The following is a 111,045-nucleotide window of genomic DNA, read 5'->3' as shown; positions in this document are numbered from 1 at the left end:
TAAAATTAACTGTAAGGAAATTCCGTTGTTAATAACCTTTAGGTTAATTTCCGAATTGCATTTTTCAATTTTAGTATTCAAGTATTATTTCTGATGCATTCATTCTTTAAAAGCGATTTAAACTTATATTGCATTATCTTAAATTAAACTTGATTTCTTTTTTAAAATTGTATTAATTTGGTTTTCATGGTTATTGTTTTAAAACCTATTTTTTATGTATTATCCCTTCAAATCTCTAAAGTAAAAACAAACAAAAAACAATTTAATTTCATACTTTTGTGTGTCAGATATTCTTTGTTTTAAGGAAATCTCTACATTTTGAAATTTATTTATTTTTTAATATTACGATGGTTATCCTCGTATTTGCTGAATTCATACAGACCATTGTTGTGTATAAAATAGGATAATAAACAATATAATAAATAAAAAAAAGATGAAATATTATGATATTGTGGTCCCACTGTGAATTGTATGATTATTATTAATATTATTGTAAGTCTCGGGATATGATAAAATAATCTCTTAATCATATTAAAGTTCTTACTTCACATAGTTTATTTTCTCACAATGAAGCCAATTACAGTGTAAATAGATACATAATCAGTTTCAGATGATGAATTTACCTAAGTTTCCTAGTGAATATTGCAAGTGATAAAAAACGTCAAATCAATCAAAGTGAAACAAAAATGTATAACAGGCTATAAAAAAAAATCAGAAAGATAAAGCAATTGGAAAAAAAGACACATTGTTGGTTTTGATGTGATTTATTTCATAAAATAAAATACCAATGTTATTGACCTTTACAAATATCTGTTTACAAAACAGGATAAATTATGAAAATAAATATTTCTGTTCAGTTATCTCAACTGTCAATGTAGAGCAAGAGGAAACCGAGAATGTATCTTCATGTACACCTAAGTCAAATTACAAATACTTAGACTGTATCACGTTCCAGTTGTCAAAATGTGACAATATTTGGCTGACCAGGTTCTAGCGAGTCACATAAGTCATGAGTTAAAACACACCATTAATACTGTGAGTAGTCATTAAATAAAAATAAGATGATACAAATATTTGGCAATTAAAAACGTCATTAATACAATATCAACGATAAGGACCTTATTGTGTTGTGTGTTTCAGCTCCTTTACAAATATATAAAACAGTTTTCATGTTTACCAAAATAATTCAAGTAGATTTGAAAACTTCATCACCAGACTATTTAAAAACCCTTCATCGGAAAATGATGTGTGCACAAGTCAGAATAAGTTTGCCAAAAGAACAAAAGAACTTTCATGCAAAGAAAAATAACTGAGATGGCAAGAGGTTGCTTACATCGACGACATGCAAAAATATTAAAAAGTGAAGGAGCTTTGGAAAACATTTTCATGCTGTGTCCCTTCATACACTCACAAAGAGGTTATATCGTCACAACCATTTGCTTCATGCAGTCAGAACAATACTTCTCTTGCAGACAGACCACCATTTTAAACATTTTAACCAATTACCAACACTTTTGTAAGCATAATTAAAAGACAGATGAATGTTCGGCACACTGTTTAAAATACTGATGGATAAATAAAACTGTCTTCAATGACAACAGAGAATGCTAAAAGAATATATATCAAAGAATATATCAAGACTATATAAAAATAGTAGATAAAAAGGTTGTTTTTGTTGATTTAATCCAACATGAATTACCCTGACACATGCAAGAATACGTCACCGAATAATTATTTTTTTTCATGCTTAAACACATGAACTAAAGCTCATCACTAATATTGAACCATAACTATAAACTAAATTTGTGCTTATGACCCAATGAAAGTTGAAAACCTATGAGGGAAATGTCTTGATGTGAAAACCTTTAATGTAAAGTATTATTGTGAACACTTGAGTTGTGCAAACACACAGGAAATGAATGACTTCTCTCTGAATAGAAATACACAACATAAAAGGTTCTCAGTCATTGCCTTATCGCCTGATGGATATAGTTTGTGACACTGTGTTACTACATTGGAGGCAACTATTAGAAAAAACATGCTGTTCCGCATGCAGCCACTGGGGGCACTCTAAGCAAACGCGTGTTTCACTGCGCCTTTTATGGACTCGTTGAAACAAATACAATGGCCTCATAATCAATGGTTGATAAAAAAATAAAAAAACACACACACATTGAAGGTGGAACTTGTTTTTGTGACCAGCTTGACTTGGAGGACTGTCATTGATGTTTTTAAGGGTGCTGCAGTGGTTTTATTGATCAAAATGGCAGGTGAATTTGAGCATGTGCTTTCATGATACGTTATGTAAAACATCATAAAGATGGTATTTCAACACCGACCATTAACGTTTTGCATCAGGTGTTCAAGGGATGTAATTGTGAGTGAATCTATGTGTATTTGTGTAAATATTGATGGCCAAATTAAACATGAGCATTGTGTTTTAATCTGTGGGGTGAGACGCCATCTCTTTCCCCCAATATTGTCGCTGTGCTTAAATATAAACTACTTAGTTACCACTCGACAACCACCACCCATGTGCAGCTGTGCTCAACCGAGGCTTTAAAAATCTCCCAGGTGAAATAGTCTTGTACGTGATGTCAGTTACCAGATTCCATAACTGAGCATTATTTTTTTTAGGTATCGTGCAGGATTCCGTTGGAAACATTGCCAAATAGGTTATAGTCACAGAAGTAATAGTCACATTTTCCAAAGTCCAGTCGAATATAACACCATCTGACATGTTGGTAATGAACCCTCCTTCAGAGACAGAGCCCTCCTCTGTGGGCATGAACTTTCTCACAGAAAGAGAGAAAGGTGAGACAAAGGTCGGCCGATTATTTAAAACACACACGACGACAGTTGCATGGACCCAGTTCTGATTCTTGAGTTCGGTTTGAGGCTGATAAGTCACAGTGGATTGTATCTAAATCCTGATGGCCACGTCAGGCTCAACACAAATGTTTATAAAATGTACAAAATGTAAAATGCCTCTGTGCAAAGCCTGAGTCTGAGGGAACACTGATGAGAGTGCAGTGCTTCGATCACATGACCATGTAGACGCGTTATATTTAACCGTGTGGCCCCGTTTCTTTCAGTTGCATAAACACAGTGGCATAATGAGAACCAACACCAGAATTTTCCTCCACCAACCTTCCTTCTGCATAAAAGGTCACGCGACCTTCAGACTCTTCTCGCTTGTCGCTTTCCGGGACCAGCACAGCAGATGCCTGACACCTTAGGTCACCTTGATAGCGGCTTTCTTGACGCACAGAAGTGAGACGTACGGAACGCCAATGAAAGCCCACTTCTCGTTGGGCCAGAACATTATAACGGGACCTCGTTCTGGCGCCTCGGTGGCCACGTCAAAGTAGGCGAAGCAAACGCATCCTAAGTAAGAAGCCAAACAGATGAGGATGTGCCTGAAAAAAAGAGAGTCACACAATAACAACAGTTATTTATTGTTTGATGAGAACCGTCAAACCTCCCCCTTGCCCATTAAAATGTCTTCATTCTTGTTAAATGTAGCAATGAGTCAGTGTTCAGCTAGCTCCAATGCTAATGCTGCCATTCTATACTGTTGACGACACAAGGTGGTCCACTAGTCTCTTCTTATGCTGCGTTGACTTTCAGATAGCTCCAATGCTAATGCTACGATTCTATACTGTTGTCCGCATTACATGGTCAACTAGCCTCTTCCTATGCTGCGTTGACTTTCAGATAGCTCCAATGCTAATGTTACGATTCTATACTGTTGTCCGCACTAGATGGTCAACTAGTCTCTTCTTATGCTGCGTTGACGTTCAGCTAGCTCCAATGCTAATGCTATGATTCTATATTGTTGCCCACAATAGATGGTCAACTAGTCTCTTGTTATGCTGCGTTGACATTCAGCTAGCTCCAATGCTAATGCTATGATTCTATACTGTTGTCCACAATAGATGGTCAACTAGTCTCTTCTTATGCTGCGTTGATGTTCAGCTATCTCCAATGCTAATGCTATGATTCTATACTGTTGTCCACAATAGATGGTCAACTAGTCTCTTCTTATGCTGCGTTGATGTTCAGCTATCTCCAATGCTAATGCTAAGATTCTATATTGTTGACCACACTAGGTGGTGTCTAGTGTGGCTAGTCCCTTCTTGGGCAGGCTTATGCTTTGTTCTGAGACCTCGTACATCTGAGTTGGGAATGACAAGAGCGTGAGATCCATGAAAGTAATTTTCTTGCATACCTCCACTGGATATAAGCGACTTCTCGATAATTTTCAACTAGAAAAACTGCCGGCTGAAGATGAACACAAAGTAGTTTATTTCTTTTGGCACGTTTCGTGGATTCTACTTCCTGTTCGGGGAAGCCATCTTGGATTACACACCAGAGTTGGTGAGGATTGTTCAACTTTCCGACTTTGAAATCCTACACTGGGTAATGTCACTGAGAGAGTGTAGAATTTCCCAGTCCCAAGCACAACTGGAATGCTCCCTTGTAGTGGCGAAATAGAGCGGACATGACTAAAAGGACACAGTAGCGATGGTTGAACTTAGTACGCAAAGGGTTCCACACATGATATGTATAAATGTAGCCAGATTTGTACTTGACAAACCAACAAACAACGGTAACACAGAGAGTGTCAGAAGGTATTTTGTGGGGAATGGAATTTCCTCACAGAACTGAAAGGAAAAGCAATGTTGGACAGTTTACAAAATATCAGGAAATCAATATGAGGATAAGCAACATTGTCCTTCAAACCCTTCCTCGCAGAAAAACCCATGGAACTTCAATACTTGTTATTGACGGGCATTGTTTGTGTGCAACTTTCCATTATTCTGTTGGAACCCCACAGGACATCCCTTGGGTCAATATGGGGAGAAATATGCAAAAGACGTTGAACAATTATTGCAAAGTCTCAGCACTTTTTCAACATGCTTACCAAGCACAGTGCAGGTACGGGAAGTTGACCGAAGACCACATCTCGCAGAAAATCCTGTCACTGATCCAACACATCAGCGCAGATCACACCCAGCTTGAAGACGCGCAGGTTTTCACACCTGAAAAACAAAGCCAAAACACTTACTTTAACTAAAAATATTATCCAGTGTTATCATGCATGTTGCTGCTATTGGTTGGTTAACTAGTTACTGACAACTGCTGGCATCGCTGACTGTGGGACATAGCTGCAACACCTCATCAAGACACATCGAATTTTTAACTTGTTTCACTTCATCCCAACCCATGCTTTTTAAAATGATTTCTTTACTGCCATTTTTTTCAGTGACAAAAGCCTAAAAACATGAAAACAAATAAATAATATTCTAAAACCATTTCTATCTTTGGAAACATCAGAAGTTAGCAAAAGATCTGAACCGTCAAAAGCGCCCAAGGCTGGAATAACCTCAGCTTGTACAGCGCACCTTGACACTCTTCTCATATTTACACATTTTTTTCTGCCATAAAAATGGGCATTTAAGGGTTTAGATTGCCCAAATTCAAAGCCTCCCCAAAGCTTCAAGCTAACCACTTTAAGTTTATGTTTATTGGAGCATAGTTATCATGTTTGTTGGGTAGAAGGCTAGTTGTATAACTGGTATGATAAAGATAATGCTAAAGTAATACCAACAATTCTGAATAAATATAAAATTATTTGGGTGTTGTGTCCTTTATTTCCATATATTACCTCCTGCCAAACCGACCACTGAACAGCAGGGATGTCGGCTAATCTCGTCTGCAGCTGATGAACTATTCTTAGCTTTGACCTCCTTAAACATTCGTCACTGCGCTGTGTGTGCGGTCCCAGTGACTATAACAGCCTTTAGGATATTGTCTAAAGTTGAGGATTGGATGACACGCAATCTTATCCTGAGGTAACAAAAAATGAAATAGTGCCTCTCAGATTTATCTAAAAAAAAGCCATGAAGAGCAACCTCTGTAGGAACCACTTGGAATAGGATGAAGGTTAGAAGCTCTGAAGAACAATCCAGATGTGCAGCAGCAGTGAGTCCTCCATCATTGGTGAATTCACGAATTCTGAATTTCACTGTCCTCTCATGAGATAAGGTTGAATGAGATTGACAGTGGTCTGTTTTCTAACTGAACCCTCGAGCCAGACGCATTTACTCGCGCTAAATGGGAAATTGATATTACACCATTCATATCACAAGTCTATCCAGACTAATCTGCTGTCAGTTAGTCAACAGAGGACGCCCACAGATTGTAGTACTGAAGTACTAACGCAGATGTTTTAGTGAACACCTCCCAAACAAGCTATTAAACTGTCCAGAAATCATTTGTCATGAGTTGCAATTGATTTTCCAGTGTCCCGTCTGGATCGTAGCGGATTGTGGATGAGATTACAAACATGAAGTGTCTTTACCTAAAAAGTCCGCACCTCTTCCTGCCAACAAACATACTCTGAAAAACCCATTAACCCGAACTCAGATCTTGGTCAGCCCAGCACGTCACACAAAACACAGATGAGTACAACATTAGAAGTTTTGAATGTGTTTTCTTTCCATGAATTTCAGGAAGTGTGTATGTACTTCCAGGTGTCTTTTTTTAAACCAGTCCAAGTCATTCTTTAAGTGTGTTTAATCACTTCCATACGTAACAATATTTTATTCACCTTGGAATATTTGATGGCAAATCCACTATGTACATCAAAGAGTTGTAAATGCCTTCCACCAAAACTTAAGAATCAACAGGAAACATGCACTTTTGACAATCGAGATAATGGATCCTTAAAGGCGTCACAAACAGAAATCATTATGTAAGTTGTCTAATAGAAGAGGGCCACATCAAACAGGAAGGAGCCACATTGCTCAACTTTGACACGGTATGTAAATGTTGATGGCACATTGGTGGTTTTTAAATGGATTGGTCAGCCAGGAGAAACTTCATGTTATGTCTCAGAGAGACACACAGTTGTTTCTACTGCTGTGCGACCAGATAACTAGAGTCTGTTATCTTGAGTTCCCCCTGATCATGGCTCCTGAAGTTCCTGGTGAAACTTTTAACGAAAAATATTCCCATTTAAACTGCAACTACTTTGGAAATCTTGAGACCCAATTCAGCGAAACATTTTCAAGCAAGGTAATTTGATGTTCTTTCATGAAAGTTCATTTGTTTTGTGGACCCCAGTTCTGTAACCAAGCTGAGCAAAGAGGACGAACTTGTTACAGCAGTTTTCAGAAGATTTCAGGTCAACAACAATAACAAAACGCTTTAATGTAAGGCTGCCATATTGGTAATTATATCTGTGTTGTTCCAAACTATTTCCGCTAGAGCTGCTTGCAGTATTGCATTATGCAGGACTCGAGTGAAGACACCCACTCAGACACACATTAGTTAGGCGGCGCCATCTTCCTCTAAGACCCATGTCCTTGGGAGTGAGTTTGACAGGTTATTGGTCCAACCCATTGTGTCCCTCTTTAAACTACAGCAGACTCCCTAGTAAAACACTTAATGCACATGGACTCAGTGATTAACCTCCGTATGCAGGGAGAGTACAAGCCCTACATGGAAGAAACTTCAAAAACTCCGACCGCCATTTTGGTCAACGGACGCACGCTAAGTTAATAAGGACAGCTATGGGCTCCATCATTCTGTTCCAAGTCGTCCAGCTGCTGCGGTTACGCAATCTTTCTTGACAGCTTCTTAACATAAACAACTTTGTTTTTGTCCCAGTGGAGGCTGAATCATTTGTTCCGTGGAAGAAAAGCAAACAACAACAGACGGTTCCGTTCTCTTCAAAAAGGGGCAAAAGTCCATCAGTCGGGCGCCTCGGGAATTCTCTCCCACTTAGCACAAGAAAAACGTCAGCGGGAATAGTTGACTGGCACCGGCAATAATCTGGAGAATTACCAACCGCGGGAACAATTGATGACAGGAGGTTAAAAGAGCCGCGGTTGTAATCGAGGGAAACGGAAGCAACAGAATGTGCTTCAACGTTTATTTGCGGTAATTTGACATCGTACCTCTCTCCCTCTCTTAAAGAATGTCAGAACAAAAGGCCAAAGTTGCCGACCGGTGACACATGTTTCCTAGTTCTGTGCTGCTCGCATGAGGGATAACACAACACAGACTGATAAAAAAGTGCAGCTAAAGTCACACATCCCACATGTTTATCTCTCTTTTCCAACATGCTATGCCACTGAGTTATGTGTCCCAGAAGTGAAAGTGTTCTGTACCTTGAAAAGTTCTGAACAGGCAGCAGAGAACTTTAAAGGAAATGCTGATAAAACAGATGACTATTGAGCATGACTGGACCCAGTAGACTTGTCCACTGGCATCATGCTCAAACACTGAGCACCTGATTTTCTGGCACGGTTTCAACTGGGTTCTGCAAGCGATGTCCAAAAAACTAGAGCCACCTCCTGTCCCACTGAGCGCATCTGAATTGTACTAATTGATGTTATCAATAAGTTTTCAAATGCTAAAAGAGGAGTCTAGTTGTTTTGATATTGTGATTCATATCACAACACAATATGAGCTGCTTCTATTTATGGTTCATTTGCATTCAGCAGAAAATATAGCTAAATAGCTAACATAGCAATAGCTAAAGTTACATCATATAATTCCTCAATAGTCTATGACCACAAGATCTTATCCGTGACATTTATTTTTCATAGCATTTTAATGGAAACTGATCATCACTTAAAAACAGAAAACAGATCCATTTTATCCGAGGTAGACGGATGGTTCAAGGTTGCTAAAGCAAACATGACATGCTCCTGTTATGTTTTCAATAAGTTATATATTATTGTGATAAATCATAGGGAATAATTATTAATAATAATCCAAAATGAGAGTCTTGTGAGATGTGGCACATGAGGAACAATGGGTATGAAATATCAGCATAGTTAAAACATACAGTAAAGACCAAAACATGTGGCACCAGAGATTCCACACCTTCTCAGTTCTGTGATGAGCAGCGCGGTGCAGGGGATACCCAGAGTCATGAGGGACAGCGAGTTGACCACCGGCTTGACGAAGGCCAGACCCGTGGTGATCCCTGACAAGATGCCTATGACCACCTTGAACCTTGACCTAGATGGAAGTAGAAAACAAGTGAGGGCAGCGCAGGCGCTGTTGGAGCGGTGTCAGCTTGATGGATAGACAAACAGTGATGACAACCATTTCCACTGTGCTACACTTGGAGGATTCACAAACTCAAAGCAAAATGTGATGGCCTGAAGAAATGCAGACATGACGACTCGGCACATTTGGAGGGAGAAGTAACAACATGTGATGCAGCTTTAACTGGTGTCAGCTATCTCAGACAGGCCTATTATTAAACCGGTCAGTCACTTGGACACAAGCTCGGATAAAGAAGTTGTCAGCCCACAATTGCCCCTACATGAAACTCACAACTGAAGACTCTAAACCACTGTAAACATCTAAATATAACAGGATGTGCTTATCACCTGCTCTCTGCCTCTAGCTGTCCATCTGGCCCTGTGTCTACCGCCTTGTCTCCTCCTATGAGATGAGTTAACATGCATTTGAAGGCAACTTTTACACAACCCTTACTTTCCATTAACACCACCAACTCCATGTTTCTCACTGATGATGGAGCTCCTCAACCCATCATCTATAGACACTGACTTTCTTCTCGCTTAATATTAATACAGGTGGTGGTCAATTTCAAAATAAAAATCAAATTAAATACAGTTGTCACAGTTATAATTATATGCGCTACACATCTGTATTATTTGCATCAGATAATTATTAATTCCTGTGATGAATTCATCACACTTAACACATAAAAGCCCCAGCCCTAGTTAAAACACATCTCGTGCAGTCTGACATAATTCATGTCACTAGTTACTCTCCACAAGATCCAGTCAGTCAATATTTGTGGAAATAATATATCAGACTGGGAGAGCATGTGTTTTTAACAGGATGGATTAAGATGAACACACATTACGCACGTTCTGAAACTAGTGAACACACTATAGCGATCTTGTACTATGAGACAAGGCAAGATAATAATACAGTGCTAAAGCAATATGGAGCAAAAAGACAAGTAATATTACAAACATATTAATATAAAAAGAATAGAAGAGTAAAAATATAAATGCTGGCTGAAGCTAAATGTGTTACCGAGGCTCTGTGATTACAGCGGGGAAATTAATACAATGTGAATGTGAATAAATAAAATGAATGTCATTTGGTCTACAATCGTTTTTGGGGGACAGTCTTTTTCACAGCTGCGCTTTAAAGCCAGTTGTTTTTGAATCTGTGAATGTGATGAAGAGAGTTACTTGTGCAGGTTGATATAAAACAAAGTAGTTCACAAGCCAAGCCTATAGAAAAAGATAATTACATAGCACATGAGCAAACAAGAAGCGTATTTGTCATGCGACATTAGCATAAAACCCGAACATGGAAACATGAATCATGACAAAGTTTAGCTGAGTCACATGTAACTAGACAATAACACTGCTGGTTGAAACTCTACTACTATTACTACCATTAGCTTTTACCGAGACATTTGTTGCATCATGGTTTGTGTGTGAAAGGAGGCTAAACAACACCAGACTGTTTCAAGAAAATGTGAACCAAAACCTTCTTGTATTCAAGAGACTGAACTACATATAAACACTTGTATCAGCATTTAGATTTCCCGAATTCCTGACTACATACCGATCCCTCCTGAACATCTTAGGCAAGTATCGTTTAGGGAACCACATTCCAATGGCACACATAAGGACCCAGAGAATGGCCAACTCATCCAGCATCTGGCCCAGGAAGCTGAGGGTGGCGTGGAAGTATGTGGATCCAATACCTGGAAGGAAGAGACACAGGAGTGACTGTTGGAACCCAGTGACGAAAGACGTGCGGTTAATTACGAGCATCGTGACTCCAGCTGTTGGAACTACAGACCCCTGGACTAGTCACCGAACGTTCACTCATAACAACGCCATAATTACTGAATATTAACACTAAATAGTTTGTTAACAGTTACCTAATATTCATTAATTGAATTCCAGTAATGGTCCATGCGTCGCGTTTCAGCGTATTTTGGTTATCAGCCTCTCCCTCTCTTCCTTTCCTGTAAAGTTGCCAACTGCCAGAGTGAGGCTGCAACTATAGTGTCAACTTATATGACGCAGTGATAATATACATTTCATGCCTCTTCAAAACGATGAGCTGGCACTATGCCCTCTCAAAGGATCTTTAAACCAGCATCAACTAAACACAGAAAAACATCTCCACAGAAACTAGTTCAAATCATCTTCCTCTAGAATCACCACAAACCCCTACTGTATTTTAAACACATACTTTTTACACATCATTTCAAGTGAGTGGATCATGTGAAAGTAAAATTGCACAAATACGAATCACGTGTGGAACAATGAAATTGAATAAACCTGATTATACAATTAACTTAAGACTGCAGTCGTTTCTTATCAATGTGTAATCTGTAAAAACATCTGCTTTAAGTCCAAGTCGATTTAGATTCCTCTCCTGGTTTGTTGCTGGATGTATATAAGATTATTTATTTGTAACTAAAATAATTAGCAAATGTTTTGTATTTCATTGCATGTGTTTTAGCTGCGTCAATGTAAAATACTTTTTGACTTGTTTAAGAAATATAACAACATTATTTTTCATGACAAGGCCACAGATTGTAGCATAGAAAAAGAAAATCTGAATTTCCTAATGTAAAATGTTTATTTAAATCCATATAAGAATAATGGGAGAGTGTGAAATGTTTACATTAACGCAACGTACAATGTAGTTGAACATCAACTCAAAACAACAAATCGAAATTTAAGTGAGTATGAAATAAATAAAAAAATATTCTTGATATTGTAACCTAAAAGTTGATCACATTGTTTCTTTAAAGGAATTATTTATAAACACTGCTTAATTCACCATTAAGTAATGTTTGAAATTAAATTCAAGCAAATGGTGAATATGTGACTCAAGTTTTATTTTCATCATTATTCATAACCAATGTAAAACAACATTATAATCAACAAATATAAGTTAAGGAACCACTTGATAGCACGCTGGTCATGTGAAGTCTCTTACACTGTTTAGTATAAAGCAAATATTTGAATGTGACACAAGACTTTTTAACGCTGTTAACTAAACAATGAGAGATTAATTTCCAGTCACGCGAAAATGCAAATAAAACTGAGTCAGCCAACTCACCAACCACCACCAGCAGAATCCATATGAGGTAGATGCCACTGTTGAAGTGTGTTGCATATTGTCGAAACAAGCACATCAATATGGGGGGCAACACGAAAAATAGGATGTTGCTGATCTGAAACGAGAAAGAGGCAGAAGCTCGATGTTTGTTCGGTGTAACCTGATGCTTCTCGACAGATCGTAAACATCGGTCCACTGCGAAACGTCGTGATTTTGGATTAAAGCTTGGCCACAGAGCCCTTCATGACACTTCACACAACAACAAGGCAGAATAGGATGAAGGAGCTATCACCCGAAGACAGTATTTTATGACAAAAACATTCGCATTGATACACGGAAAAAATGGAAGCCACCTACAGTGTTGTAGAATTCGGCGATGCTGGGGTATATAAGGTAATTCCCTTCGCACCAGTCCACTTCGGAGCTACCAGCTTGCAACTGGTCCCAAAAAATCAGATTAACGTTGCTCATGTCTGGACTAGTTCTCCAGGATGGACAAGCGTCGCCCGCTCCGCAAAAACAAAGCGAGATACTTCGGCTCCTTGCTCTCTATTGTACCGCTTGTGTTCTCACTACCGAACAGGTGCGGACAGCGAAGTGTTCTGTAAGAGTCGGGAGCTGCATTTTAAGCTCCAGTCGTCCACAAAGACTCGTCGTGACGCTCAACGCAGCTCAGTGACAGCTGCTCCGACCGTGGCCAAAGACTGTGTGTCTGAAGCGAGAGGACTATCTGTCTATCCACATCCGTCGGCGCGGTAACGCGCTGTTGAATTTGAGTTCAGCCCCCCTTTATCACCCATTCACACATCAAACAACCCTTTTAAAAATACAATGGATTTAAGTAGTGAATCATTTGATAAAGCAGAATTATTTAAATATAAATTGATAAGGCCTTTATGCTGACAATAAATGCCGAATCTCATGGATGAAAACATATATACGATCAAAGACCTATTCTTGGCGGTATTTAAGTTTTCTTACTGCCTTTATTCATTTCCCATTACGTAATTTGACATAAGCACATATTTCTCAGGACAAATGTTTGAGTAACTCATACGACATTGCCATGCGAAGAACTGTACGATTTGACATCCAACGACTCTTCGAAAAGAGACAAACAATTGCGTGTCATCGGTACAAAGACTCGTTGTTTTGATCAGAAATACAAATAACCGGCCATTTAATAAAGTGAATTCATGAATGTGGATCAGATTGAGCTAAATACGTCTTTTAAAGTCTGTTCATGGAGCATTTTTAACATTTGAGCAATTTATGGAACATTCGACCGCACAGCCGTTAATTTCAACCCATATTCGTTTTTGCTTTTGCGTTTACATTATTTATTCTTAAATTCGGGCACTAACTATCGATTAAATTAAAGCTTAACGAAATCTCGCGATAGTATTTCAGGCCTATGTGAGACCTGGAGGCGGATATCCGGTCTCTTTTCCGTGGCGGACCGTCGTTGGGTCGGTTTGGCAAAATGAAGGTACAACGTTAAAGTTAATATATCTGTACAAGCGACTCACTTTTACCTGAAATAATCCGATGTTATCCATGAGGTGTTTGCTGACTCTCAAGTGGTCGTGAAGAATTTACGGTTGATGCTTTTATTTGTCCAGATGAACTTTGATTGTGTGAAGAAGCGCCGCTGCTTTGGCTATGTGTGCTAACTAGCGGTGGAGACATGGCCGCTCGCTGTGAGAAATGTGCGCCGATTTACAGTTCAGTTTTAGCTCTAGCTTCCAAACGTATATTGAACATTAATGTCCAGTAGTAGTTATTGTTGATTTCCGTTGAAGTTACTGAGTATGCCTGCGTTAGACGGTTGCATGCTAACGGCGAGTAACCGGCAAAATGGCCAGCGGGCATGATCGGTGGGTCAGTTTCTGAACATGTTTGCTGTTTGAGACGTATGCAGCTTGTATGCCAAAGTATGATCCACATCGGTGTTATCAGTAGTGTGTGCATGACTTCACGCACATGAATTTGATGGACACGTTGCGTCTTGATTGATATGTTCTAGTCTCATTCGCCTACTTGGACCGAAGTTTCAATGATGCTTTGTCACGTGAAAGTCTGTCATCGCAACAATTTTGTTTTGTTTTTTTTCTAGCTGAACATCTCATTTCCCGCTACTGGCTGCCAGAAGCTGATCGAGGTTGATGATGAGCGTAAGCTGCGTACTTTCTATGAGAAGCGCATGGCTACCGAAGTGCCTGCTGACCCCCTGGGCGATGAGTGGAAGGTGAGTCGATGGGTTTTGTCAAGATACACCCAAGTGGCACACCAGTAGACCCTTTCTGACTAGTCTGTAGTCACTAAGGGGGGACAGCGTGCTGCCAAAGCAACTTCAGAGCAGCTCCAGATGCGACCAGCCCCATCCGTGGCTGATTGAAACAGCGAAGCTCAAACAGATTTTGTGATAGTATTTCGACATTGTTTGTTATGTACGGCAGGTGTCTAATGTTGTGTTGAATCTGTAGGGTTACGTGGTGCGCATCAGTGGAGGCAACGACAAGCAGGGCTTCCCCATGAAGCAAGGTGTGCTGACCCACGGTCGTGTGCGCCTGCTCCTCAGCAAGGGCCACTCCTGCTACCGTCCACGCAGGACCGGCGAACGCAAGCGCAAATCTGTGCGCGGCTGCATCGTTGATGCCAACCTCAGCGTTCTGAACTTGGTCATCGTCAAGAAAGGTAATGAGTTGATGCCATTCCTGCTTTCAGTTGACTGTTAAGGGGTTTTTGAGGTGCAGAATCATACTTATAGAGTGTTTGTTTGCACCTGTGACAGCCTCTTTCAGGGCAGTTTAAATGGTGACAGTGAATGGATTTGTTGTGGAAATATGTTTGAAGAAAACCCACTGAATCAAGTGGCGGTTTAGGGTTTTTGTTGGCCCTTTTCCTAGCAACATTGCCTCATGTATTTACATGTGGGTTTATTGCATGCTGGGAAATGTAGTTTGTGGGCCAAGCAAATGGAAATGTGGCATAAGCATGCCCATGATTTAATCCGCTCAGTTTGGCTGAATTCAAACGTCTGCATAATGTTTCAGGGATAATTGAAAATACAGCAGCTGTGTAATTGGCTTGTACTTGTCAACAAGTATTACATTTAGGAAACTTTCATGTAAGCAAACTATACTGTTAGTAGTGAGATGGTGAAAATATTTTGAAGGCTTTTCGAAGAATTATCAAAATGACACCCAAGTCTGTAAGTAATCCTGAATTGTGTGGTAACTCAGCGGCACACCATTCGACCCTTTTTGATTTATCCATAGTCTTAAAGGGGAGACAGCGTGTTGCCAGAGTAACTGTGGAGCTGCTCACCAGATGCACCCAGTCCACCTGTCAATGGCTGGTTGAACTGCATTGCTCTGCCAACGTTCACCTCTGCTGCTGATGGCTCGCTGAACTAGCAAGTGTTGAGTGGTGGACTCACAAGAGCTCTGTCTGATATGTCACAGGTGAGAAGGACATCCCCGGGCTGACCGACAGCACTGTCCCTCGCCGTCTTGGTCCCAAAAGGGCCAGCAAGATCCGCAAGCTGTTCAACCTGTCCAAGGAGGATGATGTCAGGCAGTATGTTGTGAGGAGACCCGTCAACAAAGAAGGTACGACAGGGAGAATTAAGCAATCGCCAGCTGTCTGGAGACGTTTATGTTAATGACATTTGCTCTTGTGATTTGCATTATTTAACATTGAAACGTCGAGCAATAATTCGATTGAAAATGGTTTAGTAAATTGTCGTTTTTAAGGAGAAAAAAAAACTTTCATGTGATAGGCAAGAAGCCCAGAACCAAGGCTCCCAGGATCCAGAGACTGGTGACTCCCCGTGTGCTGCAACACAAGCGCCGTCGCATTGCCCTGAAGAAGAAGCGCACCCTGAAGAACAAGGAGGAAGCCTCCGAGTACGCCAAGCTGCTGGCCAAGAGGATGAAGGTGTGCCTTTGCTTTTTCCCCTCATAGTAATAAAACTGCCTTTATTTTTCTCCTTTTGATTCAATTCCTTGATGATTTGACTGCAACTCATTGAAACAGTTGGTTACATCTGTTTGTTTAGCCTGTGACCGTTTGGAAGGTGAAGCAGAACACAGTACTGTGCATTTGCTACATTGTTTAAATGTTACAGAACAGATCTGTCTGTTTCACCTCCCATTACCAGAGCAGCAAGCGGAGTGTCACTTCACATTTTGAAGTCGTACCTCTCTTAAAGTTATCTTGCAGCGAATGCTTCATGTTCCTAATTGTTTGAAAACCACTGGTGTGCACCCACAGGAGGCCAAGGAGAAGCGTCAGGAACAGATCGCCAAGAGGCGTCGCCTTTCCTCTCTGAGAGCATCCACATCCAAGTCAGAGTCCAGCCAAAAGTGAACTCTCAAAGTTTAATAAATGCGTGTTGGTTAAAAACCCATGTGTGTTCTGATTCCATTTTATCATGACTGATTTGATCGTTTGTGTTTGAACCTGTACTTTCTCTTGAAATTGCTGAATTGACAAAGTGGTTGAATTTAAGATAGATTCTGAATGCTGCCAGGCTCTGTCTGGGACAAGTCACCTGTCAAGCACGTAATTGAAAGATCTTGATGGTCCAATGTTAAATGTTCAGTTCTACTATGGATGATTGACTGTTGAGGTAACATGTTAACTTTTGGATGTTTGACAAATCTTAGTTGGAGATACCAAGTAGTGAAAAATAGTGGAGAAAGAAGATCTCTATAAATTGATGCAACAACACTTTCTCACATACTTTAGTATGTATAGTGTTAGATTAGGTTTGTTGGTGGTCACCAAGAAGTACTGTTTCAAAGCTCAAGAATCTTCAACAGGGCCACTTTTTGTAACAGCTTTCAGGTTCAACTGTAGTGGTTTGAAATCACTGATTTGCTACAACACTGTTACGTGACGGCACCACCATACTGGTTTTAGATTTCAGAAAATTTAATAAGTTGAACGATATCGCTGGTTTGTTTGAAGAAAATGACTAAAGAAATGGCTTATTTTGTAAGTCTCATGGTTAAGTACACCTTTCACAGCAGAGTGTTTCTTGTTTGACCTGTGATGCCAAAGTGAACTGCAGTGCTCATGAAGTCTTCAGATGAAGTCTCACCTCAAACATTAGGTTACACTCGTAGCTTGTGTGGTGGGTCAATGAGTTTTCATGAAATGGTGTTGGAAGAGTTCATGAAACTCCTGATTTTCAGAGGCCACCAGATGGCGCTGTCTGCTGCAAAATGTTTAGACTTAACAACTAATTCAATGAAACCTGAAACCAAGGGCGCCGCCTAGTGGCCTCAAAATATTAGTTGTATACCGTATTACCGTATACTACGGTTTCACGATACCTCATCTGCCCATCACTACTCGTAGGGCATCAATGGCTTCCTGGTTGAATAGTTGGCTCAAGACTAAACGTGGCAAAAGGAAAAGTCCTCCAAAATAAAAGAAACTGATGCCAAAGAAGGTAAATTAGGGACTGTATGCCAAACCTAGCACAGTGCAAGCAATGATGCTTTACTTACTCAGCCCACCTCAACCTGCATGGTGTCCAGGTGTAAGAGGGGTTCAGGTAATCATTATTGAGGGAGTGTGATATGACAATACAGTATTAAATCATGAAGAATTACAGCGTTGACAATCTGCCAAAATGAGGAGATCATGTGGATTGTCTTGGGAAAAAAATAAAATTATATATACATATATATATATATATATATATATATATATATATATATATATATATATATATATATATAGAGAGAGAGAGAGAGAGAGAGAGAGAGAGAGAGAGAGAGAGAGAAGTGTAAAACCTTTCCTGTCTCCACACTGAACCGTGGTAGAGTGTCACAGGGGAGGTGCTGGAGCGCTCACTCCAGGGTTTGATGTCCTGTTGTGGGCTGGAGCTGGGACAGGGATGAGGCCAGTCTGGGACAGAGCGTGACTTGGTTTATGACTTTGTCACAGCCAAACTGCACAGAAGCGCACATTCAGAGCTGGACACGCACCGGGCACCTCTTCACTTCTGGAGAGACCTCACTCACTCGGCAACCCCTCCCACATGCAGCGGCCACACACATAGAGGAACAGCCACCTGCAGCAGACACTCTACATTCACTCCTATTTTAGGGCTTGGAATGCTTTTCTTTCTCCATTCATTGTAATGGGAAAAATCTATTCAGATTTCGAACAAATCGCTTCTCGAACGGCAGTCTGGAACGGATTGTGGTCGAGAACCCAGGTACCACTGTACATATATATATATATATATATATATATATATATATATATATATATATATATATATATAGATAGATAGATAGATAGATAGATAGATAGATAGATAGATAGATAGAGAGGACTTTCTCTGCCACTGCATTTAACAAAGTCCATCGATTCATCAGAAACCATGTGCTTATTTATTCATATGAGGTCGTGTGGACTGACTGCGTGGCCGAACAAAGAAGCAGGTGAACCAGGACAGCAACAAGTCGGACCCAGACAAAATCTGGATAATACATGAAACGGCTTCCATGGAAAAAGAAAAACAAAAAAAACATCATGACGCATGAGTCTTCTCATAACGTTGTCTTTTGATACCAACACTTCGATGTGAGGAGTCGATTTTACTGAAACGAAAACAGGGACTTCTTCTGTCTCATGATGTGAACACAAACACCTGTCTCCCTTTATCTCCAGCTGCACTGTGGTGTCACCTGTCCCTGACAAAAGCATCATCTCTCACGGGGTCTGCGGACCTCTCCCTCCGCATCTGCGCCGCTATACAGTCTGGTGACGTCAGAAGCACGCTCTCAGCCACGAGTCCGCGGTGCTGATGCTGCGGTCGTCGCGGCTGCTCGCCGCAGCCCCACGCAGCAACGTGCCCGTGCAAACGTCTCCCAACATCGGGCGGACGTCAGTGAGGAGGCGCGGCTCCCGACAACTTGTGCAGAGTCACTCGGATTGGGATTCAAATGAAGAAAAGGAGGAGCACGTGGCGTGGGTTGTTCTGGGAGGAGCCGGTTCACGTGGCTGAGGCGAGTACAGAGTGGGTCCGAAGTGAACCGTCGTCAGTGCGAAGGAGCAGCAGCAGCAGGCAACATCAGCGACATGGCGGTGGAGATGGAGCCCTCGGAGTGAGTGCACTTCCACTCATCAATATTTATATTCATACTTTACTCCAGTTCTTCATTCGTATACTTTCATCGGACTTTATTTGGCTGTTGTGCTTTGATATCAACAAGGACAAAACGGAGTCAGAATCTTATTGTATTGTACGTTACTCGTGTAATGCAACAAGTAATTTCATAAAATGATAATAACACAACATGTTGTCCACTATTTCAGTCAGCTATTTGTCATTCTTTTCGTTCATGCAAGTCAACGTTATTCAAAACAAATTATTGCCATTTAAAGTAACGTTTGCATTTCGGCTAATTATTTTGGTCTCTTACAAAAAGCATCTACAATTTTCTCCCATATATATATTTTGTGTCTGCTACTTGGTTATTTGGATATTAATACTTGTATTGTACTTCATGAAAACTTTTTATTGTCGTTGAACTATAGCAACACGTGTGCTATGTTCTTTACTTTTGTGTCACATTGAAAAGGTCCTAGTTAAAACATGCATTTTATAGTTATATATGATAATATTTCTACATTATATTTAGTTACATATTTTATAGCAGTTTGATATTTAAAATAATAATGGCATCTGACTATTTGAACTCTCATTTGTTTCATTACTGATATCACAAGGCATTGTTTACTATTTTTATTATATTTATTTATATTTGTAAATCATTTGAGCCGATGACATCCCAACATTGAGCATCGTGCTGTCCTGTGTTTGCAGTGTTATCCGTCTGATCATGCAGTACTTGAAGGAGAACAACCTTCACAAAACTCTGAGCACACTGCAGGAGGAAACTACTGTTTCACTCAACACGGTGGAAAGCATCGACAGCTTCATTGCTGATATCAAATGCGGGCACTGGGACATGGTCCTGCTGGCCATAGAATCCCTCAAACTACCAGACAACACACTGATCGACCTGTATGAGCAGGTAACTAAAGCGCCGCTGCTGGTCATCTTTTTCCTATCAGTTTCATGGACTGCTGCTTCTCTAAACAGGTGGTCATGGAGCTGATTGAAATGAGGGAGGCAGGGGCGGCGCGCTCCCTCCTCAGACAAACCGACCCCATGATCATGCTGAAGCAGACTCAGCCAGAGAGGTACAGCCACTTAGAGAGGCTGCTGACATGCTCCTACTTTGACCCGCGAGAGGTGAGGCAACAGAAATGTCATTTAAAAAATGAATTTCACTTTTAGTCAGAGATGAACATTTTTTTTTTTTGGTGCAGGCGTATCCAAGAGGAAGCAGCAAGGAGAAGAGGCGCTGGGCAATTGCTGAGGCTCTGGTGAGGGAGGTCAGCGTGGTCCCACCTTCTCGTCTCATGGGGCTCCTTGAACAAGTCAGCGTGAGTATATTATTTAGAACATAGTCGCAGCTTATTGTGTCCATGCTCTTCAGCAGACCAACAACCATGAAGTTCAGGACTTTTTTATGGTGAAGGAAAGTGAATGAACGCATTGTTTATTGAGTTCATTTGACTTACTTCATGCGATATTATTTTGGATAATTTCATATTGAGATACATATTCAAGGCTCATCCACATCACCATTAGAAAAATGTTTTTATTAGTTTCATTTTGTTGCATTTGCCTTGCATTCAAAAGTGTTGAACTCAAAGTTTTTATATATGAACTCAAACTTGGGATTTTATATTCACAAATATGTCAAAATATGAATCAGTGGATACTAGTCCATTGCTCGGCAGGTTCTTTATGGACATAATCTGTTGTAAAAAGTGGGCAAAATGATACATTTGTTACAGACCTGCAATGTTTTGTCGTTCATTTAGCTCATTTTATATATTTCAAAGGACACTCACTTTTTTTCCGAGGCATTCAAGCGTGGTTTTTGCTCTAACTGCTTCTTCCTTAGACACTGAGACTGCAAGAGTACTCTGATCTATCCTCCCCTGAGATGAGCGACGACAGCAAGGAATCGCAGTTTGATAAAGAGAGCTTCCCCACCCAACTGTACCGTCACATCAAGGTCCGTTGATGGTCGCACATTCTTGGTTCGATTGCTCATGTAACACCATTAAAACACGAGTAAACGTGACAGTCAGTCCTGCGCTGTGTGACATCGTGTGTAGAGTGAATAGTGTTGAATAATGTCGAAAATGGAGAGAAGTGAAAGTGGCAGAACATCCACAAAATAGATGGCCTTCATATGCTTCTAAGTTCTAATAAATTCACTGATCTGACTGGCAAAAAGGAGGCGTGTAAAAAGGCTGCAGACTTCTTCATATTATTGTCCATCAAACTGTGAGGGCAGACAAGTGTGAAAGTATGTTCCGTCCTGTGCAGTTTGGACGACGGTCGCACATGGAATGTGCACGTTTCTCGCCTGATGGAAAGTACCTCATCACGGGATCGGTGGACGGCTTTATTGAAGTTTGGAACTTCAGCACAGGGAAAATTAGCAAGGTGAGACAGCACATCAGAAGTGTTTTTGTTTCGTGACGACCTGACGCTCTCCATCGTGTGGCTGACTCAGGATTTAAAGTACCAGGCCCAGGAGAGCTTCATGATGATGGACGATGCTGTTCTCTGCATGTGCTTCAGTCAGGATGCCGATCTCCTCGCCACTGGAGCTCAGAATGGAAAAATAAAGGTGGGGCAGCAGTTCATTCGTAAAGACTGCAAAATCTAAATCTGTATCTCCGCAGTCATTTATCACTTCCTTTCCACATCCCAGATAGAATTACTCTACAAGTTGACAAGTTTGTGAATGGCTGGACACTACTAAATGGTTATAGACTCAATGGAAAACTGTGTTTGTTTCCAGGTGTGGAAGATCCAGAGCGGCTTGTGTGTGCGCAGGTTTGAGCACGCGCACAACAAAGGTGTGACCTGTTTGGGCTTCTCCAAGGACAACAACCAAATCCTCAGCGCATCGTTCGACCAGACCATACGGTGGGTGGCCCTCAAAAGGTGTCGCTTTTGTTAAGTTTTATATGGACAAATTTGAAATGACCTCACAGTAGAATATGCTGCGTATTAGACACATGATCACAGTTTGGAGCAGATGAGGGAAACCTTTTTGACGGAGAGAGCCGAAAAACCCACATATTTTAAAATGTAAAATATGTATATATATATATATATATATATATATATATATATATATATATATATATATATATATATATATATATATATATATATATACATATATATATATATAGAGATATATATATAGAGAGAGAGAGAGAGAGAGAGTGATAAAGTCCGTACCCCAGGTTGACCGCACTAGCAACATTGAAAAATGGTGACAACTAACTGTATGTCTTCTGTGACTACAGTACTGCACACATCTAGGCAGTATTACCATTGTAGATGTGACCAAGCAATCTCAATAATTAACTCAGTTACGGTGACCTAAACAGTTCCCATGATGCTTTGAGCAGTCCATTCAACCAACCACAGTGGTTGATCGCTGCAGCAAGGCTCCGCCTCCACAGCCAGTCAGCGGAGCAGCGTGGCGCTGTGGGAGCAGAAGAGAAGTGGGAAGAAGAAGTAGGGAATATATATGGATGAAAACAGTGTGTTTTAGGACTTAAATGGCAATAAAACACCTGTGAGTTCATTGGTCTGATGTGACAAGGCTCAATCTGATGCTAGGTTGCTCGCAAAATGCCATAATTTTGTGACCAATGACTGTGATTGGTTGACTGGGCTCAGAGCATCATGGGGAGTCACAGTTAGTGAGCTTGCTGTTGAGGGTGATGCCACCTCACCTGCGCCTCTCTTTATGAAAGTGGCCCAACAGGATGGTTAAATGGGAATAAAGTCACAGAAACTGTGGTTTGCTCTGACAGCATTTCGCACTCAGATTTCGTTCAAAGAATCGAAAGAGCCACATGTGGATCGCGAGCCATAGGCTGCCAACCCTTGGTTTAGAGTGAAATGTGAGCAAAAACAAGGAAGAAAGATCCGTTAGAAAACAACTCATATTGATAAACGTGTGAGGAATACTTGAGCTGCATCACAAGTGACATCAGTCTGCATAAGGATGCGATCTCCATCTCTCCATCTCACATGTTGCATTCATGCCTGCTGGACCCCTGCAGATCTTGCTCAGTTCCCTCTTCGGTTAAGCTATTGAATGTGCGGCTCCTGGGGTTTGTGGGCTGAATCACCGCGACGGGAGCACATGTGCTGTGTGGGCGCTGCCGAGACGCCATGTGCTCGGGCACAAGGATGAAACGTGTTCCTCCACGAGCTGGGAGTCTGCATTGTTTACATCTGCCAGCCCCTCCTCCCCCGTCTCTCCGGAGCATCGGCAGGCTGGAACTGTTTTGTCACGGCTTCGCGGCGATCTGCACCCGAGTCACACTCGGAGTCTAAAAATAAACCGCCTCAGCAACACGTCGCGTCTGCTCCTGTTATAAATCTGAGCCGCCGCTTCAGTGTCACTCAAGTGTGGTGATTTCAGGATCCACGAGCTGAGATCTGGGAAAACGCTGAAGGAGCTCAGTGGCCATTCGTCGTTCATCAACGACGCGTTTTTCACCCAAGACGGCTTTCACATCATCAGTGCCTCGTCCGACGGCACGGTCAAGGTACGAGCTACCCTCCTCTGCTGAGCGAGTCCCGCAGTACGGCGCGCTTGCTAATGACCCTGCAGTGGTCGTGTCACGGCACCCCTGCGAACCGCCGCATGCCGCGTCACGTGATCGTGGGAGGATTATACTGGCTCTACATTACTGCCAAACAGCATAAAACACAGTTTACATCCTGTTGGTAAAGCACAACACATCACTTGTTGCCAGTCCTCGGCTTCCAGTCCTATTCCAGACGTAATGTCATCATTCTGAACACATTTATATGACTAGCATTAATATGTTTTTTCTTGTTTCTTGTTCTAAAACATAATGTGTAGTTACTCTGCATGATATCATTATACATTATGTAGTAATGGCACAAGTTTTTACAATAGTTTTTCATGCTTCCTATAATACAATATGTAGTAATGCCACAACTCTTTACAATAGTTTCTTGTGTTTCCTATAATACAGTATGTAGTAATGCCACAACTCTTTACAATAGTTTCTTGTGTTTCCTATAATACAGTATGTATTAATGCCACAACTCTTTACGATGGTTTCTTGTGTTTCCTATAATACAGTATGTAGTAATGCCACAACTCTTTGCGATAGTTTTTCGTGTTTCCTGTAATACAATATGAAGTAATGCCACAACTCTTTACGACAGTTTTTCGTGTTTCCTATGATACAATATGTAGTAATGGCACAACTCTTTACAATAGTTTCTCGTGTTTCCTGTAATACAATATGAAGTAATGCCACAACTCTTTACAACAGTTTCTTGTGTTTCCTATGATACAATATGTAGTAATGGCACAACTCTTTACGATAGTTTTTTGTGTTTCCTGTAATACAGTATGTAGTAATGGCACGACTCTTTACGATAGTTTTTCGTGTTTCTTGGTTATTTAACTCAAAATGTTGTCATCGCAGTCTATCATGTAATAATTTAAAAATATAATTCAATTATTTTGTAATTACTCCACAGGTTTGCTAGTGATGGGCAGGTGAGACATCATCAAACAGGGTTGTTGTGTACAGTGTCCTTATTTTCAGAGGCCACTAGATGGCGCTCTTGGTTTGTAAATGATGTGAGGTTCCATTGAATGAGTTGTTCAAGACCAGACATTTTTGCAGCAGACAGTGCCATCTAGTGGCCTCTGAGAATCAGGGCACTGTTTCATGACACCTCATCGACCCATCACTGATGTTTGCATTGTTGAATAACAGCAGACTGAGGCCACTCCCTTGTTACACAGCTGCTGAATACTGTGGTGTTAAGATTGGGAGTATTTTGGCACTAGTTCCTTTTGAAAACAATACCCCTTGTTCACTTTTAAGATCTGGAACACCAAGACCTGCGAGTGCATCAACACCTTCAAATCGTTCTCCCGGACATCTGACGTCCCCGTCAACAACGTGATCCCCCTGCCACAGAACCCAGACCTGTTTGTGGTGTGCAACCACTCCAACACAGTGGTGGTGGTCAACATGCGTGGCCAGGTAAGGGGGCGCAGAGACACGGTACCATTTTGTTCACAGAGGATCACACGCACATGTCCGCTGTATGTCGCCGCATCCCTTGATTTGGGTCTTGTGGTAAAACATGTTGGGAAATATGGAAAAATGAAACTAAAGGAGGAATAACTGATGACTTCCTGAGGTCGTGGAAGGAGGAGATCACATCTTTTTTTGTGTTGTTGTTTGTCCCCGATCATTGTCACACTCCCAGACTGTAAAGAGCTTCAGCGCCGACAGAAAGTCTGGATCCAACTTTGTGTGCTGCACCGTGTCGCCCCGGGGAGAGTGGATCTACGGCGTGGGAGAAGACTTGGTCCTCTACTGCTTCAACTACGTGACGGGACACCTGGAGAAAACACTGACTGTGAGCTGCCGCTGTGACGCCCGTCCAGGCTGCTGCCAATCTTCCTATTTTCTTTTAATATTATCATTATTTTTTTTTTACTTAGAGTATAGAATATTTATTTACATTAAGATCTTGGTAATTCATTTGTCACAGTGAGGAGAAAATAAAGAAATAATAATAAAGAAAGAAGAAAACATAAGTAATAAACCATACATCAACTTATTACATATTTATAATCAGATATAAAAATAAACAATATATAAATAATATATACCTTATTTATACCCCATTATAAAAAGTGATTAGCCTTTTTCACATTAAATCAATGTAATACAATGGATGTAATGTTTTAATGCCCTAAAGAAAATCCTGAATTTTCTTTAAAATTGAATATGTGAAATTTGCTGAAGAGGATTATAAGATCAACATTTCTGTCTTTGTTTTGAATAATATAGTAACACATCTTAGTTTTATTTTTCAGTAGAGGTGTCGAAATGATATATATTTTTGTGAATGAGACGTTCATTTGTTAATTGTGATTTTGCTATTTTTTTTTGTTATTCCATTATTTTCCCTGACGACTGATCTCTGCCGCTGCAGGTCCATGAGAAAGACGTCATCGGCATCAGCCACCACCCGCACGAGAACCTGATGGCGACCTACAGTGAGGACGGTCTGCTCAGGTTATGGAAGCCTTAGACCGACGACAGCGTCGGAACCCAGAGGTGGTTTTGCACATGATTATGAAGCTTGGAGTTCAGTTCATGACGCAATAATCAAAACAATAACTTTGAACTTCGATATCAAGCTACCATCTGATCCTCATTGTAAACATCTCAGCTTGTTTTATACAAAACATAACCGTCATAAGCTGATGAAAAGATGTTGAAATAAATGGAAGGACAGCGTGTTTACAAGGATGATCAGAATTTTGGAAGCTGCTCAGGTGACGGAGGTTCAATCGCTACAGTTTGCTTGCTTCTTGCCAGTTAAATTCCTGGGATCTCCGCAGGGGCAGCTGTGAATCTGGAAAGTTCTATGTAGCAAGGCATCATGAGAGAGGACGGAGCAAAGTTGGGAATTAAAAAGTTGTTTTTTTCTAGTGCTTTAACAGCAACGGGAGCCATCTGGTGGACAGATGGGATAACGGCAGCTATAGAAACAATTCTTTCACGTTCGCTCTGTAATCTTCTGCGATCCTCTCTGGGTACTCCAGCGACCAACCTGCTTCCTCTTGAATTCCTCACCAGTGCAGTTCTCAATCCCCATTTTCATCTCTCTAATCTTTAGACATGAAAATGCATGACGGTCAACTGTCGTGGAATTGCTTTTTGTTTGGGCATAAAACAAACAATTTCAGGTATTTGATGAAATATACTTTGTTTTTTTGGTAACTTCTCACCGATGTTTCGTATTTGGGTGTTCTTGCATGCTACCTCAGTACCCCGTCCACGTGTGGCTCAAATATTTGAATATGCATGACGAGTCCAATTCTACGATATTGTACCTGGATGTCATGTCGTGGCAATATTTTATTACTTTCTTACGAAATCTTTCCACCTGTCGTGGTGATCGCTGCCAAATATTCCTTCATCATTGCACTTTATCTGTGTGTATATATTGTGTGTGACATAAGCAAACATTAAAGTGGTCAACATGAAAATGATCTTCACGGTCTCCTGTCTTGAATAAACCCACTTTTAGGACTGTTTTTCAATGAACACATTCAAAAGCAAAGGAGCACTGGAGAAGCATAAGATTATTTTATTAGAAAACATGAGCAGTAAACAAGTGAAGACGTCGACGCACCTGTTCACGAGCCGATGGAAAATGAAGATTAAAAATGCTATACAATCAAAAGCAGAATTATACCAACAGAAAATGCATCCAGTTATTTCAAAACACTGAGGTATGAACAGCAGAGTACTCTGTGCCGACTCGACACTTTGGCATTTACCAATAGATGAAACGAGAAATGCTGCAGTCTTGGCCAGAAGATGAGGAACTCCAAACACACCTGGCGACTTTTGGTGTCAGTTGCTAAACGTCTAACATCTGGATGCTGAAGGTTAAAACCAGAGTTGTCTTTGCTTTAGCTTGAAATCACATAACACGGATTGCACAACAAAGTTTGAAGGCACCAAGGTGAACCTCAGGGGCTCGAACGCTTCCCACTCATACCTCGCAATGAAGCGCAATCTTGGGCCAAGGCTGCATCATTGAGCCGATATTTTGATATTATTTTCAGACATTTCTTTCCTGGAATAATCTCACTATGTGGGGGGAAAAAAAACTATCACAAATGAAACTGTATGAGATTGACCTTGAAAATGATAAGAAACTTCTACTGTTGGAATGTTGGGAACACAGTTCTAACAGATTGCATTTTACTCAGTTAAAAAAAGAAAGCTTTTAGAATCGATTCCATGAAGACACCATTTCATGTTTTGTGGGATTAGAAAGTAGCCAGCACTGTGATGTACTATCTTCCTGCGCATCAGTACACATGGCTTGGCCACTGGTTTAAAAAAAACAAAAAACAGATGCACTTTTAAAACGTGTTCAAAAATAGCCCTTGAGAGGGTAAAATATCGGCGACATCTGATCGTCCAAGTTCAACAAGGACTTGTAGCTGTGGAGACCAGTGTTTGGTTGCTAGGCGACAAATGAAGAGGCGAGAGAAAGAAAAGGGAGGCAATCGCATCATGACATTTCTAACTGCACTGCTATTAACAAGGACGTGACGTCGGTCTGGGAATGTTGGGAACAGTGAAGAGGAAAGCAGGACAATTATTTTTTCTTCTGTTAGTTAAGTTTTAGAATGTTCCCACCTGATAGTCGCACGAGGGCACACATTTATACAGACTGACGCCCAGTCAGGTGAAGACAGAACATTTCAGAACCTTCTGATGGTCTGAGTGGAGCAACTGTGATTGAACACATTGTCTTGCTCCACTATATTCATGGATGTGCAACAAAACACTCACACCTACCAACACTATGCAATGCTCTTTACACTATCTTTAAATAAGCCTTTTGAAATATTCAGAAGAAAAATGTTTTCTCTGTTGCATCAGAAACACAAGAGTTCATTCACAGTGTATTTTTGAGAAAACAAGGAAAGGGAAAGGAAAAGAAATGGCACTGAGACGACTTCTGAGTTTGGCTCCAAAGAAAAGTCCTGACCAGTACCAGTAAAATAAAAAGTGCAAAGTTTAAACAGAACAAAAAGGTGCTTTGTATTAGTGGAAATCGGGTTAAAAGGACGACACACACAAACCAGCAGGGATTCACGAGGTTTGGCACTGGACGCCGGTGGCGCCTGGGTAGTCGTCTTCTTCCATGTAGTAGTAATGGCTGCGCCGCCGCCGCCTGCTCTCCAGGTTGCAGTCCTCCAGGTCAGCGTAGATGTAGAGGTCGTCGTCCATGCCTTCGGGTCGCTCTGCCTCCTTCCTCTCGGGGAGGTAGCGCTCCAGCTCTTTCAGTTTGGGGTTTGGCAGGAAGTTGGCCTTCGGGAACACCACCTTGAAGAGACGGAGCCGTAAGTCACCGCGGAAGCTCCGCAGGGAACCATGACTCACGGTGAAGGTGATGATGAGTCGGCCTTTCTCGAACGGGTGGCGGTGCTTCGGCATCCCTTCGTTCACAATGCACTTGGTGTCTCCGGGCTTGATGAGGTCACCTGAGCGCCACCAGAACAAAGAGGTTGCACTGAATACATTTGAAATGATGCGTAACAACGGCAGGGGGACTGACCTGGGTGGGACGTGACCAGGAGCGTTCTGTTGTCCAGGGTCTGAACAGGCTTTTGGAATCCACACAGAGCTTCCACCAACTGCAGCTCCATGGACATCATTAAATCATCACGGTTTCTGAAACATCACAGAAAGTTGAAGCTACAGACAGAAGGGCAAACAAAAATCTCACCTTGTAAACTGCGGGTGCTCTCTTAAATCCAGGACAAAGATGATGTCGCCAGGCTCCAGCCCCGGCTCCTGATCTCCTTCGCCGTGGAACACTATTTTCTGACCATCTCTCATCCCTGTGGAAGTGGGTTTGTTCACATTTTACCAGCTTCTAGCTCAAACTAAGCCACTAACTCTCACCCTTGTCGATGTGAACCTCCAGGATCTTCTTCTGCCGCAGGATCTTTCGGCCTCCGCAGGCTTTGCAGCGGTCTTTCTGGCTGATCCTCTGACCTTGACCCTGGCAGCCCTGGCACACCGTGGACACTTGCTGGACCATTCCTGGTGCCAGCTGGTGAACTCTGACCTGCATTCCAGAACCGTGGCACATCATGCACATCTGGGCTGCACCTTTGCGACTCCCACGGCCTGAAAAGAAAATGCGGTCAGTCAATGTTTCTGGCCAGAAATCTCTCTCAACCAAAGAAGCAACAAAACATGCTTGAACACAAACAATTCAAATGTAGCACTAATATTAGTGGCTGTTTTGTGCTGTTTCTTTTAGTATAACTGTCAATATTCAAGTGTTTCAAGATTAAGACTTTAGAAAAACATATATTTTGATATTAAATGAAGGATAAAAAAATACATTGAAATTATTTTAGCATACAACTAGCATCACTTCTGACAGCCTGAAAAAAAGTGAAAATTTTAAGCCGCACCTTCACATCTCTCGCACAAAGCGTTCTTTTGCAGAGACAATTTCCTGGAAGCTCCATTATAAAGATCCTCCAGTGAGACTGAAATTTGATGCACAACATTCTTTCCTGCACAAGAAAAAAGAAATCATTCAGCCAGAAATCCCCACCATTGTCTGCTGGAAATAAAAAAAACAACAATGACAACAAACATAAAAAACCTACCTTTCCTCTCTCGGTGCATGCGACTGCCTCCGCCGAAGAACAGATCGAAGATGTCCATAGGTGACGCGAATCCCCCACCGCCGCTGCTACTTCCTCCTTCTTTAATGGCCTTTTCACCTCCACGGTCATACACTTCTCGCTTCTTTGGGTCGGACAACACCTCGTACGCCTGGGAGATTTGCTTGAACTACAAATAAACATAAACACTTTCAGTCCATGAAGAAGAGTGTGTGACAAAATGCTGATCAAGGCTGGATCAGTCTCACCTTCTCTCCCTCTGTGGGATTCTTGTCAGGGTGATATTTTAAAGCCAGTTTCCGATACGCCTTCTTCAGCTCCTCAGGCGTGGCACTGGGCTTTACACCCAGCGTGTCATAGAAAGCAGTTTCCTTCACCATGTTTGAACCAAATACCCTTCGAAAAGAAACATCAGAACACGTCTGTGACTAGCTCACTCACTAACGTCCAAAACAGCAGGGTAAAATACAAAAATCTATAGTCGAGTCATCAACAGTTTTTCAAATGTTCACATGACCCACTAATTCTACTAAAAAGAGCGAAATGTGTCAATATTTCATTATGGACACAGCAGCAGGACGTCGATTATTTCGAGTTGGTCAACTGGATCATATCTGAAACAGACCCTGTCAACTCCACATGAAACTAGTATCACTCTACTGTTGTTTTGTTACATTTCAGTGCACTGTTTAGGTGGGATTCTGCTTATAAAATAGTCATTACAATCTATTCACGTTGGCTCCCTCTTGGCGAGAAACAAACACTTTGAGTTGTAGCTCGGTTGTGTTTATTATTCTGTTGTGTTTTGACAAGCAAAGCCCTTTATTTCGAGAGAGTCGCTTGGAACTTGACGCGTGATGTTAACAGGTATCTGTTTACATCCCGGGAATCAAAACAAGGCTTGTGACGAGCACCTGCATTCGGTCGGTGGCTGCTCCGCAGGTAAACAGCATTTCCGACGGTAACCTGTCAGCTAGCTGACGTCTCGCATGAAAACAAGGCGTGAGCGAACGCTCGCAGTCGTATTCCGGTCACTAACCTTCTCGAGGATCGATCTTCAGGGAGTGAAACGCTTTAAATGTGTGTCTCCTCCGGGATCTTCAGACCGCAAACAGGCAGCCCTGCGTCGCGAGCTTGTGTCGTCATCAACGCGCGTTACAGAGCGGCGTGTGCGGATCGCTGCAAGTCTTCACGAATACATTTGGAATAAGATGGTAAAATGCCCTCTTGTTGGCTCTTTAGCAAGGACGAGGCTCACAGACCGATTCAGCTGCCCCACCTTCAGCCGGTTGTCTTGGGTCGAGGTCCTGAAACGACTATTAAAGACAAGAAATGTTCACGACAACAAGGTAAACAGTAAGTCTTGTCTACAAAGCAAAAAGACGAATGACTTCTGCATTAATATTAAGCGCAGAAATGGTCCTTATTTCACGTTTCAGTTCAATTATTTATGTTTATATTTAATATTTTCAGTTGAATTGAAAGCAGAGTGCAACAAAGGTTTTGTCAGAGTCAAACAGGTAAGAAACACAAAGCTTAGTTTTTGTTTATTTCAATAACCTTATTTCTAAGCATTTATTTATCTATGTTTTTAGCTTGGCTTGAACCCAACATCTATTGACTCCGTGGTGGTGGGAAAAGGAAATGAAGTCAAGATGAAACCGGGGCAGCGGCTTCATGTTGTCAATCACCTTTATCCATACATCATAAAGTTTAAAGACGAGCCGGCCAGCACCAGTTCACCAGAGACCGTATCGCAGAAGGAGCACCCCACTGTAGAGGACGTTAAAACACCACAGCCTGCAGAGAAGTCTGGTTCCACGAGCCCCCGAGGACCCTCAAAGACTAGTGTAAGATGAGACTATCTCTGTCACTGTTGCTCATCATCCTCACCACAGATCTAAATTGTGTTCCAGGACAATGTTGGACACTGGAGTCTAGGATTGAAAGCTTCAATGCAGGACCCCAAGATGCAGGTAACTTCTTTTTAACAGACGTTTTTTAACTTTCAGTTCTGTAAAGCTACTGTTTTGACAATAATCCAAGTCTGGCCTACTTATAAGGTGGATTTCTATCTTAGTTGAGCAATATTTTGAGCTATTGATTTATTATTAACACTCATACAGTTGTTAGCGACCCCTCTATACTTGACCTGTCTCATCTGTCAACAAAGTTTTCCATGACTTTTGTGCATTTTTTGTGAAGATTGATGAGCTCACATTTCATGGATGCCAAACTCAAGCCTTCCTTTTGTCATTCAGGTATATAAGGATGATAAAGTGGTCGTGATCAATGACAAATACCCCAAAGCTCGCTACCACTGGCTGGTCCTTCCATGGATCTCCATTCCAAATTTGAAAGCCTTGCGTGCTGAACACAGTGAGCTGGTGAGACACATGCAGGACGTTGCTGAGAAGATGGTGCAGCAGTGTCCGCATGCTGACTCACTGCGATTCCGTAAGGGCTACCACGCCATCCCCAGCATGAGGTGAGGGGTCATGTGCATTGATATGCTCCTTTTTCCTACATATTTCTTTACTCTTTTTATTGTTATTACCATGTGATACCACAGATGCATGTTAGTTAAAAAGTATTCAGGTAAACATTAAGATCTAATAATAGTGAAAACTTTGAAACATCATTTTATATGCAAAAATAACCAAAGATAAAATTGTGGCTTTAAACCAAGTTTTATGTTTTGTTAAGCTACAATTTTTTTTTTTAAATCCCCACAGTCATGTTCACCTTCACGTGATCAGCCAGGACTTCGACTCTCCCTGCTTGAAGAACAAAAAACACTGGAACTCTTTCACGACAGATTATTTTATTGATTCTGAAGGTGGGTTTTATTTATTTATTCATTTTGCAGTTTTAACCACCCTGCACTCTTCCTGCAGAGGTGCTTCTGATGCTGGAAACCAGCGGGATGGTGAAGGTGAACGACGGCGCCAGTGAGCTTCTGAAACTTCCTCTCCGCTGTCACATGTGCAGCAAAGAGTTACCCACCATCCCAGCTCTAAAACAACACCTCAAATCCCACTTTCCCAGCTAGGAGTCACATGCTTAACAAAGTATATAGGGAATGTTTGCTCCGGCTTAGTTTCCAGAAATAGTTTTGCTGAAAAACTGTGACTGGTTCCTTAACTCAATCAACTCATGTTTATCCCTTTAAACTCTGATTCCATGAACTACCTTCTGTATATGTTCATGCTGTTTGATTATACATTTTTCAAGAAATGTTCCTGAGTTCTTCTTTTTTCCTTTCCCTCTCACAGTCACTCGCTTAGACAAACGCTACCACATAATTTGCTTGCATTTTCCACAGGTAATGTGAGGTGATGAAGGAGTCACTGACCATGCAATATATATTTATTTATTCGTATAAAAGAGCCACATCAGTATTCTGGTCGTGTCAAATGATGTGCACATCAACATTCATATGCGATAGCTTGTGAGGAAAATAAAAGTCTTTTAACGTGAAGTCGTCATCATCGTAGGCGCAGTTCTCTCTCGTCCTCATCTGGAGCCATCAGATTATCGACAGAGTAGTGGGCGTCGTCTCCGATATTTTGGAAGAAATACTCCTCACTTTCGCAACTGTGGTTTCCGTTAACACAGTCTTTGTCACTGGTGGTCTCTGTGCTCTCGCTGCTCTCACTGCTGCTGCTGTCGTCTGTGGTCTTTGGAGCATTTGTAGTTTCAATGCTCTCACTGCTGCTACTGTCACTAGTGGTCTTGGGAGCGTCTGTGCTTTCAATGCTCTCGCTGCTGCTGCTGTCGTCGTCTGTGGACTTTGGAGCATCTGTAGTTTCAATGCTCTCACTGCTGCTGCTGTCACTGGTGGTCTTTGGAGCATCTGTGCTTTCAATGCTCTCACTGCTGCTGCTGTCACTGGTGGTGGTCTTGGGAGCATCTGTGCTTTCAATGCTCTCGCTGCTGCTGCTGTCATCGGTGGTGGTCTTGAGGGCATCTACAGTTTCACTGTGGCCCTTCATAGTGGTCTTTGCCTTTAGGTTGCTGCTGTCTATTGTGATCTCGGTGCTTTCACTGCTGCTGTCGGTGGTAGTCTTGGGAGCATCTGTGGTCTCAATGCTCTCACTGCTGCTGCTGTCAGTGGTGGTCTTGGGAGCGTCTGTGGCCTCACTGCTCTCGCTGCTGCTTTCGCTGGTGGCCTTCAGAGCGTCCGTGGTCTCACTGCTCTCACTGCTGCTGCTGTCAGTGGTGGTCTTGGGAGCATCTGTAGTTTCAATGCTCTCGCTGCTGCTGCTGCTGTCGCTGGTGGCCTTCGGAGCGTCCGTGGTCTCACCGCTCTCGCTGCTGTTGTCACTAGCCTCTTCACTCTCGCTGCTCTGGCTGGACTGGGTCACACCAGCGGCGCTGTTGGCGTCTCGATTGCCGTCCATTCCAGATTTATTGATGTCATCTGCTGTCAAGGCCTTGAAAGTCCTGAGAGTGGAAGCTGAATTGAGATGGGTCTCCTCCGACTCTCCTTTCACCTCTGTGCTGCTGTTGTCTTCTGCGCTCTGCGGTTTGACGACGTTTGCAAAAACTTGAACCCAGTTCTGGTGGAACAGATAGAGCCTTGAGTTATTCCCATCCAATTGGACCTCATTCTAGTCCCTGTTGACCTACGAACCTTTCGGACATTCTCCTCACTGTCCATGGTGTCGTCCTTGGTCTCCATGATTGGCTCCACCTGCACAAGCACAGGATTTAATCTAAAGTTATCCATAAACGTAACCCAGAAGAAGTGTTTTTAAATACCACGACATCTTCTGCCGATTGGCTGTCGCTCTCTTCTGAAGTCTGCAATAAAAAGGGAAAGTGTGTTTAGACGTCTCGCAGTGAAGAGGGACATTGTTTTATTCATTTCTATGCTATGACACATTTCAAGTGAATTATAATAAAAATAAAGCTTTTATGGTAGTCATTACAAAGAATAATCTTGTTAAAGTACCAAATCAAATACATGGATATAAAGTGTAGTAGTTTAGACAGTTCAAAGGTACCTTGTCCTTTGAAGTGGATTCTGCTGAATCAGACTCTGAACTCTGAGAAAGAAACACAGATGGCTGATGTTATAAAGGAGTTCATGCCACGGGACAAAGGCAAACACAGTCGAAGAGCAATGCGCAGGTTCCATGGAATGGTTTCAAATAAAAGTGAGACAAATTGTTGAAATGACTCTCAAGGACTGAGGCTGCAGGCCTCACAAATGGCCCACAGACCAGGCTTTGCACAACATAATGAGCCTTTTGAGTTGCATTGCAATTCATAAACACTGCACAATGAACCATTATAATTTAGATGAGCTGTGTGCGCAGTCCATAAATAGAAGTAGCTCCAGCAATCGGTGAATGATGTGTTGGAAAAAACAGGTGAATCATTTTAAAACAGTCATTTAAATGGCACCTGGATCGCTGATGTGCTGTTCTCAGACGATTGCGACACAGACAAACTCTCCGTCTGGCAACGACAAAAAGGAATTCACAAAAGCAAAGTTAATTCGGCACGACTTAAACGACGCTCGGCGCCGTCACGTGTCTGTGATTTAAGGTTTGATGCTGCACTAAACAACACTTGATCCCAGTTTGTACTGAGACGGGTGCAGCCCCAGACTGTTTACTGGGATGAGAGGTTTGAAGCAAAACTCACCGACTTAGAATCAGGCTCATTCGACTCTGAGCTATCTTGATAAGCAATCTGGAGGAATCAAACAGGAACAATGTTAAAAAGACGCTGAGGATATAAATGTACAGCCTTGTTTATTCCCCATGACAGGGATCAATTGAAACTGCAATTTATAAAAATGCAAATGCTAAAAACATATATATTTTTAAACTATTATGACATTTTTAAATCAACCCTTAAGCACATCACTCCCTTTTTCTATCCATATCAAAGCAAATAAACTTGAATCTTAATCCAAAACATGCAGCTTCTGCTGTGTACTTACAGGGTTTGCAAAGACGATGCCAAAGAGGCAAAATGATATAATCACAGCCTTCATTCTGTAACAGATATTTTAAATTCATTTTGAGCTCCAGATATACGCAACAAATCCATAAAAAAAAATCTTATATTGTTGGATGAAACATGATGATTAAATACCTGTCTGTGTGTGAGCTGCAGAGCTTTTTCCAAAGTGGCTATGATCCAGGCTCCAGCAGCGGCAGTGGGCTTGTGGCGCGTCTGAAACACTGTGCAGAACTGCTGCTGGAACAGCTCTCCTCTCTCTATATATATATCACAACTTAATTAAAGTGATTGCATCACTTCCTTCCGCCCATCTCCTTTGAAATACACACACACTCTCTCTCTCACATGCATTTTCCTTTTCATTCGGCCTCTACATTTACCACTAACCCCTCCCAACCCCAGTAAGTGAAATATAGTTTGGATTTCCAAACCATAGGGTTTGTGGTTCTTTGTGAAAACAAACTCACCCACTCAGAGGGAGACGGAGGGCCAGACAGACAGGGATATGCTTGTTTCCGGTGTGTATGTATTTAAGGGAGGCTTGGCCAACATTCTTGCAGGAACTGGATGCATTTCTAATAAAAGCTGGACAATATGCATCGATCTTCAGAGGCAACTGTGAATGTGTGACGCTCCTCTGTAAAGTCATTGTTGCATACAGGAACGTGTTTATTAATACTACCTCAGTTTTATCTGACTTTATGCAATATTGACCTGCGACTGGCCCAGACTTCCCAAACATTTGCGCTTGATAAATCCAACGTGTTTTTTTTCTGGTGTTTTCTGGACAGATTCATGTAGGTCAAAAGTGCATTCCGTAATCGTTCCTGGAGTTTTATTGGATGCAGTTAGAAACTGCATCAGGGGTTCAGGCATTTGGAGAACTGCAATGGATTTTGTTCTCGTGTGAGGATGGAAGGAGCTTGAGTTTTTACAAGGTTTTAAGCCACTGCACTCTTTGTTCATTGAAAAAAGTCCCGAGGCTCACCACCAAAGGAACATGGCGACTGAAGAAAATCCCTTTTCATTTGTGAAAAACTGTAGCTACTGACACTTGGCTATTTTGGCATGTTATTTGCAGAAACAAATGTATTTGTTTAAAATGTCACCAGTAAACGGAGGGCAAAATGGCAAAGTATATCATTTATTTAAAAATTTTATTTATTTTTAATAATTTGATTTTATCACAATATGTTTTGCATAATTTTATTCTACTTTGGGGAGTTACCAGTAGAATCTTTCACATTCTTTGTCTCAGTTTGCTTCATAACATTCATAACATTTATTCTTCTTCACATTTTGCCTTTATTTGGTTCTTCATTTACTTTTTAGTCCACTTTTAAACCTAAACCTTTATAGGCTACGAGTGTCATTAAAGTTTTGAAGTGAGACGTCACGTTAGTCGTGCAGACAGTTTTTGGCATCGTGGGATCAATAAGGAAAACTTCATTGTTCTGACATGAAGGTGTGGTCACATAAGAGGAGCATCAAGTCGAAGTTGCGTGTTTGACCGGCCTCTTCGCCACAAGTGTGAGGGAAGAAGAGCACTGCACACCACATCAGCATAGATCTATAGTGTATAGAAAGAGTGTGGCTGAATCCATACGATCTCCTCACATTGGTAGTTTGTCAACACATTCTATTGTTCATGATATAATGTCATCATATTGCCCAACTCTGTCTCCGGACAAATGAGGTATAAACCACCAAACCCGGGACCAAGTCAAGCAGAGACCGAGTCCAAGACTAACTGAATACAGAATACATTAGTCACCTGCACAGATATATATTAGATTCATGAAAAAGAAAGGGTTGTCATTTAGAAAAAGTAAGTCAATTTCATTGGAACTACTATTCTGTATGGTCTTGGTCTTGATCCACACTTGTTCTGGGGCCATCAAGGTCTTGGGTCTTGGCTTCGGTGGTCTCGACTGCAACACAACCAAATGACAGGATGAAAAACTGTTATCGTGAGGGACCGAAGCATCTTCTTCACTACCGTGAAAGAAGCCAGTTTAGAGGCAGCGCCTTGGACAACTTGTCAGGATTACTATTTAGAAATGAAGAAAACAAGGTTAAAAGCTTATAAAGATCTAATAAAAATATGAATTCACAATTGTGTTACAGGGCTCAATGTGACCCCTCTGAAATGTGACCTCCTTTCACACACCATGGATCACTGTGTGCAACTCCAGGAATATCAAGTAGTCCAGTCTGACTTTGTTTTCGGATCCGGGTCAGTTTAAGGGCCGAGGCTCCATGTGGCCTTCAGGCCTCTATTTGACGACACAGAGCTACAAGCCTCCTGCATTTCCTGCTCCTGACCTTGACTCTGAGTGACCACAGGACAGAGGAACCCCCCTCTCTCTCTCTGCAGCGGAAAGACCTCAGACACCACACATGCAGTTGCTACCTGAAATAATGAGACCACAAACATAGTTCTGTCGAGCCGTGACACGGCTCTTGGAAAAAGACGGCTGTATGTACAGTATGGAGGCGACGTAACAGCGTCTGCGCGTCCTGCCGTGCGACTGCTTCCGGGCTCTCCAAATATGGTCAGGTTTAAAAGAGGACTACAGAAATCCTTGTTTAACCTCCTCTGGAGCAACGTGTAATTAGAGCTGGGATGTTCACTGGAGTGGAAACCACAGCTGAAGGGTTCTCGCTTTAGAACGTGGAGGAGGATGATTGATGCCTGTTATTGTCGAGGGCCTCCGTGATGTGATCTTCGGTCTGATTTGGCTGGGACGCGCTAGGAATTACAGAATGCTGATCATATTAGTCATAAAAAAAACATATTTTTTCCCATGATTCATTGGTGCATGTGGTGCAGTCCGTCCCAGTCACACAGGGTGAGAGGCAGGGGACTCTAGAGAGGCCGTCTGGTTGCATCTTAGAGGCAGACAACCACTCACACACCCATCTGCAGATCAGTTAACCTCTGTTTGGGAGTACCTGGGGAAACCCCGCACAAACAGTGGAGATTAACAATGGCTAGATGAGGCATCATGAAACAGTGCCCCAATTTTCAGAGGCCACTAGATGGCGCTCTTGGTTTAGTGGGGTTTTGTTGAATGAGTTGTTCAAGTCCATATATTATTTTGCTGAACTGTTCTTTTGTTCATTTCTGTTTTAGCTCAGACATTTGTTCTACCTGCATTAGAAAAAAGGAGCAAAAATGGTTGACTTCAATTACAATCAATTTTCTCTGCAACTTTTTTCTTTTCAAGGGATTAAAAATAATAGTGGAGTATTGATGTCTCTGATTTCATCAACCGTCTTCTCTAAATATTTTGATTGACTTCATATGTTAGTATTATTTATTAATTTATTATTTATATTATTAATTTCTGGGTGAAAGAAATGTACTTTCTGCACCCTATTGAAATCTCTATATATTAAAAATAATTTCAGATGAGAACTGTTATAAAACATTTTTTTTTAAATCGCTTTCATATTGGAAATAGTTGACACTCTACGACATGAATGAAGATATAGTATGACTTCCTGTTTGTGTGTTATGAGATACTGGTGGCAGTGGCAGAAAACTCCCTTAAAATTTGCCACTATCTGAAATATGATCATGAAAAATAGTGGAGACATTTTGTTCTGTGTTGTTAAATGTGGCTGCATGAAACAAACACGGAAAAATTCAAACAATATTTTTTGTCTATTGTCTTCTAGAAAAAAAAAACATTCTTGACAGTTTAATGTTGTCAGTTCTCGACATTGTCATAGCAAATAACTCATTTAGAATGCATTCAAAAACTGAGAAAAAAAACACTATCACATCATGAAATTATGATTTAGCCATCCTGCCATTACACACAGTAAAATATGTGACCATGTCTCCACCACTGTGTATCTCCTGAAGATCAAGAGGTGCTCACAGTTCTCCTTCAAATTTTCCTTGGTTAGATTTCAGTGAAATTGGATTATTTGTCAGTCGAAGTGGAATAGATGGTCTGTGCTTTATGTCACAACTTGGCAGCTTGCGCAGTTTCGGCCCCCCGGACTGTCTGAATGGTCCAAAAGACCCTCCCCGCCTCATCGATGAAAGACACGTTGGGGTGGACACTGGGGGAACCTGCCTCATCTTTGTCTCAACTTCAGTGTTGGATCGTCACGTCTTTTGCTGCAATAAACCCCAGGTAATATACAATGATTTTTAATAATGATTGTTATTATTATGTTTCCATTTGTTTGTAATTCATAGTGTTATTTGTCGTTCGTTGTGTAGTCTTTTTATGCTTTTTTTAATGCATGCAAACTGACGCTCCACTATTCATGCACAGAACCTTTTTATTTCTGTTTATTTATTTATCCTTCAGATGAATAAAAATGCTACCATTTATTTTTGCCGTGTGAGCTGCATCACAATATCCTTCACTATCTTCTGGACCCAACCAAACGTTATGACTGGGCCTGGAGGCGTTCATTGAAGTCTGTTATGTTTGCTAGCAAAGACAAAAACGTTTGTGGACTTAGTTCACTTTTTTCCAGTCTGGTAGCTGCTGGTGTTTACTTAAGCCCTGAATGTGACTTTTGTGAGCGGAGCATCAGAGAGGCGGGTGACCATGGCAACGCTGGAGGTCGGTCGTCCTCCAACGATGGGGCCCTGGCAGCCTTTTCTCTGAAGTCATGTGATTAGATTTATATTTTTTTCTATTCACTGCTAAAACGCTGGCTCTTTTACTTCAGGTATGAGGGTCAACTTTGCTTTCGTTTGCTTTCTGGCAGCGACGTTGTCCTTCTCTGTGAGTAACCACGGCTGGTTCTTCTGTTGAAAATTGAAATGAGGAATACCATTGAAAATATTTCTCACATGGCAGGTGGGAAATAAAGCTCACGGAAAACACCATGGATCACACAAGAGTTCACAGACGACCAAAGAAATGGTAATTTTCATTTGAGTGGGAACTGTTGCGGTACATTATGGGACATACAAGTGGAGTTATTTTACAGTTTTCCTATTCGCTCCTGACAATTTCATGTTTTTTCTTTAAATAAAATAAATAAAATATAAAATGTATTTCTTTTATTATATATATATATATATATATATATATATATATATATATATATATATATATATATATATATATATATATATATATATATATATAAAAATTTAATAACTATCGAAAAATATTTTACATCAAAGAGTAAACTGTAACGAATATTCTCTTTAGGTTCTGGTGCCTGATGATGTTAGCGAGGACCAGATCTTAGCAACCTCTGAGTCCAGCAGCCCGGAGGAGGACGACCTGAGCTCAGAGGACCATCCTGACACCATCAAGGACGATGGTGGGATGGAGATAAGTAAAAGCGCGGCGGTTCTTCTCAGTGAAGAGCAGTTGGTTTCTCTTCTGAAGAAGGAGGCCGAAGAAGAGGAGAAGCTGGGTGATGCCGAGGTCGAGAAGAAACATGGTGCGAAGAGGAGGAAGTTAAAAAAAGGGCATGAGAAGATCAGAGTGTTGGACAAGGTGGAGAAGATGATCTCAGAGGATAAAGTGGAGTCAGAACAAGGTGTGATCTTGGAAGAGGGCAGTGCAGAGCTGGACTATAATGCTGACAGTGCAGTTCCAGAACCTCTGCACATGTTGATGCATCCCCAGAGTGAATCTCCAGATGTCAAAGCGGAGAAAACAAAGTCAGTTCGTGCTGACGTGAGAATCACAGAAGCAGCCGACAGCGAGGACAAACATCTCCACACGTCTGAGCTCCAGACTAAACCTGAAGACGGAGCAGAACCTCTGCGGGACTCACAGGAACGGAACAACGGAACGGACCTTGAGTCTGCGGCGCCGAGAAATGGGGCGAAAGAAAACAAGGATGGGAAAACTAGAAGACAGAGGAAGAACCAGAGAACCAGGAAGCACTTGCCCCAGAGGGATGAACCGCAGTCAAGAGACAAACAGAACCAGCCAGAACCTCAAGAGTCCATGGACAGCACTGCTGACCCCACTATTCAGAAGACGAAGAGGAGGAGGGCGGGGAAGTGGGTGAGATGATCGTCCAGTTGACCCAACAAAACTTCCAATAGGGTTTGAAATGAATGTGATGCGCTCTGTGATTTTTGCTGCCCTCATGTGGTTAAGAATGGAAAAGCAGTATTCAGTCGTCACTTAAATATAAACACATTTCGATGTATCTCTCTTTTCCAGGGTCCTGTGGTTGGCATGAATCCAGTCCAGATTAGAGCGACGGCGGATCTCTACCCAAGTTCAGTGTCGCCCACCGACCCCGAAGGCCCCGCTGGTTGGTGCTGGCATGTTCTGACTGATTCATTAAACCAACAGTCTAGAGGGGAATCTGCTGACCGGCTGCTTTGCTCAACCATCCGCACCGAGAGTGTCATGGTCGACATCCAAACACAACCCCGCTGGCTTAGACCAGCTCACGGGGGGGGATTAGATTAGACTCTATACAGGGAGAACGTGTTTTTGAGTTTTAATGGTGTTTTTTTGTTGCAGATCCCTGCGACAATTTCCGCTGCAAACGTGGGAAAACCTGCAAACTTGATGCAGAGAACAAACCCGGCTGTGTGTGCCGACAACCCTCCGAGTGTCCTTCCAGCGTGAGCCAGCTGGATCACGTGAGTGAGTCTCAGTCCGGTCCCGTTGATGAAGGGGTCATTCGATGTTGGATTCTTCCAGGTTTGTGGGACAGACAACAAAACGTACGACACGTCCTGCGAACTATTTGCGACCAAGTGCAACCTTGAGGGAACCAAGCGAGGCCACAAGCTACACATGGACTACATCGGCTCCTGCAAAAGTCAGACTCAGCCGAGCCCGTTTGTGCTGAATTAGATCCTTAAATGGGACCTTTCTGTTTCAGTCATCCCCCCGTGTGTGGACTCGGAGCTGGTCCAGTTCCCCCTGAGAATGAGGGACTGGCTGAAGAATGTTCTTCTGCAGCTGTACGAGCACGACTCCGTCACTCCTGGGTTCCTCACTTCGAAACAGCGATTTAGAGTGAGTGGATGAGGTTACACAGTACTGAATGTTTCATGAGGTTTCATGAAACAGTGTCCTGATTTTCAGAGGCCACCAGATGGCACTGTCTGCTGTAAAATGTTTGGACTTGAGCAATGAATTCAATGAAACCTCATATCATTTCTCAACCAAGAGCGCCATCTAGTGGCCTCTGAAAATGAGAGCACTGATTTATCAACCCAGTAATACTGTTTCATGATACCTCATCGACCCATCACTTGTCACCTGCCTCTAGCTGAGAGTTGCAGAGGGAAAAAATAGGATTTGCCACAGCTAAGAGGAAATGCACGGCCCAATCCCATTTCTCACCCTGAATACTAGCACTTGGTTCTGAGTGTCCTTCAGTATGAAATGCCCAAGTTATTGACTTCCCTAAGAACTGGGGCAGCACTTCATGACGTTACACTTTAAGACAATGTGTCATTGGCCGCCGAAGTTTACTGTATATTGAGTGTTGGAGATGTTTTGGAAATGCCAGCTCCATCTTACTTTGTTTGGCGAACCAACGGAACGGAGAAGAAATGGGTGGAGCCGATCTTCGTTGATGTGTTTCGGTGATACATTTGTTAGAGGTATGTGGATGTTAACGTTAGCCTGGATGCCAGCCACCGTTTGTTGTTTGTTAAGAAGAAATAACAACATACTCAATAATATTAATTTTGCCGGACGCGGTCGACCCTTTCGGTCACTAATGCGTGATGTGATTTACTTTACAAAAACGTCCCTGTTGTCCCATTGTTTTTATGGGATGTTATTCAATTCACATGTTGGCATCCTGGGAATCTGTCCACACTTCATTTTCCCACTTGGTTTCAAGTCACCTCTGGAGCTCCCTCGGTTTGAAGGGATCATTTCAAGTGTTGAACACCGAGTGCCTTCGGTCCGAAACCGAGTGTTAGGGTGAGAATTGGGACAGGCCCTGAGTCGGATCTAGGACCAGGTGGAGAAGTAATGAAAGAGGAACAGCATCAATAACTTTGATTCTTAGGTGAAGAAAATCTTCGAGAGCGAGCGGCGACTCCATGCTGGCGATCACTCTGTGGAGCTGCTGGCTCGGGACTTTGAGAAGAACTACAACATGTATATCTACCCGGTTCACTGGCAGTTCGCTCAGCTGGACCAGCACCCTTCAGACAGGTCTGCTGCCCCTCAGCAAATTTCCAAAAATCTCTTGGACACCACGTGAGAGTGACATTCCCCACCCTGCCCGCTAGATTCCTGTCTCATTCTGAGCTGGCTCCGCTCCGGGTGCCGCTGGTGCCGATGGAACACTGCACCTCCAGGTTCTTCCAAGAGTGCGACGCAGACAAGGACAAACAGGTCTCCGTCAAAGAGTGGACTTCCTGCTTCGGCATCAGGAATGGTGAGCTCAGGATCTGCTGAACAGGAAGTCGCAGGTGTGAATCTGACAAGTGTGTTTCCTTCGCAGAGGACGTCGACGTCAACCTGCTCTTCTGAGTTTCACTTCTCATCGTGACTGCGAAATATTTGTTCAATAGCCTTTGATCTCTACATACAGAAGCCAGAATTTGCGTCTCTGCTTGGACATGTGATCCAATAGACTCTCCACTTTAGACGTAGTCACTCGACAGTAAGCACGAGCAGATGAGTTTTAAACCTAGATTTACTCCTGTTCTTTTTTATCCCTGTGATGTAGCTTCCGTCTGTTTGATAGATCCTCTTAAAGTTCCTAGTCCTTATAAAATGTGTTACGATGTAGGAGAGCGACTCTCTCAGCCTCTCTCCAAAACAAAGCAAACATGAGAACATGTTGCGCCATACTTGTTGACTCGGCTCTGCACTTGTGGTGACAGGGAAAGAAAAGTCTGGCTTTTCTGCGAAATGTTGGATAAGGAAACACACCGAGCCGAGAGGAAGCAATTGCACAATTTCCTTGTTTGGTTTTCAGCAACTGAATAAAAATAAACGGAAAAACAATCATCAAAGTTTGACAAGATGATCATTCTTATTTATGAAGTGCCACAATGATAAATTTGACACAAATATTGAGACCACAAGTGAAAATATCGCTGACAATATTTGGGAAATTGGCCCCTGGAATTTAAAGTTCCATTGTTGTTTTTGACGTCTTCTAGTGAGTCACTAACTTGCCAGCTCACTGGAGCGTGTCACTGGAGTAGAAGGTCATGGGTGATGGAGTGATGAAGCTTCATGATGCAGCGACCTTGTGTTCAGAAGCCACCAGATGGCGCTCGCCGATCACTTTCTATGAGACGGCTCATCACTTTCTATCATTTTTCTTTCTGTTACCTGCCATATTCAAGCCGTTTGTTGATGCTCTCTCACAAACATCATTTTAAAAACCGAGAGCGCCGCCTACTGACAGCCAAAAAGTAGGACACTGCTTTATAAATGGTGCATCACCCAACCCTGCGTCGTAGTTTTTACTACTGTATTGATTTCAATAGTCTGAAATGAGGACTTTGCTGGGACCAAATGGTTGATGGGTCCATTGTGATACCAGACCTTTGCTGTCTGGGTTGTTTTTCTGTCATTGAAAACTGACTCACAGTTGTACACACTTGGCTCATTTGAAACCAGAGCTACAATGTCCGAACCTTTCTTAAAAATATATGAAAAATATAATGAAAATAGATGAGACCTTTTTTTAAGATATATTGACAGCAGCAGAAATAAATGTTCACATCTCTGGAATAAATCCCTGTTAATATTATCCTTATTGAGATTGTTATTTCTGCACCACCTTGAAACAACAGTATTGGGGTGGTGAATTACAGTGGAAAAAACGTCAGGTAGTTGAATTTTCATGACACAGTATTGAAGGGTTGATGAGGTTTCATGAAACAGTGACATGATTCTCAGTGGCCACCAGATGGTGCTGTCTGCTGTAAAATGTTGGACTTGAATAACTAATTCAATGAAACCTCACATCATTTCTAAACAAGAGCGCCATCTAGTGGCCTCTGAGAATTAGCACACTGTTTCATCAACTCTGCATTACTGTTTCATGATGCCTTAGCTACCCATCACTAGTAGAAAGTGGATGACTGAGGTAAAAAAATAAAAAAAACCCAAAACAAAACTGTCACTTTACATTAGAGTTGAACAGTGTCTCACTTAAAAAAATCAAAACATGTAACGTAATGGGGTTTTATGTAAAAATGCTGGATGGCGATGAATAATAATAATAATAATAATAATAATAATAATAATAATAATAATAATAATAAATATTATTTTCATTTTTTTAAATTTTTTTATATAAATTTTACAATGATAAAAAACAAAACAGTATCAAGGGCACAACTTTAAATATTGAAGTTAATATAAAATGTGGGTCAATGGGTTTTAATTAATTTTGAAAGTTGAAGAAAAAATATTGTGAATTACGTTCAGTGTTATGTTATGTGGAACCTACCGACCATATCCAATTGACTGGGGGGTTTATATTTAGAATGACATGGAAACTTTCAATTTGTAATTCACAATTCATTGTAAAATCCTTTTTTTTTGTCAGCAAATGCACTGGACACAATGGGCTCGAGTTCGAATGACTCTGCTGCTTTTTTCTGGTATATTGAAGACACACTTGCGTAACATTGACTTTGACCTCAAGAGCCCAGGTTTGGTCTTTTAATTGACTTCACACCGAGATGACGAAGTCCTCAGAGTGGAAGCTGCTATCAGACGGTTTGTGTCTTCACCACATAATCCTCACTGGTCGATGAAGCAGGTAAACAGCCGACCACCGAGGCCAAGGTGACGACAGACACTTGCTCCATGAGATCAAAGCCCGGACTCTGACTGGAAGGGATGGACCTTGCGCTCTGCATATAAGCAGCTCACCTCTGCTTCCACCTGATCAATCATGCTCTCCGTCCTGTGGGTCATCCTCCCGACTTTGGTGGTGGTGGAGTGCGGCGTGTCTTCAGACAGCGCTGAAGCTCTTGCTAACGCCGCGGCAAACCAAGCGGGGAACAATGTCAACGGGCCACAAACCGGCCTTCTGGCTAATGTTGAAGCTCTTCTCGCGCAGCTGGCGCAAGTTGGCGGCGCACTGTTGATCCAACCCAACCAGATCGGTCAGGGCCCGCTGCAGCAACTGCTTCCCATCGGCGCGCTTCAACCGGGTCAAGCAGGTCAAGGTGCAGGAGGAGGTGCGCCGTTCACTCTCTACGCTCTGCTGCCTCAACCCAACAGTGGACTGGGCCCGCAGCCTCCGCCGAACCCAGCCGTGGTGCTGAACAACAGACAACAACCTGCTGTCGGAGGAAACCTGCCAGGAAGGTTGCGGCGGTCGGTGGCCGCACGTCTGAGACGACCCCCCGCGCTGAAGGGGGCGTCTGATGAGGACGAAGACGAAGAGTGTTCAGGGATGGAGATCGAGGATACGCCGACGAAATGAGGCGAGGATCGTGAGGATCCTCCAGCCAATAAAAGCATCTGAGACTCACTCGTGTGTTATTTTTACACCTCGACGATCTTCTGTTTACAGCCTCACACCATATCATTATCACGTCTCTATGACATAATGGACGGGAGCAACGTTTTCAAACGGGTTTGTGTGACATGAAATTCCAGACAGAAAGAAAAATATTTCATCACAGCGGCTGGGTGACAGTGTGTAATTAGGCTGCAGCCCAGACTTTCCCTGGAGGGTGTTTACCTGGTTTGCTGTGGTCGGCTCCGTCAGCAAAACATCAAGTTCCTGCGTGCTGCAACAGAAGCGGCAAACCGCGCACACACAGGATGAAGTGGCTGCCTGCCGCTGCATGACAGACCATTATCTATTCACGACAAAAACAACATAGACCTCCACAGCTTCAGTCAACTCAAATAACTGTGGCGAGACTGTGGACTGGCTTTTACATTCTTATGTAGGTGGTGGTGATATAAGCTTCTGCAGCAGTGGAAAAGGAAAAACATATAGGCACCAGAACTTGGGTTCCTTTCTGATGGCTGGGAGGATCATACTGACCTGTTCTACCATCTTTGAAGAGTGAAAGAGTTCAGTAGAGTTTAACAAAATGAACGTGTAACTAGTGCAACCTCTCTCCTCATAGGGTCCTGCTCCTGGTCCCGGTGCCTGACCCGGTATTCACATAGTGTGATCTGGCTCAATCGTCGTCAAAAAACATCATCTTTTTGTTTAGATCAAGACCATCCATCTCTCACTAGGGGCCAAAACCTGAAGTCCAAGTTGAGCTCCAAATAAAACAGTCCTTTTAAATCATGTGGTCTCATTTTTTATTCTATTTTTTAAAATTCTTTAACATTGTATCATCTACTTTGACTTGTTTGGTCTGTGTAAACTTGTTTTGCTAACATAGTTTGGACATGAGGCTCTTCAAAGCTCACAAGACCAACTTGCTCATGGAGCTGTTCAGAATTTAATCTTGAGTCCCAGTAAAATGACTCGGATTAGGGACTCCACAATTTGTGAATTCAGGGGCCCCTCTCACTCCAGACAGCTCAGGAGAAGCAGCAGGGTGGTGTCCTTCCTGTTTCCGTCTCGACCCACCACCACAGTTCAGACAGACTGGTTTTGCCAGTTGGAATTTCTGGGAGAAAAAAAACACACAAATTCACACTACTGGATTTTCTGTGTCTTAAAAGTAACAAACGATACATTAATCTTGAAATGCTTTTGATATATTGACACCTAAAATGTTCCCTTTTCCTCCTCTTTTCATCTTTATGAAATACAGTCTGAGCTCAACAATGTTGGTTTTTATATTTTTCAACCATTGACCCTGTTTCAGTGTTAAGTCACACCTGACCTCCTGATCACTAGTGATCGGTAGATCAGGTATCATGAAACAGTATTGCAGGGTTGATGAAACAGTGTCCTGATTTTCAGAGGCCACTAGATGGCGCTCTTGGTTTAGAAATGTGGTGAGGTTTCATTGAATGAATTGATCAATTCCAAACATTTTACAGCAGACAGCGCCATCTGGTGGCCTCTGAAAATCAGGACACTGTTTCATGAAACTTCATCGACCCAGCACTACTGATCGCTCTCCCAGTTTCACACCACACTCTTCATGTCACATGTTAAGTGCGTCAGCACTATAACTCACACTTGGGGCAAGTTTCTATTAAAATAGCTAGTGAGCACCAAAACCTGTAATGGCATCTCATCTGCCTGGTCCACATCGACCTTCCGTCGATAGCATGAAGTATTTAGCTCCGGTTACTTCAACCAGTCAGTGTAAACCACTCATAACATATGATGTGTTTTCATCTTCCTCACTCTTCCTCACAGTGACATCAGCTGTTTGCTCCCACTGACCAAAAAACCCTCAACATTTAGAGGGTTTTACAGTCAACACCAGCACCATCCCTCGACCCACCACATGGCTCTGAATCACCGGGCTGTTTGTGGTCAGTCCCAACCATCCTCAATCACGATGGTAAAATTCTTTAAATCTCACAGAAAAACACCCAAAAGGTGTCACATCATGACATGGAGGTGACAAACATTAGAAGCCAGTCTTCTCCCCAATTGGCCTGAATGTAATCTCCCGGACACATATAAGCAGTTCCAAACTCAGAGGTGACCACTGAAGTCCTGGGCACATCGACGCGCACGGTACGGGCAGCAGTTTTCTGTTATGATCGACTTCATTATTGTCATGTCCTGAATGCTTGTTTTGGACAGATCCAAAATGAAGATCATTCTCCTGGTGTGTTTTGCCTTCTTCTCTCATGTAAGTACTGACACACCTCCACACCTTCACTACACACTCTTCAGTAACGGTTGACATTTTCTTCTCTCGCAGGTCAACGCAGGGAAGGTAAGACTGGTGTTCCACCCTGTAACTAAGCACAAGTTTTTCCTCATTAACAAACTATTTCTTTCAGCTCTCCAAACTCATGACGCTGGCGGCCTTGAATGGAGGAGGGCTGGGGATCGGGGCGAATCCAGGGCTGCTGGCTGGAGGCCTGAACCCGCAGTTGGCGGTGCTGGGAGGGGCAGGTTTGGTGCCGCAGCCCCAGTTTGTTCAGGTCAGCACCATCCATCTTTCAATGCCACTGAAACCACAAGTTATTGTCTTAATTCTGATATATCATTATATTATTTTTACCTTAAATTTCTTCAGTTTGTTCCCCGCTTTCCTGCCTTTGGTGTTGCGGCTCCTGTTCCCAATATGTACCCGGCCCCTGCAGCCAACATGGTCAGTCAACCCCAAACGTGATGGAATCCACTCTGTTTTTCACTGCCTTCCTCTCTTACCGCAGCTCCCTTACTTCAGAGGCCCCCAAGTGCCGCAGGTGAACCCCCTCCAGCAGCCCATGGGGGTAAGCAATACAGCCAAACATCTACTACTCCTGTGGCTGCGTGGAGGTTTGAATGTTCCGTGTTGAAATCAGGTTCTGATGGGAGGTTCTGCTCAGCAGCAGCTGCAGCAGCAGCAGCTTCCACCACCGCCTGATGTTCTCCCAAGGTTCCGGGTAGGATGACCCTGTCTCAGACTGTGGAGATACATTGACTAACAGCTTTTCTTTTGACTCACCAGCGGCAGATCCTGGCTCAGGAAAACACCGTGGAGAAGACTGAGGACACTCAGGTGGTATTTAAATGTTTGGATCACCAGAATTTATTCAGTCATGTCTGATGTTTCGCAGATCCCTGCTCCTGGGACAGCTGAACCTGCCTGTGATGGTGACCACCCCGCCAACTGAATATCTTCTTCACTTCAGATTGTCTTTATCATTGAACACATGACACTAGCACACTTTTCTAACACATCATTCTCTAATAAACTCGACTGCCTGAATGCATCTGTTGTAGCTCTCTGTTGCCATCTACTGGACGTGTGAGTCCATTTCATCCCTGAAACGTGGTTTTTCTTTCTTGTTTTTCAAATCCCTCGAAGTGTATCTTCTCGTTCATCTGATCCCTCGCGTGAGATTCAAAAAATAAACCCATTATCACAAGTTTCACTTATTGTTATTGATCATCCAACAACAATAAACAATTGACTGGTGAGTTGACACGCACTACACAGACATAAATGAAACATTCTTGATCAGATTTTTTTAACAAGCGGTGACACACTCAAATCATTATAATGTACTTGCTAGTTATTTATTATTTTACTTCACAAAAAAAGTCTTGCCAGGTTGTTTGATTGTAGTGATGTAAACAGAATGCTATATATATATATATATATATATATATATATATATATATATATATATATATATATATATATATATATATATATATATATATATATATATATAGTGATATAGTGTTAAACTTAGAATAAGGGTAAGGTTAAAAAGTATGTGTCCTTTGATGTGTTGATGTGTCAATTGTGAAATGGTCTAATGTTTTGGTGCTCAGAGATTGATAACTACTGATATTTAATAGTCGGTTATGGTCCCAAAATAGGCAGCTATCTTTACCATACCTTTTTTGCAGCTGTTAAACTATGCTGCGTAGCTAAAGTGTATCATGTTTGATGATGTTTTATGTATCTGATCATGACTTGTCTTCCTCCTCGTATCGCCTGTATCTCTGATAATTACACCCAAGTTCGCCCAAACTTGATCTCCACTGAAATCTCCCAAACTCCTTTCTTTTGCTGTTGTAGCAAAACAAAACGGTGTTGAAACTCACAGACATGACTTGTATCTAATGACACACCGCTGCTGCGTGTCAGTGTCTGCTGAGGAACGTCTGACCGCACGCTGTCTGGCGGTTTGGCTGGACGCTTTATAAGGATGAGGAGCAGGTGGAGAGGAGACACAGAGAGGGAAACCTGCACTGAGACCAGGAGCCATCGCCACTTGTCATCGCCAGCTGTGGGGAGAAGATTGACCCGTTTCTTCCAGACATGATGGAGATGCAGACTGCCCTTCTGTTGGTCTGCATGTGCAGGACCATCTTCGCTCTACCGGTAACTTTCCTGCCGCTTCACTCTTCAATATGCCACACTTATTTTAAATCTCACTTCACAGCTCCAGATTGGGATTCTTGCAAGCAACAGCAATGAGGTAAGAACAGACAGTGATCCGGGTTTCAGTGTAAAGAGGCATATTTGCTAATAATGCCACTTGTATCTTCAGATCCTGAGGCTGAATGGACTGACTCTTGCTGCACTCGGACAAGCTCAGGTGGAGGCTTCACTTCTATGATCACTAATCTAAGAAAAGGGCTTCTGGGAAAAAAAATAGTCAAACTAAAATCATTGACTTTTGTCAAACAAGGATGGCTGTGTAAAGAGGAATAGGAGGAAGAGTGGAGCTTCATTTGCTGCCCCCTCTACAACAAGAAAATCTAAAATTTCAGGTTAAAATGTTCAGGTTTTCAGATTGAGCATCACATTCACAAGCTTTTTTCCTTCATTATCAATGGTTCCAAGCTGTCAAACCTTCTTCTTCTTCTCTTCATTAAACTAAGATTTGTTTTCCAGGCCTCTTCTTTGCTGCCGCAGTTCGTCCTGCAGCAGCAGCAGCCAGATGTTCTCCTCACCCCGCAGATGGTCAACCTCAACCCTCAGTTGGGAAGCCTCAACCCACAGTTGGGAAGCCCCTTCAACCCCCAGGGGCCTCAGCTGTTGCTTCCCAACCAGGGGAACCAGCTGACCCCCGTCATGGTCCCCAACGGCCAGCAGGAGCAGCTCAACCCTCCACAGGACCCCAACAATCCGAACGGTCCACAGGTGGCTCAAAACCCAGTGCAGGCAAGAGAAAGAGAGAGCAGAAAATAACGGCAGGCCACTGTTGACTGTGATGTTTTTTGACCCCACAGATGTTCCCACAGTTCCAGTACCCTGCTTTTGGATATCCTCAGATGCATCGACAGCAGGTGAGACGCAAAACAGTCAACAAAACAAAACCCTTTTGTTCTGAACATACGGAAGACTCAATATTTGGCGTCATCCGCAGGGCTTCAATTACTTCGTTCCTTCTTACGGATTCCCGCCGCAGAGGAACAACGCCGTCCTGCAGCCCAACAACGCTCAACAGAACCCCGAGAAGACCACGCAGAGACCACAGCTCCCTCTGCAGGTGAGTATATGAACTGAAATATGTATTTGAATATAGAATGAACAGACGTTTTTATCAATATTATGTCACTGTGTTTTCAGCAAGCGTCTGTGCCGAAGGTCCCAGCAGAAAAGGTAGAATTAATTCACTGTTTATTGCTTTTGTGCGTCTGTTTTTAACATACGATTTGTGGCAGACGTGGCCCAACGCGGGGACTCGGAAAGAGTCGACCACGATCCCCCCAGTTCCCCGAGGGGACACCACTGGACCAGGAGGAGATGAGGTGAGAGGATGAAGAGATTCAATGAGAAGTCTTTTTTCTACTCAACTGACTCTCATTATTTCAGGGTAATACCAACTTCCCTTTCCTGTTCGAGCCTTGAAATCCAGCAGGAAAAAGCAGAACACTGATGCTTTTTTTTTTCAAACCAAACTGGAACATTTTTTTTTGTCTTCAGGCATCAGTCTGCTGTCAAAAACGACCAATAAAGCACTTTGTTTGCTGAACTCATTTATTATTTTGATTTCTTGTGGCTCATTCCATGGTGTTGTCTCGAGCTGGAGGAATCATTTCTTGACCACCAAAAGCTGGCGAAAAGCAAAAAGGGAGAAAAAGAGTGAAGATAAAATAGACATTAATGACAGTTAAGTTTATCTCACCTCATGAGTTAGAAGTTCCCTGCATTGTTTCCACCCATCCGAACCCGAGAAAAGTTCATTATTTCAATGTTGCAAGTAGATATTTGTCAGTTGCTACGAACAGAAATCAAACTTACACGCTTCCACACGCCGAGCTCCAGAGAGCTTTGGCCCTATATTGTTTTGAAGCCAGAGGACACACTTAATAACATGTTCATTTGACTGTAAAGTGAAGCTGCAGGAGGAACGTTACCTCCTGGGTGGAGTTGATACTCAGAACCTGAAGAAAGACATTGAGTTAGTCTTAAGAATTGATCAAAACAGTAAACAAATGCAATAGCTACTGAGAAAAAATGCAATAAAAATATACCAAGAACTCGCGAGGCCACCATCTTCTGGGCTGTAAGTAAAGAAATAAAGATACATTTTGAAAGGTCCATGAACCCGGCTTTGTGCAACAAGTTTGTAATACATTAAAAATCGATCATCTATGAGCTTTTATATCGGATCATTATTCAGCATTTAGTTGACCCACTGCTTCACCATGCAATTGTCTTGCCAAACAACTACAGCAAAAAAAAAAAAAAGTAAATAAATAAAATAAATAAACTTGATGCAGGATATGTAGAAAATATGTGTCTGTATATTGAAGATGATAAATAGTCAAGAATTCTATTTGCAAAAGTAATCAATTGTTATGTGTAGAATACCTCAGAACAAAGTGATAATAAAAATAATTGAATAAATGAGTGATCGAATACATACAAAAGGCCTCCTCAATGGCCGCAGCAGGAAGTTGTTCCCCTTCTGCAAGATTCATCGCCTCAGATTAGCAGAGCTGGTTACATTTGAATGAAAAACCGCTTTACCTCTCTCAAGATGTCCAAATTCTAGAGACAAAAAAAACAAATAAATAAAATTTTTGATTTGTAACCATTTTGTGTGCATTGTTGTTACCTCAAGCGTGACGTTCTCGGCCTGGAAAAAAAAAGAATTAATATTACTATTTCATATGAATTATTATGAATTGTGACGAAGATCATTTGCCATTTCTGCCCACCTTGAAAATGCTAGTGAAGTTCACCTTCTGAAAGAGGTTGAACAAAAATGATTAAATATTATTCAAAAATGTCGAAACAATATAAATCTGTCAAATGAATATGTGACGTTGTGAGTCTAATAAACACAAATTCTTCCACATTATATCTTTTATATTTTGATAAATATATTTAATATGCATAACTCCAGATAATATCTACAGCATCGTAATCATTCTTATGCAGTAAAATATAAAATTACAGTAACTCTAAATGCATCTGTTGCATGGCGTAACACTTAAATTTAATCATTTTTATACTTTAATAATCCCAATTGAAATCCTCTTAAAATTTGATAAATCTAAATAAATGAAGTGAATGTGGCCAATATTTGACATTTTAGATGGCACATAAAAACATCACTGCATTATTGTTCATTATGAAAACTTCATGGTGCCGTGGCCACTGTTCACAAGGCAGTTCAGACAGTGAGAAGCACATCATGGCATTTTTATTTCAGCATATTCTTTGACTTAAAAAATGAGAAGCACCTGGTGAGCACTCTGATGGGGTCGTCTCCTCATGCCTCCTCCATGACGGAGACTGCTTCCCTCTGGTCTCTGCTGATAGCCATTGCCGAACTCGGAATCCTGGAGGAGCACGTGGGAAGTCAATAATCTCAACATGCCAGACAGTATAGTACAGCAGTAGTTACGGTGTAATAATCCTGCGCAGCGTCATCATCGATTGCATTCACTCCATATTCAGGCGGGTCGGTCGCCGGGTAATCGTCCTTCAGAGACGGAGATAAATATGAAATATATACATGAAGGACATGTATGACAGGTGTAACAAGCCCCATGGACGATGATGTTTGCAGATGACATTGTGATCTGTGGTGAGAGCAGGGAGCAAGTGGAAGATAAGATAGAGAGGTGGAGGTTTGCCTTAGAAAGAAGAGGAATGAAGGTTAGCCGCAGTAAGACGGAATACATGTGTGTGAATGAGAGGGAGCCAAGTGGACAGGTGGAAAGAAGGTGGGGGATTTTAAGAACTTAGGCTCAACTGTCCAGGGCGATGGAGAGTGTGATAAAGAGGTGAAGAAGTGAGTGCAGGCAGGATGGAGTCATTGGAAAAAAGTGTCAGGTGTGATGTGTGACAAAAGGGTGTCGGCAAGAATAAAAGGGAAAGTGTCAAAAAGGGTGGTGAGGCCAGTAACGTTGTGTGGTTTGGAAACAGTGGCACTGAGGAAAAGACAGGAGGCAGAGCTGGAGGTAGCAGAGATGAAGATGCTGAGCTTCTCTCTGGGAGTGAGCAGGATGATGATAGGATCAGAGGGACAGCACATGTGCTCAGGTGTTTAGGAGACCAAGTCAGAGAGGCTAGATGGAGATGGTTTGGACATGTACAGAGGAGAGAGAGAGAGCCAGTACATTGGTAGATGAAGATGTTGAGGTTGGAACTGCCAGGCAGAAGGTGGAGAGGAAGGCCACAGAGGAGATTAATGGAGGTGGTGAAGGAGGACATGAGGCTTGTAGGTTTGAGAGAAGAGGAAGCAGAGGACAGGGTGAGATGGAGGAAGAGGATCCACTGTGGTGACCCCTGAAGGGAGAAGCCCGGAAGAGAAATGGTACATGGTGAGCTGCCAGATGATTATCTTGGCTACCTCATCTTCTTGTTCCGACTGCTGCGGTTCACACGGCCTCATTTGGTCAAACAAAACAGAACTTCATCAAACCTTTTTAACCCTTCAACTGCTGTCTTCTGACCTATGCACTAGAAACATTTGCTCTGAACTAAACCTTGAAGACTGATAAATAACTGAGCAATAAAAATACACAAACAAACATTAAAAGCTCTAAAGTGATACTGACCTGAGCGACGGCCGCCGACAGCAGCAAAGCTACGACACAAAATGTCTTCATCATCCCTGAAGATCTTGAGTGCAGTAAAGTAAATCAAAAACTCCAACAGCAGCAGCTGCTCAGCTCTGAGTGTGTGTACGTGCCGCGCTGCAGTATTTATACTTCAGATATTAGGTGTTGAGAAACTGAGAGAGAAGAATTGCTTCACACTCTGCAGTCATCTTAAACCCCGAACCAGCACTCGATAACACATCTTTCATTCGTCCCACACTCTTGTTGTGACAGGAAGAGTCAGCCCATTTGAATATGGGCAAATATGCCGACAAATGACGCCATAAATCTGAGACCAAGTCTTTGATGATAAAAAAATATTTTGACATGTCTGGCTCATGGTTTTTTATTTCTAGTTTGGCAATGTTGCGGCTTTATTACAGTGAGATGAGGCTGCGCAGCCTCGCCACTACAACTAATAGTAATAATAATAATAATAATAATAATAAGGAAAGGTGTAACTTGCTTATTAACTATTTTATTTTCATTTTTGTCATGGTGTTATTTATGCTGAATGCACAAGTGTGGCAAATAAAAATCCCAGTCTGTGGAACCCTTCACTGACAATGAAGAAGCAGTGACAGTATATGTATATGTATATGTATATGTATATGTATATGTATATGTATATGTATATGTATATGTATATAGTTAAAACTGCTAGTGATGATGCATTCAATGCTGTTGGTGGAAGTCGGAAATTTGAAATGTGATAACAGAATCATACACCGTGGCCTTATTTTTTTTTTTTTACATCATGAATAATGGCAAACAGCACCTAAAATAGCATGTAGCAACTGTAGCAGTGTGTTGTATCGGACTTTCTTTCTTTTCTGAAAGCATCACAATCCTATATCCGGGCTGCCTCTAAACACACCTGTTTGAGGTGGTTCTGAGTGCTGTAAGTCTTAATTCCGCTTTATTGTTTTTATTGGATTTATTTTATCATTTTATTATTGTATTCATTATTATCTTTATTATATTACTAACACACTTAACACACTTTCATGACAATTTAGTAAAATATGTATTTATATATATATATATATATATATTATTATTATTTTTTTTTTTTTTTCTTTTTTTCTTTTCAAAAAGATGACAAGGAATCAAAATGTCTTTTATTTGTAAGTAAAAAAAAAATATTGAATTTATTGTTTTGACTTTTTGTGTATCCAAAACTCATCCCTCAGCACTCTTAAATAACTTTCTGTCTTTAAAAATAATTTAGGAATTCTATGAAGCCATTGCTTGTGATTGTGATTGAGAAACAACATAAACTGGTCTTATATTGTAGAATATAAAAGGAGAAGGCAGAGGATGGAATCGCAACTGACACATTTAAGAAGAAGAAGAAAACTGATCATGATTTTGATAAGTGCTAAATTATTAATACCAACTAAGGCCTGTGCCATTGTGTCATGTGACACGCCCGAGATTCAACTTCCCTCCGTCCGACAGTCACCAAGAATGTAGCGCAACATCATTGTTTCAAAATGACTCACGACATGTTTGTGTCTGTGAGAAGCTCGCGGATCATCTTAAGGAATTAATATTTCAAAATGAGGTCATGTTGAAAGGCCAGTATGGAGGTGTTTGATTGCAACAGCAGAGGAGGTGCCTGAATCTCGGCTGGGAGCTGTGTATATATAAAGACCCTGCAAGCAGTTGGTCAGGAGCAGATTCAACAAGAGAAGCTGAGGAATGTAAGATACGACTTTAGTTTGCTTGTTGTCTCAATTGTCTTCAATGGTTTTCCCACTTGCAGATGCAGTCCCTGGGAGTGAAGCTGGTCGCTCTGGCCCTGGTCATGATGCTGGTGTCCAGCGCTCTGGTCTGAATGAGTCTTGACTCTAGAGTGAGGAGGTCCTCTGGTCAGAAGGTTCCGATGCTAACAGCTCTCCTTCTGCTCTCTTCACAGGCTGGACCTGTTGCTCATTCACTTGTCAAGCGCTCTGATGTCAGTACATCTTGTTCATTTCATGTCCTCTTCTTTTAAAACTTTTGTGTCTTGTGTCAACAGGAGAGCAATGAAAGCACCGGCACTGCCACCAACACCAACACCAACACTGCCACCACTCTGCTGACCCTGCTGTTGCCTCTGCTCCAGTCTGGAAATACAGCTCAGCTCCAGACCATATTGACCTTACTGTCGTCTGGACTATCTGGATGAATACAATGTACTAAAACTCTAAAAATAAACTGAGATCATACAAAGGCATCTATTTCCATGTGGTCCATTCTTTGATCTCATCCATTCATTTTTCCTGGTATTAGCTTTGCTGGCTAGTTTTAATCTGAAATGACTTTGAAATCAAAACACAAAAACATACATTTCTCTTTAAAATGCAGATTTGACGGACGCAACCTAAAGTAACAACACCACCAAAGAAAAGCCACAGGCAAAATAATTATAACAAAAATAATAGACTAAAAATAGCCTCCAAAAATACAAGAAAATGACCAAAAAGCCCAGCAATGACTGGCCCAGCAGATCCACACAAAAGCAAAAAAAACATCGGCACAAATAAACAAATGTAGAAGGAACAAAGAAGGTGCACTGAAACAGCTCCATTTTCACTTTTTTGTAACCAGCCAGGAAAGATGCCGGATTAGTATTTCATCAGTTCCGCCTGTGACTTTTTCAGATGACTACGTCATTTCAGATTCATTCAACAGGAAAGTGAGGCTTGACTCCAGACCTCGGAGGTTGTCATCATATGTTCTATATGACAGATGTGAGTTTTAGTCATGGTAACTTACATATGGAAGGGATTCAATAGACACTGGAAAGTGCTGTTTTGAGGTCAAAAACTGAAGGTGAATGTGACCTCAGAAGACACTTTCTTGCCATACTACGATAAAGTGTATTCCACATCCACTCATGATTGTTTTTTATTTCAGGCAAATTGATGCACTTCAGGTCTTTTCTTTTAATAAAGTTGTTCTTTATTGTAAGTTGATCTATATTATCTTTTTTTCTTTTCTGTCATGTTAACAAGGATACAGTGTTATGCAGAGGTGCACTTATATTGACAAATGATTCGATTTAGGGAGGCGGCAGAGAGTTGGGGGGCGTTACCCGAAATGTTGAGAAGCACCGCCCTAAACCTAACCCTCCAAAACACATGGCTCACCTTCAGGACTCTGAACCAAACTGAAACCCACTTATCACGACCCAGTTATTTTCAAGTCTACATCCTCAATTTGAGGCTTAACCTTGTTGAGTCCAGCCAAATGTCCCCCAGAATTGTCAAGAATTGGTCCCCACAAAGTTGGATAAACAGATGATGGCGCTGGCTTTATATGAGCTAAAGCTCCAAACTGAACGTCAATTTTCCTATCAACATGTGAAGAGTCTGCAGAATCAAATCGGACACTTTTGCTGCTGCATTTTGTCATTTGCCATTTTCTCTGACACACCAGACAGTGTTTGCATCATCATTGCCCAATAATCCCTCAACATTCAGACGATTATTGATTTGTAATCGCCGAGCGCGCTGGTGTTCTAAGCACATGACCATGATCTGCTCTGCCTTCTCTCTTGCCTAACCAGCTCCTGAGAGACACTATAAAAGGCCTCCTGGCAGAGTTGAATCAAACGTCCACTCGAACATTGGCGAAGGTACTGAGCTGCCTGTTGCCTTGTGTTTCCTCTTCCTGTGCTTCGATTATATCTGGTCTTTTCATCTCATTTCCAGATGCAGTCCCTGGGAGTGAAGCTGGTCGCTCTGGCCCTGGTCATGATGCTGGTGTCCAGCGCTCTGGTCTGAATGAGTCTTGACTCTAGAGTGAGGAGGTCCTCTGGTCAGAAGGTTCCGATGCTAACAGCTCTCCTTCTGCTCTCTTCACAGGCTGGACCTGTTGCTCATTCACTTGTCAAGCGCTCTGATGTCAGTATGTCTTGTTCATTTCATGTCCTCTCAGCTCTTCTTCTTCTTTTAAAACGTTTGTGTCTTGTGTCAACAGGAGAGCAATGAAAACACCAACACTGCCACCACTCTGTTGGCCCAGCTGTTGCCTCTGCTGACTGGAAATACAGCTCAGATCCAGAACCTATTGCCCTTATTGGCCTTGTTGGCTCAACAAGCTGGATGAACACAATGTACTAAAACTGTAAAAATAAACTGAGATCATACAAAGGCATCTATTTCCATGTGGTCCATTCTTTAATTCGCTTTCTTGGCTAGTTTTAATCTGAAATGACTATGAAGTCAAACTACAAAAACATGTTGCATACGTTTCTCATATTTCAGTCATTAAAAATACACATTTGACAGAAGCAGCATAAAGTCACCACACCACCAAAGAGAGCGCCACAGCAATAATAATAATAATAATAATAATAATAGACTAAAAATAGCCTCCAAAAATACAAGCAAATGACCAAAAAGCCCAGCAATGACAATGAGTCCTGTCCAAGTCTGCCACTGTGCAACCTGACCGCAGTGGGCAGGAAAGTCCAGCAGCACCGTGGCAAGGTGCAGGGTCTCCAGAGGGTTTCACTGTCCATGTTGAGTCTGACAGATCCACTCAAAAACAAGAGAAACATCTCAATTTAAATAAACAAATGTAGAGAACATATTCAGATGGAGCAAGCTGCCGCTCCAACACCTGCACTGAAAAGGCTTTTTTGTAACCAGCCAGGAAAGATGCCGGATTAGTATTTCATCAGTTCCTCCTGTGACTTTTTCAGATGACTACGTCATTTCAGATTTATTCAACAGGAAAGTGAGGCTTGACTCCAGACCTCGGAGGTTGTCATCATATGTTCTATCTGACAGATATGACTTTTAGTTATGGTAACTTACATATGGAAGGGATTCAATAGAGACTGGAAAGTGCTGTTTTGAGGTCAAAAACTGAAGGGTGGAGAACTCAAAGCAATGACTGAGCTATAGTAACTACACAGCTAAAGTCACTAAAGAAACCTTCCCAACACTCCTTGCCACCCAGAACTTTCACCTCTGGTGGACGACGGACGAACAGTTTAATAACAGTGTGCTCTCTTCTTCAGACGTATCCTGCCTGACCAGACCATGGCAATAAATTTGATACTGATTCTGATATGATATTAAAAACTGCACAAGTGCACACATACACTCAAGCTTGTATTTCCACCTTTGTGGGGACATTGCGAGGTTTCTTGTTGCCAACACTTTCTCTGGCATCTCACCCTAAATGGGAGCAATGGGAGGTGGAACGATGCGAGGGGCGGGGGGGCACATGTGACTTCAGAACATTTTTCACAACCTTTTTGTCATACTACAATAAAGTGTATTTGCACATCCACTTATGATTTTTTTTTATATTTTTCAGGCAAATTGATGCACTTGAAGTCTTTTCTGTTAATAAAGTTATTCTTTATTGTAAGTTGATCTATATTACTTTCTTTTTTTCTGTAATGTTTACAAGGATACAGGGTTATGCCGCGGTGCACTTATAATGATTATATTGACAAATGATACTATTGACAGAGGCGGCGGAGAGTTCTGGGCGTGAAACGTTTACTTCATCTTGGGGGGCGCAACAGAAAATAATAATATAGAATTGGTCCCTGTGGTAATCCAGGCCAGAGTAGGTGTAGGAGGCAGACACTGGAGACACTTTCTTTGGTCACCAAAGAAAGTTTATTAGTAAGGTGCTCCAGGATGCAAAAAGCCAGGAAAAAAACCCATGGATTGCAAAGAAACTCAACAGTTAACTCAGCTTAACTGAGATGAAGCAATAGCGCACACCTCTGCACACTGCAGCCCCACTTTCTGGCCTGCCGGCTTCTCTCTTTAAGCGTTTGAATCTGGACTGTACCTCTCAACAGGTAAATCCCAAACACCACCAACAACCACAACTCCTTTCTGCAGTCAGAAACGAAGTCCACTGCTCACCATACTGCGAACACAACCTGCCACATAACGCTCAACCTACCTCCGTCAATCCCTCATATACAATAAAACAAAACAAAACACTTCCCAACCTTGGCCTCCCCCTTAGTTGGAGCTTTCCACCATGTCACTAATGACATCACCAAGGTGATCAAACCAGGAAGTGACCCGCCACGCCTTCCTTTTACCCTGAGGCCTCGTGGTGAGTATTACGACCAACATGCTTCACAAATATGAAATCATACCTAAAACTGACATTTAATTGGACCAATAAACATGTTTTAACATAACCATACTTGTTTCTGTTGATTTTTGAAACACCAGAAAACGCAACTCAAACAAACCCGGGATGGTTTGAACTCACGATTCAGGATAAACATGGAATTAAATCAACAAAACAAGCAAACAATAACTTTAAATGAGGCAAATGGGTGACTCTCAGCCACTTTGTCACAGTCCCCACAGAGTAAACAGATCAAGTGCTCGATGATGGCGCTGGCTTTATATGAACTAAAGCTCCAAACTGAACGTCAATTTTCCTATCAACATGTGAAGAGTCTGCAGAATCAAATCGGGCTCTTTTGCTGCTGCATTTTGTCATTTGACATTTTCTCTGACACACCAGACAGTGTTTGCATCATCATTGCCCAATAATCCCTCAACATTCAGACGATTATTGATTTGTAATCGCCGAGCGCCTAACTAGCTCCTGAGAGACACTGTAAAAGGCCTCCTGGAAGAGTTGAGTCAAACGTCCACTCGAACATTGGCCAAGGTACTGAGCTGCCTGTTGCCTTGTGTTTCCTCTTCCTGTGCTTCGATTATATCTGGTCTTTTCATCTCATTTCCAGATGCAGTCCCTGGGAGTGAAGCTGGTCGCTCTGGCCCTGGTCATGATGCTGGTGTCCAGCGCTCTGGTCTGAATGAGTCTTGACTCTAGACTGAGGAGGTCCTCTGGTCAGAAGGTTCCGATGCTAACAGCTCTCCTTCTGCTCTCTTCACAGGCTGGACCTGTTGCTCATTCACCTGTCAAGCGCTCTGATGTCAGTACATCTTGCCTGTTGCGTTTCCTCTCAGCTCTTGTTCCTCTTTTAAAACTTTTTTGTCTCGTGTCAACAGGAGAGAAATGAAAACACCGGCACTGCCACCAACACCAACACCGCCGCCGTTGACACTTTGCTGACTCCAGCTCAGATCCAGCACCTATTGACCGTGCTGTTGAATACAATGAACTGAATGAATACAGTGTACTAAAACTGTAAAAATAAACTGAGATCATACAAAGGCATCTATTTCCATGTGGTCCATTCTTTGATCATATTCATTCATTTTTCCTGGTATGTTTAATTCGCTTTCTTGGCTAGTTTTAATCTGAAATGACTTTGAAGTCAAAATACAAAAACATGTTGCATACATTTCTCTTATTTCAAATATTAAAAAATACACATTTGACAGAAGCAGCATAAAGTAACCACACCACCAAAGAGAGCGCCACAGCAATAATAATAATAATAATAATTGACTAAAAATGGCCTCCAAAAATACAAGCAAATGACCAAAAAGCCCAGCAATGACGATGAGTCCTGTCCAAGTCTGCCACTGTGCAACCTGACCGCAGTGGGCAGGAAAGTCCAGCAGCACCGTGGTAAGGTGCAGGGTCTCCAGAGGGTTTCACTGTCCATGTTGAGTCTGACAGATCCACTCAAAAACAAGAGAAACATCTCAATTTAAATAAACAAATGTAGAGAAGGTATTCAGATGGAGCAAGGTGCCGCTCCAACACCTGCACTGAAACGGCTCCATCTTAATTTTTTTGTAACCAGCCAGGAAAGATGCCGGATTAGTATTTCATCAGTTCCTCCTGTGACTTTTTCAGATGACTACGTCATTTCAGATTCATTCAACAGGAAAGTGAGGCTTGACTCCAGACCTCTGAGGTTGTCATCATATGTTCTATATGACAGATGTGACTTTTAGTTATGGTAACTTACATATGGAAGGGATTCAATAGAGACTGGAAAGTGCTGTTTTGAGGTGAAAAACTGAAGGTGAATGTGACCTCAGAAGACACTTTCTTGCCATACTACGATAAAGTGTATTTGCACATCCACTCATGATTGTTTTTTATTTTCAGGCAAATTGATGCACTTCAGGTCTTTTCTTTTAATAAAGTTGTTCTTTATTGTAAGTTGATCTATATTATCTTTTTTTCTTTTCTGTCATGTTAACAAGGATACAGTGTTATGCACTTATATTGACAAATGATTCGATTTACGGAGGCGGCAGAGAGTTGGGGGGCGGGTAACGTTTACTTGTTAAATGTTACCCGAAATGTTGAGAAGCACCGCCCTAAACCTAACCCTCCAAAACACATGGCTCACCTTCACCAGGACTCTGAACCAAACTGAAACCCACTTATCACGACCCAGTTATTTTCAAGCCTACATCCTCAAGTTGAGGCTTAACCTTGTTGAGTCCAGCCACATGTCCCCAGAAAGTCATATGCTCCTCAAGGATAGTGTTTTGTCAAGAATTGGTCCCCACAAAGTTGGATAAACAGATGATGGCGCTGGCTCTATATGAGCTAAAGCTCCAAACTGAACGTCAATTTTCCTATCAACATGTGAAGAGTCTGCAGAATCACATCGGACACTTTTGCTGCTGCATTTTGCCATTTTCTCTGACACACCAGACAGTGTTTGCATCATCATTGCCCAATAATTCCTCAACATTCAGACGATTATTGATTTGTAATCGCCGAGCGCGCTGGTGTTCTTAGCACATGACCATGATCTGCTCTGCCTTCTCTCTTGCCTAACCAGCTCCTGAGAGACACTATAAAAGGCCTCCTGGAAGAGTTGAGTCAAACGTCCACTCGAACATTGGCGAAGGTACTGAGCTGCCTGTTGCCTTGTGTTTCCTCTTCCTGTGCTTCGATTATATCTGGTCTTTTCATCTCATTTCCAGATGCAGTCCCTGGGAGTGAAGCTGGTCGCTCTGGCCCTGGTCATGATGCTGGTGTCCAGCGCTCTGGTCTGAATGAGTCTTGACTCTAGAGTGAGGAGGTCCTCTGGTCAGAAGGTTCCGATGCTAACAGCTCTCCTTCTGCTCTCTTCACAGGCTGGACCTGTTGCTCATTCACTTGTCAAGCGCTCTGATGTCAGTATGTCTTGTTCATTTCATGTCCTCTCAGCTCTTCTTTCTCTTTTAAAACTTTTGTGTCTTGTGTCAACAGGAGAGCAATGAAAGCACCGGCAACAGCGGCACTGCCATCAACACCAACACTGCCACCGCTCTGTTGGCCCAGCTGTTGAGTGGAAACACACTGACTCCAGCTCAGCTCCAGGCCCTATTGACCTCACTGTTGTCTGGATGACTGAAACTGGATGAATACAGTGTACTAAAACTGTAAAAATAAACTGAGATCATACAAAGGCATCTATTTCCATGTGGTGCATTCTTTGATCATATTCATTAATTTTTCCTGGTATGTTTAATTCGCTTTCTTGGCTAGTTTTAATCTGAAATGACTATGAAGTCAAAATACAAAAACATGTTGCATACGTTTCTCATATTTCAGTCATTAAAAATACACATTTGACAGAAGCAGCATAAAGTAACCACACCACCAAAGAGAGCGCCACAGCAATAATCATAATAATAATAATAGACTAAAAATAGCCTCCAAAAATACAAGCAAATGACCAAAAAGCCCAGCAATGACGATGAGTCCTGTCCAAGTCTGCCACTGTGCAACCTGACCGCAGTGGGCAGGAAAGTCCAGCAGCACCGTGGTAAGGTGCAGGGTCTCCAGAGGGTTTCACTGTCCATGTTGAGTCTGACAGATCCACTCAAAAACAAGAGAAACACCTCAATTTAAATAAACAAATGTGGAGAAGGTATTCAGAAAGAGCAAGGTGCCGCTCCAACACCTGCACTGAAACGGCTCCATTTTTATTTTTTTTGTAACCAGCCAGGAAAGATGCCGGATTAGTATTTCATCAGTTCCTCCTGTGACTTTTTCAGATGACTACGTCATTTCAGATTTATTCAACAGGAAAGTGAGGCTTGACTCCAGACCTCTGAGGTTGTCATCATATGTTCTATATGACAGATGTGAGTTTTAGTCATGGTAACTTACATATGGAAGGGATTCAATAGACACTGGAAAGTGCTGTTTTGAGGTGAAAAACTGAAGGTGAATGTGACCTCAGAAGACACTTTCTTGCCATACTACGATACAGTGTATTTGCACATCCACTCATGATTGTTTTTTATTTTCAGGCAAATTGATGCACTTCAGGTCTTTTCTTTTAATAAAGTTGTTCTTTATTGTAAGTTGATCTATATTATCTTTTTCTCTTTTCTTTCATGTTAACAAGGATACAGTGTTATGCAGAGGTGCACTTATATTGACAAATGATTTGATTTACGGAGGCGGCAGAGAGTTGGGGGGCGGGTAACGTTTACTTGTTAAGTGTTACCCGAAATGTTGAGAAGCACCGCCCTAAACCTAACCCTCCAAAACACATGGCTCACCTTCACCAGGACTCTGAACCAAACTGAAACCCACTTATCACGACCCAGTTATTTTCAAGCCTACATCCTCAAGTTGAGGCTTAACCTTGTTGAGTCCAGCCACATGTCCCCAGAAAGTCATATGCTCCTCAAGGATAGTGTTTTGTCAAGAATTGGTCCCCACAAAGTTGGATAAACAGATGATGGCGCTGGCTCTATATGAGCTAAAGCTCCAAACTCAACGTCAATTTTCCTATCAACATGTGAAGAGTCTGCAGAATCAAATCAGACACTTTTGCTGCTGCATTTTGTCATTTGACATTTTCTCTGACACACCAGACAGTGTTTGCATCATCATTGCCCAATAATCCCTCAACATTCAGACGATTATTGATTTGTAATCGCCGAGCGCGCTGGTGTTCTTAGCACATGACCATGATCTGCTCTGCCTTATCTCTTGCCTAACCAGCTCCTGAGAGACACTATAAAAGGCCTCCTGGAAGAGTTGAGTCAAACGTCCACTCGAACATTGGCGAAGGTACTGAGCTGCCTGTTGCCTTGTGTTTCCTCTTCCTGTGCTTCGATTATATCTGGTCTTTTCATCTCATTTCCAGATGCAGTCCCTGGGAGTGAAGCTGGTCGCTCTGGCCCTGGTCATGATGCTGGTGTCCAGCGCTCTGGTCTGAATGAGTCTTGACTCTAGAGTGAGGAGGTCCTCTGGTCAGAAGGTTCTGATGCTAACAGCTCTCCTTCTGCTCTCTTCACAGGCTGGACCTGTTGCTCATTCACTTGTCAAGCGCTCTGATGTCAGTATGTCTTGTTCATTTCATGTCCTCTCAGCTCTTCTTCTTCTTTTAAAACTTTTGTGTCTTGTGTCAACAGGAGAGCAATGAAAACACCAACACTGCCACCACTCTGTTGGCCCAGCTGTTGCCTCTGCTGACTGGAAATACAGCTCAGATCCAGAACCTATTGCCCTTATTGGCCTTGTTGGCTCAACAAGCTGGATGAACACAATGTACTAAAACTGTAAAAATAAACTGAGATCATACAAAGGCATCTATTTCCATGTGGTCCATTCTTTAATTCGCTTTCTTGGCTAGTTTTAATCTGAAATGACTATGAAGTCAAACTACAAAAACATGTTGCATACATTTCTCATATTTCAGTCATTAAAAATACACATTTGACAGAAGCAGCATAAAGTCACCACACCACCAAAGAGAGCGCCACAGCAATAATAATAATAATAATAATAATAATAGACTAAAAATAGCCTCCAAAAATACAAGCAAATGACCAAAAAGCCCAGCAATGACAATGAGTCCTGTCCAAGTCTGCCACTGTGCAACCTGACCGCAGTGGGCAGGAAAGTCCAGCAGCACCGTGGCAAGGTGCAGGGTCTCCAGAGGGTTTCACTGTCCATGTTGAGTCTGACAGATCCACTCAAAAACATGACAAAGATCTCAATTTAAATAAACAAATGTAGAGAAGGTATTCAGAAAGAGCAAGGTGCCGCTCCAACACCTGCACTGAAACGGCTCCATCTTAATTTTTTTGTAACCAGCCAGGAAAGATGCAGGATTAGTATTTCATCAGTTCCTCCTGTGACTTTTTCACATCAGTACGTCATTTCAGATTTATTCAACAGGAAAGTGAGGCTTGACTCCAGACCTCGGAGGTTGTCATCATATGTTCTATATGACAGATGTGACTTTTAGTCATGGTAACTTACATATGGAAGGGATTCAATAGAGACTGGAAAGTGCTGTTTTGAGGTGAAAAACTGAAGGGTGGAGAACTCAAAGCAATGACTGAGCTATAGTAACTACACAGCTAAAGTCACTAAAGAAACCTTCCCAACACTCCTTGCCACCCAGAACTTTCACCTCTGGTGGACGACGGACGAACAGTTTAATAACAGTGTGCTCTCTTCTTCAGACGTATCCTGCCTGACCAGACCATGGCAATAAATTTGATACTGATTCTGATATGATATTAAAAACTGCACAAGTGCACACATACACTCAAGCTTGTATTTCCACCTTTGTGGGGACATTGCGAGGTTTCTTGTTGCCAACACTTTCTCTGGCATCTCACCCTAAATGGGAGCAATGGGAGGTGGAACGATGCGAGGGGCGGGGGGGCACATGTGACCTCAGAACATTTTTCACAACCTTTTTGCCACACTACAATAAAGTGTATTTGCACATCCACTTATGATTTTTTTTTTTTTTTCAGGCAAATTGATGCATTTGAAGTCTTTTCTGTTAATAAAGTTATTCTTTATTGTAAGTTGATCTATATTACTTTCTTTTTTTTCTGTAATGTTTACAAGGATACAGGGTTATGCCGCGGTGCACTTATAATGATTATATTGACAAATGATACTATTGACAGAGGTGGCGGAGAGTTCTGAGCGTGAAACGTTTACTTCATCTTGGGGGGCGCAACAGAAAATAATAATATAGAATTGGTCCCTGTGGTAATCCAGGCCAGAGTAGGTGTAGGAGGCAGACACTGGAGACACTTTCCTTGGTCACCAAAGAAAGTTTATTAGTAAGGTGCTCCAGGATGCAAAAAGCCAGGAAAAAACACATGGCTCACCTTCACCAGGACTCTGAACCAAACTGAAACCCACTTATCACGACCCAGTTATTTTCAAGTCTACATCCTCAAGTTGAGGCTTAACCTTGTTGAGTCCAGCCACATGTCCCCAGAAAGTCATATGCTCCTCAAGGATAGTGTTTTGTCAAGAATTGGTCCCCACAAAGTTGGATAAACAGATGATGGCGCTGGCTCTATATGAGCTAAAGCTCCAAACTCAACGACAATTTTCCTATCAACATGTGAAGAGTCTGCAGAATCAAATTGGACACTTTTGCTGCTGCATTTTGTCATTTGCCATTTTCTCTGACACACCAGACAGTGTTTGCATCATCATTGCCCAATAATCCCTCAACATTCAGACGATTATTGATTTGTAATCGCCGAGCGCGCTGGTGTTCTTAGCACATGACCATGATCTGCTCTGCCTTCTCTCTTGCCTAACCAGCTCCTGAGAGACACTATAAAAGGCCTCCTGGAAGAGTTGAGTCAAACGTCCACTCGAACATTGGCGAAGGTACTGAGCTGCCTGTTGCCTTGTGTTTCCTCTTCCTGTGCTTCGATCATATCTGGTCTTTTCATCTCATTTCCAGATGCAGTCCCTGGGAGTGAAGCTGGTCGCTCTGGCCCTGGTCATGATGCTGGTGTCCAGCGCTCTGGTCTGAATGAGTCTTGACTCTAGAGTGAGGAGGTCCTCTGGTCAGAAGGTTCCGATGCTAACAGCTCTCCTTCTGCTCTCTTCACAGGCTGGACCTGTTGCTCATTCACTTGTCAAGCGCTCTGATGTCAGTATGTCTTGTTCATTTCATGTCCTCTCAGCTCTTCTTTCTCTTTTAAAACTTTTGTGTCTTGTGTCAACAGGAGAGCAATGAAAGCACCGGCAACAGCGGCACTGCCATCAACACCAACACTGCCACCGCTCTGTTGGCCCAGCTGTTCAGTGGAAACACACTGACTCCAGCTCAGCTCCAGACCATATTGACCTTACTGTTGCCTGCACTATCTGGATGAATACAATGTACTAAAACTGTAAAAATAAACTGAGATCATACAAAAGCATCTATTTCCACGTGGTCCATTCTTTGATCATATTCATTCATTTTTCCTGGTATGTTTAATTCGCTTTCTTGGCTAGTTTTAATCTGAAATGACTATGAAGTCAAAATACAAAAACATGTTGCAAACGTTTCTCATATTTCAGTCATTAAAAATACACATTTGACAGAAGCACCATAAAGTAACCACACCACCAAAGAGAGCGCCACAGCAAGAGAGCTGTTGCTCATTCACTGGTCAAGCGCTCTGATGTCAGCACATCTTGTTACCAGCTAGATTTCCATGCAGCTCTTCTTCCTCATCATAACCTTTTGTATCTTCTTTTCACAGGAGGACAATGACAGCATTGGAAGCAATGAAAGCAATGGAAGCAATGCCGCCACTCTACTCAACACATTGTTGACTCAGTTCTTGGCACTTGGCAACTGAATGCCACGTTATCTGGATGAATGAACTGAGCTAAAACAGGAAAAATAAACTGAGATCATTGAAAGGCATTTATTTCTGACTGCTCCATTCTTTGGTAGTATTTTTTTCAACTTCTTTGTTGTATGCGTCATTTGGTTTGAATTGGAATCATGATATGCATGTAACACAAATATTGTATTATCTTAAAGCTTGAAACTGTAAACACATTACATCAAAATTTATCCAAACTGTGCATCATCGCAAACCAAATGTTGACGATCAAATTTCACTCACAAGGCTTGAATATGCCTTTAAATTAATAATATGGAGTCCCTGTACAGTATCTCAGGCCTGGTCAACACACACTCCCTCGCAGTGCAAGGAACCCCATAAGTTCATCCCAGGAAACAGGCTTTAAGTACATGTGTCATATGGCAGATGAACTGGGATCCCTGCTTGTGTGCACTCAATAACACCCAGTTCACAAGAGGAGGGCTGAGAGGATTTGCTAAGGTTGTGTTGCAGACAAGACTAGTTAAATTGGAGACTGTGGGTTTCATTGTGTGCTGCAGGGTGAGTTGGGAGAGACCAAATCACATGAAGCTAACTTGTGTCGTGTCAGTTAGGACCTCGGACAGCTCTTGAGAAAAACATGTCCTTAAACAAGCCATTAAAAACAGCGCTAACAGAGCTCACGGCAAAGATGACGTCTCACTTTAAAACTTTATTGACACTCGTGAATGATCAACGTTTGCTACGTGGTTTAAAAACTGGCGGAAAACTAAATGCAGATGGAAACAAATGCCCTCCAAAATGTGAAGAGATAAATAACTGTTGTTGTTATGATGCAAGCTGAGGCCGAATAAAAGATTTGTCTGGAAATTCCTCAAACTAGAAACAGCTGTTTTCTGGAGACTGATCTGAGGATCCTTTGGTTGCGAGACTTCAATGAACCAAGTGTGCCATGGCTTAGAAAAGGTTGAAAAGCAGTGTACTACAGCATGCACCTTCCCACTAACCAACGTTTTCCACCAACAAGCCACATAAAGTCAGTCAACTGCAGTCATACAGTGATACTGCTGACGTCCATGCATTGTGCAGTTGCAAACCATTTGTATCAATGTATAAAATGTATAAATATCAGTTAGTTTTAAACATATTTTAAATGCTAAAAGATAAGAAGAGTGTGGGTCTTCAACTTGCCCCTCTTGGTTCCGGTTCTTTTTTGCTTTACCGACTGAGTTGAAGACGTTGAAGATGGTTTTAAGGGTAAGTTGAGAATAGCAAAAATGTTATTCTACCTGGATACACCGTCATAGATGTCACATTGTTGCGCATGTATTTCCTCTGTACCTTCTGTGGTCAGACCAATGACACATAAACAGCGATAGCTGCCCAATCTGTGGTCAGTCTCAGGGGTAAATCCCGTTGCCAAATATCCAAGGAAATAAACACATCTCAAGAGCTCATTTAAAGCTGTTTTGGCGATGAATCATTGTCTGCTGTGATTGGCTGAGAAACTCTATTTAAAGCGCCCTTGACACGTTCAATCCAATAACAGCATCACTCCGGTTGAAGCTGCCTACCTTAACTTCCCTGAAGGTACGCTTGCTCTTTAAAAGACATTTGTTGCCCGTTATACCTGTGCATTCTGTCTTCAGATGCAGTCGCTCGGTGTGAAGATGGTCGTTCTGGTCGCGGTCATGATGCTGGTGTCCGCTGCTCTGGTAACAACCTTGTTTAGTCGATACCTGAACATACCTGTTGTGAGACTCTTGAAATCAGAACTGTAAACAACCCTCTCTCTTCCAGGCCCAACCGCTCGCTCATATGATCGAGAAGCGCTCGAGTGAAGTCAGTAGTTCGCCTCACGCTGTTCCAGCACATTTCATTGTAACCTACTTTTGTTTTTTCTTTTTGACAGGAAAGAAGCAGCACCAATAACCTTGGAGGCCTTACAACGACCCAGCTGCTCCAGTTGATCGCTCTGCTGAGAGCACTGACACCCACAACAGGATAAGTCTCTTGCTGCAGTATTGCCAAATAAAGAGCAGTTGAAATGCACTGATTTCCATTGTGATGTGTTCAATGTGATGTAAACTAAGGAAGGTTTTGTGTTTTCATACCCCACATAATTTGCAGGTTATTACTTGAATATTAGTAATACTACAACAACAACAACAAAAATATAGAAATATTTAAACTAAAAAGTATAGTCAAAAACAAACAAAAAAAAATTACAAAATGGAAAATGAAAAGAAAAAAAAACCACTCAAAACTAACATGGGCAAACGGTGTGCACACAATAAAATCAGTTAAATAAAAAGAAAATACATGGATGTCTGCTGCATTGATTTTTATTTGAAATTTCGACTAAACAGACGAATGTGATTTATAAATATATATATATATATAAATACGACACTTCATCTTTAAGTCATGATTTGCTCCGCACAAGTCAAACCTTGATGTCAGGATACAGTACATCCTTGTGATGATTCAAAACAAAAAGAGGAACCCTCAAAAAATTATTTGAATTATGTTTCTTTTAAAATAGCATTATACATATTTAACTTTGAGCTTGAAAAGTTGGCAGGGTTCAAGGTGTGTCTCTGCTTTTTTTGGACCTGAAGGTCCCTCTCTGGCACCATCCGTCTCTGAGTGATTCCTCATGACCTGTGGCAGCCTCCTGCAGTGATGGCTCCCAACACACATCTGAGGGGAGCAGGTCATCAGCAGGAGGGTGTCCCACAAACCTGCCCCTGACAGAGAAGCATTTGTCTTCGTGTGGACCAGGGAGGCACTGATGGTGAGAAGGGGAAAATATCAGTGACTATTGTGACTCACAGAAATGTATGAAAGCCCATTGCCACAATAATAATAACAATAATAATAATAATAATAATAATAATAATAATAATAATAATAATAATAATAATAATAATAATAATAATAATAATAATAATAATAATAATAATAATAATGCAGGAACCTATCCCACCGGTCATTGGGTCAGAGAATACACCCCAGGAAGGTCACCACTCCATTGCAGGACACACACACCTTTCACACTAATATTACATTGTCCAAGTAACCTAGTGGGAGGAAGGCGGAGTACCCAGAGAAAACCTGCAGGGAGAAAATACAAACTTCCCCCAGAAAGGTCCAGAGCTGGATTTGAATAATAAAAATACTACTACTACTACTACTACTACAAGTACTTCTTCTACTACTACTAATAGTAATAATAATAATTCATTTTTTTCCTCCCTGTGATTTTTTTTTGCCTTTTTTAATAGAAACAACTTCTATAAATTTGGCATTTAATGAGATGCTTTTAATTGTGTAATTTAATGTATTTCTACTCACCACCAAACACCAAATGTCTGGTGTTATTGGATGAAGATGAAGAAAGCCATTAAACCATGTCCGACATTCGTCTTCTGCCAGATCAAAACATTAAGAAGCTCAGGTTCTCAAGTGAAGTTACCAATGAGAACAAAGAGGGTTATAGGTTGCAAAATGGCAGTGGTAGACTTGTGAACAGGACTTGTTTACCGTGTTGTGTCTGATAAGTCAACACGCTTTCCTCACACTCAGCCAAAGGCTTGAAGGCCTAACATTTCCTAATGTGGCTGTGGAGATAATACCTTGAGGAAATGTTTAAAAGGTGATCCTGTTTCATTGCAACAGACTTGAGTCATCCTTGTGAGTGAAGAGCAGTTATATATAGTCCCACTGACTGGCAGAAACACACTTCTCCTTAGAACGACAGAGACGACTGGAATACCGAAAAGGTGATGTCGGAGGTGTGTGTCAGTGATTTTGTTGGAGCTTTTGTGACTGTGTTTTCGTTTCTTCCCTCTCAGATGCAGCGCTTTGGAGTGAAGCTGGTCGCTGTCGGCTTTGTCGTGATGCTGCTGTCAGTGACTCTGGTCAGAACAGAACTATTTATCAGTCTGGATGTGGGGGAATGTGAAATAATAATAAAGATTTTTTTTGTTCTCTTCCACGTCAGGCCCAACCTGTTGCTCATGTGATTGAGGAGCGCTCAAGCAGTGGGGTCAGTTTTTCTATTTTGCACCTTAAAACCCAGAGTTCTGCCTTTTGGCTCAGCCTCTTCATTAGCCTGGCAGACTGAGGACACGGTGTGTCTGTCTCAGGAGTTTTGGGTAGCGGATAGATTCTGAATTCTAGATGCAGAAATGAGATTTCTCTCCTGGACCGGAAACCGAATGAGAACCTCAGTTGTGTGTGAATCCTTTCCGTTGATGGAAGGCAGTGAATATGGAGCAGGCATGTGATGTAGTTCCTGGCATGTTCAGCCGAGGAGAGGGGAGTCAGGGCCTCTTTGTTTCCCTCATCCAAGACCGGGAAAACAGACGATTGGCTGGATGTCACTCTTATTACAGTCACCATGTTTTTCTTCTTTCACAGGAACTTAATCTGGGCCTGGTTTTGGCGCTGGCGTCAGCGCTGAATCCGCAGACAAACACAACAGCAACAGCAGCAAACCAACTGCAGAACTTTGTAAATCTTTTCAGGATACTGCAATTGCTTCAGGGATGAATGTAATGAGTTAAAACATTGACCCCAATAATAAAAGAAAGAGCATTGAAAATGACTGTCCTGTGAATTACTTGTTGTCCTGCCTTCATTGTATCTTTATAATTCAATATCATACACTGCCATTTGAAATATCATTGATATAATTAATAGTCAAGTTCGTATGAGCTGACAGGTCTTGAATAGAAATCTCGGGCCTGGCTCAGTCCGAGACCACAACACGACCCATACCCTAAAAAAGCGGCCTTGAGACCAAGACTAAACTCAAGTACTTAGCATGCATGTCTTGAATCCCATAACCCTAAAATATCAAGCTCTCCACTCATGGATGAGGCTTCATGATACAGTACTGAAGAGCTGATGAGGTTTCATGAAACAGTGTCCTGATTCTCAGAGGCCACCAGATGGCACTGTGTTCTGTAAAATGTGTGGACTTGAACAACCAATCCAATGAAACCTCACATCATTTGTAAACCAAGAGCTCCATCTAGTGACCTCTGTGGACTGTTTCATCAGCAATGCATTACTGTTTCATGATGCCTCATCTCCCCATCACTAGGATGAATGATTGACAAGTCAACTACACTTGGGACTGGGTCATTAAAAGGACCTTAATGTGTCATTTTTAATCATAATTTTTATTTATTTTTGAAAATGTCTGTATTCATCACTGCTTACAATGGAAGGAAAAAGAAAACACCAGGATTGAAGTTCCAACTTCAACCAATTGCAAATATAAACGCCAAAGCACACAGAGCTGAGACTCTACCCCTGTACTAAAGATGTTATTCATTCTGTTGTGAATAACATTAATGTTCAGAGAAAGTCACCTGGGAAATTTAGATAAAGAGAAAATTATGGGAGTTGCTCTTTGATTTTGTTCTTTTGCAAAACCTGTCTCGTATCAGGGCAAGAGTTCAATAAAACGGCTTGAAAATGCACCAAAAAAGACCAAAAACACACTTTCTCATCTTATGTAAAACAATGTAGATGCATTGGAGAAGTGTTTCCATGAAGTGGTTTCAGGGCAGTGGAAGCATTGATCCTTGTGTGAGTCGTCTTGGTCATGATAACATCAGTGAGGCTGCAGATCAACGGGAAATTCAAAAATGCTGTGTTTATTTTTAAAACAAAATCACTCCCAACGTCATTTTTCCCATTCCGATAATTGTTAATGCTGCATTTCATCTGCCTGATTCGGTAGATAACTGTGTGCTTAACACACGGAAACATTAAGAAACAGGTTGTGAAGGGAGGGGACTTTTTTCATGACAACACCAAAACCACTCAGTTGGTTTTGGTGCGGTTTACTGTTTTGCATCTTTAAAACTGTGACAAGTTAGCATGCTGTTCTCGGACCCACCCAAAGGCTTAAAGGCCTAAAATGTCCTAATATTTTTCACAAGATAATTGCTTTGAGGAAATGTTTAAAAGCTGCTTTGAGATGATGCTGTGGAGACGCGACAGACTTGAGTCACACCTGTGCTTAAAAAGCAGTATATAGTCCCATTGACTTGGCGAGCTGCAGATATACACTTCTCTTTTGAACGACAGAGAAGGCAGGAATACTGAAAAGGTAGATTCGGAGCAAATTATTATTGGTTTTTTAGTAACGTGTTTTCATGTCTTATTTCACAGATGACGTCCTTTGGCGTAAAGCTGGTTGCTGTTGGCTTGGTTGTGATGCTGCTGTCATTGACTCTGGTCAGAACAGAACCTGAATCGAGAGATAAGTCTTGATGTGGGAGAATGTGGAAAACCATAGTGTTTTTTTTTTCTCCTCGCAGGCACAACCAGATGCTCATGTGATACAGAAGCGCTCCGACAGTAACAGTGCGGTGAGTTTGTCACTTTTATGCTTCATTTGAACGCAATATTTTTATTGCTATGGACAAGAAAATCCAGAGCTTCGACAGCGTCACCAACTGTAGTGTGACTGAAGATGCTGTTCCTACTCAGCTCATCATAGGGTCTTGTGTTGAAGTGGCTCAGGCATCTTGTCAAGACGTCTTCTGGTGGCCAACAAGCACTACTGTAAATTCTGGACTATAGAGCACAGCCGAATATAAGCCTCAACCACTAAATTTAAGAAGGAATACAGATCTTGTTCTTACATAGGCGTTCTACAAGCCGCAGGTGCAGTGGTGCTGTCTGTGCCGTAGAAAGGTCAGTGGTTTTTAAAAATGCATGAGGATCACTTCTAAACTAGTTTTGAAAACGGGGTCCAGCATCAACTTTTATTGACATTAGAGCGCTCAAAATGTCTGAAGTTCCAACACCACAGCCGGTCTGAGCTGCTGCTTCTCGTCTTCTGCTCCTCCAGGAGATTGGTGGAGCTGTGGACCCGTGCACTGTGCATTTTGAGGTCTTTAAGGTCAATAAAACACCTGTGATTTCATTGGTTTTATGTGACGAGGCTCAAAATTTTGGCAGCATGACACTGTTCAGCCTGGAAAAGCCCATGTAAAAACCCAAGCCGTGTTGTTGGGTAAGCTGCAGGGTGCAGACCGCAAGAAAAATGTAGCACCAGTACGGAAGTTACGGTAGCTCCAGGCCAGACGTGAGAATAGAGAGGCAGAGAGACTACTGTACTTCTCTTGTTCCCACTGTTGCATCTGCCACACTATGTCAACTGGGAAGAAAATGTCATGTTTTCATTCTTATAACTTTATGTACTTATGTTTGTTTTTTTCTCATAGGAGGGTATAGGGTCGGTGAACAACCTGATCCAGCTCTTCACCCTGCTCAGAGTGCTGAATGTAACACTCACCCCGCAACAGTTACTGCCCCTACTGCTCGGATGAACGGATGCCAAGTGCAACACACTGATCTTAATAAATGAAGCATTTGAAGTGAACTATCGTCCTGTGGATTTACTCAGCGTCTGTTGATGATTCTGAACCAAACCACTCATTCCTAACTCATTTCTAAAAAGTCTAGAATTTTGAAGAATTTAGTCATAGTTATTAAACATATTGTTTAAAGACACATTTTAGCTTTTAAAAATATATTTCAAATCATAAAATCTCCCTTTCCATTCATACAATTATTCATTTTCCCCAATTAAAAATGAAATATTGCATAGACTTTGTTGAAAAACAGCCTTTTGTATCTCTTGAAAATAACAGTCACATCATTTTTTTTGTTAGTAATTAAATTTTATAATTTAAAACACACCCAGAAAATACCCAAACAAAGATGGCTGAACAGCTGCTTTTACGTGCACAGTCTTCGCTGAAGGCCAGTGTAGGCCTCAGTGTGGGCTACCAAGCGCCCGGAAACACCAAGCTAGGCACATTGTGCAAGCGTTGCAAAACTAAGACCAAGCGCCTTGGCAACACAGCAAATGCGCCAGCTCGTATTGCGAGGCATCACCTGGAGACCACAGGTACGGAACTGCACCGCCGTGCATCACAGACAGCGGAGGTTTTCCCTGAGACAGCTGCACCACAGCTTCACCAAGAGACTAAAAGAACAGTCGCATATAGCGGCACTTTGCACAGAGTGTAAAATGCGGCATGTTGAACTGATGTTTTTTTAAACTGAAGAGGCACTTTTTTTTGCTTTTTTTTTTTGTTACTCAAGCAGTGGGTGCGTTTGCTATCATGTTAACAGTTGCAATAATTCCATCTTAAGCAGGGATAAATGTTTAAAAAATAATAAATGTGAAAAAAAGTGTCTCGTACCGTCATTCTGTCTGCAAAGTTGATGGGAGTAAATCATGAGCAGAAATACATATTTATAAAATTTGATTTTAAATCGAAAATAGCGGCCCCAAACATTGCAATAGAATTGTGAGACAGTGAGAGCTTCACACCCCTAGAAATAATAATGAAAAAAGGAAAAAATTAGGTATAATAATAATAAGGTAACAATTTGAATGAGTTTTTGTAAGATGACTGCGATACTTATACAGCCATAGGATGAATACTTCAGACTGTAAACCACTGATATTTCTTTCCTGCTCAAGTGGAATGAGATGGATTGTAAAGAAATAATAAAAATTCCACCCTGCAGAGATAAGTACATGTGTTTCCGCTGTAAAACCTGCTGCAATTCAATTTTATGGTTTCATTGGTGCTACTAAGGGGAAACGTCTGCATAAGTTGGATTCATCATAAATCATCTATTTATTAGTGCTTTTTAAATTTGACACCAAACTTGTCCATACACTGATGACTCGTTGTTTTTGTCTCTCTGCTGTGGAAATAGATTTTTGAAACCCCGCTATATTGACAGGTTTATACCTGAGACACTGATGAAACCGCCGAGTAGCGGCTCCGTAGGAAATGACAGGCGTCGACATTGAGCAAACAAGATGATTGCAGCAAGTGATGTTTTTATGACATCCTGGCTCACTTGAGGCTGCCGAGTTCTTGTCACAGCTAATCCGATATTCCTGATGTTTGACTTCAACTCCTGCCCCAGATCCAATGCAGTAATTCCATCTGAAAAGCGGAGCTTGTTTTAGATTGAAAGCCTGAATCGATTCATTTAGAGTTAGTAAGCAAAGCAGCAGTCCACACATGATGACAAAAACACATTTCCTGACCAAAAAACACTGCTCAGATTTCCGTGTGAATCGCCAGGACTTGGGGAACAAGTGTCAATCTCAAGGACCTGAGGGCCAAATCCTGCCTGGCGAGCCATTTTTAACAAAAGCTATAGTTGGTTAGTCAGCTGGATCACCCCATCACATCCTCGCTGTGATCTACGCAGATGACACTGTTCTAACTAGAACTACTACTCGCAATGAATGTATGTACATATGAATGCACTGCATGGACTCACATTCTGCTTCCACTTTTGTTTCAAGAGGCACAGTACAAGTAACATCCGACTTATGACCTGCTTGACTTGACTGTCACGGCAGCACAGTATCCCAGCATCTCACTCTCACACAGCAATCTACCACTACAGTAGTAGCTATAACCCTTGCGTCGGCCATTTTGAATGGCATTCGACTTACATCCAATCTGACTTACGACCGGTTGGTCGGAACCACTCCCGGTTGGATGTTATTTGTACACATCAATATGCATTTTGGCCAACAACCTGCACAGTGTTTAACAGTTTGGGTCCTCGCATGACTGAGTTTGAGAGCCCTGCTTTGGTGCAACCATAGGAATGAAAATACAGCAGAGAAGAGCACCAGGATTTTGTTTATGTCAGTGGGTGATCAAACCCTAGACAGCAACAAGTCATTCAATATGAGGTTCCACACAACAGTCTTAGGTCAGACTTGTACTCTGGCCCAGTGATTGATGAGGTTTCATGAAATCCATTCATGAAAACCAGATGGCGCTGTCTGCTGTAAAATGTTATGAACAACTAATTCAACAAAACCTCACATCATTTCTCAACCAAGAGCGCCACCTAGTGGCCTCCGAATTAAGAAAAAGTTGATGACTGTAGATGAGGCATCATGAAACAGTATCGCACAGTTGATGAAACTGTGTCCTAATTTTCAGTCCAAACATTTTACAGCAGACAGCGCCATCTGGTGGCCGCTGAAAAACAGGACACAGTCGTGAGTACACAAACCAAGATGGCTTCCCCAAACGTGGAAAGCAAGTACAAGTTTTGAATCAATGAACTTGATCAGAGGAAAACAAACACACTCCACAGATTTGCGTTTCCTCTTTATTCTGTGGGATTTGCTGCAAACAGAAGTTTTCTTTTCTGACTTTGTCTATTGTAACGCGTTGAACTCAGCTGTTCTGAGGAAAGTGGAAAAGTATCATGATGGGACACGATGGTTGGTCACGTTGATGAAGGTTTGGGTGTCGTAAGGTCGAAACATCCAGTCGCAAACTTGTGATGTGGACCAGAATTTACCTGATGTCTGAGAAGAAGCTCATGACCATGTCATGTGGCTACCATCAACTGGAGCAACATCAGTTTCCTATCATCATGAGTCTTGTTGGTCATCAGGCGTGGTGTGGGAAAGCAGCGGTTATTGGGAAATCCAGTGGTTGGACAAACGTCTGTGACACAGTTTCGGATGTAATTTAATCCCACTCGGATTATCATCAGGAAGTGCCTTCCATCGCTGCCGCCCAGTAAACACATGTGGTAATGAAACCACATCCAGGCCTGTTAGCGCTTGGGCTTGGGACAGTGTGATGACACCGACCGCGTCAAGGATGAAGCAATACCTTTACGCTTTAAGAGCTACACGGTCAGCGCGGACCAGTTTAGAAGCTGAGCGACTTGTCAGACTGCGGAACGTTCTGTACGTCACTGCGTTCGCGACTGACGTTCGAGTCTAGTGAGGAGGATGAAGACTTCACTCCTGATGGTGTTCTGCCTGCTCAACTCCTCCGTCGCTGTAAGTACATGTCAGTTAGAAACAAACATCAGTTATAAATTTGGGAATATTTATTTCCATCAGTAAACTACTTATACATACATGTATTAGCATCGTATTAACTTGTGATTAGTCACCAACCCCATAATTACCTGGTTATTAACAGTAATAACCAGGTAATTATCTTGTCAGTAGTTGAGGAGTGTTGCCTGTTCTAAACACCTTTCTAAGTAATGAGTGTGTTATATATTTTTAAAAACAGAATTGCCATCACAGCAGCCAGTCAGACAGCGATGAGGTGAGAATGCATTTTTCAGTCTGTATTTTCTGGTAGTCGATATAACCAAGTGGATTCACTCACCTATACTTTCTGGCTGCAGAGCGGCTTGCGTTTCCCATGGCTCGGACCCTGGTCTTTCCCCTTCTGGCATCTGTTTCCGGGTCTGATACCACAGCCGCCGGTGCCACCTCCAGCGCCACCGACAGTGCAGGCCACCACCGAAAGCCGCGGCGACAGCGGCTAAGCACAGAAGCAAGTTCAAGTCCTGGAAAGAAGAAATGTGGATTCCGTGGAAGTCGATCTGATGGCACTAACCTTCACAAATCTGAATGTATTTCTCTGTGGCTCTGTCAGTATTTGTTGCAACCCAGTGTGTGATTTCTCCGCTCACGTAATGTGTCTATTTTCAACATGCAAAAATAAATTCAACCATATGGCAAAAACGCACGTCGAGGCCTGTTTATAAAGACACGAGTCGTTCTCCTGTGTAATTATCAGTGTGATCCAGGGGGTTGGTCTGGAGACCTGAGGGATGCTGACACTGAGACTGTGTCGTGTCTTATGTGGCTTAAGCATGGGAGGAGAGGCAAGCCTTTAATAACAGACTCTGCAATTCGTCTGTGCCATTGCCATGACTCAGCCAGTTGACCAACGTTTGGGAGCCGACTGGAGAAAACCTGCCAAAAGCAGTGAAAGCAAAGTTACATCCCATTTCAGCAGAGCTAATAAGCACATCATGATATAGGCACAATGTCGGCTTCTACGTCTCAAAATAATAGCTGTCATCTACCTGATGCTCAAAGATTCTCAGTGGTAAATGAGTGACACAATATTATGTTGTAGTACTTGAGATTGCTCTCGAGACCACTTTTTTCGTGTCTCGAATGTATTTTCGCTTGGTCTTGTCTCAGACTGCACAGACTCGGCATTTCTATTCAAGACCAGTCGAGTCTGACAGAGAAAACTGTCATGACTGGTAAAAGAAACATTTTTTGTTCAGCTTTTTTCTTTGACGTTTGTCAGGGGTCTTGAACCGATCCACTAGAGGGCCACAGTGAGCGCATATTTTGTTTCAGCAGTATATCAACATCAACAACAATAAGGTGACTGAAAACTGTTGTTTGTTTTTGAGCTGACACCTGATTGGTCAACCAATGTGTGCCTGCGCCCACTGCAGCTCATTCGTGGATCAGTCTGAAACTCCTTGTAAATACTGTCTTGGTTTAGTCTCGACACTCTCCAGTCTCGGTTGAAACGGTCTTGACTACAACATTAGCACAATATTCTACTCACTAAAGAAAGTAATGTGTCTACACTGGATTTAAACAACAGTATAAGAACGTTGTCAACCTTGTGGAGACACTCAACACCACTTCCAGAACCTAAGGTCTTGAAATCCCTGCAGAGACAACAATAATAATGACCACCAACGTACACCTGAACATGCAAGTTAATGGACATAGCACTGGACACTGTGTCCGATGAAGGAGCCAAGCAGGAAGGCCTTGCCAGAGTTGCTCAAAAAACTGCTGCCCTGGCAAAACTCAAGCTCCTATTGAAGGACAAGCAGATCAGTATGGCATCAGAGGTGAGACTACTGCGTTCAGTAGTCATCTCAATCCTTCTGAAACTTGGACCCTTAGTGCTGAGCTACAGATGAGAAAACAGAGCGCGGAGATGAGATGCTACAGAAGACTCGTGGATAGCTCCTCCACCCAACATGGCACACACCAGGAAGTACAGCAGAGGATCAGCCATGGCATCGGCCCAAAACAGGACCTTCACACCACTGTTGAAACTGAGGTGGTAAGAAGAGAAGAACCTTACTTGAATAAGACTTAAAATGGTCAAAAGAAAATGTAACTGACGTGTACTTGCAGACTCATTTATAGGCTGCGGAACAAGAGGAGAAATGCTTGAATGCATTTCTAATAAAAAGAACAAACAAACATTGTTTTGTCCTAAATACAAACTATGACCTGGCAACATAAAATAATTAAGACAGGACAGGATGGGAGCGATGGTGTTTCTCTTTTATTGTACAAACTACCAGACAGTGACAAGAATTAAATACTTGGAAAAACAGGTATGAGAAATGTGTGGTTCAAATGAAAAACCAGCTTTAGGTAACAATGAAAACAACACTGGAAACTGCTTCTTTTAAAACTAAAAGCAGACGTTTTTCTTTTTTTTTTGTCTTGAAATAATCAGTTGAGAGGTTTAGAGAAATGGCAGCTAGACGCGTCGTATAATGGACAGATTCCAAAGCTAAAATTGGGCCTCTTCAGCACCACATGACTGTTGTGTGCCAATGCTTTTATAGCTCACATCTAAAAGCAACTTTTCAAATCAGAGCTCTTAAACCTTGCAACAACCTCCTTAAAAAACACTGACCTATTGTCTATAATGCTACTATTCTTTTAGAATATGTGTTTGGGTTTTTATTGGATAACTGCTCCACTTGGGAACATTTCGGTCTGGATAACGGTCCCGAAATGACTGGATCAGTACTGGATTTTTTTCAAGAACCCATCCGATCAGATCCATATTTCTCAATATATAAAATTTTACTTTACTGAATTTACAGTGGCGTGTCAAACAAGTTTTATAGCCCTGTATTTTTAATTATTTGAATGTTGTTGCCATGCTGCACTTTTATTTATGCTGTTAAAAGTGTTACGTTTTGATAAAGCTCAAAACCAACAGGTCTCAGTATAAAGCAGTTCATAAGCACAAACTTTTTGGGTGACAAACAGAAGGTATTGGCTCAGATCAGTATCCTCAAGGCTGATGTGAAAAGGTAAAGTTACACTGTTTACAGGTCGGGGTGGGGTCATAAAACACTCAAATTAAATTCTTTTCAACAGAGTTTAATCCGCCAAATTTTTCTTTATTCTAAGTTAAGCGGAAGAAGTGGTGTTTGCCGAGGAGCAACGTGGAGACAGACACTCCCACAGGTGCTCTGTTAGCAGTAAAACCACAAAACCTGCGAGCAGCAGACATTACACCATGTCAATTGAGGGAAATCTGCAGCCTTCAGTGGATTTCTTTGCCTTCTTTGTCTGCGTTTCCTGTGGTGTGATTGGCTGCCGGACTCCGCGAGGGGCCCTTAAGTCTCAGCTCTCTTTTAGCAGTAGTATATTAACCCATCAGTTTGGACTGAACGCCTCGTGGTCGGAAGTGTTACAGAAGAGCGGGATTGTATTAGCTTTTCAGAAATGATTTTTACAATCCTGCTGTCGTGTCTGACTGTCACGGTGACCGCAGTCCCGGTAAGTGAGTCTCGCACTGAGGTTTTATGTTTGAACCTTATATGTTTGTTGGTCTTATTTACAGGTCAGTTCACCAGCTGCTGATGTCCCGAACCAGAAACTGACTGTGGAAGCTCCAGCTCAGCCGTGCCCCAATCTGGATCCATCCCAAAATGCCCTTCCACAGCAGCAGCAGCAGCAGCTGCTTCCTCAGCAACAGCTTCCTCAACAGCAGCTTCCTCAAAGCGGTCCCGCACTTGTGCCTCAAATGCAACAATATAATTGGCCTCCACTAGGTGGCAGTCCCCTCTTAGTTCCTCTGCAGCCGAGCGGGGCCCCTGCGCTGCCTGTCAATCAGCCGTCGCTCTCACAGCAGCCTCTGGTAGGATATAAAACGTGACAGCTCCAAATATGTGGTGAAATTTGGTCATAAAAATCCCCTTGTTTTGCAGGTTTTCCCACCTTATGGGTACTTCCCTGTTTTCATGCCCCCCTATACAAACCAAGTGGTGAGATTTCAAAGCATTTTTTCTTTTCTGTTGCTGTCCACGTGTGACTGAGGAACATTGGAGTAGTAGAAAAATGTTTTTTTCAAGTCATCTGTCAGCAGATTCATTGCTATTCCACTGTTTATCGAAAGAATCCACTCAGATTTGTTCCTATTTTACAGTTTCCCCAATACAGGATTCCGTTGATGCCTGAGGCACAGCTCCCACAGACACCGGGGAACCCACCTCCGAACCCTCAGGTCCAGCCTGCAGAACCTCCTGCCGGACCGGTTTCTGGTGCAGAGGCTCCTCAGACCACTCAGCAGCAGCAGGTTTTGTGTTTACGTCTGGTCACTCTGCATGATAAATTGGTTAGAACAGACAGTTCTTCATGTCATGTTCGAACACGTTCAAGGGTCTCGAAAAGCACTTGACGGACTGGTGTGAGTTTGCGTTGGCGAACCCTGTTTGAGCAGATACTACAGGATTTTTGTCAACAGATATGATTTTATCAAATCAGATGAACTCCTTTTCATGTATTGCACAGATCAGACCTGAGTCAAGTGTGTGCTGGTGGAGGTCCCTTGGACACTGACTGTGTAGAAATGCTCGGTTGTTTTCAGTTTCAGTTGTGACAGTTAAGATTTTGTCATGACTAATTGTTGTTATCTGATGCCATCATTTCATGACATAGTCTTTTAAACTATTACATTAGATTCAAATGAAAAATGACTGTGGATTAGAGCTTGTTTAGTACTGATATTTTAGTAAACATTCGAGAGGTTTAGAGAAATGACTGCTAGACACTGTCACCTCACAGCCATCCGTTAGCTTAGCATTAGCATCGCCCATTCCAGAATTGTTTTCAAGTATAATGGACAGATTCCAAAACTAAAATTGGGCTTCTTCAGCACCACATGAGTGTTGTGTGCCAATGTTTTCATGGCTCAAATCTAAACACAACTTTTCAAATCAGCGATACTGTTTCATGATACCTCACTGACCCAAAACTATCAAACATATTGTCTGCTTTAGTGATTTATATTTAAAGTAAATACATTGTAATGCCACTTTAGTTTGTTTCAACGGTGTCTTGAGGAAGAATGAGGCCCCTGTGTGGATTTGACAGCCCAACTTCTACCATAGGTTTCATGACATAAGGCAACAGTATCAATTCATCGTCTCCTGTATGGATCACAGGCTCTTTCAGGAGCCAGGAACATTTCCAAACTCAGGCTGGCAAATAAAATAGAAATCTGCTGGGATAACAAATATTAAGAGCCCAGTGCATTGTGCGAGGTGTATGTCCAAGTTTTGCGTGTCCATTTCTGGCATCAATTTTAATGGTTCAGCACACCAGCTAAATCTTCTTCCACTGTACGTCCATATGAGCCAAGAATCCTGGAGTTATTCCATCCTTCTTTAAATCCTCCACACCAGCCACGTGAAGAAGCTCCTTATACTCTTCAAAGTTCTTAAAGGTCAGAGGTCACTTGGCTTCTCAGAGCAACCTGGTCCAACAGCTTCCTACTTTGACAATAACAAGCATTTTTCCAGTCAGTAATACAAAAGACTTTTTTTGGTTTGAGCATTTGATTTCCTCCCAAAAACTGTGCCTTCTTCTATGTCCCACAGAACCCTCAGATCGTCTACATGATCCCACAGCCAAAGGTAAAAACAATATTTTGTCCAGCTTTGTTACAGATGTTTATGTGACCCTGGTAACTTTCGAAGAAGCTCTGTGGCAGTGTATCTCAGCACTGAAGATTGAGACGTCTTTGTTACCAAAGCGATCACACTATGTCACCTAAAACGAATTGCAGTTATATGTGTGTTGTCATTTCATCCCGGCCCAGTGAAATATGACACTGGTTCTAGCTGGTTGGACAACAGCTCTTTCAAAAGGCCTCTGTGTTTGTGCTTGTCATGCTCTGTTAACCAGTGGAACGATGAATCTAGAATTGAATTGTCCACAGTTCATGGAGATTTTTTATACATATCACCTTTTGTTTCTCTCCACAAGGGTCCAGCACTTGGTGGTCTCAGCTCAGAAGAGCTTGCGGTAAGAGATATTCCTAAAAAAAAAAAAAAAAAAAGCTTTCTAGTTCAGCCCATCGTCTTGCAGTGATGGTCCAGTTTATGACTGCCACTCGGCTGTCTGTTTCAGATGGCAGCAGAACTGGGGCAGTTGAGTGCGTACCTGCCCTCGCTGCTCCACAATCCTGGCCCTGAAGTGGCAGCACCTGTCAGCCAGACTGCAGGGTTGGCCGCTAAAGCTGACGCGCCACCCTCAGTTCACCAGCAAGCTTCCTGATCGATGACAAGAGAGCGCTGTCTGCCACCGCCAGTTCGGCGGCTCATCATCTTGCAACAGTCGCAGAGCCGTGCGTCAAGCTGATGTTATAAATGTCAAATAAAATGATGGAAGTGATGGTGATCTTTCTGAGTCTCTTTGAGGCCAACACTCACTCACTGTAAATGTATTTAAAAAAAGCATTTTTAAAAAAGATTATAGCAGAAAATAATGTTTTAACCATGCATCCGTCCTCATCCGCTAATCTGTTGCCGGGTCGTGGATGCAGCAGCTTCTGAAGGTGCCACCTCAACGGACTCCTCTCAACACGGAGAAGCAGCAGCTCTACTCCGAGTCTCTCCCGTGTGACAGAACTCCTCACAGAAAAAACTCATTTCCGCTGCTTGTATCCGGAATCTCGTTCTTCAGGTGATGGTCAGGAGGATCAGTAAAGAGAGAGCTTTGCCTTTTGGCTCAGCCCTCTCTTACACGCAACAGTGTGGTAGAGGGACTGCAATACCACCCCCTGCTATGCCTATTCGTCGATCAATCGCAAACTCCCACACCCCTCCACTCGAGACCAAGACCGCAATTGTTGTATTGTTTAAAAGTTTCTTAATTTGAAAAGGTTGAACTACAAAATTTGACACTGAACAAATGCCTTAAATTTCATGTGTAACAGGTTTAAAGCAGAGTAAACAAAATAATCTCAGCAATTTTTTTTTCAGTCTCTGAAAAGAACAGCCTTTTTAAAAAAATATTAATACAGGGTGGCAAAGACTGAACAGCTACTGAAGATGTTTTATTCCAGTGTGTACTAAAACACAACAGGAAGCTGAGACTTCTCGTTCTGTCTGATAAACATTTTTATCATCTAGAAAGGCAAGGGATGCTCACCTTTTGCTGCTCCCTTCAAAATAAAATCACAATACAGAGTAACAGTGATGGGTCAATGAGGCTTCATGAAACAGTGTCCTGATTTTCAGAGGCCACCAGATGTCACTGTCTGCTGTAAAATGTTTGGACTTTTTCTAATTCAATGAAACCTCACATCTTTTCTAAATCAAGAGCGCCATCTAATGGCCTCTGAAGATTAGGATACCGATTTATCAACCCTGCGACACTGTTTCATGACACCTCATTTACCTAACGCTCAGTAATACTAATTGACTGGAAAATATTTGAATTACTTTTTATTTTCTTACATTTCTTTAGAAGAAAATATGACCTGGTGACTCCATGACACACAAGCTCGGGCTCCACTCCTGCCTCAAGCCACACTGTGTTTGTTTGTTTCTGTGTGCACTCCGGTTTCCTCCCAGCATCGGGAGCTGAATTGGTGTCTCTGAATTATCACCTTTAGTTTGTGTGTCTGTCTATCCTGGGGGTGGCAAACTCAATCTCGAAGACAGCAAAATGTAAACACAGTGGACGGTTGCGCATAATTGCATATTTATTGCCCAGTCTATAACCAGTGCTCTTTTGACAGGACGGGAGTGGAAAACAAAATCTGAGCTCAGCGTGCGTTTCAGCATCTGCTTCCTCAAATTCCCCTTTACAATCTCCACTTGTGAGGAGACGGCTCAGATTTCTTTTAACTTCATATAAAGGCCACATGAAATGTGACAGCAGTTGCGTGTGTCTCTGTGAATCACATGGCTTTTATTAAGAAAATAAAGAATCAACGTGTCTTTGTTCAGCTGACTCATCTCCGACTGGCTCACAGCCATTCACACAAGACAATCTGTGTTTATGTGATTCAATTTTCAACCCCTAAAATTGCGCTGAACAAATCTAAAAACATTTCCTCCTCGGTATTTCACCCAGGTCTTTATTTCAGCGATGGTGTTCCAGCACTTCCTGTGCTTCAAACACACCATACAAAGTTACTAAATACAAATGAACTTTCACAAAAATATAATGGAATTACATGGCTCTCTGTCGGGTGATTTAATATCTTTGTCGGCGCACAAACATTGCTCCATTGTTTCATCAAGGAGAGAAAAAAAAAAAGAATTTAGTTCCAAGAGCGAGGGGAAGAAAACTTTTGAAAACTGCAACGTCAAATAAAAGTGAAAAATACTGCAAAGCCGTCAGAAAATTGAGGCCGGTGAGGAAAGGTGTTCTCCACACGAGACGATATAATCATCCACACTCTGCTATTACCCCGAAGGAGGCTTTGACCACTGGTCATTTAGTAAATCTGGAGACCAGACACATAGTCATCGGGCACCTCACGCCCATCGTAAATGATTGGCCCTCAGGTGAGACCTGATGCTATAAAGGTTGACCTGAGCCTGTGGACGACACCAGTGACCATCCTCACCAGCGTCTTCATCCTCCGCCGAAAGGTGAGACACATTTACGCTGCTCGACGGACCAGAGAATTGAGTTTGGCTTGTTGCAGGATTTGTGACCCGCAGACATGAAGGTGGCCATCCTTTGCCTGTGTCTGGCGAGCGCGGCCTCCGCCGCCCCGGTAGGTGGCCAAACTAAACTCCTCCTCCTCATGCGTAACTTGCTCTAACCATCTTTACTTTCAGTCATTTTTTCACTACTTGCCTCATTTGGCTCGATCCAGACCGCAGGCTCCGCCCACACAGGTAACCAGCAGCACTTAGAAAAGTATTTATATGAGCAGAGAAATGAAACGTGCGGGACAGAAATAACCTTTTACATCCCGTTAGGTGAAGAGTCCCCTCCCAGCCGGTCAGGCTCTACCACAACCCGGTGCTTACAGCGTGGAAATAGTACGTTTTATGGCTCGACGCTCAGCATTACACTTAAATGTTATTTTTGAATCGCCATGTAATGATTGTCAGCAACAGTTTTAGCTGTACGTTCATGCCTGTACCTGTTATTACATCTTGTTTTAGATCTATCCACATACGTTCCCCGGCGCTGCAGGTCCTGCTCAGGTATTAGCTCAAAACATTGAGCAGTTTTCATTCATATATATATATTTTAAAATGAAAAGATTACATTTTAAATTGCGCAAGTGAAAGTGAAAACTGTGGACGAGTCACTAAGTCAAGTCATTCATCTATTATCGCTAAATGATAGCAACATAAAATAATAATACCTTAACACTCAGAAATGTCCTTCCAAGACTTAATAAAAATATTGAAGTATAACCTTGTTTTCAGTTCCCCTCTCAAGGTTTCATCAAGTACTCTCTTCCTCATGCACCGGGCAGACAGAGTGTAGAGGTGGTGAGTAGAATGGCAGCTTCGCAGACTGTACCCAAGCGAGCTACTCTGTTTAAGTCAAGTCAAATACTCTTCCTAATGCAAAGGCTTTAGAGGTAGTGTGAGCAATAATGCCGTCATAAAGAAGGTGGTTTTTTTATTGTTCCGTTCTTCTGAAGACAAACTCAAATTCAACTCAAAGTGTTTTAGAACAGAGGTCTCAAACATCCGGCCCGTGGGCCATTTGCGGTCCTCTGGGTGCAGTTTTGCGCCCATTTTAAGCACAGGATGCATAGAAAACACAGTAGCAGTTCACTTAGAATTTTGTTGCAAGTGTCCATCTATTACAAACCACTTTTGCTCATGATTCCACTGCTGCTTTTGAATTCATGGTTAGCATACTTTTTGGGGACAATTGCAATAGAACACAATTTGATTTTCAACTTTGTAGAAACCGTATGATGCACATTTCTGATGACTTGAAAGACATGTTACTTTTTAGAGGAACGACAACATGACAACACCAGACAAAGCAAAATGACCAGTGATGTGTGGCAAAAAAAAAAAAAAAAAAACTCACGGCGCCTCAGCGAAACTTTGCCACAGCGGCCCCTCGGCCATTTGAGTGTGAGACCCTTGTTTTGGAATGAAGTGCTGAAGAGGTTAAAAACGTTGGCAAAAGTTAAGTTTGGTTTGGATCTCTGTGTTGACTTGTGTTCTCTCTGTGAATACCTACAGTACTACCCCTATGATTTCTCCCAGAGGGTAAACATCTTTCCTTCCTAAAATAAGATCAAATAAACAGCAGTGAGTTTAACACTTACAGTACTCTGTCTTTCCATCAGGTCCTTCCATTCGATTTCCCTCCGCAGCAATTCCCCCAGCAGACCCCAAGTGTAAGACAACAAAGTTCAACTATCCGTAGTTTCACTTGTTGGTTTGAATTACACCTTTTTTTTTTTTGGTCAGATTGGCACTTTTGATCCCAGTCTTCTTCCATCCCAGGATCCTCTGCCATCAGTCCAGCAGGACACGCCCCAACAGGCCAATGAGGTACTTGGTGATACACTCTCTCTCTTGCAGTGATGATTCAGCACATACTGCAGTTGGTTTTGCAAAATTTTTTCGTTCAAATTGTATAATTTTTGGCCTTAAAATGAGCCTTTTAAAAGACAAAACATAACTGTAGTGTAAACAAAAATACAACACAGCAGCCGAGTTGAAGTGAAGCGGAAGTCGCTGTGAACTAAGAACATGCTGCAAAATATCAATGTGTTCCTTGAACTCTGCTTTGGTCCCCATCAGCAGTATTCACACCACTCCTGGTATATCCGAAATCCTGAGATGTTATTGTCACCCTGCACTTTTTCTCGCTGCAGGTGCCTGTGAATGTGTGAAGAAGACGAATGAAAACAACCGGAATCATTCCTGCACCTTATGACTTCATTATTTATGAATTAACCATGTTTCATTCAAGCGCCGTGTCAATTAGAAAGCAAAATAACAACCAGCCGAATCCCTGCCACACTGTGGTCCGCTTCTGTTTTTCACTGTAATTAACATTTCTTTGTGTTTCTGCTGAGCTATTGGCCGTGAATATGAAATGTGCTTCATCCTCAAATGTCTCTTTCTTTAGCAATAAAATTCATTCTCAAGCAGTTTCTGAACATTCTCCTTTATTTTCTGTTGTTTTTAACTGCGTTTAATTCAGCAGTAGTACGGTGGCCCGGAAGGGATGGAACGGAAAAGCACAATCACAAAAACTAAATCACTTTTCACCATTGTGCAGCGCACTTTTCCACCTGCTATAAAGGATTACGGCATAAGAAACATGGCAGCGATGAAAAAAAAAAAAAAGATTTTGAAACAATATGATATCACATCATGAAACATACATTGCCAGATTTGTGACAAATGTTATGGCTAAATGAGGAAGCAAGTGAAATGAACTTGCTATACCAGGAATATATGGCAGCTTTGAACACCCCCCGACCACTTTTATTTATTTATTTCGACTCAGTTGTTTGCTTCCCTCCTACAAAAATGAGTGAAACCACATACAATTCCTTGCTTGTGGATCACCCTTTGCAGACCTACAGCTGGCAAAGAAGTAAAACACCATGCTTTAACAAATGAGACTAAAGATCCTTATGTTCTGTGAAGGTTTATTTCAAATGGAGTTTTCTACACACACGTGTGACCCAATAAAAGCTTCTTCTAGAAAGGTTGTTTAGGGTTTACGTTCAGCTCAAACGTGTACTGTGTGTTTTACATCATAATAACCGTATAGCGACAGATAGTTGGGCGCAGCAGTCTAGTAAAATCCCCGCCGGTGGAAAGAAACTGTCTGCCATAAGCAGAAAAAAAATACCTTGATGGTGGTGTGATCTTGATCCTCGCTCCCCCAGGGACAGCAGGCCTGTCACAACACAGCACTTTACTCATCTCCTTAAACATACAAGTGCTGCTCTGTCACGCTATGCCTGCCTCCTTCACACATGACCATCGAACATGAGGCAGAATACTGGCGAGACAATAATGTGCATATAAGAGGCAACTGAATTGTAATGAAAACATGAACTGACTCTGAAACATGTTACAGTATGTCTGAGGTCAAATGGAAATTTATGGAGGTGCAAGCATGTGACCGGATGCAGCTCTTTCATTGGTTGTTATGTGTCAAGACCTTGCTTAAGGAGGGACAAGGAGGTGGTGTTTTTTGTGCATGAACACTAGCAATAAATATAATATGAGAAAAATCTAAAAATCACCAATGACCAAGTAAACACAATGATTATTAATAATAAATATATCCTGCTTTTTATGCAGGACGGAGGTCTGTGCTCTGATCGATTTTTTCTTCGCTGCCTGAAGTCCTGACAAAGAAAGTTAGTTATTTTAATGAATTTATGAAATAAAACCAAAGTAATATGAGCAACTTCAGCAACTTTTTTTCCCCTCCACAATGCAATATAAAGTAATTCTTGCCTGTCAGCAAAGAAGAGCTCCCGAGGTCCTTGAGACAACAGCAAAGCTTTATTTAATGAAAGCCTTTCATTATTCATTCTGTAACTTAAGAAGAAAGTTCTGCGCTGGATTGTTGCCTGGAACCAGTTTCTCTCCTCGCTGGTTTGACAGTCCCACCACCATAAACATAATGAAAGAGTTGCACTCAACCGAATTATCTCTGAGTGCTGCGTCTTCAGGTCGCTCTGATGACCTCCGTGTCTTTTAGACCCCATATACAATTTTGTATAATTTCCCAGCGTTTAATAACTAAATTACACCGTGCAGTTGAACTTTTTCTCGATACATTTTCAGAGATTAAAGGTTCTGCATATAGCTACTTTTCGCTCCGCTTCAGATTGAAATTATTGCTTTTGAACGCACATGAGAGCGTCTTCTTAAAAACTCCCCCGACACAAAGTTCGACTCTGAGTAACACAGCAGTTCAGGTTTCACTAGTCAAAGGCTTCATGTTCTGGTGGAACTTCATGATTGCATTTCCTTCCATTTTGAAATGCAAAAATAGCAAATATTGGCTGACAATTACATTCCCAGGAAGCTGAACTGCCACTCTCTATCATAGACTGTGAAGTGGCAAATCAAATACAATTTAGTAAGAATGCTACACACTGACTTCTCCAGCTGATATTAAAGGGCTTGGATTGCTGTAGGAAGACGGCTACGCTGAGGAGAGAATAGCAATGACGCGGCAGAATTGGTTGATCTGCTAAAAAAAAGAAAACAATAGATGAATAAATCATGGGAAAAAAAAGACATCGACCACCAACCAATCATCAACCAACAGACAGAAGCAGGACGCAGGGGGGAAACTTCATTATTCACATAAAGCAAACCGATTTTCCAGAAGCTGGAAAGCAGCCATGAAGGGCAAGTACATCTTCTGTCATCTTCTACTGTCATACCCCTTCAAGTCTTGTCACAAGTCATCCATGAACCTGGTTGGTTGCCTTCCTCCTCTTCTATTACCTGCTTCTTCCATCTTTTACATCCTAAACATTCTGTCCTCTCCAAACTGTCAGGCACAGGTCAGTCATCTCCACCTGTTCATTCCACCTCACCTGCATTCTCCTCTTCACCTCCCTCACTCTGTATGATGGATCCAGTACGCACTTTAATATAAGGGGCCACCCATTAAAACGAAAGGACAAAAGAAAAATACTCTTAAATGCTCCTGAAATTTCTTAATAAAACCAGTGACATGCTTTACTTAAAACATGTTCAACTACAAGTTATAGTTTCATTTTATATACATTTAATTTGAATATTCTTGATGTGAATAAAATGATCCTTTTTAAAATCATTGCAACAAAACTAGATGAAACATGTGACAATGATATGAGCTCACTTTATTACAAAGTGTTTTTCCCCTAATTTATTGCATTTATTTATTCTTCCTGAGGGACAAGAAAAGGTTTTTTAAATGATCATTAGTGTAAAATTATTATTTTTTGTAATAAAAATAAATAAAATAAAACAAAATCCTGAAAATAAATGATAGTAAATCAGTTCTACTTAGAATACAAATATTAATGCGTGAACAAATAACTATAATAATTTAGAATGATTAGGGCCTCAAGTGGCCCGCGGGTCACGCTTTGGCTCAGGTGCTTCAAACAATAACAAAATATTCCCTGAAAAGTGTGAAACTGGATCTTGTTTGGACACATTAGCAGTGAAATCACTTATACGTGCTAAACACAAGTCATATATAAGTAAATGAATGTTTGTGCTTCCCACGCGTGTGCATGGGCTCCTCTGTTTTGAATCTTTCCAAAACAGAGCTTTGCATCTCAGTCATGACAAGTAGGTTTAATTTTAGGGTAATAAAGTGAAGGGCATGTGCAGCGCTCGCACACAACATGTCATTAAGTATAAGAGGGGCCCTACACCCACGTGCCTCATTTTTCACTGCCAGTTTGGGAGATTCTGACAGCACATTCTTCCTTGTTTTTCACCGATGCTGATTGGCTGCGGCCTGATGTTCTGCAAGTATAAATGCCTTCTGGATGGGAGATAGAGTAGAAAGCGTCCGAGTGCATCTCCCCAACCTCTTCTCAGGAACAAGGTGAGGCAATTGCTTAACGCTATTCTGCCCCACACGGCTGGGTTCGGAGCTGTTTTCCATTATTGACCTCCATCATATTATCTCTCAGAAACAGTGACAATGCATCCGCTGGTTTTATTAATGTGCCTGCTGGGCAGCGCTTGTGCCGCACCTGTAAGTTTCACCTCAATACCAAGCAAAAGACCAGCAACAGGACGTTGTTATTCATTGAAAAGGACTGACTGTGCTGCTTCTTTCTCCAGGCTCCGGCCAGCGAGAGCACCGAGGTAAGATGCTCCGTTCATCTGCCCCTGTGATAGACGCGTGGACGTGTCTGGAGATGTCTGGTATTTCTTAACAGGTCGCGGCGCATGCTAATGCGGCCCTCAGGTGGATGGAGATGTACAGGATGTACCAGCAGCAGGTCATCAAATAGACAACACTCGTCTTCAGGGGGGAAAATATCGAATTAACCGTCAATTACTTCTGTATGCAGGGAGTCGTCGGCAACCCTTTCCTGCCTGCCGCCGATGCCCCCGTAAGAACGACTGAATCCTCTCATGCTTGAGACTCATTGCTTCTAATTCATCTTAATGTTCTCTTCATCAGGCCGAGGCCGTCGGAGCAGCGGTGGTGAGTCATTTAAAGAGACATGCGGTGATTTTTTTCCTGGGCTGGTGAATGTTAATGCATTGCAGGTAGATGCCGCTCCAGCTCAGGCAGTCAGCGCCGCCCCGCCTGCGCCTGCTCCCGCAGGAGACGACTCAGAGGAGGAGTCCGAGGTGAGAAGTTCGGCTCCATCGTCCGGGCCATTGACAGCACGCGCACGTTGAATGGAATGTCCACACTGTAAAGTTTGTTTGGAGGAGTTCAAACTTTTAATATGCCTTGTTTTACTGCTGAATGGGTCGGAAATGTTGGCGCAGCTTCACATTCATGCATATTCAACCGGTCACACTAGCTGCTTTAAAAAAGCTGCAGGCTTGATGTTTTACAATCCTGACACGGATGATGAATGGAGAACTAAATGTCCCAGTCAAACTCGAGCTGCGACTTTAGTCGCTGCTAGAAATTCATGAAAAGTTCGATTCTGATATAGTCTACACAAATTATCAGTACATTCATGAGACTTTTATACCTTTATACTGCTTTATTGAAGATGTTCTGAATGTCTATGATTAGTGATGTGTAGATGAGGTTTCATGAAACAGTGTCCTGAGTTTCAGAGGCCACCAGATGGCGCTGTCTGCTGTAAAATGTTTGGACTTGAACAATTAATTCAATGAAATCTCACATCATTTCTGAACCAAGAGCGCCATCTAGTGGCCTCTGAATATTAAGGCACTGTTTCATCAACTCTGCAATACTGTTTCATGACGCCTCATGTAAACATCACGATTCATAACCATGTCTGAGGTTTATAACGCATGACATGTGGTGGACTTAAAGTGTCAAAACTCTTATTACGGCTTCATAAATGAATTATAATTCACTGTGGCTTTTTTGAAAATCCACTTTTAACAAAACAAATTGATTTAAGTGCGTAGGTTTTGTGTATATAGCAACACTCTTTCTCAACTCATATGTTTCTACAGAATTTATAACTGCTTATTTGGAAGATGAATAAACTCCTAAAAACTTTTTTTTCACCCTGTCAAACTGCACAATAGAGTTAAATAAATTCAAACTGAAGGAAGGAAGGAAGGAAACACTGCATTTCAACGCGACAGGAGCTCCAGCTCTGACTGAAAATAGGGAAAGGGTTTTTCAAATCAAAAATGACATCCACTCATTTCCTTCATATTAACAAAGCGCCCTAGTTTCTCAAGCCTTTCTGACATGGTGTCATGTCGCCGGCTGACGTCCACTCTGCACCTGGTTTATTCATGAATATGACATCTTCATTTGACATTAAAAAATGTTTTTCTAGCATGTGAGAGTGAACTTGACATTAGAATAGACGCGGCTATAAAATGTGAGCCGCATTGCTGTCTGTCCTGAACAGGATGGTGAAGTCGCAGTAAAAGCTGCAGCGCCAGCAGGAGCTGCTGCTGCTCCCCTGAACTCTGATGAAGCTGAGGAGGCTGAAGAGGCAGAAGCTGCTGAGGCCGAGCCAGCTGCGCCTGAAGCCGAGCCTGCTGCCGAGCCTGCTGCCGAGCCTGCCGCCGAACCAGCTGCAGAGCCCGCTGCTGAGCCCGCCGCGCCTGAGGCAGCACCAGCAGAACCCGCCGCCGAGCCAGCAGCTGAGGCCGCGGCACCCGTGGAACCGAACGTGGTGGACGTCCCGGCAGATGCCGCACCAGCGGAACCAACTGCCACAGATGCCGCGGCAGTGGACGTGCCTCCCGTCGATGTTGCTCCTGTAGATGCTGCGCCTGAAGTGGCAGCTGCTGATGCAGGTCCGGTGGCAGCTGATTCGACTGGAGCAGATCCAGCTCCCCTGCAGTAGTACTTAGAAGTACTCGGCCCATGTGGCTCTCTGTAAGCCTCCAGAACCACTGGGCGCTCTAATGGACTCTGTAGCTGCAGTGGCAATGATACTGATGTTTTTTTTGTTTTTTTTAAGTGAGAATGTGTAGCACGACTGAGACGCTTGATCTAACCACAGAGACAGTTAAGGTGATTGATGTTTTATCATCTCCTGTGTTGAACTTTACCATCAAATAAAGACGGTCAAGCTCGACACCTTCCATTCAACGTCATCCTTGCTGTTCTCCAATATTTATTAAAACCTAGGAGTCAGTTCCGTCTGTCCGTTTTCTTCTGCTCATTCAGGAAGTACAGCAGTTCAAGGCAAATACTCCCACTGCATTGACTTATTCTCTGGAGCCACATCCATTTTCAAGAAGACGCTCTGTGGGGAAAATGATTTACAATCCTCTTCTTCTGGTCACCATACTATAGTCCAGAGCATCTCTGCTGTTGACATGACATATTTTTGATGATGGTCTGGGTTGAAGCCTTTTAGCTCGGCTCTTTCTAACAGGCTCAGTATCACTATACAAGATGCTCATGTGTGTTGTGTTGTAGTGTGTTGTAGTGTTGTAGTTGAGGCTAGCTAATCCCAGACAGAGTTGCTACCAAGACCAAACTGAATCTCTTGGTCTTGGTCCTGACATGTTGGTTGGCCCTCACAGTTTTGGTCTTGGTCTTTGTGTGCTCCGGTCTCATCACTCCGGCCCAGGTTCAGTGGTCTCAACCACACTAGTAGTCACAACCCCAAGGTACTGCTTCCCTTTTGGTTTCCTTCCAAATGGAAAATCATATTTACCATTCTCTGGTCTTGGAGTAGCTGATCCTCATCCCTGCCCCATCACAAACAGGAACAGGAAAGGTCACAGAAATCAGTCAAGAGCCCAAGTCCATAAGCAAACATACATCTACACCAGAATGGAACCGACCTCCATCTATTCGTGCTAATCCCTCCACGCAAGTGGTTCATTTGACCTGCTGTTTGGAGCAGAATGTGGCCGACAAGGGCACTAAAGTTGGATATAACTGGATATAAATGCAGTTTTTTCCTCACAAATCGATTAATCTTATTTTTTTAAGTGATATTTGAATATGATGTATTTAGCAAAAACTGGCAAAATATACACAAAACACTAGGCGTTGCATCAAACAGTGAGGGTGGGAATGAGTTTGTGAAAGAATGTTTCAAAATGACAATTTAGATACAAACATATAAAAAATATTAAAGTGTGTAACCCAAACACTGACATTCAACGTATAGAGGCAGCTGTATACTCGTGGTGGGTAGCTGAGGCATGAAACAGTATTACAGGGTTGACGAAACAGTACCTTAATATTCAGAGGACACTAGATGGCGCTCTTGGTTTAGAAATGATGTAAGGTTTCTTCAATCAGTTGTTCAAGTCCAAACATTTTCCAGCACACAGCGCCACCTGGTGGCCTCTGAAACTCATGGCACTGTTTCATGAAATCTCATTCACCCCTCAATAATGTGTCATGAAACCTCATGAACCAAAACAAACCCATGAGCATAAAAATATATTGGATCCAAAGACAGACTGCTGGTTATGAGTCCCACGACGTGTTAAGCTGTACCACCACTCTCATTGTTATTTTAGAGCTTCAGCTGATCTGAGATCTGTATTACACAGCTCAAACTAATAGGATCAGAGCGGAGTGCTGACTGCGCCAAAGGCGGTTGAGTGTGTGCGTGAGTGTGTTTCAGATTGTGTGCAGTGCGTGTGCACAGGATGCCCCTCTGTTCCACAAGTGGTTGGTAAAACTCTGGTTTTCATAGAGGGGTTGATCCACTTCAGTTAACCCGGCGCTCGGTCGGACAGAACAGATCTTGTCTTCCACTCGGGCGGATGCCTCGAGAGGACGAATGAGTTTGTCGCCCCTCCAGCCTTAATCCAAAAATCCTCATCTGGGTCAGCCCATGACACGGTTGGTTGGAGTGGGAGCTCATGGATGTCTGTTGGTGACCAATATTACGGACGGATTTGTGGAAATGATGCATAACTAATAATGACTGCGAGGAATGGACTGCATGATACAGTAACACGTTGAAGGGTAAGTGCACTTGTTGAGATTCTTTTATTTAATAATATGGACACGGTGCCATTATATTCCTTACCGATTCAAATCGGCTGCGATGCCTCAAACTGTTGGAATAAAGGCAGGGACAGGCATCCAAATCTGCCAGAAATCCAGGCAGGACTTTTGTATTCTCCAGTCTGCAGCATCTCGTCTTGAGTTCTCTGCAGAAACCCAACTTTTCTGCCCCCAAAAAAGACCATCATCAATGTAGATGTGGCCCGGGGGCCATATACAACCCGCTGTCTGTATTTTCGTGGCCCTTTTGACATGTGACTAAAACTATAGCTGATATGTTGTAATTTTTCTGCTTTTTTTTTTTTCTATTTGTTCTTTCTTTTTAGTCACCACCACCACTTCAGCAGAGAATATAGCATGTTCTTGTTTTAAGACTTTTTTTTCATTTGCCATTTTTGTGTTTTTCTTGTTCCTCAAAGCACATGAAGGAATATTAATAATATATTAAATTGCTTTTTTATCTGGAATGTCTGGTCCGTATTTATGTTGATTTATAAATAAAATAAAATAAAATAAATAAAAAAATAAAAAAATAAAATAAAGGCTGATGACAAATTCAGCCTTTGTTGTTCATTTTATCCTTGTCACTTAAGTGTGTATTTTGGATATTTTTCCATCATGCTTTATAGTCATCGCTGTCTTTCTTTTGATGATGGTCCCTCACAACAGTTACAGCCTCTAATGTGGAACTTTAGAAAAATTAACTGTCCACAATTGCCCACTAAATAATGTTGAAAAATACCTCTTGAGTTAAAACTAAGTAAGTGACTTTTACTCCCTAAATCCAAAACCTTTTGCAGAGCGTCTACTGAACTTCTAAAGTGAATACATTGACTCTTGATTATGAGGAGGAAGTAGACTGATGTGTCGCTGAATGTCTCCCCTGCCGTCACCTGACAGCGCTACGTTAATAAGGAATATGACTGCATGAAAGAGCTGGAACAAGCCAAGTTAATGAGCAAAACTTCGCCCCGCTGAGTCTTTGTTCACCACTTGGATAAAAGAAATAACAATGAGGATAGAGTCCTATTTATATCCGGGGGGAACAACGGAAGACTTCCACTTGGAGCTCATTGCTCAGTCGAGGCCCATTATAATGTGAATTACTTCCACTAGAAGAAAGAAAGAAAGAATAAATAAAATGTTCTTTTCACTCCAGAAACTCCCGCAGTTGACCATTTATTTTTTCCATCTTCACCATCGTCACTTACCAACAGAAGGGCAGCGGATCAAAAGGGGAGCTGTTGAGGAAGCGCCATGGAAAAGGAGAAAGAAAAGTAAGACAATAGTGGACAATATAGTCTTCTGTGTTTACATGGCTGACTCTTCTTTCACAGGCCTAAGGAACTTTTCGTCATTAATCCGGCCGGGAATTTGTACTACAACTGGCTGTTCATCATCACGATGCCTGTCATGTACAACTGGACCATGATCATCGCCAGGTGATCCCAGATCTTTGTGTGCTACTCTGGTTTCCGCCCACTAGGAGGCACACAAAACAAGTTCTCACAAAGCATGTTTGGAGTGCTTGGAAGATCGGTGGCTTTAGTTTGGTGTAAAAATTGAAGTAGGGAATGAAAACCAAGAAGCTGGTAGCTGAATGTTTATGTTATAATGTTGTATCGAGTGCAACCCACCACTCTCGAATCGGGACAGTCTTTAGTCGAGATGCCTGACTCTACAAGCATAGTTAACTCCCGATTAATCGCAAATTAATCGCAGTTTTTCTGTCTGTTCTAAATCTAACGTAACAGAGATTTTATCAAGACAAGCGTGGTAATGTTGTTTATAACAACAACCCAACATAACAGACATCGTCTCTTTAGCAAAACCTCAGTAGCACTATATGCTACATGCACAAGAAGGTACTTGTTTACGTCGCCCTCCCAACATCTCGGCTTGCGTCCTGATCTCACCTACAGGAGAGTTGAAGGGTCATCCCAAACTCACACGCAGAGAAGCAGATGGTCATATAAGCAGCGAGTTTCAGAGGCGTGAAGGTTCACATCAGTTCCTTTGGCAGTCTCATCTCTAATAGAATCAAAATCCATACTTTACATTCAAGAAAGACAAAGACAAGTTAGGAGGAATTCGAAGGTCGGCATCGCAAAGGAGGTGAGCCCTAGCAATTCAATATGTGTGTCGGCTCCTCATTCTCTCTTCTGGGATCACTCCCAAAATGGTTCAAACACCAGCAACTGAGTGCAGTCCTTTCCTCTAACCATTGTCATGGCTGGGAAAACCAACGCACAAGGGCTGGCTCACTGTATTAGCTGTCAATGGTCTGTTCTTAATAGACTGACCACTGACTGTTACTTATAAATATTACATATAATTACCACTACTCTCACAGGAACAAATCCAATTATGACCATTAATATTTTTTTCATACAGCGTTCTCATAGAGGCAGGATGGAATCATTGGAGAAAAGTGTCAGGTGTGATGTGTGACACAGAATAAAATACTGTCAATAAAATAAAATAACAAAGGCTGATCACAAATTCAACAGTGTGGCGGTCGAGGGGAAGAAGCTGTTCCTGTGACGGGAGGTTCTGGTCTGGATGGACCGTAGTCTCCTACCAGAGGGAAGAGGAACAAACAAAACAAACAAAAGGGTGTCGGCAAGGATGAAAGGGAAAGTGTCCAAAAGGGTGGTGAGGCCAGCAATGTTGTATGGTTTGGAAACAGTGGCACTGAGGAAAAGACAGGAGGCAGAGCTGGAGGTAGCAGAGATGAAGATGCTGAGCTTCTCTCTGGGAGTGAGCAGGATGGATAGGATCAGAGGGACAGCACATGTGCTCAGGTGTTTAGGAGACCAAGTCAGAGAGGCTAGATGGAGATGGTTTGGACAGAGGAGAGAGAGCCAGTGCATTGGTAGATGAAGATGTTGAGGTTGGAACTGCCAGGCAGAAGGTGGAGAGGAAGGCCACAGAGGAGATTGATGGAGGTGGTGAAGGAGGACATGAGGATTGTAGGTTTGAGAGAAGAGGAAGCAGAGGACAGGGTGAGATGGAGGAGGAGGATCCACTGTGGAAAAAAAAAAGGAAAAAAAGAAGAAGATTCTCAATGGTCTGTATGCTCCTCTCCAAACAGGGCCTGTTTTGAGGAGCTGCAGCATAACTTCATAGTTTACTGGATTCTTTTGGATCTACTGTCAGATCTGATATATGTGGCGGACATGCTTGTCAGGACCAGAACAGGTAACGTGAGCGCCGGTTAATCCCATTTTCTTTTAGGAGGTAAAGTTTTGGCAGAATACTCCAACATATCTCTTCCTTTATTCACCCACAGGTTATCTTGAGCAAGGGTTGATGGTAAAGGATGAGAAGCTGCTGCGGGAATGCTACGTCAGCAGTTTTCAGTTTAAGCTGGATGTTGTCTCCATGTTGCCCACAGACATCCTGTATTTGTTTCTCGGGCTGGACTACCCTGAGATCCGGATGAACAAGCTGCTAAGAATCGGACGCATGATGGAGTTCTTCACCAGGACTGAGACTAAAACCAACTACCCAAACATCTTTCGAATCGCAAACTTGATCATGTACATCCTGATCATCATCCACTGGAACGCCTGCTTCTACTTCTCCTTCTCCAAGTCCATTGGTTTTGGGTCAGACGATTGGGTTTACCCAGCGTTGGATGATCCAGAAGAACCAGAGTATGGACAGCCAATGAGAAAGTATGCGTTCAGCCTCTACTGGTCCACCCTGACCCTCACCACCATTGGAGAAACTCCACCCCCGGCGTTGGACTCTGAGTTTGTCTTCCATGTGGTTGACTTTCTTGTTGGGGTTCTCATCTTTGCCACAATCGTGGGAAACATTGCGACCATGATCTCCAACATGAACGCAGCTCAAGCTCAGTTTCAGTCCAGGATTGACAACATCAAGCAGTACATGCAGGTAGAAATACTTCCATGAGTCTCTTATTTGTATCAACTGACTTAAATACTGTTTGATCGAATTTAGGGTGCTAGTCTGTTACACTCATGGGTAATTGGTTTTATGTATACAGGTCCTTCTATTTAGATGGACCTGCAAGAACTTGAATTGAAACTACCGTAATTTCCGGACTATAAGCCGCTACGTTTTTCTAGCGGTCTGAGCCCTGCGGCTTATACAACAGCGCGGCTAATGTATGGATTTTTACAGGCTGAAATCAGATTAAATCACACGCTTTTTATTTACCACTAAAGCACAACATTTTTCACCCATGTGTCCACAGCTCTGTCAACTGAGTCAATCTCCTGGAGGTCTGGAATCGAGAAGCAGCTGCTGAGACCCGGTGTGGTGTCAGAACTTTGGGCACAGGGCGAAAACAGTGCATCTTGGGGGCTTTAATGTGAATAAAAGATGTGAGACTCGGTCTCAAGATAAAGTGCGTTCGGCTCAAAAGCCTGACGTGAACACAAGCAAGTTGGTTTTGGCCACGGACTTGATCCCGGCTGGAGAGCTGCACTTTGTCTCGGGAAACTCTCCACAGGGGCAGTAAAGGGTGTGATCGCTGTCTGGGCGGACAACGTTGTTCAAAAACAACTTTGTAAACTCTACTAAACACTGAGGTGTGTAGCTGGGAGCTGCAGGAGACTGGTGCTGTGGAGGAGCGCAGTCAACCTTCTCGATTGTCAGTAATGTCTCAGACTGTGTTCAACTTGTTGTGAGAGCAGCGTGAATAAATCAATGAGCTCGTATTACACGGCTTGTTTCCGCTGTTGCCTCAGTCTCGATGCTGGACCCTGTTTTCAAAACTAGTTTTGAAAAGCATTTTTAAGCCGGGTGCACCACTGACCACGGCACGCGGCTTATGTATGAACAAGATATATTTTCTTCCTTAAATGTAGTGGTTGCGGCTAATATTCCGGTGCGCTCTATAGTCCGGAAATATTTGTGTTAGGGCTGGTTCAGTACCAGTGTCAAAGCCTCGAGTATGGGCTGATACTAGTGATGGGTTAGTGATGTTTCCTGAAACAGTCTCCTGATTTCCATAGGCCACCAGGTGGCACTGTCTGCTGTAGAATGTTTGGACTTGAACAACTCATTCGATGAAACCTCACGTCATTTCTAAACCAAGAGCGCCATCTAGTGGCCTCTGGAAATCAGGATATTGTTTCATCAATCTTGCAATACTGTTTCATGATTCCTCATCTACCCAACACTGACCTGGAATACCACCTTGAACCATCGCACCTTGAAGCTGAATGATTGATTCTACCTTCTTTTCAGGTCCGGAAGGTCAGTCAAGAACTCGAACTGCGTGTCATCAAGTGGTTCGACTATCTTTGGAACAACGGTAAAGCGCAAGATGAACGAGAAGTGCTGAGGTATCTTCCCGACAAACTCAAAGCGGAAATCGCCATTCAGGTGCACATGGACACCCTGAAGAAAGTCCGTATCTTTGCAGACTGTGAGGCTGGACTTCTGATCGAGCTGGTGCTCAAGCTCCGGCCTCAGGTCTTCAGCCCTGGTGACTACATCTGCAAGAAAGGCGATATTGGCCGTGAGATGTACATCATCAAAGATGGACAACTTGCGGTCGTGGCAGATGATGGTGTCACGCAGTTTGTGGTTTTGGGAAGCGGCAGCTATTTTGGCGAAATAAGCATCTTGAACATCAAAGGCAGCAAAGCGGGGAACAGACGGACGGCCAACATCCGCAGCATCGGCTACTCTGACCTCTTCTGCTTGTCCAAAGACGACCTGATGGAGTCACTGTTGGAGTACCCAGAGGCTAAAGCCATGTTGGAGGACAAAGGGCGACAAATTCTCATGAAAGATGGTCTGATTGACTTGGACCCGGCAAACATAATTCCAGAGGCCAAAGAGCTGGAGGAGAAGGTCAACAAGCTGTACAGCACCATGGACCTGATGCAGGTCAAGCTGAAGAAGATTCTGGGCCACTATCAGAACGCCGACCTGGCATTAAATCATCGTATCGCGGACCTGGAACGCATGACAGGGGAGGAGGTGGAGGGTGAGCAAGAGGAAGGAGTGGAAAAGGAGACGCGGGATGAGGAGGAGGGAGAAGCTCATGGAGCAACAGGAGGAGATGAGGAGCAAAGTACTGTAAAGGAAGAAAAAGATAGTTGAAATTGCAATAAATCGTTCACGGATATAAAGATTATGATCTTAAATAAATTATTGATCTGAACATGATTCTTTTTTTTACTCCAGTAAATGAATGAAATCTTGAGAAATGGTGTCCATTTCTCTTCCAAATCATGGGCAAGCCTGAAGCTCAAGAATTAAAATGAAACTCCCTGCTCGTACTGGCATAATTCAGAGGTTTTCTGAAACAATAACATGAGTTTATGATTAATCTCCTTGTAAAACGGACTGTTTTTAGCTTTGCAACATCAAGTCTCTCTTTGGTGATAAAGGTGCGCTGTCACTCTGAAACTCACAGCACACAATCGTTTGTTGTTTTCCTGGAATGAGAAAATGCTTCTCTTATTAAAGACAAATATTGTGCTCTGTAAACATGAGGTACTCTCTCCTGTTATCTTGCACGGTGCCTCACTGAAGTGCCTCACTGGCAGCATTAGACTCTCAGCGACTCCCAAAATTAAAACAACATTTTTGACTTTACATTCATGTCGGCAGTGAATCATTCCCAAAACCCTCATGTCCCACAGCCTCGGTCGGGTTCACAGGCACTGCCAAGCCTTTTGCTCACTGTTCCTGCGGCACAGCTCAATTTCATTTGATTTTAATGGCCATTTTACTGATGCGCGTGGAGCTTGGTGTTTATGTTTATGTTGTTACATGAGATAGCCGTTGCCTTGGTCCAGCATTCCCGCTACATTCCCTCAGTCAAGCCAGTCTGTCAGGCGGATTTGCACTACAATAAGGCGCAAAGAAGAAGCTCAATACCAAGAGCTTCAACACAAATGTATTTACTTCTCCTGCTAACTGAGTGGAAACGTTTTCATTTCTGCTGTTGTACCCTTCATAGCTCATCCCCTGAACTGCACATTGTAAATCCAATGGAGAGCACAGAGGCTGGTCAGGATGGTTGTGTTTAAAGAAAAGAAAAAAAGAACATGTACCTCTCTATCATCAGCGACGATCCTGTTTCTCTGGGCGATATTCAAGGTCCGCTTACTGACCCTTGTATAAATCTTTATGTAGAGCGTCGACACGGACGCACTCTCGACCGGCGGGTTGCTGACGTTGTACATGCCGTTTATCCTGGAGGAATTGTTGCCACTCAGGCTGCCTTCGCATCAAATACGTCGCCGTTGAGCACCTCAAGGGCTGCGCTGCAGGCCGTGGGCGTCATCTGAGCTGAAATAAGAGGCACGGTCTCGTATGAGCTCGATTGCTATTTTATTTGGTATTTTATTGTAGTGTTTTATTTTATAGCTCAGTAACGGAAATGGCCAATATGGTCCATCGGTGGGCGTATTTCTATTTTAATGGAAAGAAGTCATCAAAGCTGTCTGGTTATATCAGTCACTAGTGTCGACCGAATGGCTCAGTGCCTTCAAATACCTTGAGGGTTTTAGCGCAGGGCCCACATGGCATATCTTATGAGCCCATTGCTTGTTAAATGTCAAGTTAGTTCTGTCTTGGCATGTTAGCTAACCCACGAGAGGAGGTAGGGAACAAGCCCCACCTGAAATAATGATCAAACTGGGCCAAGAGCAGTGTTCCAGTTGAGACCGACTACAGACTGTACAGAGACCCAGTCCAGGAACGGGACTGTATTGAATTCAACGACTTGCGCAGGGGAGTCCAACCAGTCAGAGCCATGTTGTTTTACTGTGTTACTGAAAAGAGCCACATCCTACAAATATATAAGGCTGTAAGGTTTCACCTGAACAGCTGGTCACGTGACTTAGCGGCAGTATAGCGGTTAAAGCACATCCCTGTGTGTCACAAGGTTGCTAGTTTGCATCCGACGTATGTCTCTTGTGCATGCATTTTTAAAATTCATACAATTTACCATGATGCTCTTCGAATATAAATAATTCATACATATTTTTTACGTGACTTCACAGCAATCGGCGATGAATAATACGCGAAACACATGCCATATGTTTAGTTTAGGGAATGACAAAGTGAAACATGGAACTACGTCATGTTAAACCGTGGATCTGATGACAATCCAAGTCTGCAATTCAAAGTCTTCAACCAATATCTTAATAATCTTAATCTCATAATAAGAGCCAGGTTTCTTTTTCCGTTTCTGTTTCTAGATTCAAAACACAAGAAAGTGTCAGAGACGTTAAAGGTACACAACAAACATCAAAGACGTCCACAAAGCATCAGCAAAAAAAAAAAAAAAGGTGAAGTCACAAGCTATCAAACAACAAAAGACAAATAGATCAATACCCATAAAATAAAAATAAATAACATGGCATAAAAAATTAAACATAAGTACATACGTAATACGTAGATAATGATAAATTATATAAATAATAAAATGTATGAAATGTTTTTTTTTATGTTTTGTGCTTCCGAGTTCTGTCTTCAGTTTGATCTCTAACGGAAAGTGAAATGGAGAGCAAAGGTGAGTGCGTCTGGAATGCTCCATCGAGAGGGGAAATGTGATAAAAAAAAAAAAAAAAAAAGTGTTGTATCGTGATCCTTTGAGCAATGTTCTGAGACATCTGTTGAAGCAGGAGCGGTGATCAAAGGACGTGCCACACAGGCTGTTTATGGCCGCGGGCTGTTGGTCGTACATGTCTGCCATTGATCTCTTCCTTACAATGAGACTCCAGTCACGAAACGCTCTGTTCACTTCAGTGCATCGCCATGTGGGAAAGTAAAGTAGCTAGTTTCATTTGGACCATATGCAAATCCAGCGCTGCGAGATGCGCTTTACCTTCTTTCATCTGATCACAACTGAAAGGCCATGATTTTACTCTCAGCTAAATCCACAAACCCACTTTCCTCTCATCTCACACTCATTACAGTCACATTAAATCACCTGCCTCTTAATTGCTTCTCTCCACTTGTAAATAAGTAGCTGCCCGATACTCGGCTTCTTGTGCTCAGTTTCCCAGCTAAATGTGTAAATGCATATTCCAGGTCCATTGAAGACACAGCCTTGTAGATCCATTGTCTTCATTGATGGTGATGAAAATGGATTGGACTCCGTGTTCTGCATAGCATCAATCGATCATCCGCCAAAGCAGCAGATAAAAGCTCACTTCCTGAGTGTCTGAGGAGTCAAGATAAGAACCGAGGACTTTTAACAAACTAAATACAAACAGTGTTTTTCATTACTGTGGGTTGGTGTTAAAAAGAAACACATCAGAAGAGCGTGGATTCCTTTCATCCGTTCGTGAAATCGCCTTTGTGTCATAGGTCCTAGTTGTTCTGCTGAATGTATGTAGTGAGCACAGACATCACCCCAAAAGCTCTTTACTTGCATGAGCTTGGCTTTATGTCAGGAGACATTTAACCTCTGTCTCAGTTGAAGGCACAT

The 111,045-nt window shown here is 42.3% G+C and overlaps 10 protein-coding genes and 3 long non-coding RNA genes across 17 annotated transcripts; 10 read left to right on the top strand and 3 right to left on the bottom strand.

Annotated features, from left to right (window-relative positions):
- Window positions 1–729: 729 nt before the first annotated feature.
- acer2 (alkaline ceramidase 2) lies at window positions 730–12,980 on the bottom strand. Its single transcript, XM_053857623.1, is given in 7 exon segments — window positions 730–3,419; window positions 4,928–5,008; window positions 5,010–5,045; window positions 8,902–9,039; window positions 10,639–10,780; window positions 12,157–12,271; window positions 12,514–12,980. Coding segments are annotated over 7 exon segments (810 nt in total). The 5' UTR covers window positions 12,628–12,980; the 3' UTR covers window positions 730–3,235.
- Window positions 12,981–13,582: 602 nt separating this feature from the next.
- rps6 (ribosomal protein S6) lies at window positions 13,583–16,568 on the top strand. Its single transcript, XM_053856196.1, has 6 exons — window positions 13,583–13,645; window positions 14,273–14,404; window positions 14,643–14,853; window positions 15,624–15,770; window positions 15,941–16,098; window positions 16,435–16,568. The coding sequence occupies exons 1-6, from the start codon at window positions 13,640–13,642 to the stop codon at window positions 16,528–16,530; spliced, it is 750 nt and encodes a 249-aa protein (XP_053712171.1). The 5' UTR covers window positions 13,583–13,639; the 3' UTR covers window positions 16,531–16,568.
- Window positions 16,569–19,116: 2,548 nt separating this feature from the next.
- On the top strand, window positions 19,117–27,347 carry LOC128754160 (WD40 repeat-containing protein SMU1-like). Its single transcript, XM_053856577.1, has 12 exons — window positions 19,117–19,289; window positions 20,012–20,222; window positions 20,291–20,443; window positions 20,521–20,637; window positions 21,165–21,278; window positions 21,596–21,715; window positions 21,786–21,902; window positions 22,077–22,204; window positions 23,727–23,853; window positions 25,180–25,341; window positions 25,571–25,723; window positions 26,306–27,347. The coding sequence occupies exons 1-12, from the start codon at window positions 19,264–19,266 to the stop codon at window positions 26,402–26,404; spliced, it is 1,527 nt and encodes a 508-aa protein (XP_053712552.1). The 5' UTR covers window positions 19,117–19,263; the 3' UTR covers window positions 26,405–27,347.
- A 107-nt stretch (window positions 27,348–27,454) lies between these two features.
- Window positions 27,455–31,840, bottom strand: dnaja1 (DnaJ heat shock protein family (Hsp40) member A1). Its single transcript, XM_053857417.1, has 9 exons — window positions 31,591–31,840; window positions 30,800–30,947; window positions 30,534–30,720; window positions 30,333–30,437; window positions 29,812–30,039; window positions 29,633–29,747; window positions 29,462–29,577; window positions 29,287–29,387; window positions 27,455–29,229 (listed from the first exon to the last, which is right to left on the bottom strand). The coding sequence occupies exons 2-9, from the start codon at window positions 30,929–30,931 to the stop codon at window positions 28,996–28,998; spliced, it is 1,218 nt and encodes a 405-aa protein (XP_053713392.1). The 5' UTR covers window positions 30,932–30,947; window positions 31,591–31,840; the 3' UTR covers window positions 27,455–28,995.
- On the top strand, window positions 31,501–33,950 carry aptx (aprataxin). The gene is made up of 7 exons (XM_053857419.1): window positions 31,501–31,900; window positions 32,025–32,071; window positions 32,147–32,401; window positions 32,468–32,527; window positions 32,813–33,039; window positions 33,287–33,390; window positions 33,449–33,950. Exons 1-7 carry the CDS (start codon window positions 31,771–31,773, stop codon window positions 33,601–33,603), a joined length of 978 nt encoding a protein of 325 aa, XP_053713394.1. The 5' UTR covers window positions 31,501–31,770; the 3' UTR covers window positions 33,604–33,950.
- Window positions 33,748–36,757, bottom strand: scpp1 (secretory calcium-binding phosphoprotein 1). The gene is made up of 8 exons (XM_053857416.1): window positions 36,663–36,757; window positions 36,508–36,562; window positions 36,207–36,254; window positions 35,964–36,017; window positions 35,561–35,602; window positions 35,316–35,357; window positions 35,188–35,247; window positions 33,748–35,113 (listed from the first exon to the last, which is right to left on the bottom strand). The coding sequence occupies exons 2-8, from the start codon at window positions 36,559–36,561 to the stop codon at window positions 34,040–34,042; spliced, it is 1,374 nt and encodes a 457-aa protein (XP_053713391.1). The 5' UTR covers window position 36,562; window positions 36,663–36,757; the 3' UTR covers window positions 33,748–34,039.
- A 3,817-nt stretch (window positions 36,758–40,574) lies between these two features.
- Window positions 40,575–45,688, top strand: sparcl1 (SPARC-like 1). The gene is made up of 11 exons (XM_053856385.1): window positions 40,575–40,681; window positions 41,232–41,287; window positions 41,363–41,428; window positions 41,723–42,535; window positions 42,698–42,791; window positions 43,007–43,128; window positions 43,190–43,310; window positions 43,374–43,510; window positions 44,520–44,668; window positions 44,746–44,894; window positions 44,961–45,688. The coding sequence occupies exons 2-11, from the start codon at window positions 41,234–41,236 to the stop codon at window positions 44,987–44,989; spliced, it is 1,734 nt and encodes a 577-aa protein (XP_053712360.1). The 5' UTR covers window positions 40,575–40,681; window positions 41,232–41,233; the 3' UTR covers window positions 44,990–45,688.
- Window positions 45,689–52,362: 6,674 nt separating this feature from the next.
- On the top strand, window positions 52,363–53,898 carry odam (odontogenic, ameloblast associated). Its single transcript, XM_053855305.1, has 9 exons — window positions 52,363–52,422; window positions 52,484–52,519; window positions 52,592–52,639; window positions 52,939–53,208; window positions 53,277–53,333; window positions 53,414–53,536; window positions 53,617–53,649; window positions 53,712–53,798; window positions 53,863–53,898. Exons 1-9 carry the CDS (start codon window positions 52,363–52,365, stop codon window positions 53,896–53,898), a joined length of 750 nt encoding a protein of 249 aa, XP_053711280.1.
- Window positions 53,899–63,143: 9,245 nt separating this feature from the next.
- Window positions 63,144–64,269, top strand: LOC128754668 (uncharacterized). Of its 2 annotated transcripts, none has more exons than XR_008413944.1 (4): window positions 63,144–63,191; window positions 63,841–63,906; window positions 63,994–64,032; window positions 64,109–64,269. It is a non-coding gene; the product is annotated as an uncharacterized LOC128754668 (long non-coding RNA). The 2 variants fall into 2 exon arrangements; XR_008413945.1 differs by lacking the exon at window positions 63,144–63,191 and adding an exon at window positions 63,501–63,764.
- Window positions 64,270–70,561: 6,292 nt separating this feature from the next.
- On the top strand, window positions 70,562–71,021 carry LOC128755016 (uncharacterized). Its single transcript, XR_008414005.1, has 4 exons — window positions 70,562–70,631; window positions 70,708–70,773; window positions 70,861–70,899; window positions 70,976–71,021. It is a non-coding gene; the product is annotated as an uncharacterized LOC128755016 (long non-coding RNA).
- Window positions 71,022–82,374: 11,353 nt separating this feature from the next.
- On the top strand, window positions 82,375–82,961 carry LOC128753324 (uncharacterized). Its single transcript, XR_008413840.1, has 3 exons — window positions 82,375–82,475; window positions 82,717–82,752; window positions 82,835–82,961. It is a non-coding gene; the product is annotated as an uncharacterized LOC128753324 (long non-coding RNA).
- Window positions 82,962–85,764: 2,803 nt separating this feature from the next.
- Window positions 85,765–88,787, top strand: LOC128753520 (proline-rich proteoglycan 2-like). The gene is made up of 7 exons (XM_053855304.1): window positions 85,765–86,006; window positions 86,071–86,367; window positions 86,438–86,494; window positions 86,656–86,805; window positions 88,109–88,144; window positions 88,497–88,535; window positions 88,641–88,787. Exons 1-7 carry the CDS (start codon window positions 85,953–85,955, stop codon window positions 88,785–88,787), a joined length of 780 nt encoding a protein of 259 aa, XP_053711279.1. The 5' UTR covers window positions 85,765–85,952.
- Window positions 88,788–101,250: 12,463 nt separating this feature from the next.
- Window positions 101,251–108,102, top strand: cnga1a (cyclic nucleotide gated channel subunit alpha 1a). 4 transcript variants are annotated; one of them, XM_053858120.1, is made up of 6 exons: window positions 101,251–101,570; window positions 102,830–102,889; window positions 102,950–103,054; window positions 104,707–104,813; window positions 104,905–105,515; window positions 106,836–108,100. In XM_053858120.1, the coding sequence occupies exons 2-6, from the start codon at window positions 102,870–102,872 to the stop codon at window positions 107,697–107,699; spliced, it is 1,707 nt and encodes a 568-aa protein (XP_053714095.1). In that variant the 5' UTR covers window positions 101,251–101,570; window positions 102,830–102,869; the 3' UTR covers window positions 107,700–108,100. The 4 variants fall into 4 exon arrangements, with proteins under 4 accessions (XP_053714095.1, XP_053714093.1, XP_053714092.1 ...); XM_053858118.1 differs by having other exon boundaries at window positions 102,772–102,889; window positions 106,836–108,098; XM_053858117.1 differs by lacking the exons at window positions 101,251–101,570; window positions 102,830–102,889 and having other exon boundaries at window positions 102,957–103,054; window positions 104,123–104,813; window positions 106,836–108,102.
- The last annotated feature ends 2,943 nt before the right edge of the window (window positions 108,103–111,045 follow it).

Source organism: Synchiropus splendidus, chromosome 2 (assembly GCF_027744825.2).
Source record: "Synchiropus splendidus isolate RoL2022-P1 chromosome 2, RoL_Sspl_1.0, whole genome shotgun sequence".
Lineage (NCBI taxonomy): Eukaryota > Metazoa > Chordata > Actinopteri > Syngnathiformes > Callionymidae > Synchiropus > Synchiropus splendidus.
The sequence above is the reverse complement of the archived record's forward strand: the minus strand, read 5'-3'. Positions and strand labels throughout refer to the sequence as shown.

Coding starts and splice junctions, on each gene's coding strand:
- odam (XM_053855305.1), top strand. CDS start 52,363: ATGGAGATGCAGACTGCCCTTCTGTTGGTCTGCATGTGCAGGACCATC. Junction 53,209..53,276: donor TGGCTCAAAACCCAGTGCAG/GCAAGAGAAAGA, acceptor TTGACCCCACAG/ATGTTCCCACAGTTCCAGTA. Junction 53,650..53,711: donor CGAAGGTCCCAGCAGAAAAG/GTAGAATTAATT, acceptor GATTTGTGGCAG/ACGTGGCCCAACGCGGGGAC.
- cnga1a (XM_053858117.1), top strand. CDS start 104,492: ATGAAGATGTTGAGGTTGGAACTGCCAGGCAGAAGGTGGAGAGGAAGG. Junction 104,814..104,904: donor GCTTGTCAGGACCAGAACAG/GTAACGTGAGCG, acceptor ATTCACCCACAG/GTTATCTTGAGCAAGGGTTG. Junction 105,516..106,835: donor ACATCAAGCAGTACATGCAG/GTAGAAATACTT, acceptor CCTTCTTTTCAG/GTCCGGAAGGTCAGTCAAGA.
- dnaja1 (XM_053857417.1), bottom strand. CDS start 30,931: ATGGTGAAGGAAACTGCTTTCTATGACACGCTGGGTGTAAAGCCCAGT. Junction 30,721..30,799: donor ATCCCACAGAGGGAGAGAAG/GTGAGACTGATC, acceptor GTTTATTTGTAG/TTCAAGCAAATCTCCCAGGC. Junction 29,578..29,632: donor GAGCACCCGCAGTTTACAAG/GTGAGATTTTTG, acceptor GTGATGTTTCAG/AAACCGTGATGATTTAATGA.
- aptx (XM_053857419.1), top strand. CDS start 31,771: ATGCCCTCTTGTTGGCTCTTTAGCAAGGACGAGGCTCACAGACCGATT. Junction 32,402..32,467: donor GAGGACCCTCAAAGACTAGT/GTAAGATGAGAC, acceptor ATTGTGTTCCAG/GACAATGTTGGACACTGGAG. Junction 32,528..32,812: donor TGCAGGACCCCAAGATGCAG/GTAACTTCTTTT, acceptor TTTGTCATTCAG/GTATATAAGGATGATAAAGT.
- rps6 (XM_053856196.1), top strand. Junction 14,405..14,642: donor CCCTGGGCGATGAGTGGAAG/GTGAGTCGATGG, acceptor TTGAATCTGTAG/GGTTACGTGGTGCGCATCAG. Junction 15,771..15,940: donor GAGACCCGTCAACAAAGAAG/GTACGACAGGGA, acceptor TTCATGTGATAG/GCAAGAAGCCCAGAACCAAG.
- LOC128754160 (XM_053856577.1), top strand. CDS start 19,264: ATGGCGGTGGAGATGGAGCCCTCGGA. Junction 25,342..25,570: donor TGGTCAACATGCGTGGCCAG/GTAAGGGGGCGC, acceptor TCACACTCCCAG/ACTGTAAAGAGCTTCAGCGC. Junction 25,724..26,305: donor ACCTGGAGAAAACACTGACT/GTGAGCTGCCGC, acceptor CTGCCGCTGCAG/GTCCATGAGAAAGACGTCAT.
- scpp1 (XM_053857416.1), bottom strand. CDS start 36,561: ATGAAGGCTGTGATTATATCATTTTGCCTCTTTGGCATCGTCTTTGCA. Junction 36,255..36,507: donor GCATCGTCTTTGCAAACCCT/GTAAGTACACAG, acceptor TGATTCCTCCAG/ATTGCTTATCAAGATAGCTC. Junction 35,114..35,187: donor GTGAGGAGAATGTCCGAAAG/GTTCGTAGGTCA, acceptor CTGTTCCACCAG/AACTGGGTTCAAGTTTTTGC.
- sparcl1 (XM_053856385.1), top strand. CDS start 41,234: ATGAGGGTCAACTTTGCTTTCGTTTGCTTTCTGGCAGCGACGTTGTCC. Junction 41,429..41,722: donor CACAGACGACCAAAGAAATG/GTAATTTTCATT, acceptor TATTCTCTTTAG/GTTCTGGTGCCTGATGATGT. Junction 42,792..43,006: donor CGACCCCGAAGGCCCCGCTG/GTTGGTGCTGGC, acceptor TTTTTGTTGCAG/ATCCCTGCGACAATTTCCGC.
- LOC128753520 (XM_053855304.1), top strand. CDS start 85,953: ATGATTTTTACAATCCTGCTGTCGTGTCTGACTGTCACGGTGACCGCA. Junction 86,007..86,070: donor TCACGGTGACCGCAGTCCCG/GTAAGTGAGTCT, acceptor TCTTATTTACAG/GTCAGTTCACCAGCTGCTGA. Junction 86,495..86,655: donor CCCCCTATACAAACCAAGTG/GTGAGATTTCAA, acceptor CCTATTTTACAG/TTTCCCCAATACAGGATTCC.